This window comes from Phalacrocorax aristotelis, chromosome 9 (genome assembly GCF_949628215.1).
Source record: "Phalacrocorax aristotelis chromosome 9, bGulAri2.1, whole genome shotgun sequence".
Taxonomy (NCBI): domain Eukaryota; kingdom Metazoa; phylum Chordata; class Aves; order Suliformes; family Phalacrocoracidae; genus Phalacrocorax; species Phalacrocorax aristotelis.
Window position 1 is genome coordinate 11620834 of NC_134284.1, and position 121896 is coordinate 11742729.

At 39.3% G+C, this 121896-nt stretch overlaps 5 protein-coding genes across 13 annotated transcripts; 3 read left to right on the top strand and 2 right to left on the bottom strand.

The window, feature by feature from the left end:
• Window positions 1-16194: 16194 nt before the first annotated feature.
• SEC23A (SEC23 homolog A, COPII component) lies at window positions 16195-46023 on the bottom strand. The gene is made up of 20 exons (XM_075103442.1): window positions 45918-46023; window positions 41424-41665; window positions 39551-39608; window positions 39205-39291; window positions 37786-38022; window positions 37604-37683; window positions 36529-36673; window positions 36030-36188; window positions 35086-35201; window positions 32763-32886; window positions 31701-31781; window positions 29856-29945; window positions 28482-28588; window positions 27312-27465; window positions 26493-26570; window positions 25330-25491; window positions 23747-23833; window positions 22129-22284; window positions 21484-21549; window positions 16195-17634 (listed from the first exon to the last, which is right to left on the bottom strand). The coding sequence occupies exons 2-20, from the start codon at window positions 41642-41644 to the stop codon at window positions 17545-17547; spliced, it is 2298 nt and encodes a 765-aa protein (XP_074959543.1). The 5' UTR covers window positions 41645-41665; window positions 45918-46023; the 3' UTR covers window positions 16195-17544.
• A 3025-nt stretch (window positions 46024-49048) lies between these two features.
• On the top strand, window positions 49049-57422 carry GEMIN2 (gem nuclear organelle associated protein 2). The gene is made up of 10 exons (XM_075103444.1): window positions 49049-49367; window positions 49797-49881; window positions 51107-51196; window positions 53230-53289; window positions 53445-53555; window positions 54142-54186; window positions 54891-54959; window positions 56279-56389; window positions 56608-56666; window positions 56963-57422. Exons 1-10 carry the CDS (start codon window positions 49246-49248, stop codon window positions 57000-57002), a joined length of 792 nt encoding a protein of 263 aa, XP_074959545.1. The 5' UTR covers window positions 49049-49245; the 3' UTR covers window positions 57003-57422.
• Window positions 57423-60784: 3362 nt separating this feature from the next.
• On the bottom strand, window positions 60785-66556 carry TRAPPC6B (trafficking protein particle complex subunit 6B). 3 transcript variants are annotated; one of them, XM_075103448.1, is made up of 7 exons: window positions 66433-66556; window positions 65799-65933; window positions 65655-65722; window positions 64306-64423; window positions 62767-62850; window positions 61644-61737; window positions 60785-60963 (listed from the first exon to the last, which is right to left on the bottom strand). In XM_075103448.1, exons 2-7 carry the CDS (start codon window positions 65877-65879, stop codon window positions 60932-60934), a joined length of 477 nt encoding a protein of 158 aa, XP_074959549.1. In that variant the 5' UTR covers window positions 65880-65933; window positions 66433-66556; the 3' UTR covers window positions 60785-60931. The 3 variants fall into 3 exon arrangements, with proteins under 3 accessions (XP_074959549.1, XP_074959548.1, XP_074959547.1); XM_075103447.1 differs by lacking the exon at window positions 66433-66556 and adding an exon at window positions 66043-66406; XM_075103446.1 differs by lacking the exon at window positions 66433-66556 and adding an exon at window positions 66120-66203.
• Window positions 66557-66878: 322 nt separating this feature from the next.
• On the top strand, window positions 66879-77298 carry PNN (pinin, desmosome associated protein). Its single transcript, XM_075103443.1, has 9 exons — window positions 66879-67052; window positions 67369-67440; window positions 68281-68349; window positions 69508-69580; window positions 69665-69759; window positions 71708-71783; window positions 73492-73647; window positions 73729-73867; window positions 74908-77298. The coding sequence occupies exons 1-9, from the start codon at window positions 66940-66942 to the stop codon at window positions 76191-76193; spliced, it is 2079 nt and encodes a 692-aa protein (XP_074959544.1). The 5' UTR covers window positions 66879-66939; the 3' UTR covers window positions 76194-77298.
• Window positions 77299-83291: 5993 nt separating this feature from the next.
• On the top strand, window positions 83292-121495 carry MIA2 (MIA SH3 domain ER export factor 2). 7 transcript variants are annotated; one of them, XM_075103449.1, is made up of 29 exons: window positions 83292-83583; window positions 84933-85066; window positions 86375-86461; window positions 86807-87962; window positions 92015-92233; window positions 92353-92450; window positions 95597-95728; window positions 97688-97709; window positions 97829-97917; window positions 98311-98382; window positions 99113-99223; window positions 99564-99635; window positions 100058-100162; window positions 103670-103792; window positions 104352-104475; window positions 105300-105346; window positions 105542-105632; window positions 106941-107079; window positions 108948-109049; window positions 110394-110454; window positions 110798-110833; window positions 111776-111843; window positions 112562-112644; window positions 112953-113084; window positions 114948-115100; window positions 116451-116582; window positions 119400-119476; window positions 119874-120099; window positions 120947-121495. In XM_075103449.1, the coding sequence occupies exons 1-29, from the start codon at window positions 83469-83471 to the stop codon at window positions 121096-121098; spliced, it is 4158 nt and encodes a 1385-aa protein (XP_074959550.1). In that variant the 5' UTR covers window positions 83292-83468; the 3' UTR covers window positions 121099-121495. The 7 variants fall into 7 exon arrangements, with proteins under 7 accessions (XP_074959550.1, XP_074959551.1, XP_074959554.1 ...); XM_075103450.1 differs by having other exon boundaries at window positions 92015-92227; XM_075103453.1 differs by lacking the exons at window positions 83292-83583; window positions 84933-85066; window positions 86807-87962.
• Window positions 121496-121896: the final 401 nt, after the last annotated feature.

A 121896-nucleotide genomic window follows, 5' to 3' on the forward strand; every position in this document is an offset into this window, starting at 1 on the left:
GCCATTTATTTGAGCTTGTTCCTCTCCTAGTATGAAGATCATTAAATTTGCTAATACTAATACAATAACTGAGTTACCACGTCATCAAAAAGAAAAGTATTACTGTCTGTTTTACAATCTTTTTTAATACCCTAGGAAAAAATATGGTAGAAGCATAGCTGTTGAAAACTATAATTGTGATAATATTATTTTTGTATTCATGTGAGTCATCTACTATCATTCACAAAGCACTATGAAAGACAACCTAGCTGTATGGCTCCCACCTTGAATTTTTAGCTTTCGTTTACAGTAGCTTTCACAATTTTTTTCTTTCATAACTTAATGGAAAACTGTCTATGACATTCTCTCAGCTTAGTATACGCAGTTAATAGTCTCCGAATAAATTAGGCACAAATCATTGCTAACAGAGAAGATCAGAGGAACACACATTCAAGGTGGTTCATAAAAGTTTCCTATTAAACAGTTAATAAAGATTCAGTCTGAGAAGTCACCATCAAAAATACTGTGTAATGTGAATAAGACAAATCACAGGTTTATACACCTACATTATATTTATAAGTGAGGTAATCTTTCTTAAGAAACTTTATGTGGTGAGACTTATTTATACCATTTCAGACTAAGAATCTCAGTTATTCACATATATTTTTTCTGATTGTGCCATGAGACTGCTCACCTTAAGTCATTACAGTGTGTGGACTGCAGTCATTAATAGAGGCTCCTGCCTGGTGCATGCTAAAACTACTGAAACCCAAAGGCCTCACCAAAGGTAACATCCACTCTTACCTTCCACTGACTGCAGAAGAACCCAGCATACCCTTGAGAAGTTAGTTTCCTGACGGCTTTTAGTGGGAGACATTCAGTGGTCTGAAGAAAGACTTTGAAATATTTTCCTTCCCTTATCATTTTTTAGAGACGAGATTATAACTCTGTCCTAACCTGAAAGTAGGGTGTCATTTGGTGACAAGACAGAAATCCTCAAAGCACTGTAACTCAGTGGCATTTGCAAGTCAAAACAGAACAGCAAATACAAAAGTACTGAGCCATTACAGCACCTAATCTGCTATTTTAGGTGTCTAGTCTCCCAGTCCTTTTGCTAATCACACTATCCTGTAACTTCATTTAACTCAAAAGGATTCCTTAGGTGAAAATGGTAACAGTGCAAAGAACCTAGCACTTGGTCTCTTGCAAAAAGTTGTTTCTATGAGAACTCAGCTAGGCAGAAAGCAGTAGAAACTACTCAGAAAGCAACTATAGTTTTTCCTAATATCTCTATCCTTTCATGATTTTATTTAGCTTCACCTAAACATATGGCTTTTGTGGTCCAAGCACAGGATTACTGCACAACAAAAATGACTGGCTACTGCCATTTTGTGCAACCTACTGGGAAAAATGAAATGTAAATTAACCTTCTACATTATCAGCTTTTGCCCTAATCAAATTTAGGTGTTCTTTTTTTATTCTGCAACAGCTTTTATAACATAAAATAACAATGCAATAACAGTGACACATTTGACAAAGGTTTGTGATAAGTTTTAGCATGTGTATTTACTGGGAAAAAAAAAAGACCAACACAAAACAGAGGGCAACATTGTAAGCCCTAGTGTTCTCTTGTTTAAGCACATAAAATAAATACAAGCAGGTAAAGGAATTTATTTAATAAATATGTCATGCACATTTTAAAGATTCAACTGTTTCATCTCATAGTGGTAAAACCAAAGAAAACAAACAAACAAAAAAATCCATCTCTTGAGCAGTTATTCCAGTGTGAAAGTGCTTTACAACATTCTACAACATTAATGTGGACAGAAAAGCCCACTTCATTAAAAAAAGACAAATCAATACAAGGACACCACTTCTGAAGTTAGCATTTACTCCTTACTAAAGCAAAAACTGGGTCATGAGAGCATTAACAGACCCCCAATGACAATGTAGGATCCTTGGCTATTCAGCTAGTCTCAAAGGATTGGTATGGATCCCTAAATCAGGAACTTTATTTAAAGTTTCTCCTCCAACAAAGAACATTCACTAACACTTTCTCCCAAAATACTTCCAACCAACTTGTGACTACACAACCAACAAACCAATCCTATAGCACAGGGCTGTAGTCCTTCAACCGTTTCAGTAAAGCTCTATGCCACCACAATAAATAAATACCTAAAATAGGCCCAGAGACTACAATGCCAATCTACTAAGATATTCAGCATCTACAAGCCAGAGTTCTCTAAAATAAAAGGTTTTGGCCTATTAGGAAATAAGAACTCAAACTCACATAAACATTTTCCAGCTCTTCCTGGAAAAAACAGTTTCGCATCTTGTCAGATCACAAAAACAAGTCTGCTGCCTGCTTTGCCCAATACAAATTTGCAGAATTCTGCTGAAAATTTACCTGCACAGTGCAGCCCATCAAAGCCAGCATCCTCTCCAAGGGCTTTTCAGGTGCATCTGCCTCTGGTGCTCACACACCTGGAAAAGCAAAGGGAATAATGCATCACTGCATGGGCCATGTGGCCCCAACCACTTGAACTGCTGGAAGGAAGAAAGGTAATCAAAGAGCCTGACCCACCTGTATCTGAAACCTCGTGGGTTTTCGGTTACTTCTGTCTTCTACCATGAAAGAATCTGGAGACAACATAACATCATTCACCTGTATTTTTTTTTTTTACCATGTCTATTTCCAGCTCATAGCCTGCTTAAAGCAGCAGCTCTAGACAGGCAAGAGGTCTGTAATCCTAGATGCTTTTATTTGTTTTTTATGTGTTTTGTCCAATTTATTTCAAAAGCATCTTAATTCCTGTCATTTATGACTGGTGAAAACCCTAGATAATGGCAATTCAGATCTCCACTGGATGACACTGCTTTTTATTTAATTTAAAGAAAAGTCAGGTCAGGCTGTGTTCTCAAAGCCATATACTCAATACACAAGGAAATAGATGGTTTTGATTTTAATCAGCATTGCACTTCAAACACGCTGTCACTTAATCCCATTTGAGGATGCAGTCATGCTGAATAAGGGAACCACACTAAAGGAAGAGCAATGCTGTACAGAAATCTGCTGTACTGCTTCAGGCCACAGTTGTGAGGTATTTTACAGTAGTACAAAAACTACAAAGAAGTTAAACTATCAGTACTTCAGAAAGCATTAAATTCTTTCCAAATTACTTCATTCCTTCTTGGGTTATAGGATAACGTCCAACACTGCCCTTATTTCCAGCAAATCACAAGTCGGGCGCTCTTTTCTGAGCTCTGTAATAAAAAATTCACCGTGAAGAGCAAAGCCAGGTTCTGCCTGGTGCTCAGGTGAGTAATGGCAGCATTGGCGTAAGGTGGCACCATACACAGACCTTGCAGACATGCTTTCTAATCTCCCCCTCACTGTAAAGTCACAGGGCAGCTTTAAAATAACCTTCTCTCAGGTCCTGCCAGTACATTTAGTGGAGTCTGGATTCACCAGAAATGTATAGTCATCCCACATTTCCTCATGCATTTGATGTTCATCATGTCACCATGCATGTGGCACCCGAAGCCCGGACAGACTGTTTGGTGACAGCATTCTAGGGAGAAAATAGCTGCGCCAGCACCTCACCAGCAAGGAACCCTCTATCTGGAGGTGTCCTCCTAGAGTAAAGAGCGGACCTGGTGTTTAGTCCCTGGCATGGCACCGCAATAGCTTTCCAACAGGGAGGCCGTTTTTATGTTTGCAGTACCCACAGCAGAGCGCCAGACTAGGCCTCACAGCAGGGGCAGGAACAGGCGCGCACCAGATGTGTCCACCACAGGGCATGCTGTGGGACTGGGTTTTCCTGCATTTTGTGAGAGACTGAGGAAGCCAAATGCCTCTGTTTTTGCCTGGATGCCCCAACAAATGCTTCTTCCACCTGAAACCGAAGCTAGAGCAGCCATGCCTGTGCCTCCCTCACACAAGGGAGGAGGGCAGGCAGTGGGTACAGTGAGCCCAGGCAGCACCAGCCAGCCTGAGGACAGGGCTGGAGGACAATCAAGGGGGCAAAGGCTGGAGAACAGCAGCTGGAGGGCTGGTATCTCAGAAGGGGGCTGCACACAGGGATGCTGGTGCACAAAACCCCAAGCTGGGAAACCAAACCCAGCAAGTGTGACCACAGCAAGCTGGTTGCACTGACCATAGCCTGATGCTGTGTGGTGGTGCAGCCCCCCAGGCCTCTCTGGGATCCCAGGAAAAGCCCTGCTGTGTTGTTATCTTGCTCATAATGACCCAGGCATCAGGCAGTCTCTGTCTACACCTGGGCCATCTGCTCCCTGAATTGTGCACCAGAATGACTGAGCACAAATTCTGGCCAGAATGTAAAATACTGACCAAAGCAAATCACCTCAAGATCCTGTAAATAGTGATCCAAGAGGGAGACCTTCTGAGCTCTCTGGGACTGCAGTGGGCTGTATGACTGTTGTGGTTTAGCCAGTGACTCAGCCCCACACAGCCACTTGTTCACTCCCCCACCGGTGGGATGGGGAAGAAAATCAGAAGGGTTGAGATAAGAACAGTTTAATAATTAAAATAAAACAACAACAAAAATGCAATGGAAAGGAAAACAATGAGAGGTGCAAAACCCGGGGCAGGGAGGGGGGGAAGGGGAATGAACCACAAAAACAAACCACACATGACACAGCCACTCACCACCCCCTGACCCAACACCCCAACTACCACCCCCTGACCCAACACCCCAACTACCACCCCCTGACCCAACACCCCAACTACCACCCCCTGACCCAACACCACAACTACCACCCCCTGACCCAACACCACAACTACCACCCCCTGACCCAACACCCCAACTACCACCCCCTGACCCAACACCACAACTACCACCCCCTCCACACACCAACTGCCCCGGTTAATGTACTGGTCACGGCATCACATGGTATGGAATGAACATCCCATTGGCCAGTCGGGGTCAGCTGCCCTGGCCGTGGCCCCACCCCACCCCCCACCGACATGGCAGAGCGTGGGAAGCTGGAAAGGTCCTTGGCTACTACAGTGAAGAGAATTAACCCCTTCTCAGTCAAAACCAGCACCGTGACGCAGTATCTCCCCCTGAGCTGGGACACTTCTCAAGGTAGATTTTGCAAGAATTGAAGGATTGCCTACCAGTTTCATGGGGACTCAAAGGCCTGGCTTTGCAAGGTTGACAGACTGTCCATTGATGAATACCAGCACATAAAAGTGAGTAATTCATGAAACGAGAAATTTTAATCACAGGGCAACTTTAGTGTGGGTGTGTGTAATATATATTATCCCTATTCACATAAACTATTGACAAAGTCTGAGACTAAGATGGGACCTAGCAGCACCTAGACTACTGTCTGAAAGTAATTTAGATTGCAAGGGCGTCTATTCTAAACCTCATGACTCAACAGGAGGGTCCTTCTTATCCCTTGCATGCATGACCCCTCTGTGAATCATTGTAAATTGAGTTTAACTGAATTTCCCTTTGTGTAGGTCTTCCATGTAAGTAAATTGAGCAAACCATGCCATCCTCAAATCTTTAACTATATTGCTATGTTGACTATAATGAATTCCATCAAATAGTTGATTTAAATTGGCTGATGCTTAAGTGTTGTTAAGAATTATACAACCTAATACTGTGATCTATCTAAAAAAAATTAATAAATCTTAAATTGATAATCAAAGCCATGTAACAAATCATATTCATGACAAATTGGTGTAGTTGGCAGTATCCACAAATCTGTATTTGCAACATGCTGGTGAGCAAAATCCTTGGATAGCCTCACAGCCCACTCGAGCTAGCAGGTGGGCTAGTAGAAAATGGCAGGTTTTCTAAAATTCACAAACCCTTTTTTCTTTTTTTATTAAAAACACCCTAAATCTCCACTTGTCTGTCATTGAAGTTGCCCTTACTTGATGCAGAAGAATTCTTGCAATTGTCTTGAAATTTCCATTCACCACAAGCTTGCAGAAGGCTTCCCTTCTCTGGCAAATGAAGCTTTTCTAGGGGAGAAGAATATATAAACAGCCTGATTTCAAACTGAGCTCTTGATGCAATACAATAAGCAGAAATAAGGTATTATACAAAGCACTTACTGCCTGTTCCCATAGCTCTGTTTGTTGTCCACAGCTGTTTCATGCTGTAAGTCAAGCCTGAGCCTCTACATCTGCAGCCACCATTCATGAAATCAGCTAATTCAATTGCACGGTGAGAACTGCTGCTTCATGGCTGCAGCAACCTCTGCAGTTTTACTTTTGCATACAATAGCTGCTTGGGAACTGAAATAAAATCCTGCCCTCACCTAAGTCATTACTGGATGATGCTGTAGTAGAAGGTACTTTTATATTGCCTGGTTTGATTATTTTATTTTTGTTAGTACATTATTTTATCTGTTTTGAATTATCCCTTAAAAAAAAAACCAAACAAACAAGCAACTTTCCAATCTATTTCCCGTTACCCCAGAACAGAGTCAACATATTCTTACTATTAGTAATGAGTCTGAAAATTCATTCAGTGATCACAAGTTACCACTATCACCTTGCTCATATCAATTTTCCTTCAGTCAAAACTGTATCATTTTTTCACCGCTGAGCCCACTCTCTCCATTACTCTTATGGTATGGAACAAGTCGTGCCTTTACACTACTCAGCATGTTGACTTTCAGTGCCTCCTTTTCCCCACCAAAAAAATCTTCAACGCTGTTTGTTGTGGGAAGAACCTCACAAGGTCTCTAAAGTCCTCATGTGTATAAAATATCAAAATGAAGTTCTTGTGGCCTGAGCCTTCCCAGCTGACAATAGGCACTCTGAGATTTGTGGAACAGAGACTTCCTTTTCCCAATTAGTGTACCTCAGGTATTGCGTTCAAAAAGAAAATCATTGTTTTATCAGAAGCTGAGTCCACCAAAAGTCATGCCCTTATCCAATATACATGTGCAATAAACACATTCTATGGTGTATGATATTGCAGACTTAGAAATATTACAAGTATGCATTAGTACTGAATAAAGATATTAGATCTGAATAAAGATAGGTCAGCTGGATCTGAGCTACATTTGCTTCTTGCAAAGGTTACAAGTGAATGTCATCTTAACTACATCTGCATTGTGTTAAAGCAATACTCCAAATTATTGAAAGAAGAAACAGAGGGGAATCATTCAGACTTAAAGTGGTTTCTGAAGGGCAGGATTGTCATAAAGAATGGGTTGCAAGATCTGCTAGTTGGCCAACAACAGAACTTAGTCTAAAGATAATAAAAACATAGATGTGCTAACAAAATACCATTTAATTCTAATTAAAGGATAATTAAATACAGCCAGAAGTTTCGGCAGAAGGCCCAATTGGCAAAGCAAGGAGCTGTTAGTGAATTAAAATGCAAAAAAGAAAACATACAAGAAGCGGAAACAAGGGCAGGCAACAAAGGAGGAGTATAAAAGCATTGCTTAGGCAATTAGGGATGGTATCAGGAAAGACAGAGCCCAGCTGGAGCTCAAGCTGCTGAGAGGCATGAAGGGTAAAAGGAAAAGTATTCTGTAAGCATGCTAGTAGCCCAATGAGGTTCAAAGGACATGTGAAGCTGTTGCTGAATGGGGGAGACAACCTGGTGGCAGACAATATAGTGAAGGCTGAAATACTCAAAGATCTTTTCTGCCTCAGTCTTCAAGAAGTTCCCACACCTCGATACACACCTGCACAGTTTGAGAAAGGAGGAAACGCAAAAGTAGGGGAGTTAAGGACTATTTAGAGAAACTGGGTGTATTCATATCTAGAGGGGTAGATGAGACCCATGGAAGGATGGTGAAAAAGCTGGGTGATGTGATTGTGAAGGCACATGATCCTCCAAACATGATGATTCAGGAAGGTCCATGGAAAGGGACTAAATATTATAGTCATCTTTAAAAAGGGTGCGGAGAAAGATCTGAGGAATTAAATGCTGGCAGCTTCAACTCAGTCCCTAGAAAGACCATGCAGCACATCTCCTCAGGACCCATTTCCAAACAAATGAAGAACAAGAAGGCAGTGAGGAAAAGAGTGGATTTACAAAGGGCAGATCAGCCCTGACCAATCTGATTACTTTCTGTAGTGAAATTACTTGCTGCGTGGACATGGGGGGGAACAGTGAATATGATATACAGCCCTCAGTGAGTCCATGCACCAAAGACACCAATTTTATCATTGTAAAAACTTCTCTCACAATGCCTACAAGTCACAAGTACTGTTACTCAGCTGCAAAGACACTTGTGGCTGCTCCAGCCTTCCGAGATCATTTGCTTCTCTTTCCTGACACATTGGACCTCCTCACTCAGGTTTGCCCATTTTCGTTCTTTCATGTCATGGGGCAGCGCCCAGCTGAGTATTCTGGAGAGCACCTGAACTCATTTGTACAACACGTAGGACAGTGATTAGGTGCGATCATCCTCTTGTTCTCTGAACTAATAATTCCTTGTATATTCCATGGGGGTTTTCTCCCAATTAGTAAATGAACCTGGAATTATCAAAAGCGTTCATTCAACACTAAAAATCCTAATTTAGCAAGTTTTCTTCTGGACATTTTACATGTCCAAGATAATTGTCTTCTTACGTTAGTTCCAGTTGGGTGAACATTTCGGGCAAGACTTTGTCCAGCCACAGAGACACATCTCATTTCCTTTTGTCAATCACACCCTGCTTTTCCTTTTCTACAGAAGAAAAATAAAAAATATGCATGCAAATCAGTGCTATGTATTTAGTTTCTGCTTATTTTTTAGTCTTTTTAGAAGATGAGGATCAAAAGATGATTTTTCTGCTGAATTACCTCCTTTGTGTGTGTTTGTGAACATTTTATCTTACAAGTTCAGCTTTTTAAAAGATTCTTTGTTAAACTTTGGGGAGTTTCAGCTTATTCCATTAAAATATTTCAAATATGTTTTTGTAGCTCTTCTTTCTAAATTATTTCTTAAAACATCAAAAATGCTTATGAGAGGTTGTTTAGAGGGTTGTCATTTTTATCATAAAAGTTTAAACTGAAAAAAAGAAAGAAAATAATGCTGTGTTCTTCTAAGTGAAGGTGAATTTAACTCAAATTCTACATTGATTGGGCCCACACTTATACGGGTGTAAAAGAGGAATAATCCGGGATGCTTAATTACACCAGTAACTAGCATCACTGGAACCACAATCAAGCCAGAGGCTTCAGGCATCTACTGCCCTCTCGAGGTTTGCCAAAGGTAATGCCAGCAACTAAAACTCCAACTCGCTGGGAAGCTGCGAATCCATGATACTATTTTCTCTGTAGCTGGCCTGCTCCTGCAATCCTACAAAAACACGAATTGCAGCCAAAGTGTGGCAGGGCATATCTGTTATCGTTAAGTACTGATACTCGCCTCAGCAGATAACATCTTCCTTTAGCCAAAGCTCTGATCCTGCAGGGGATTAGCGCATGCATTTGATCCACACAGAGCAAAGTAACCACTTACTCTATTGGGATCGAATTTGCAAAAGCAAGTTATTCCATTTCTTTGTGAGATCAGAGGCAGAAGCTGTAGAAGTATTCTTTGCTTCTTGTAGGGACATGGGAACTGTCAACTGCAATGTGAAACACTTTGTTTCAAATAATACATATTTTTAATATATATTTCTATTAGCAAATAAGGCAGTTGGGTCTAAGATTAACATGTTGCAGAAGTCTGACTAAAACAGTTGTCCTATTTATTCTGTTCAGCTTAATTCCAAGTTATTTCAAGCTCTGCTTAGAGTAGCATTGATTCATACATTACCAAATATATCATCTCAAAAAATAAATCCAGACATTTATGCACATTACTTGACTAGGACATAGGATATTTTTCATTTAGATGCAACTGGCTGACTATGAGGACCTGTCACTTCATGGATTTCAGATACTTATGCACAGGGAACAATTTAGTTTTTGGTTTAATCTGCATTCAGTCCACTGATTAAGATGGATTTAGCCTTTGAAAGTGTTCTACCCACGTGCTGTCTTTTCAGTTAAAATAATATTTCAGAAAATATTCTGTGCGTGTTTACACATGTAGTTTTGCAGAGTGCCACAAAGACAGAGACTGACACGGGGAGTAGGGAGCTCTTGGTACATCTCCTGCAGGTTATGGAACTGCTTCCATTTGGGCTACAATTATTCTGCGTAACAAGTAGCCTGTGCAAGACCTGTCTTTAAATTTGGAAATTTTCAACTCCTCTTTAAGTCAAGAAAAGCCATCTAGACCAGGTCCTGGGCAACCAACTCTAGGTGGCCCTGCTTGAACAGGGGTTTGGACAAGATGACTTCCAGATGTCCCTTCCAACCTCAACAGTTCTGTTGTTCTGTGGAAAGTAACATACACAGTAATGGGACTCTCTATCCTGCAGTCTTGGCAGAACCCATGCAATTACCAAATCTGTCTCATTTTCTACAGTTATCTATCAGGGTTGTATTCTTGCTTTCTCAAGGAAAATTCATTCATATCCCCTAGCCAGAAAGAAATGATTAGGTAATTAAGTCACTTAAATGATCACTTCAGTCTGGAAGGCACAGCCATCAGTTTGTGCATCTGTGCTCAGAAGCATCCTGTCAACGTATGACTGACACATCTGATTAAGTATGAAGTAAAGCAATTTCAGTTATTCCCAAAGGAAAGGAATATTTATGTGCTAAAACTTCAGCACAACCATCTTTTTCATTTTAGTCAGCCAAATTATAAACATAGCAATCACAGTGTACTTGACTCGATTTACAGTTGATGGGCCAAAAGTCAGAAAACAGAATTGAGTAAAGATCTGTTTGCCATGAACATACCAGATAACTTATTCTGCAAAGGCTGCAGTAGGCTGCTCCTCTACCCATCCACTGCGCAGCTTTGCCTCTGGGGCATTTTTGCCGTCCTTGGAAACAGCTACTAACCACCGCTGGCTCGTAATAAGATGAAAGCTCCGGGGTGTCTTGCTAGTATTTAGGGTTGTTAGCCTCCTGTTTGGAAGCTGGCAATGATTTTTCTGCTCCAATTAGATTGGCAGGGACTACCAAGGTACTGTGCTTCACGTGGCCAACTTCCTCCTGTCACCTGGGCATTTCACGTCAACTTCTTTGCTATTACAGAGAACCCCAGACATTGTCACACACTTTGGATCTCTGCTGCTTTTTCTCCCACACCACAGAACAAATTTCATCTTGCATTTTTGTGAGAAAATTATTAGTTCTGCAGTAGAAGTGAAAGTATCTTTCATGGCTGACATTCCCCCTCATTCACAGGGAGAAGTAGACCCAAAGTACAGTTGGGGGGGATTACGTCTGATAGCAATCTCTCTTTCCAGACCTGTCTTTACTCCAGTGAAAAAAACACCAGCTTCTGCAAACAGTTTTACCTTCAGAGTCTGTGATAAAATCCTCATTTTCTAAAGCACAAAATATACGTTAAGTTCTGTAACAAGTTAGCTCTCTCACTTTCTGCTTTTACAGGGACAAAAATGCAGCACAGTTTCATTGTTTGGTTCAGTGCCATCATTTAAAGGGTGTCATCTCCATTTACCTCCTCCTCCTGCAGGGGAGTGGGAGCAAGTCTGAAATGAGAAGTTATATCCTCTCATGCTGTAGCACTGTGCTAGATCCATCTGGGCTATTTTTCCCCTCAGTGCAGTGTGGAAATACCTAAAGTGGGAGGATATATTATAGCAGCTTGTATGGGAGGGCCACGTTTTTATCCTAACTAGGCTGGTGGCATTGCTTGAAACCATGAGCTCCTCAGCAGCTAACAGTCCCAGCTTGGCCCTTTGACTGCCAGCCCGGCCGGCTGGCGGGGCCTCTCCTTACAGCCTGTCTTTCACATCTGCTCTTGGACAAACGGGAGTGGGGCTCAGCAGCTGGGCTTCCATGCAGAGAGTGACTGTGGTAACAAGCAAGATCTGAGGGTCATTCACTCTCTTTTAGCTGTTTCATGGCACACCAGAAAAATGCAGCCAAGTAATATTTTGCCCATCTACAAACTTCCTGTGAGTTTTCTGGTAAAATTCAATACAAGTCCTTCTAAAAAGCAGTGCTAATAAAAATATACTTGCTCCAGGGTGAAAAAAGAGCAGCAGTGCTACACACCATTTGTAACTCTACTACATTAGCCGGGTGTGACATATCTGCAGATTAGGACAGCTCAATTCAAACGGCCCATGTGTTTCAATTAGTAATTCAGGCCATCCTGTAATGCTGACCTATCTAGCATGAAAAAAAAAAAAGAAAAAAAAGGAAAAAATTCCTCTCCCATGGTTGTACTCTCTTCAGTACATACAGGATAGGGTCTTAAAAGGTTCACACCAATTCAAAGCCAAGGGTCAAGCATGTCTGTGCTGCAGCTGAGAACAGTGAAATATGTACCAGCCCCCAGTATGCAGCTGAAAAGGAGCTCACAGTTGAATCCTAGAAATGTAATCTCCTCTTCTTTGGTCCTTTATTAATTACATGGGCTACTTCATACCACTCTAGTGTCAACTAAACTTTCTGGGTCTCCACCTGGCTTCAGTTTTTCACCCATGGCTATGCTCCCTTGCTAAACTTCTATTAATAACCCTATAAAAGCAATACAGTTCCACATGCTATCTGTAGACTACAAAGAGTGGCCCATGGGCCACAGGCATCTCTCCCAAGGTTGAAAGGTTGGCAGCTACACAGAGGTGAGTTCTAACCTAGAAGGAAGTGCATGTTCAGAGACCACAGAGGCCATCCCCACATTATACTGGCCCCTCTTTAAGAACCATTATGGTTCCAAGTTACCCTGATAGCGTAATTTATATGCATGCTTTGAAAGTGGCTAATCCCTTGAGTGGTTGCCTGTGCCTAGCATCATGTTAAACAGGAGAAAATTACAGGGCTGCCATGCCTGGGCTTTGTGAGACACAGGCTCTTTTTCTAATGTGGTACATTGGTTGTTGGCCATTCCCTAGCCCGAGAAAGAGCCCCTGAATGTGCACAGTGCCAATGGATTAAGCTGACTGTAGACCATGACGTGTATTTCTCCCTGAGAAAGGCAAACGACAGCCTATTGTTTGTTCCACACACATTAGCTTGCAGGCAAACTCTTCCCCCGCTTCATGGCAAGTGTACCACACAGCTGGATACCTCCAGGCAGTCATGGAACACACGCAGTGGACAATCTGCAGGTGCTGGGGACAGCCTCCATTGTTAAAGTACGCGGTGATTATTTTGCTTCATTTTTGCCAAAAATAAATTTCTGGACATTGATTTAATTGTTTGTCTTTTAACACCACAGTCCTTTCTTCAGATGAAAGCTTACACTATTAGGCACAATCTGCTATTTTAAATGAGATTCATTAATTTTTCCATCTGTTCTGTTCAGGCTTGTTGGCTTTCACATAACCCATAACCCAAAATGCCAAAAGCTAAACTAAGTTCAATTCTATTGTGCTTCTCAGTCTGACAGGGGAATAATATAGTTGTTGGCCTCAGATCTGGAAGAAAAACAGTGTAGGCTCCTGGTCACTGTTCATCAACTATTATTTTTAACTGAGGAAAAGAGGGAATATTGGGAAATGCAATTTCCGAACACACTATTGTGTATTGGAGGCAGCCATGGGACCACTCATCAATGTCATAGTCTCACAGACCAAGCTATGAGGTTCTAGGAATTTGACAGTATTTGTATTTCCAGGCAAATCTGCATGCCTTAAAGCAATATAACTTCAATTTCTGGCTGAACTTGTTAAATCTGTCTAAACATAGTACATTTTGAGTCATGCCATCCAAGCAGGAGATGACAGTCTAAAGTTAAAAATCGACTATGTTTCCCCAAGCAAGACAAAAACAATGACAATTGATAATGACAGTTGGTAATAAAAAAAAAAAAAAAAACCAGAAAAGATTAAACAAACAGAAAAAAAATCCTCAATTGTCCAAAAAAGGAGACTCTGAAGCTGTAATGTTACATGGCTTCAATTACTGTAAATTATTTCCAAAGGTTCTTAAATACTGGCTGTGCCAGTCCCGGACCTGTGAAGTGTGGGGAGAGGCCAAGGCAGGGCATTTACCACAGCAGCTCACAGTCAGCAAGAAGCCAAATAGCAGAGGCTTGCTCTCTCGCCAGTGGAAGAGCAGAGCACTGTCAGGGGATGTTCCGACCTACTTTGCAGCACGCTTACACCTCTGTGTGGTTGGCAAGGAGTCTGGTTTTGAAGCTCAATCAGAAACACTTAAGAGCTTTGAGGTTTTTGTACATATAAATATGGAATTATCATCCCTGTTTTGGATGGTGGCTTCTATTGCTCTAAATGGCTGATTCCAAAATAGAGCTTAAACACCATTTCTTTTCCTGAATGAGGGCAGCTCTCACACTTAGAAGGTCCAGCAAACTTTTACCTCATCTTTAATATGCCAGAAGTAAGAGCTTTGTGTTGTGGGCTGATCTAAACATACACGTGAACATAATAAATCGACTCTAAGTACAGGGCTTAAGGCAATGAAAAAAGAAAAACTCAGATGCTCGTGTAGCACATACAGCCTGAAAAAGCTGTCCAGAGAAAAAGGTAGGAGGCTGGAAGTATGCGCCTTATACACCAGGCACTATGCAAGGACCGCCAATCACAGTGTGCTTTTCTATATGATGTCCGAACACCAGCAACAAGAACATCTAAGAACATGAACAGCTGTTACTTTGCTACGAGCCTCCATCTGATTTCATGATCCTGGCAAAACATTAACTTCAGGTTCACCTATGTTGCTGTCCAAGACAAACGTACTTCCCAGATGACAATGCTTCAGGTGCATGCACGTCCAGTGAGGAAGTTTATATCAAGAAAAATTTTGTGCTGTTCTAAAACTCACTGCCTGCCTAACAAAGCAGAGAAAGCACCCAACTGCTTGCGCCCTTACATCTGACTGCCCTGGGATAATTTTCAGTTTTCAACTTCCCAGTCCTTAACAGAAAAGTCAGCAACTGTTTTATCCCTTGTCCTGCAGGCAGCTACTTCTTCCACATCTAAGGCCTTGTCTTTTTGACAAGATTTGACCAACTCTTTCTCTGATTTCCAATCTGTGTCCAGCCAAACCCAAATATTTAAAGAAATCATTGCAAAGTCTGCTATCATAGTTAAACAGGTCAGCCCTTGTGGTAAGACAGCCCTGGGTCATGGATTGCACTAACCAGTAGCATCTCTCCACCAAGAAGCCTAGTAATACAGATGCTAGCATGGACAGCGAAGAGCACCAATTTATCTTTTTAGAACAACTTTCTCCTGTAGCACAGTCCTACAACATGCTTTGATTTTAAATGTTGATCAACTCTTAGTCATAACAGCTTACTTCCCCTGGCGTAGCTCATCTGACCTATGTAGATCTGCAAGAGGTACCAGATCAAGTAGGTGAATGAGAAGTTGACAAGTTACCAGGACTGGATGGCCTTCACCTAGGAGTTCTGAAGGAAGCGAAACATGGAAGGGCTGAGGTGCCAGTGAGCATGTGTAGCTATCATTCCAGGGAGCCACTGTGCCAGATCACTGGCAGACTGTGGCCCACATCACTCTCATCCACAAAAAGGGCTGCTGAGGGAATCTGCAAGTTACAGACCAATGAGTCTGACCCCCACCCTTGAGAAGATGGCAGAGGCTATAATAACAAGCAAGATGTATGAGCCTATGGATTGACATGGGCTTTTGGGAAAGAGTCAGGGTGCTTCCTATGAAGGAAAATCCTGTCTCGCTAACCAGAGTCTTTGGAAGAGGTGAATAAGCAGGAGGATAAAGGTAATACATCAGACTTTTGGATTTTCAAAAAGTCTTTGACAATGTCAGATACTTGAAGTTACAAAAGCAGCTGATGTTGCCAAGAGATTGGATAAAAGAACCTACTACACCAGGTGAAAGCTGGTTAAAGGGTAGGAAGGAAAGCACAAAAACCCCCATCCATTACCATGACCTGGTGATGAACTGATGTGTTAGTCAAAACAGTATTTAACTGCCAAATACATTGGACATATTTAGTGTTAAGAGAAAAATTTTAAGGTAGTTATTAGCTAAAACAAAACAAAGTCATGAGGGCTACTGAATTTTTATCTCCTAAACTGTGACTAGTGTGAACAGTTCAGTTAAACAAGTTTGATACCAATTATTACATGAATATAATAATGTTTATTACATGGTGAAGTTATTCTAAATTTTAATCATTATTACCTTTATTTCCATATTTCATTTCAAGCACCAACAGAAACCAGTACAATAAACACAAGTGAGAGAAAAACATGTATTTTATTTATATTGAGGCAAAAGGAGCTCATCTCATTTAGATCAAAGAAATGGAGAGCTATTGATTTAATCAAGTTTGAGAATTTACAGAAAACAGAAAAAACCCTCATGCTTATCATACCAGGATATGATTGAACTTCCGATGTCAAAACTCTCTCTTCCTTTAGACTTGGCACAATTTTTTTTGCCCACTACCACATTTCATGTCTTTACTTGTCAAAACGTCATATTACCTATGTAAACATCTGTTTTATATGTAAACTTCAATAAGTAAATGGGACACCCTACTAATTTACCCACCCCAAGAAGATCAAGTATGAACTAAATACCAAATTAATTACATCATATTCTATATAATACTGTTTCAGCAAGAACTATAGCCTGTTGAATTCATAACAAAAAGGATGCAGAAAGAAAAAGCAGATGTGCAGTGTCATGCATTAGTGTAATAACATTATAAGGCAATAATAAAAAAGGTAAATATATTTATTTTTTAAAAGTAGACTTGCCAAGACAAAAATCAAGGCTGTACTCTTAGTCAGTTCATTTTGGTAGTGTAGGATTTCTTCATAGCTCAAGCTGAAAGTGTTAACTTTCAAGCGTATTCATCTGTTACTGTGTTCGATAATAGATACTTTTGCCAAAATTACAACGTGGATTTAAATTTTGTGCAATAACAGATTTTTTTACTTTTTCAGTTCAACTCCTTTATGTGAAATGAAGAAAAACTCTGTTCCCAAAGAATCAACTAGGGCAAGTGGGAAGAAGTATTTGAAATTAAATACTCCTAAAATGAACAATACGTGAACAATAATCTCTCTGCAGGAAAGAAAAGTTCAGCAGTGTAAGTCGAAAGTCTGAGTTAATACTATTTTTATATGCTTTTTATTGCGTCTTTGTTCACTCCGTGCTCAAATTGAGTAAGCAAAAGTAGTCATACGGCAGTCTGGATAGCCCATAAGGTTTCCTTTATTCTTCAATGTGCCTTTGTAGTGCAGAGCAGAATTAACCTCAACCATTTAAAAAGGAAACTGAAACCACATCTCAAAGTTGTTATAAAATGATCTCAAATAATTATAGTATCACAGTAATCAAAATGACTCTTCTTTTTCAGCTAATTATAACTTAATCTAACCTACTCTCTGTGTTTTTACAAACTGCAGTTCACATTAAAACATTTGCTGATACCAAAAGCTTGTCTTTGAAAACAACACTACTTTACATATAGTCAGGCAGCTTGTGCATATCAGAGCATTCTGTCAAGAGAGACAGAAAAGGAGAAAAAGCTGAAATCCGGCTGCAGCTTAGCTGTGCCTTTAATGCACTGCAGAGTCTCAGGCAGCACTAGAGACAGCAAGTTTCTTCAGATGATCCATAAATACTTGCAAGCTGACGTCATCAGTAAGAATGGGTGCTCCAGACTCCTATAAAATAAAAGGAAACGAGGGGAATTGGTTATACTCACTGTGAAGAAAAAACATTTTAAGGCACAATGCATTCCATTAAAACACTTTACAAATTTAGAAATACCTTAGAAGCGTTATCACTGTTGAAATTCTCTGACAAAAAACAGCAGACTGTACATTCACATAAATTTTCACGTTTACATAAATTCAGGCATAAACCACAACTACACTCACTCCCATATTAAGGCATATGGCAATGAGCTGCACTGTAGCAAGATATTTACATCAACCATACAAAACCCAAGAGTATTTGACAGCTGTCAAATACTAACTCACAAATTTTTATAAGTAAATAAAACTTCCACACCACAGTTCCTGTATTATTCCTACCTCAGTGGAGCGGACATAGGCGAGACAAAGAGAAACATGCAAGTGACACAACTAACAAATCAGTGTCTGCCAGTGAAGCTCAGGCAGCGTCGGTCAGCGGGTGGCGAGCAGCTGTATCGTTTCTGTTTCTGGGGTTTTTTTGTTTGTTTGTGGTGGGGTTTTTTTCCGTTTCCATTTTATTATATTATCATTATTGTCATTATTATTATAATTATTTTATTGTAATTATTAAACTGTGCTTATCTCAACCCACAAGTTCTTTTGCTCTTCCGATTCTCTTCCCCATCCCACAGGGGTGGGGGGAGTGAGCGAGCAGCTACGTGGTGTTTAGTTGCCAACTGAGGCTGAACCACAACAATATCAAAATGGCAAAAGGAGGAAACAAATCCACTATAGGTCTGATTTGACACCGAGTGAAGGTCAAGTAGCTTTCTCAAAGAAAGCTGGGCCAGTTCTCTCCTACATCTCTGTGCCACCTCAGAGATCTAACACCAAACCCAACATCTGAAGGTCACGCCACTACAAAATCAGATCGCAAAAGATTAAAAAAACCTTTTGGGCAGACTTCTGCAATTTACTTTTCAACTTCAGAACCAATTTTCAGAAATACAAGTTCAAAATGGTCATTTATTTACTATTTTTAAACAATTTTACAGTCTAAATAAAACAGCAATTGGCAACTCTGCAAATGTTACACAGTAACACTCAAGTCCTCTGAAACCAATCTGCCATTACTTCCATGTACAGATGTAGGAAGAATTCCTATAAATCTCAACAATTCATCCTTTTCAAAGGTACTAAGCACCCATATTTCCAAATGAAATAGAGCTGTCTGAACTCCTACAAAATCTTCCAAAACACAGACATGGAAGTCTTCATGAGGATGCTTAGAACTGGTGCCCCTTTTGGAAAACTGGCCAAAACCAGTTCTCAGTTAATGATCAAAGGACAAATCCAGGAACAGAGTTCTTAGATCGCTACAATACACCTGACACAATATACAGCCACTCTCAGGGGAGGCCCACTAAATTACCTATCAGCTGATGGTGGCACGTTGAGAATTCGGGATGTTGTACTTCCAAGCCTGCCGTATGCGATGCCTGAGCTCTCTTACTTACAAAGCCGCAAGCGAGTTACAAGTAGTTTAATTCTGCGGCAGGACACAATTTGCCACCTTGTGTCTCATGCATGGAAGGACAGTACATCATCCTCTAGTAAATAAACCATCACAGCAGCTGCTAGACCCCTAAGAAAAGAGATCCCTCATGATGACAGCTAGTGGTAAGCCAGGGTAATAAAACCAATGCACAGACTCTATTCCTGAAGCTGAACACCTCATCCAACACACGCACACAGGCAGCTGCTGTCGCCATTGCTACCACCAACAGCAGCAGCTGTGCTCTGAAGACTGGGAACCCTTCATTCTAGTAGGTAAGGTAGCAGGGTGTTTTCTTTGCTGGGTAATAAAGTGAAAACCAGCAAGGTCACAGTGTACAAGTCTGAAAAGTACACGAGAATTAGCTTTTATTTTTCACAGGTTAAGTTTTCTGTTCATTCAAAATTTTGACCTAAGGCATACAATGAGCATTTGAATTTAATTAACAGTGATTTGGTGACAGCTAGCTGGGTATTTGATTTGTGCCATTGACCTCTTCTTTCGTTTCAAATTGCAAATTCTCTGTAGCTACCACGACAAAAAAAAGTTTAAAAAAACCTGAAAATGAACGCATTCTCAACTAAATGCATAACCAATATAATCTGAAAATTTCAACTGCATCTTCAAAGACTAACCAACATAACAGAGCTTTATGAAAAGCTTGCTTACCATTATTTTCTGAAAATGTTTTCTATATTATATAAGGCACCTACTTGCTAAAGTTTTAAAAAAAAATATTTTCTTACAAAATTAAAAAACAAACTAGCCAATTAGTGACCTCCTGAAACATGGTTTCAGTGGTGTGTGGGTGCCCTCTTCAGGTCAACGCGGACAAAAATTTTTCTGTAGACTTTCAGTTACGCATAAAATAAAACAACACAAAACAATCCAGGAAGCTCATGAGAAAAAACAAGAGCAAAACCAATTCAGTTTAAAATTTTCTCCCAACAGTTCCATTTCTCATTTCATAATTTGTACTTGGTTCATCTTCATTCACAAAAACCCCTGCAAACGCAGGAGGATATTATGTTGAGCACACATGCTGCAATCCCACTGGGGAGATCGACACACCATTACTTAGGTTATCCTAGAACTGAATTCTTTTCAATATTAAAAAGGAAAGCCCTCTTTTCTAAGATGTATCAGAGCATCTCACTTGTCTCTAAGAAAATTGCTCATGCTGAGCAAGTTTAAGAATTGTTTTGTATTTGCATTTACATTTGGAATACTGTTTCATTTGCCTACTAATGAAATGAGCAGGAAGCAGTTGTCCTGTATGGTTGGAAACATCAAAACTTCCAAAATTTCCAGGTAATGTTTAGATAAAAACAAGACCTTTCAAACTACAGGATTTGTCTGTATGCTGTGGAGGAAACACGATGAACAGAGACACCAACAGACTGCTCATTAGGTTACTGACTTTGGAGGCAAGAGAGCTGGGTTCAAATTGTGCTGTCCCTGACTTGGTACAAAATTTTAAAATATTTTCACTCTGGATCTCAGTGCTCTTCCCTGAGAGAAGCTTCATTAGAGCCAATGCAACCCTATGAAAATGTACCCTGATAAAATTTACCTGACAAAAATCACTGCCGTAAAATTGCTATGGAGCTCTCTCACTCATGACTTGAACACTGTATGCTCTTTACTAAAGTACTCTAAAATTACAGTTAATATGTAGATTAACTGACTGATGCCATTACATTTTCATAAGAAAATGACACTGTGCTAGCATTCACCTACAGCAGTGTTCCTCTTCCCAGTACAAAAGTTGAATTTGGAAGAATGTGGAACTGGGATGCAATACTCAAGAATATAAGCTGGTCCAGAAAGCTTAACTTTTGAACTGTTACATAACTTCTTTCCTAAAGACAAGATTTGAAAAACTGATTCCCGGTTGCCCGGGCCACAGAAGAATCTAGAAAACATCAGTACACTGGTACTGGTGTACTTTTCAGTTCTTGCTTATAACTAACTTCAGAATTTATCTCCCCTATTGCTAAAAGGTCCCTTAGCCTTTATGTGTGGTAAGTGCTCTCGTTCTAAGGAACTTGGAAGTATCTGTCTATGAAAGATGGCTATACATCAAAGTAGCCTAACGGAAGCTTAAAACAGCAAACCAGACCATTTTTATCTGAAGAAATAAAATCCATTTTTCTTAACTTTTGCAATTTTGGTGGCAACAGGCCGAAACTGCAATTCTTCTTCAGTTTCAAAACTTGGCATTATTACTTATATGTACACGATGTGTATGTTGATTTCTGAAATATGGAAAAAGAACATAAAATCACCCATACGAGCTTCACCAGCAGATTCATGCTTACCTGTCCCCACACATACATATTGTTATGAGTCTGAGAGGGATTTACTTTTGAAAGCAGGAAACGAGCCTTTAAAAAACAAAACACAGGCAATACATTAATCTTCTAAAATAGAAGTTTCTTGTAATAAGAAGTTACATGTGTATGAAATATACCATTTCTATTATTTGGAGATAAAAACTTGCACAGATACTTGTTCAGAAAAGGGAGTAGAACCTCTATAAATAAAGCCACTCCCTGGATTCTATGGCTACGATGCAGAACTTCTAACAACTTTTCAATGCAGCACAAAGTAAGCTTTTGTCTTTTTCTAAGCACTAGCAAAGCAAATGTGAATATCAATAAAATATTAAGATCTTAAAAAATAACACAAAGAATACTTCTGGTATTGGTCCAGAGACCCTGACAACTACTGTCTTTTTTGTCTTACACACCTCACACAAGGAATCCGAGAGTCCAAGACAGTATGGTAAAAATAGGATTCACAAATTAGACAAAAAGCTACTGTTAAATATCTGGCTCTCTAAAAGCTTCAAAATTTTCACTTCCAATTTACATGTTTTTAGCACAGACATGCATGTCTACTACCAAAAAAAATAAATCTCATTACATCACTTCCTAGATTATATAAAATATATTTTACTATACCTGGCTTCCCCCATGCTCTGTGTCAATGTATCTGGGCATTGGAAATCTGGAATGGAGAATTTCTTGGGCATCATCGATTGGAGCTTGTAGCAAGTGATGAAAGTTTTCATATTCCGGCATATCTTGGTAACCTGATTTACGCCACTGAGCTATGGTCTGTGGATAGGGTGGAAGAAAGTAGTTTAGAACTGATTCTCCAATCTTTCTTAGAAAATACACATGGCTCTTCTGAGGAGAATATACCGTTGCTGGCCTCTTTTCTATTACTCACCCCTTTCTGCCCTATAGTACTCAATTTTTAAAATTTTTAAAAGCCAAGATGTGCAAGTAAAATGCCACTAGATTTTTTTTTTTTAATTCTAATAATTTGTGGTCCTTCTGTATTTCCTTTTTTTGTCATCCTTTGTATGCTACACATTTAGTTCACAAGGTGAAGGATACTCTAATATCCTCTAATATGCACATCTATGACACATAAGAAAAATACTTAGACTGACAGTTATCTTTCAGGGCCTGTAGCACAGCCTCCCCGGCTTCTAGGAGCAAAGCTGGCTGCTCAAGGACAGCTCACTAATATGGGCTGTTGTTGGGGAAGACCTGGAGGGAGCCTCAGTAGGCATTTCCCCCTCCTTTGCTTGGCAGCTGCTTTGAAGCTGAGGCTCATTCCTGGCTCCTGCCTGAGCTACTCTGCAGCAGTACCTGTACCTGGCCAAGTGCCCCACTCATCTGGACCTCAGCCAGGGACTTGACTTCCCAGCTCGAACTGGGATCTGCCTCATCCCCATCAACTCCTCCTGTGATCTGGACTGGTGGCTGATCCTGGCTACTGCCCACAAACTGCTCTGCTTGCCTTGCCTAGGTAGGGTGAGGGCCCTGCCTGCCTTGCAGTCATGCTCAGCTCCCTGTTCCCCTCCCCTCAGGGAGCAGCCTGCCCCTGCTGCTTCCTGACACCATCTTACAAAAATACAGAAGACATTTTTCTACTTAAGAAGTGTTGAAGTCTAGTAACTATTTTAAACAGTGTAGCTATGAGGACGATCCAGACCAGTATTTCTCAAACTCTCAGCTGAGAACCATTTGCAGCTGCAAAGCAGTAAAAAGCAGCAGCTCAATTCCTCCAGGGCAGCAGAGCACTAGCAAGTCACGAGCATTTATACTTGTACTACTAGCAAATGCCTATCTACTCAACTGCCAGGAGCAGTTTCATTCCTCCAGGACAGAAAGGTGACTGCAAAACTTGGTGTTCTGATCCCCAATCCCTGAAGAACTAATGTAGAGTTCTAAAATAAACGCACAAAAAGCAGGGGGTAGGGACAAGGGGTCAGTCAGGGAATAACACTCTCAAAATTTGGAAAAATATTTATCTAAAACAAATCTGCATATCAAAGCTAATAAATCTTAAACTCGTCATAACAAACAGCACCGAAACATGAAGTAATGTTAGGTATCTGTATATAGGCATGTTAGGTTCCCAAACCACAAACACGAATTAGGAGCCTGGTACCAGCCATGTAGGTGAGAAGTCAAGTGTTGGAGTGCTTTAGAACTGGGGCTTGACTTTCATAATGCAGCACTCCTACAGAAAAAGAATATTTGCGTAAGAAATGACAAATCTTACCTCTCCGTGATAAATAAGGATCTGGAAAAAGGTGTCCATAAGGAGAATGCGATCTGGTAAAATGCTGCTGCTATCCAGAAGAACAGGCTAAGATTTAAAAATAAAAAATTACCAGCTGATGCAGAATTGAGCAATCAGATTTTAATCAATTACCAGCTTTTTTAATCAGTCACTGAGTCTTGGGAACTTTTTCAATAGCTTACTGACACTCCATATTTGCTCGTTTTCATGTTATGCATCTGCAACCTACACAATCTCATTCTAAAGTTATCCAGCCTGATTCTGAATATATAACTTCATGAAAGTAATAAAAATTGTATTCAAGAGCTGAAACCTTTCATTATTATACACTCTTCTAGTCTTTCAAGTACCTCCATATTTACCCATGCAAGGTCATTAATGTGAATGGTATTTCAATGTATAAAGATTCAGTAGTTATTGAAGTATAAGATTTGGGGGTAGTGGGTTGTTTGGGGTTTTTTTAAATCTTGTCCTTGCAGTTATTACTACTCTGCATGCATATCCACCAATACTACACATAGTAAATATTACATTAGATTTCATAAATCATCAGTATTTAAGGTTTTAATTCACCTTTTTAAGGGCAGTGACACACTGGCACTATATGATTTAATTGAATCAGTACCATGTGATTTAATTGGATCAATCTTGTTAGGGTTACCAAAAATATTAACTATTCCAAGAACCAAAGAAGATGATTACTCATTCTACACTGAGGTGTCAGCTCCCACTTGACCATGCTTATCCTTTGCATTACCCATGTGACCGACTAGTATTCTTACATGGGAGAATGATCTTACACCTGTGAGTAGCCTTCCACGAACCACCTCATTGCTTTCATTTAAACTCCACTTTTAAAAGTCTTTTTTTATGCCCATGACATAGTCTTAAAAAAATTAAACACACAAAAAAAACCCCACCTAACCAAAGTTCGAATTCCAACCTGCCAAATCCTTGCCTACTATGCTTGTTTTCACTCTCTTACTATTTCCTCACTCTCATCTATCAGCCTACTTTTTTTGTCTCCCATCTTACACACCTTTCACAAGCTTCTTGGAAGATCATCTTTTTATTTTAGGTTTATACAGAATGTGCCATGATCAGGGAAGCTGGAAGATTCTGTACCAAATCTATACCTAATGGTAATCTCTTCAAAATAAGCTTTGGATGAGGGCATTAAGATAGAGAAAGTTTTGTACATTTTGAAAAAAAACCCCAATTTTTCTTTCAACTCTACAGAAAAAGTATGTTTTGAAATAAAAACATTTTTGTTGATATTTACATTCTGGCACCACAAAACAAGAACAAAACTACAGCTCTCAAAAACTAATAGAAAACTACCATTCCTTAGCTTAAAACACCATCTCCTCACAAACTGTATTTTGTTCTCATCAGAATTCTAAGATATGCCTTGTTCACAGTACGTTCTGTACTACATTAACATTCTTTCTTGTGCAACAAATTTTAGAACACATTTTATAACATGTAACAGTGAGGACAACAATCACCTCTCTCTCAAAACAGCACCTTTTAACCTACTATTATGTTATACATAATGATACCTCTGGAGGTCCGTTGAAAGAGTAGGCATAAAGAATTGGCTGAACCATGATAAGCGACTGGGTTAGATCTTGACGCATAAAATGATGACGATAGTACGAGCTCTCATCTGGACTGTTGTTAAAAACTTGTAAGAAAGGAGATCTTCTCAAGTGAAACATGAACTGCAAAACAAAACCCATTTGTCTGAACTTTCACAGACAAAACGGAGAGTTGTACAAGGAGAGAAATGTTTTCCACAAACTACATGAGACCAATGCCACAACAAAATTGAATTCCAAGTCCTTTACCATTTCTAACATGTATATGCGCTTTTGCCAGTTTTTATATGCTCTCGCGAGAGTAAGACAGAGAGATCAGAATGGATAAACCTACAAAGCAGCTTTGAATTAGAGAAAAGTTTAATATTATTTCTTCTCTAGTACTAACTGATGAATATTGCCAAATCCTTCCTCTGCTGTAAGTTCTACTGTTCCTATGACGGAGGCTGCTGTGCTTGAACACACAAGAGAAGTGATAGCAAGGGAACAGAAAAGAGAACAGTAACCCCAGCAGAGTTGATCTTCGTTAGTAAAATGGAAAAAGGAAATCTTTTCATTGCTGAATTGATCACTGCACAACACTTAACACCTTGAGGCAGACTGGTAGGTAACTCAAACAGAAATATCGTGAAAGTGTATGAAGGGTCCAAAAGTAACAATTAGCAAACGAACTATTCAAAGTTTAATGCAGTCTAGCTCAAGTTCACTTCAGTGAGATGTTTCTTTTCAGCTCAGTATTATAAATCATATAGGAAAGAAACAATGAAGCAAAACCATATCTTTTATCATGTTTTTCTGAATTTCTTCATTAAAACTGCCCTTAAAAAACACTCCAGTGTCATTATCTGAATTACAAACTCAGGTAAGATGAGGATTCCATTACAGGAAAAACAAAAAATACACACAGTTAGAGGACGTTTAGCTGTAAGGAGAGAGGGCAAAAGGGGACACAGCAGCACAGACAACAGAAATTATTTGCTTAATGTCACGTGCCAAACAGTAGCTGGGAGCAGGGGGTCTTTTCAGTTCTGTTATCCAGTGTCATGCCTTATTTTACTCAGTGCTTCTTCCTTCACTAAGCATTCTCTCTTTATCCCTTATAGGCACACTTTCCTTCTACTTACCTGTGGGTAAAGTGAAAAGGTTTCTGAAAATCTGAAAGAGCTTGGATCGTCCTTGTGATATTCTCCAAATTTCTGACACTGGAGTAAAAGAAAAAAATGTATCTAAGTTAAGAAACATTCTTGCTTGGTCATGCCATTACTGTACGTTTGTTTGGTTTTAATAGACACATGATTTGAGGTGCTTACAGCTTTAGTAAGCGAAGAGAAATCTGGCAAAACCACTGATGTAAGTTCTTTTTTTAACAAGCAGTGATTTCCTTGCATATGAGGCTTTAATGGCTTTTTTGGTGTTTTTTTTTTTTTCCTTCTAAAATCGCTAAGCAGAGTTAGATGATTAAACAGCCCTGGAGAACATGTTTAAAATTAAATTATTAGTAACTACTTACTTAGAAGTAAGAAATAAAAAAAACCAGAAAACTGAACTCCTGAAAATAAAGAAATTTGATGTGGTTTTCTAGATACTTTGACTGTTTTTTTTCCCCCTAAAAATATTTCATCTACCATATCATTCTAGGCAGCAAAAAGTAGGAAAAGCTTTAATTTCTGCAAATGTCATGCAAGAGTTTCTCTCAACTGCTGGCAATTATAAACTGCTGAGGACTGAGGAAATATTAACAAATGAACTAAAAACATATCTGCTCTTTTTTCCATTTAAAACAGAAAATCTTAGTTAATTCTCCATACCCACTTGTGGAAATGAAAGCTCCATTCATGTCTTGTTTTATTTTTAAAGAAACTATCACTGAACACAAGTCATTTAAGAATGGTATGTCTGGAGACAAGAAACCAATCTAACTCTCTTAATATAATCCTTTTTACCAGTCGTATAAGTTGTCTGTCCAGCCACCTAAGCACATCAGGTCCCTCTTCTGTCTCTGCCCTATACACTGCCAGTCTAGCCATGAGAATCGCAGCAGCTTCCTGGTCAAAAGATGCAGCAATGTTTTGAATCTGCGTCTGTGCATCTGCCCAGCTGCAAAAGAAAAATACAATTAGGTGCATCACAGTGAAAGGAAAGGTGTCAACCTCAAAATACCCCTTCAAAAATACGGCAAAGAAAGCAACGTTAGCAGTTTAACAAACTCATGCTGAAGCTTCAAAAATCTACTGCATGTAAGGAAGCAGCCTCTCAGTTAATCATTCTTCAGTTAGAGAAGTCCCTTATTGGTACAGATGCCATTCAACCAATGAAATAAAATATAATGCCACTTATAAAACAGTTATTATATTTTAAAAAATAATTACGAAAGGTAAGTTACAGAATACACTGTCCATGAAGTCAATCACACATTCCCATAGCAGCAGTCTTCTTGCGCACCCTGTTCTTTTCAGTCTACAAGGTGAACTATTCATCTGTCCTTTTATCAGTTGCCAAGAAGATTTTCCTAATATGACTGAAGTAAGTTAAAAAGATATTCATATCAACAGTAAAGGCAATGCTTTTTTTTGATAAACTGAATCTTCTATGGAATTAACCAATCAATAATCTCCTTCAGCTTAAAGGAAATGTCTTTGGACATTGAAAAATGCCTGCATAATATTAAACATCACTTTATAAAATTGTGAAGTAAATTGAATCAAGGAAGCTACAGGTAAAGGTTATACATGGAAAAACAGGTGTTTACACCCCCCTGAACTGCAGCTAGCTCTCTCAAGTTAAGTTATGAAGTGATCTTTGCCATCTCCTAAGTCCAACCATCTCCTCAGTTTACACCATAGAATTTCACTTGAAGCTTCATCTTAAATCACTTGGGTTACTTCAGAGCACTCCCAGAACATCATTATACAGCCACTGCAACCTCTCAGAGAAGAAACAGCAAACAGAACGAGAGAGGCAACTGTCTCAAAGGTACGATCACGCCTTCACCGCCTGTAGCACTGCATATCCCAGAACAACAGACTGGTTACAAAATCTAAAGGTATTAAGAGGCAAAAAAATACATATATCTCCTCCTTCTTCAAAAATGATTCATCACAAGTAAAACATACTTTCTGGCAACTGTGGTCACTCTGATACGTCTCTGTCCGCTGGAATGCTGGTACTGAGTCACAAACTGGATTGCACCACGTCCTCCTTGAGGAATGGGAGCATTGTGCTGAGTACAGGAGGAAAAAATAAATGGAGTTTTTATAGTATAATTCGAAAATGTATAAATGAATTACTAGAAAATAATAACATTCTTACCAACAGGCAGCTCAAGTTACATAAATGCATTGTCTGGTGCTTTTATTATGTTGAGTACCTTTACTAAACATGGCTAATAAACTTGGAGACTGTTAAGGGATATTAGGAGCAGTTGCTGCCATCAACATGTACCCTTAAAGCAACCAATGCTTTCTCCTTCCACATACCCTTACAGAGACAACACTTTTAAAAGGGGCTTACAATTTCTGTTACAACTTCTAATTCCACTAGATTCTATTTGAACATCACGTGATTCACCAGAATTACAGGGCAACAAAACCGATACTACTCTGAAATGTTGATTAATGAATCCCAGAAAGTACCATCAAAATGTGAAGATTGGAATCCAGGGGTAAACTGAAATTTCAAAACTCTGGTCAGCAGAAATACAGGTTTATAGGCTGCTACCAAGGTAAGTAATTCCAAAAGTTGAAATCAACTATTACACACCATGACCAGAGCAGTTTTAGAGCAAGTACTAAAATGAGATCAAAATAAGTATGTAAAAAGTAAAATGAAAGGGGGCTAAGATAAGTTCAAGTTTTCAAACCTTTGCATAGGTTATAAAGTACGCAATATAGCATACTAAATATATGGAAAGTACAGTCAACTCACATGGTTCCTGAGCTTCAAATATTTGGGAAAGGGAAAGTACTATAAGGAAGTAGCACATTTGCTTGTCACGTTTTTATCCTCTTTCCCAGTACCCCCTCAGGGAGACCAGAAACCAGGCTACATGCCCCTAAGGCATTTCAGTGAAGCCGATATTTACTTGCAAATACTGAGCAATTAAAGCATAAATTAAAATGTAACATTATGGAGTAATTACCTTTTAATTAAAACATCTGAGAAATACTGAAAAGCACTTTTAAAGGTATGGATTACAGTATTTTCATATATTGCAACTGAAAAAGATTTTAATAAGTAACACAAAACAAAAATTGGACTTAGATTATTAACTCTCTCCAAAGTTCACAGGGCTCTTTGGTTCTCGTTATCATATTTGAGATTAGGTCATCATGAAGCTGTCAGTGTCCATCTCTAAACTTTGACAACACAAAATGGCAACACCATTCGTATCCCTGCTACTGCGCTTGGGGGAACCACACAAAAATATAGGCTGCAGCAGTCACATAAAATTACTGTGTTTAGCAGACAAGTAGACAAATCTTTATTACCTGGTTGACCACCTCAAAGTACAGTGCAAGTGTTGTAGTAGGATTAAGCCCACAAATCTTCCACTGACAAGTGCCTCCTGTTCCAATCTCCTGTAGAAAGATTTTATAATACTTTTACAAACCCAAAGTATTACCTTCCTTTGTGAAGTACAACACCTGGCCATTATAGGTAATTGTTTACAACTATGTCACAGGTTTTCTCCCTGCTCACTCTGTCAGCTTCTCAGAGAAACACACCTGCAAAACAACTGCAGCGCTGGATGCAGGAATAATAATTTTTAAAAAAAATTTTGATTGCAAATGATTAAAATATTAGAAAGACAAGGAGGTGGCATTACAAAAATGGAAAAATTAAGTTGAAAACAGGAAAAGAGTACTGGACTTTGCTTAGACAGTCCCAAGAGAAGGATCACCTGTTAGTGGAATGACTCTTGTAAGGCACACCACTAAAACTTCAAGTAGCTTACACAGTATATAGTTACACAGTCTCTAGTAACTAACAAGGTAACTGTATACAGATAGTGATGTATTTCAAGCGACAATTCCTTTTTGTCACCCAAACAACATACATACCCAGAGAAACTAATTAAAATAATCAGTCATCCATAATGGACCCCGTGAAACCAAACAAAACGTTCAATTAAAATTATACAGGCAATGTTGTCACTGTGGTTGTGTTCGCTGTTAAAAGCATTACAGCTAGATTAGTTATCCAGTTACCACTTGCAACGAGCTGCATGCATCTACATTTTATTCCGGTTTTACCACAGAAGTTTTAAATTCAGATAATTTCAACAAAAAGGTTTTTGGAATAGAAATTAATCATTATATAATTGGAAGGCAACAGACGTGAATTCACAATTAAATCTTCTATTATCTCCTATGATTTAAATATGTACCTTAAATAAAGAGATGTGCATTTAATTGTTCGGGGGATTTTTAACTTTTATTGTAATATATGCAATCATTCAGGTGACAAAATAAGAAAATCTGTACCAGATCACTAAAAAAACAAAAGAAAAAATGCTGATTATATTGAGATTTTTAGTTCAAAAGGATGCGATCGTAATACAAGGAAAATTTAGGCTTGAAAAATGCTTGATGAAAGAAGGCCATTTGTAAGAACTTTTGTACTGGGAAGTGCTCTATTACACAGATTGTTAGGAACAAAAGTGAGACTTTTCCAAATGTAAGACATTTTGGTTACTTACAGGAATTGTTTTTTACTAGTAATCAAATTAAAAATTAAACTGTAAATATTATCTGATAAGAAAATAAATTATGATTTAAGTCTGATGTAAATTTAAAGGAGTTACTTCAGCAGCCTGTAATAGTTGGATATTCTAATCAACTAATTAAACGTGCATTTGGTGAAAGAGCTATACTGATGGGAAGGCAGGGTCAAGATAAAAGGGGTGTTCCCATGGTCTTGTGTCCTCCTGTTCTCTCAGTCTTTCTAAACAAAGTACTTTCATGGTTCTCTGTTTGGATAAAAGGACATAGCTCTGATTTTAACAATAAAGCATGCTAACTCACTTTCTACTTCGTTTCTGCTTTGTCAGCATGTAACTCCTCTGTAATAATTTTAAAGCAGCCACTCAGCAGGCAAACCTATCCAAGCAACAAGGGATCTGCAAGATTTAATACAACTTGATTCTAACCTAGCAGTGAACAGGAGCTAATCCAAGAAATAGCCCTTGCATGTATTTAATTTAGAATTGGTAAAAAAGTCAACACTCATTGCTCCATTTACTGAAAAGTTTTAGCCTCTCTTCAAGTCCAGAAATCCTAAATCTTATTTTTCCATAGTAGGATATTACCTTCATTTCAGCAAAGTTAACTTACATTTTCTGAGACACAAGGTCCTTTAGAGTTGAGAGATACACAGGGTCCAATCGCCCCAGAAATCTTTACTTCTCTTGAAGTCTTCATATTTAGAAGAAAAACATACATTAATATGCCACACTAAGAAGAACTCAGTCTTATTTTATCATTAGTTAATTAAAGCCTTAATGCAAATCAGACTCTCGATACCTTTAGGAAAGGTTATACATATAATAATGCTTGGTACATTTAGAGGAATTTCTCAGGTGCTCACTTTCTACACTTAATTAAGTATGCTTGTTGTCCCAGCTAGTACATCAGAAAAAACCAGCATGAACATAAATTAAAACATGAATAAAAGCTGCTGTTATTTATAAACCTGGAAGCCGAGAAAGTGTACTGGATAATGTCTATTTTATAGCAAACTAGTTGAAATATTCACGATATTAAAACTCAAGACTGCTAAGATAAGCCTGTACATACCCCTACACTGAATTTATGCTCTCCGTCTCCAAAACATATTTTGCTAAAAGCAGAATTGTACTGAACACGAAAATAGCCCCATATTCTTCTACAAGGCAGGACTGTAATACTTTGCAAGAAACATCATGGAAGACCACACCTGAATCTACAGCACATTCAGCAATAAGGGTCCCACAAGAGTGGAGGTAAAAATGAACATTGCTGAAGTGCCAGAGTGGATTCTGATAGGGATGGAAAATGAAAGGAAAGCTGTCCTGGACTACCTAGAGAACCTGGACCCAAAACGAAGAAACACTCACTACTGTACCAAAATCTGCACATAGCATTGTGAGTTTCTAACAGAGACATTAATGTTAGTTCAGTCTCCCTTTTAGCTGTCATTCAACGCAGGGAAAGAAGGAATTAATATTATACCTAACTCACATTCACAGAATCACAGAACTGTAAAAAGATAGCTAGGCAGGAACAGCTATGTCCCAGTCAACCCTGAAGCATCTGTTTCGCATGTTCTTAAGAATTCCTTAAAAGGGCAGAGATACAACACTTCTTAGCCATCCTACTCCAGTGCTTCACTAACACAATGCATTTTTTTACTCTTACCTTTATTTCTAATGTGCCACCAAATCCCATTTTAAATTGTCCTTGCATATCTTTTGTAAATACTCTCTGAAAGGTTTGTTTGAATAAAGATGTATTGAAAGAGTCTCCCATTACCATGTAGCCCCTAGACAACAACAACAAGAACAAACAAAACCCTCAGGTTAAAACGCATTACTTATTATGCAATAATTTAGCACATGGAATTTATACAGCTTATTTCTATGAAGGGCTAAAACTAATGACAGTTCATGGTGAAGCACATTTTTACCTTCTTAAAATGGGCTATCATTAATATTTTGCTACAATGTTAGGGATGAATTTTTTAAGTAAGCTTCTTGCCCGATCAGCATTTTAAATTCATTGTGACTAAAATATATAACAAAATATTTCACTGGGAAAATACTATACTGGACTTTAACACTAAAAAGTCTCACAGCCTTGTCAAGCAAAGTCAGTTAAGCTTCTGATATTCAGTATTCCAAACCTATTACCATGCCATTTTCTTTTGAGTAGTTTACTCATTATTTCAGGCTTAAGTCTATGCTCAAGAAGCATGATTTGTTTTCCTGCTTAGCAATGTTCTGTGGATGTAACCACAACGGTTGCCACTCATCATGAAATACCATACGCTGCATTTAGGAAATAGTAATGGGAGATATTACTGTTATTCATCAAAAAATACTATTTAAATCATATTAGTAAAATATGTTGATAGGTCAAACATCCCACCCAAGAGAAGTTATAGAAGCTTTCAGGTGGATAGTCAAAGATAGAAGACAGTAATAGACATGGGCAGAATCAGAAATCCCTCCCTGTATGTAGGATGTAACCAAACAGAAAATAGCAACAGCTCAAAGAGAAATGGACAAACTATATAGTAAGGCTAGTTTTGCTGGAAGAGCAGAGACAGGGTAAGGCAAGTCAAAAGAATGGAGAGAAGGAGCAAAATTACACTGTGGTATACAGAAAAATACCGCTTGAGTTTGATGAAGAAAAGGAGTAGGAATCAAATGTGCAGGTAAAGTCATAAATTTAAAAATCCTTAACAGTGGAAACTCCCGCGCTAAGGCTATACAAACACACCTCTGAAAAGAGGGAACCCAGCAGTGACTAGCATGGCCAAGCTGGCTGGAAACTCAGCGGCATAGGTTCATCACAGCCTGCAGCTGCATCTCTCATTCTTCTTGGTATGCCTAGATACGTACCATGTGCTTAGGATCCTCTGTCATATGGAGATATTGACAGGCAACTAAGAAGGCCCATCACCCACAAATACACCAATTATTAAATTGATAAGCAAAAGATGCTTTATTTAATTTTACCTGCAGTTGGTATTGACACAGCTATCAATAACAAGCAGAAGAATCTGGACTGAACAGAGAAGTCTAACCTAAAAATCAAATGGTATGTAAAGCGGGTGGCTATACTAGCAAAGATGAAATATTATTGAGAGTAGAGAAGACTTTCAGAAAGAGAAAAAGACAGTATTTGAAAAAATATGGACGAAAAAATGGCAGGATTTACAAAACAAATGACATACTTAACACACAAGCAAGAGTCAAAAGTTACCCCAGACTGTAGATCTGCATACGAAGGGTGAGGGTGTCATCCACAGTGATAGAAAATAGGGGAGTGGTTTAATGAGAAAGACTAGAACTTGCTTTGATCCTATTAAAATGGGTGGCAAGACAAGCTGGAGGGAATACAAGACCTTGTCTGAAATGTAGAACTGGATAGAGAGAGCAAAAATCAGGAGCAACGGATGTACCTGATAATCACCTAAGACAATAGTTGAACCTATGAACAACAGTATACAGAAGAAGGACATAAACAAGACAGGAGTAACACAGGGTTTTGTACCACTCTGAAGAGCAGGAAAAAGAAGGATGACAGCTCCTTATCTTTACTGAAACCTGCAGCTTACACATACACACACTGAAAAAGAAAAATAGCAATAGTACGTAGGAAAAACTGCCTGTTTAAAAGATAACCATGTTACTTAAGCCTTGGTCAGATCATATTAAAAAACAACGACAACAAAAAAAAACCACCCCAAAGAGCAAACCTACTTCTGATTAAACCCACAATTACGGTGACAAATTTGCTAGAGGCTGACAAGTTCCAAAGTTCTGATACAAATGCAACCATCACAGTGTATCAGAGTAGGTTTGTGGGGAGGTTTTGCATTAGTTTATTGTTTCTGAAGTAGCAGAATAGTTTCAGTAACTGCTTCCCATTAAAAGAATAATAAAAAAAAAAACATAAAAGAATGAACACACCAAACCCTGCACCTTCATATACTACTTAATGAATAGGCACATACCCAGTGTAGTTGGGACAACACTTCATCTCCAGAAGACCAGTCTGATCCAATGCACATGCATATATGTCAATAACATGACCATTTGTTGCAGCCCGATTAGCCAGGGCTTCAAAATGCTACATCCAAGACAAAAATACAGTTCATAGCAATTTATGACGTGAACTCTCCTCATCTTCATATTAAATCCTAAACTTCCAAAATAATTCTAACACAACATTATCAGACTTTATTCACATTATATTCTAATACAAGCTAAAAGAATTTTTTTCCTGACGTTAAAATTAAGACCGTAATTTTCAACACCTATGGTTTTTTCTGACCAGCTGAGAACCTGACTCACACTAGACAGACCAGTGGTTGCTATTTAAACTGGAAAATGACCTCAATCTTTTCTTTTTAAAATTTGCATTAAGTACTAGATTCAACACACAGAAATGAATTTACCTTTCTAATCTCAAGTGTCTATAACGACAGGCACCTGTGACTGAGCTAATCATTTAAGCCTCCATTAATCAGTTAAGATGAATTCAACAGATTTTGAATGCAGTTCACCTGCCCAAATGTACATTTAGTATGAAACAAACTACGCCTAAACTCTACTGCCTAACCCTCCCCCAACTACAGAGAAAATTTTGAGCAGCTGTCTTAGAAGCAGACGGCCTTACTCTAGGTATATCGTTTAGTCACATGGATCTTCTTTGACTTAAACCAGGGAAACACTCCAAAGAACTGTAATGTAAAGCTAGACACAGCCCTAACTCAATATACTGAAATTTCTGAAGAAATTCCTGAAGGCGTACCACTATGCAGAGACAGGCAATCAAAACCACACAATTCCCACTTCTTTATACATTTGCTACTACTAACGATTTTACAGTGCCAGGCAATGTAAATGCTTACGTACTGGTAAGATGCCCCAAAGATCACCCATAATCATCTCTTACCTTAGTACCCTTTTTAACATATTTAGCATTGTCTTTTTCAATGTCATGCCATGATCTTATAGGTAACTTCAATTCATCCCCTACAACCATGCCAGGTCCTTGTGTAGCTGGTCCTCCAATGAACATCATTATACGTGCACCAGTATTAGGAAAAGTGCACTGCAGGAAATAAAAGACAAATAAAACCATCGGGTTCTGTTACAGATTGAGCAAAAGAAATAGCTATGCAGGTATTTATCATGTTGATAGGATTCTGAAAATAACTGTATTTTTTGCCTCCAAAAACATAAATCTACTGTTAATTCGAAGTCTCAATTTTGTGTCATTAAAATGAGTAAACACCTGCGATTACTCTGTGTAAGGAATGATATCCATCAGAATTACTGTACAAACCTAACATGCCTCAATTACTGAGGTTTTTACACATTGGTTCTGGCAGCTTTTCTGCAACAAAAATGATCTACTTACATATTAGCATAACTGTAGTTAAAGCTATTACCTCAAGGAGCCCTACAGCTATAGAAAGAGCCACTCCAGAGGAACGTAAGGGTCGCTTTCCCTGTGGCACAGGCCAAGGATCCCGTTGAAGTTCACCCAAAAGATCAGTAAGGTTCATATCAATTTTCTGCACTGGCTGCAAAAATCTGTAAACAAATGCATGGAATTAGTTTAGATTCATATTGTTAAATAAAAATTTTATCAGTTGCTCACTGGCAATATAGTAAACATATTTTAGCAATGCCTAATTCTAGATTCTAGTCTGGATTCAGAGCAATGTCTCTGCCTCACCAAGATAACACAGTTTGGTATTACTACATACGCAGCACACACAGCTTAACACGTTCAGCAAAGTGCTTGTAAAACAAAAACTTGCTAACTTAGAGCTATCACCACTATCCAGAAAGAACCCTATCTAGTCAAAAGAACACAGCAGATGATGACCCATGAATCTCAGAAAGAAATTCAAGTTTCACTGCTTCAGTGAAAATCAAAGATCAGAAGAAACATTAATATACAAGGAATTTTCCATGCTCTCTGCTACAGGCTGTCTAGAAATGCAGCTATTTATTGGAAGGCAGAGACTGCAAAACTGTCTCTCTTTTTTATCCCTTCATCAATTTCTTCTATGTCACAGTGGGTTACACAAGAGAATCAAACACTCACCCACAATTTCCAAATGAAAGACAGAAGTGGGGGGGAAAGAGTGGAAGAGGGAGAGAAAGGGAAGGCAAAACTGGATATCCACATAAGAAAGGGGCACTAAAGCAGCTATTAACACCTTCCAGAATGCCAACCAAGAGAAGCATCATTATTAATGTATCTGTAATATGCCTATGTAATGTGCTCTCAGAACATTTTTCGAAGCATCATCCAGATGATTTTACTATCACCCACTAATTCTTCTCTTGCCAGTACAAACTATAGGAGAAACAGGCTATAAACATTACTATCCTAGTAAATTTGTGCCTGATCAAAGGGTTCAGCTCTCGATTGTTTCGATTGCCATAAAACATAAGTTTTCTAGTAAATCAGTGTAGCCAAGGTACACTTTCTAGATGTTTTAAGCCCATTACCTGTTTGAAGGTGGTGGCTGCTGCACTTGAGGACCCCGACCAACTTGTGAAACAGCTACTTTTGTAAGCCCTAGCATTTCCTGTAGACAAATACGTAAGATTTTATTACAAAATTTGTTTAAAGACTATTTGAATTTCTTCACAACCATCATCTTGATGACTTCTTTTCGTTTGAGTGTTACCTGCAGCTGTTTTGCAGATAGGTCCTTTGTTCCTCTGAAGACATAACTTTTGGAAATTCCTTCACAGCCAAGCTCATGAACTTGCACCATTCGGCCAAAGGTAATGAGACCTACTAACGCAGTTGGTGGCAGGAGACTAAGTGACATTTGCATGGATTCCTTCAAAGCTTGCAAATCTTCATCTTCCATGCACGTGTCCACAACATAAAGAAATATCAAAGGCATCTGAGGGCCACGCTTTAAGAAACACAAATATAATCACATGAAAAACAAATCTTGCGAAGTTTACAGGATCAAAAATGAACATGTACATTTTGTAAAAGTTCTAATTTTAATCATATCAATAACGTCAATGTTCCATCTAACTTACCTCCCTCTCAAATTGTAATCAGTATCTGGGGCTAAAGGGGAATGAAACCCCTACCATAACAAACTCAGCACAAAAATTAAATGCTTACTACAGAAGGAAAAAAACCCAAACCATTCAGGATGTCATGACAGTTTTGAAGCATGTGCCAACTATGTAAGTCTTTTAATATATAATGAGCTTTCGTCACTCTAAGTGAACATAACAGTCATAAAACTATTCAGAATTATAAAATATTCCAACTTGATAACATTCTTTGGCATTTCATCTCATAATTTTACACTAGAGATCATCAGTTCTTTTTATTCTTTCTAAACTAATTTTGCTCTACTATGAGCAAATATCCCCATTACTTTGCATTGCAAGAGTTAGCAAGAAGTAGAGATTGTATTCAGTCTTTGCTCTTCTTTTCATAATTCGAATGCGACAGTGAAGTCTCACAAATTTTAATCCTCAAAAATTGAATTTAGAGATTATAAATTTGCAATTGCAAATGTTTGCAACTTTGGGTTGTGGGTCATTTTTTTATTTCTATTTCTATTAGGGGTGAATATTGAAAGTCAAACACCTGAACTGAATATGTATTAGCTGTTTTCTCTAAATCAGCTAGCCCTAAAACTAGCTCATAATCATTCAGTTACAAACTTAAATTCAAATATTTAATGAGAGATGAATCACCAGTCAGCCAAATTTGAACTGAAATCATCTGAGCAAGCAAGAGCAATACACAGACCCCAGCACAAACATAAATTAAATTCCTGGTAAAGAAACAGACCTAAGAGAAATATTGACCTCAGAAGAGACTTCTCTTCTCTTTTTTTGTGGGTTTTTGTTTGTTTGTTTGTTTGTTTTAAACCAGTCTTATTAGTCATCCTTTTGTTCTTATGAAAAATTATGTTTTCCATTTCCAACTGATGACACATCTTCAACCTATTAACAAGCACGTATAGGCTCACAGTCATTAAAATGCAGTGAAGAAATAAAACTGAAATTCATTCTTTTTATATATTGCAAGGTTATAGATGTTAGAAGATTTTATGTAATGATTTTACCTGTACTACATATTCAATGCTGGAGAACTGAGGTAAAAGTTCAGCTGGCTGATTCATTTCAGATATGCCAGCATAGGTAGGAGGAAACTGCAAATAAAAACACAGAAATTAAGTGTGAACAGAAGATTACAACTTCTACAAAAAAAACATACATATGGACTACTTTCCTCTGAAACAGATGTTCACTATTGCTGTCATGAAAAAAAATCTCAATGCAATCTCTGAAGATATAGCTGCACACTCATGCTCTTGCTCTTCAGTTCGCAACTACAACTTGAAAAGTGAGGATTTTCACTTTTACCTTCCAAAAAAGATTTTCTATATCCTGAATGTTTCATTTTCTTACCTGATTTCTCTGATAACAAAAGTTGCAAGCCCAGAGTTTTGCTCGATAATCCACTTGGCTATAAAAAAAAAAGAAAAGTTTATATAGGATGAACAATTCTTTTTCCTCCACTGACCCTAGAATAAGTTTCTTTTAATTTTTCAAAAACACATTGACTTTGAAAAAAGCTTCCTCTTAATATATTGTCTCCTAAATACCCATATTAGCAATGCAAAGTGTAGTCTTACGCAGCCGTATCAGGCAAATTTTTGTATTTACAGAGGAAGAATGGTCTTCAGGCAAAAGAAGCAAATAAGAAATTTACGAATACAGACTCAGCACCTTTATTAGAGACTTCCTGTGTGGTTTTAGGCAAATCATTTTAAACTCTCCTTTCCTTTGTATTTCGCTCTTTTCTCACCCTATGCCTATTAGCTGCCAGAGTCTGGGACTATCCTGAATATACATTACGCCCTGAAAAAACAGCTTCCAACTTAACAGCTATCTCTCAAGTGAAAAATAACAATTTTTTTCAATTGAAGAGCCTACCTCCTTTTATCTACATTTTATTACTATTTGGACAGTTGAAATAAAAAATGCAAATTGTACCTTCATGTCTTACAAAGTCCTACTCACATTTTAAGGGAAAGTAAACTTTTACATGTTTTCAATGTCTATTTCTTGCTATCACATCTTCTGTTTACAAGGGCAAAGTCTTTTTAAAATATCATTAAATCTTTGGATAAATCCCAGCATACTGTAAACACAATACGCCCTACTTATATCAAGCGATCTATACCAGTTTCAGGGGCTGCAGATTATCTAGCCCAAAACACTATGCCACACAGGCTTCAAAAGGTCCCCCCAAACTGAGTCTCTACTCACCCCTTGTTAAAAAAAAAAATAAAAATCCAGTCACGACTTGCATACACGAAACAGGAAAAATGTACACAGTTCACTGTAATGTCAGGGATCTGACTGACACTTTAGGCTTTGTCTTTCCATTATTTTTCTTCCAGCCCTCAATAAAAGATAATACTTTCAAAAAAGTTAGATTCCACTAAGTCTGATTTCCAGTATAATCAGCCACTGTGTCTGTTTAACAGTGAAACACAAATTTACATCTGCTTTGACGTCACCTTTTCTCCCAAGCAGGGACAAGTCATTCATAAAACTGAGTGAGTTCTACAGGATCTTTTACATCATGCTTAATCTCTCACTATCACTCAGTACCTTTCCCATGCCTGTCAAATGCCAGAAATGGTTCTGTTTCTTTTCCATGCTTCTGTGACTGGAATGACATATGAAACACTTCCTCTGCTTCCAACCTAAGCTTATCCATGACTAGTCCACAATCACTTGTGCTTGTGCTAATACTGCTGTTCAGCTTAAACAACTTTCACGCGCTCTCTGATATATCCATCTATCACATCTTTCAGTTCCTGTTTTGGTAAAGTAAACCAGCTAACCTGCTTTGGTCTACAAACGAACTAAGGTCAGTAATAAATACAGTTTATTTTACTTGGAAATTAAACTATATCAGGCCCTAATAGTTAAAAAGGTATAGCGTAGTAACTTTTTACCCTAGTTATTTTGTAGAGGCAAAATGCAGGAGTATACTAACTCACAAGATGTGCAGTTCCAGAAAAAATAACATACCTAATCATTAATTATGTTGAAAGGACTAGTTAAATGAAAGCTGTTTTGAGTATGTATGCTACATATGCAAATCTATGTGCAGAAACTTCTTCTAAGATCTAGAAGTCTGAGCTGTATACTCATGTGAGGAGTTCTTGAACTTCCACACACCACATCTTTTGCATAGTTTAACTGGTACTGTTCTAAAGACTGTTTGTAAGGAAAAACATTGGCATAACACATGTATGAGATTTACCATAAAGGATTCAGAACAGCTCGACACGTGGTCCTGCTGCACAGAACTGGCTCATACTGAATTGGAGGCAAGTCTGGCCGTTCTTTCAGTGGTGTGAAGAGGGCAGCCACTGGGACTACCATTCTTGTGGCTTCAAGACGACTTGAAGGCCAAACATTCCAGCTGAATCTAACTCCATCTCTGTCCTCATTCTGCTGGATAAATTCCAGGAAGGTTGTCATGGTCAACTTCTCTGTTTATCACTATAATAAAGACAGAACCATTAGCAGAATGTTGAAGTGCAAACATTTTTAACCACAAAATACTGAATGTACTAAATGGCAGTAACACATTCATATACTGTAACTGAGTTACAATCAATAAACAGTGGGCAATGTTCCTAAAATCCTAAAAGCAATGCACAGATTTACAAGGCAAAACAGAAAGAAATTTAAGACTCCTAGGATGCAGCAACCTCTTCAAAATAACAAATATTTGATATGGTACAAGTAAATACCTAGTGTTACAATAGTCCATCTTCCGACCATTTCTCGACTCAAGCAACAAACTCGGGAAAGAAATGTTGTAACTGAAGCAATAATTCTAGTGTAGGTCAGAGTAGATAACATGCAGCACACTAACACACTTTAAAATAAAGACTTGCTTACACAAAAAAATACACCGTCCTTTATGGCCTTCCACTAATGCATTTATTTATGCATTCTGCTCATTAGTCAAGAATCATTCATTCTTGCAAACTGTTTATCCTCTGATTTCTTTAAGAATCATATAGGAAAAAGTATTTCTAAGTGTAACTGTTTTATGTCTTCTGCTGCATCAAATTTTATACGAATTCTGTAACAGTAATTAACCATTTTAGCAACTCATCATTTGGCCTATATGCAAATATGAAGGAATGACAACACTATATTCCACAAGAATTCCAACAGCAATGCTAGGAAAAATCTTTAAGTAGTACATGTGTCATATTCCACTACATTATACATCAAGATACACCTTTCAACAATTGTTTGAACTCAAATTTACCATTTTGGCACCAACCTAAGGCTTTCAAAATTTTCAGCTACAGTTACTCAGAAGCTGGAGCACAGACACATCTGAAAAGTTCAACGGGAGCTTGTGAACATCCTGGAAAGCTAGCAAGAAGCGCCCCTCCACCCCACCCCAAAAAACCCCAGCACTCAGCTATGTCTACACTGTCCCTGAATACCTGCTGTATGCTTCCAGCACATTTTATAATACATAAGTTATACAGGTTTTTCCAACAACTAGAATATCTAAACTCCCACTGCCTAATAATTAAGAATTTACTGTATAAGTCTAAATGAACCACCTAAGAGCTAACCTGGGAAAATACTCCTAGGTCTCATTTTAGACTGTACTAAGTCAACAGCTTTAGACATGCCAGAATCCCCCTGAATTAAGATTTAAATCAAGAATTCTCACAAACACACTGATGACCCTTAGCCCAGCAACTACATATGCTAGGAGACCCCTGGAAAAAACTCCACTTCTAAAGACCTAGCTCTCTTTACTAAAATGATAACGGCATTGCACCTTTAGTTTATATGATAGAAACGTTTCATGTTTTTTTAATTATAGTTTAACTTAATAGTTTGATCCTAATGCTGACTTTTAACAAAACAAATTAACAACATCCTTAAAACAAATAAGTCCCACATTTTACAGTTCATATCAGGAAATAATCCACTGTCAGCATGTGATGAAAGCTACAAAAAGCAGTCTCAAAATTGTTCTTATAAAACATGGACTGATATGTGAACTTAACTTTATAGAGCACCCTTTTCTTAAAGTTTTCCACAGGTGCAGTCACCATCACTTATCTTCACACTGTAACAGACATACTATGATAATTATTCTGCCAACATTTTTACAGGCATGTTATCTTACTGATATCAGGATCAGATTTACGTGTCACGGCAATTGCAACACAGGGAGCCACAGTGGACTTTGTGCAAAAGAGCACTTCCACCATCGCTTTTACTTAAGTTGCTGCAAGGCTGAACGAGGCCATCAGGCAGGGAACAAAAGTGAGCAAATGCAAGGCGAGAGAATATCTGGAAATCATAATTAGTACAGAGGGATCAGGCACAGAAGATAATTCAGCCAAGACAGGAAAGAACAGCCTGGTATCTGAAAAGGATCTAGATTTTAAGAAACTTCTCTCCTAATACATCAAAATCTGTGAGTGTTTTGTGCAAAAGGCGAAGGAACATTGTCCCTGAAAAATGGGGCATTGGTACAACAATCCACGTGAAGCAACAGCCTCAGTTATAACCACAAACTGAATAATCTCTCCTTTTAAAATCATCTCCTGAGAAGACAGAGAAAATTGCAACTTAAAGGCCACTTCAGCCATTCCATAGGTATCTGCTATGAAGTCCACCAACTCCATCTCCATACACTGCAACATGAACTCCCACTTTCTGTACTGGGCTTTAAAGTAATTTCTCCACATTTTACTCTGGCTACACTTGAAATGGTTTTACACAAATATTATTTTTACCACTCAGGAACTGCTCCACAGAGGCCAATGTACAAACACCAGCATGCAGTGACTAAAGTGCATATGTATATACATAAAAGGTTTGTTGGATTTACTGAGTTAAATACCGTTAATTTCTAGTAAGGTATGTCTTTCCTATTCAGAAGGCAGAACCTGCTAATAAGCAAGTTTTCCTACTCCTTTTCTTCCAACCTTTTTCTTCTTCCTTTCACCCTTTTTTATCTCATTTCCAAGAGCCAGTAATGCTTACCTATTTCACCATACATCAAATGTGAAACTCACTGTCTGACAAGTTACAGTTTCAGTAGCACTGTTTCAGCTATCCAGGCACAATTTCTGGGATAGGTACGGAGACGTATTACATTAGACCAGAACAGCAAACCCTCCTGACCTACAGACTACATACCAAACTTCATACACCTGAATGCCACAAAATAAATATCGCCCACCCCAGAAAACTAGAGAGAAGTGATTTTCAGAACAGCTGAATAGCAACAGCTCCCATGTTGAGGTGTCACAGCTTTAGCTTTGCTGCAGGACAGGACACCCAGAGGAGACCACCGTTCCTCCCTGGCTTGCTTCCGCCCCGCCACTGCCGGGGCTGAACGTACCCCACATCCCCGCACCACGGCAATCTCGGTCTGTGTCACACAGAGAAGCCACAACCGAACTCCATAGTCACAGGCTGACTACAAAGGCTTGACTCTCAGGGAAGTAATAGCATTCATGTAATTACTCTGCCCAGATCCAAGAGTACAGTTAGGACTTTCTAACCATTACACATATCAAACATGTTTGATATACCATTTAGAAAGCTATCCTATAGCTGATTAAACAGTTTTGAAATGCATTACTTTAAATGCTTCTAGCAGCAACTGCAAGCAGTAGCAATACTTTCTTCAAAATAGTTTATTCTAAAACCTCCTCCTTCATCTCAGCACCTTTAAACATTTATACACCACACCTAAAAGTGTCCCAATACAGAAGGTCACCAAAACAATAACCACTAATCCTTGGAAACACAAAGAGAATCAGAACGTTTCTCTCTACAGAATTTCAAGGCTTCCAGCATAGAGAGATCAGAGTCCCTTATATGGCTGTGTGTTTAAATACTGCTAAATTAGTACAGGTCACTGTGCACTTTTCTTACAACAAACCTATTCTTTCAGCTTATTATGCACTAATAATCTGACAAAATAACATAAATTAATAACAAGCCTTTAATTATTTTTATGCCAAAAACAGCACCTCAGATACAAATCTATTTCAGTTCCGAGAAGGAACTCAAATATACGAGGAGAATGACTTAGTACTTACCCAAAGCAACTGCAAGTTGTCAAACTGACAACGTAATAATCTCATTTTCACCACGCAAACACAGCCACCCTCCAACCCTGCTCTCCCAGTTTCGTTCACTAAGGGCTATTCTTTTTTAAACAACCAGCGTACCTAACAATCCACCTAAGCTAAAAGCCACACATTCAGACGCAGCAGGGCCTGCCTAACACCGTTTCTGTGCCGCTCTGCCGGTACGGCCGCAGAGGCCCTGGCGGCGGCACAACGCCGGGGAGCCCCGGGACGGGAGCCCACGGCCGCGCTCCCCGCCCGGCGCCGCGGCGGCCCGACCCGTGTGCCGGCAGCCCCGGCCGAGGAGGGGGCTCCCCGCCGCGGGGGAAGGGTCCCACGCACCCCCGGCCCCTCAGGGCGGCCCTGAGAGCGGCTTCAGGCCGCCCGGCGGGGTTACCCCCACGGCCGCGGCGGGCGGGCGTAGGCGCCCGGAGCCTGGGGACGGCAGGCGGGCAGCTCCCCCCACGCTCCCCCCGGCCCACCTGCCGAGCGGGGGCCCCACGGGCCGGAGCGCCCCCCGTATCTACGCAGCGCGGGGAGCGGGGCTGCCGCCGCAGGACCCTCCGCCCCTTGGCACCCACCGCCGGCCGTCCCGCTCAGCCCCGGCCCTGCCCGCTCACCCCGCGTCGCGCCGCGTCGCTCCCCGGCCGCTGCCGCCTCTCTCGCCCGCTCTCCCCCGCCCTCCCACCGGCAGCCAACATGGCTGATGGGAGAGTCCGCGCCACGTCAAGGGGCAGAGACCGGCGGGCCGGGGCGGGCTGAGCGCCGCGGCTCCCCCCCCAACCCCACCAGCCCCGCCGCAGGGGGAGCCCCCGGCGCCCGGGGAGCCCAGCCCAGCCCGCCCGAGCCCCGCGGCCTTCCCCGCCGAGCGGAGCGGAGCGGAGCGAGGGGCCCGCCGCCGGCCATCCCACAGGGCTGCCCGTCGCCTCACCGCCCTACGGCTCCTGCCGCCTGCCCCTCCGTGTGGTTTGTTCGGCTTTCAGGTTTCTTCTAAAGATCGTTTGTCTCAATCTCCGTCTTAAAGCCGTCCGGGGCAGGAGCCATCCCACCCCTGGGGCCGCTCTGCCGCCTCTCCCCTTGCAGGGAAGCCCGAGGCAGCCGGGCTGCTGGGGCCCTGCAGGCGCCCTGCCTGGCGCCCGTCCTCCGCCACGTGTAGTCGTGGCAACTTCTTCATCTGGAGGATTGTTTCCATGTTTCTTTTGACTGCCTGGGGAACAAAAATATATTGAAATTATATTCCTGGCGGTTTTTAGCCTAAGACAATACTTTATCTCATAAATCTTTAGAAATACAACACGTTTATTTACAGTCTGCACAATAACTTTCACATAGCCATAACCCTACAGTTTTGTTCAGGTTTTTTGTTAGTGTGGTTATCTTTTTGCCCCCACCCCAAGCCCAAGTTACAGTGATGCTTAGGTCTCAGGGCACTTCAGAATCCTTTTAAACAAGCCTACCACAAAAGGCAGGAACAGTAACTTCTGGCTTTTCCTGAGATACCTCAGTGCAACCAGTCCGGACATGGGGGAGGACTGAAAAACATTCTGCCGACTACTACATCCTCCATCACTGCAACCCTGAAAACTTGCTATGACCACCAACCAAATATAAATTACTAAAACATCCTCTTTTTCTTACATGTCAAATGTAATTATTACAATTTCTATGACATTACTATCTCCAGTGTTGTTTCCCAGTCCTCTCTGGTCTAAAAACACGAGCAGGTGAACAACAGCAGAACTTAAAGGCAGGGGTTTTACACTTCCCCATCCACAAATCTCACTGCCAGTTTGTGGCAGTATTAAGCAGGAGCTTGCCAAGGACACGTAACCTCCCTAGTTTGAAAAAAATCAAACCACCACCAACAACAACAACAAAAAGAAACACAACAGGGTGAACTTCGAACAGATGCACAGAAAGCAACTCAGTGTTATAATTTCAAAAGTACTCAAATACTCTGGGAAACATTTTCAGAAAGTTTTACTGAGAAGGGGCAAGTCACAGAATTGCAGAAGGAACTCTACAGACAATGAGAAAAAGTGGCAACTGACAAAGACACTTCAAAGGGGAAAAGGAAGAACAGGCATTATACAATTCTGAAACTTCACTACAAATAAAAATTATACAGTATTTTTAATCAGTCATTAGCACAATTAATTGAAATGACACAATCCGATGCTCTAAACATCAAGAAATGTCTTGCAGCTGTTACAATGGTGCAAACCACAGAGAAAAGAAAGAAGAAAAAAGTAGAAAATAGGATCCTAACATGGTGTATATTCACTATAAGAAAAGACTTTATCTCCCAGTATTAGAATGTACAGTGAAAGCATTTCATTTTTCTTAATGCAGAATTTTTAGTTTATGTGTTAGATTTGTTTTTTTTAAAGTCAGCAGTGCATATCCACTGATGGCAACTCACCCCTTCTCTGGAAGAGTACTCTTCCATAATGCCTAGGCAGTTGAGGAGAAAGAATATTCATTTCCAGTTTCTTTTTCCTCTTCCTCCACCGAGTCATATTTGCTAGCCACCGTATCAACACTGTTGGTGACACTCGATAGGAACAATTTTATTACCCATGGAAGACTACCTGTAGTAATTAAAAATATGTTACTTCATTTAAAAAGTATCCTTGGAAAGTGTCAGAAAAAGTAATCTAAGATAGAAAGTATATTTAAAGTGTATTTATATCTGCGGATTCGTTTTCTGTTCACAGTTCTTGACTTCACAGCAAATAGAAACAATAAGTTCTGAATATTGCCAAGTATAAGAAGAGAACTCTTACAGCTGGACTCACCAAAGTTTTTGCCTTGATCATTGGTCAGCCTTTCACCGTAGTTTTAGTTAAGCAGGTTTTATTTCTGGTGGTGACTGCAATTGTTGCATGCTCAACTAGGACGTTAGATCCGGGTTTCAGAATTAAAATTCCCTGTTACACGTAGGTGGTTTTGGAAACACCGTAAAACAAACAAAAGCCAGTGGAGAGGAGGAGTTAGGGTAGATGTTTGTTCAGAACTGCTGAAATACAGCCTTGCAGGAAAAAAAGCATTGGTTTTTTTAAGTTATGTCAGAGGTATTTAGACATACTCTGATCTACTAGGTGGACTGTGGGTAGCACTAAACTGACTTTGCATGAAGCAGACAAATAAGAAAAATAGAGATTGACATTTTGTGTAACAGGAATTTCGTAATACACAACGTGAAGGATTACAGCATTATTCTTCCGCTTGTCCTCTTAACTGAGAAGCAACCCCCCTGCGTTAACGCTGCCTTGCTTTTTATGTGGCGTGTGGATGCTCCCACATACTAGCATCTAGATAAACCCATACAGCAACAAAATGAAAACTCAGGCATTGATCCGAGTGAGAACTGTTTAAACTTAAAGCAGTTAACTTTTATATAACTTATTTCAACTGTAAAGCTCAAAGGAGGGACAAGCATTATTATTACTGGATGTCCACTGGTAGAAAAAGAAAATACTAATGGACAAGTTGTAAAGAACCACTTGCAAAAGTGTATCAGAACAGTGGCACGGGGCCTAATAAAAACGGTTATTGAAGGTTTGCACCGATTCCCCACAGAAACAGGCCTAGTTTGATGGGCAATAAATTGGCACAACCCCTTTCTACACCACCTCTTGGCCAAATTCCCTTTTATTTCCCGACCCTGGGTTTTCGGGGCAGCTACAGCCTCCAGCGCAGGCTGCCCCTCGCGGCTCGGCGCTTCCCGGTGGCGCAGCTTCTCCGTCACTCCCGCGTCAGAGCACAACACCGACGCACCCTCCTCAGGGCGCGAGGAACGGGGTGCCTGTCCCCGAAGGCGCTCCCTGCGCGGCTAACCCCCGCTGCCGCCGGGCCGCGGCGGGGAGGGAGAGCCCGGACCCGGGCCCGCCCCGCGCCGCCGCTCTGGCCGTGGGGGGCGGCCCCGGTAGCGGCGGCGGTGTGGCCATGGAGCCGGGCGTGGAGGAGCTGATGCCGCGGCTGCTGCCCGTGGATGACTGTGACTTGGCCGAGGACTTCGACCCCACGGTGCCTCCCAGGACGCCCCAGGAGTACCTGAAGCGCGTCCAGTGAGTGGCGGGGCGCGAGGGCCGAGCTCCCGCCTTGGGGTGCGGGAGGGCGGCTGCGTGGCGCTGCCGTGGCCCCGCCGGCCGCAGCCGGGAGGATCCGCCTCCCCCGCGATCCCGCGCGGCGGCCGCTCCCCCCAGGGACGGCCGCAGCGCCCCGCGCCGGCGCTGCCCGGTTTTCCGCCGCACGGCGGAGGCCCGGGCCGAGGTCCCGCGGCGGGGTGCACGCGGGCTTCGAGGGCCCGCAGCGGTCGCGCAGGAACCGAGGCTGCCTGACCCGTAGCTCTCAAGTCCGACCTTCCGTCAGAACTGCCGGCACAGCCAGTGTTTCACGTACCCAGAGATTTCCGCAGGTGCGGCGTTTCGGAGGCATCCGGCATATCACCACCTCGTACCGAGGAAAAAACGTAGCCGCTTCATTTTGTTTTGTAGGATTGAAGCAGCTCGATGCCCAGATGTGGTCGTGGCACAAATAGACCCAAAAAAACTGAGAAAGAAGCAGACGGTAAACATTGCGGTAAGTCTGAGAGCTTTTCACGCTTTCTTTTGAGAGAAAAAAATTTAAGAGAATTTTTTTTCCTTAGGGGTATTAAGGGAAAAGATGTTAATATAATGTTTGTACTAATTTTGCGGAGTGGTTGGCATAACTAAATAGCACTGCTGGATTTTAAAAGTATCTACAGAATTAAAACATCTGGGTTTGAAGAAAGACCTGTTCAACTGCTGCCTAACAGCAGGCTTTATAACTGATTTGATGCTATCCATACTATTTGATACACAGCAGGCTATTTTAATGTCTGAGGAAATAAAATGTTGCATTCAGTTTTACTAATATTTAGTCATAAAACCTGCATAAAAATTAGAAGAAAGGTATCTTCATACCTGTATGTAGATATAAGTGTATATCATGGGTAAGGGTAGTAAGTGCAACTAAGCTGTACTAAAGTTAGATGGAATCCTAGCACCGCTTCTTTCCTCTTTGGTGGAACATTTTATCCGAACTTTTCCTTCCTGCTTAAGCAGATTTTTCTGTTGTCATCTTGCCCTGCCAGCTTGAGTTTTAATCTACTTGCAAGTAGTTCATGAGACCAAGTTTGCCTTTCTTTAGTGAAAACTGTGTAATCTGAAATTTCAGTACTAGACTGCTCAAGAAAAGTTTCTAGTACTCACATATGACCATATAACTTCTGTGACCGTTCTCTTCATTTGTCTCATCTCTTTTTAGTGGCATTCTTAAACATTTGTAGAAAGACTCTTTTTCTTTTAAAATAACTCTTTCATGCTAATCTTTAAAGAGGTTATACCTACTTAACTGTCAGAGTTAGTTTCCTAAAAGATATATTTGTGGACTTCTGTCTTCCTCAACTTAATGTTGTTAAGTAGAACACCTAAGGTTCATAGCATCTGTCCAAGATGTCCAAGGAAACAGCACCCTGCTTTTTATAAACACGGAAATTAAGGCAGAACAAATGTTAAAAAGACGACTTTTAAATAATTCTTTGACAATGTATTTTGAATACTTATTTTTCCTTCTTATTTGCATATAAGAAGAGTCAAACAAGAAATTTTGTCTAAACCGACTGTTAAATCAGTCTTGGATGTGGTCATGAAATTACCTTTCTTAAATGAATATTTAAAGGATATTGTTTACCTGGTAGTGAACATTTACTGATTCTCTTGTTTGTCAGTGTTCTTCTTATAAAGCTTTCTTTACATTATAATTATTGCCAGTGTTTTCCTAGATTTCCGGATGTCAGCCTGCCCCTGAAGGATACTCCCCAACGCTCAAGTGGCAGCAGCAGCAAGTGGCCAATTTTTCAGCCGTTCGTCAGGTACAAAATGGTGTGTGAGGGAACTCACATTGCAGGGATGAATGTCACAGGCTCCTGACAGATGTTTTGCAGACGACCTTTATTGTCAGCTTTTCACTGCTTATATATCTTTTCGACACATTCCTCACGCGATCACGTGCACAAACAATTTCTGTTAGTCGTCAGCCAGCTCTAAGCACGCACCTTATGCTACATTCTAATAGGCTGTTCTATTTGCGCTACCTCATTTGTTTTTGCTTACTTAAATCCTTCTTGGCATTCCCACACTCCTGTGTCTGTTTTTTACTGCCGTGTTGGTTCAGTTCAAGGATGTGTCAAACAGTGCTAAGTTACTTGCAAATTCATCCCCCACATCGCGCTGTCTAGGTAGAACACATCTGTGCTTTATGGGGGACAGCCTTATATCTAGTAGAGAAATGTTATGACTTTATGGTAGGACAGGTGTTTGTAAGCAATGTTTTAAGTTCTTGAAAAAGAATTGAGTATCACAGAAATCACAGTATACTGTATATACCGTATGGCTTTTAAACCTCTGATAAAACCCTTGAGAAAGTCATGTTTCAACAAAAAAAAATTCAAGTTCAGCAAAAACATCTCTCAGTATTTAGATTAAATGACAGAGTAGCTGAGGGAGGACAAAAATCCTTATGTTATGCAGTTAGATTAAAACCTGGTGCTAGCAGGAATGTTCTGCAGTACTCAACATGAACTGAAAAACAAGTGGATTCTAACCCACCAAGAGATCTTTGTACCTAGAACACGCTGTCTATTTAGGATACTGTTGACAGTGGTGGCACCCATTATGAGGAGAAATACTGATTTGGTAAAATGTACTGGTAAGGTTGTAGTGTTAGCACGGACTTGAATCTTTCCTACTGCATTTGCACCCTGCTTTTAAATAACAACAAACATCGAGGATTGAGCAGTCCCTCTATCTATCCACAGTTCAAACAGGGTGAAATGCAAAACAGAATAAAGATGTAGGTAGAGATCATTTATGACTCCAGTACTGCAGGAGGCATGTTTACAATGCATTAATACTGCATTGTAGGAATACCTCAAGTAACTGAAGTATAACCAACTGCACTGAAGCTGTTCTAGCACTGAACTTTGCCTGAGCTCACTTACCCTGTTTTTTCAGGGAGGTAAATCAGTGAAGGCAGAGATCTGTACTGCTGCACCTGCATTGCAAACACGAACTGGGCTGGCCCCTATTCTACAGGATATCACATTGTATACTGTTAGGTGTAATCTGAGGTTTTAGTAGAACTAAGGAAACTGACATCTAAAGGCATATTCACTGAACAGATATTTCTTCTATACACACATCAATTGTCCTCTCATCTGTGCCAGAATTAACACTGTGAAGCATGACAATATCCTCAAAAATATTTGAGAGAAAAAAGAGCATCAGAGGTCACTTGTTCAAACACCGCGCATCAGCTGCTGTTACTTACAGCAGCTTTAGTAGTCATTTTTACTGCTACAATAACAATTGGATTGGGGGAAAAAATTCTGTTACAAAAAGTTTATACCTCTGTACACGAAACTGGCAAGCAGGCCAATTTCTCTTATATGGCATATGGCATCCCTGTCAGGTAGAAGAAATATACTAGGAAAGCACACTTACCTTTTTTCCAACAGTTTTGCAGACATCTGATACAGATACAGACCACTGTTGGAAACGGGAGGTTGGCTTTATGTGTCTTTTTGGACTAAATCAATTTTTTTTTCTTAAGCTTGTTATACCTGGAAAAGTCTAGAAGACTCTTACAACTTACTACCTCAGCTTAACTTGATATAACAGACTGCAAAATTCCTTTAACATTGCTTCCAAAAACCCAGCGTGAGCAACTTGGTTACATTTATACTAAGAGGTGTAAGAGATATTTAGCCAGTTATGCCTCTGCTGATTTATAGAACATCATAAAAATATACTTTTTAGACATTCTAAGAATAACGAAGAGCAATTATGGCTAGGATAAAATAACTGAAAAGTTAAACAGTGATTTGGTTTTATTTTAATTACTCAGAGCCTGAACAAGCACAGAAATCACTGGCGGTCACAGCATTTGGACAGCAATGTTACCATGGTGAGTAGAATTCACAACAGTGCTGTGGGTTTTTTCCCAGTCATCCAATCCATGGTTAATCTTGCCTTACACTGTAATGCAACAACTTGTGAATATTTTCAGTGTCTTCAAGATAGTAATATTTCAGTGTTTTCATCTATTTTTATTTACTGCAGCCAAAATCAGAGGATGAAGAAGGCTGGAAGAAGTTCTGCCTGGGTGAAAGAATATATTCAGAAATAGGTGCACTATCTGATAATGAAAATCTAGGGATTGATTACATAAAGGTGAGTATAGGACTTCTATCTATTTTTCAGCTGCTCTTTCAAGAATAACTGCCAGAAACAATACTGTTTATTACCACTTTGTGCTAAATAGAAAGTAGGCTCTCTGGTGAGCCCAGGAAGTCCTTTTTTTTTTTTCCCTTTGAAGCAGAAACAGAGAAGCAGAGAACAAGTCTATCCCTTCAGTCAAAAGGTTGAAGAGTTCCTTCATCAGTTATCAGCTAAAGTGCACAACTTTGTTACTTGCTGAGCTCAACTAAAAGCTTTCTGCACAGTCTGCTTTAGCGTTTTGTTGAACGGTGATATGTGGTTGCTCTCCTCCAAACATGCCCTTCACGGCATCATTTTGGAAAAAACCAAAACTTCAACAAGTTAACAGTAAAAGCAAGGTTCTTTGGTACCAAATTTGACTGGACCTTATCTTGAACTTGCTTGAAGGCTTTTTTTTTTTTAACTAGATTTCAAAGCTCAGAACAGACTTTCAAATCACTACAAATGTCTGAGCATCACATTAAGATGTTAGTACATTCTAAATTAGAACAAAAATTATTATGATAATGTCTGCATTTTCCAACTTGGTTTTTTTCAGGTGGGCTTTCCCCCTTTGCTAAGTATTGTAAGCAGAATGAATCAGGTAAGCCTACCTCTTAGAATCACACAGTGACATTGCATAAATCATTATTTCTCATATTCTGTCTGTTGCAGAAGTCCTACCTATTTTTCTGTGCTAGAGTAGGCAATTGTTTATTACAGCTGCTATTCACTGCACACGTACAAGGAAAACATGTAATCATTATTTCGCCTTTGGCTTCAAACAACTTTACTAGTCAACATTTATCATGGCTAGTTTTAAGACTATTTTGTTCTTGTAATTTCTCTATAGAACATTTAATATCTGCCATTAGGTGCTTGACAGTGTTTTAAGATTTCTCATTTAGTGTTTTAAGTGCAGTCTTTCAACTTGATTGTAAAGTCTTACGTGCATTGCAAGGCTAGAAGGATCACACTTACCTTTCCTTTACTACTATGTTTCCCACTAGTCACCTTTATACAGAAACAACCAGTCAGCATGATGCCTCTCTTTCCTAATCTGTAGCTACTTGCCCATAAGTTTTTGTTAACACAGAAAATTACTTCATTTTATAGAAAATTCTTTCCAGGAACTGGTGCTTTAACACTTACTTTACCCTTTTTTTTGTAACTTCAACCTGGAATAGATAACATGTATATTTTTTTTTAAATCATATTGCTTTTTATATAATCTAATCCTTCGGGTAGATGGTCAGCAAAACAAAACATGGCACGCATTGTATTGTCTCTTTCTTTTCCTCTTTGAAGGCAACAGTAACCAGCGTCCTAGAATACCTGATAAGCTGGTTTGGAGAGAAAAAATTTACTCCAGAACTGGTAATCTTTGATTTCTTCTAACTACTTGCACATGAATGCATTAAACAATTAAAAAAATGTTCAGTTTTCTATTAAATTATTCTAGTTTCTCAAGAGTTCTCTAGATGTGTGCATCATGTTTAGTTACTTTAAAACTTGATTAGATACTAAAATAAGTATTCACAGAACTTTTTGGAAGGCTAATTACAAAACATAACAGATACAGATCTATCCGCCAAATCCCCCTCCCCTTTTTATCACTCCCCACAGTAACTTAAACCACCAGGTTCCATGAGTATCAGCACTGGGGAGAGAAGTGGCTCAGACTGCTGCAGCTTTGCTTCCGACCAGTTTAAGCTGTCAGGGTGCTGCTGCACGCCCTATTTACTGACACCTCCACTTTAGTTTGGAGACCCATGACATAATGCTGGCAAAGACACAGTTAATCTTTCCATGTGCAGCACAGACCAGAAAGCTTAGCTGCATCAGTGTGGTGACAAATCATGCCTCATACGAAATTCTGATTGACAGGGTACATTAGAATGGAGTTTGGCCACAACTAGATTGACTAGCTACGTAATGGCATTGTATCTACAAAAGGCCTTGGTGGATGCCTCTCATCTCATTCAGTACCATGAAGCAGAAGAGTAATGAAAAGTTACTTCCATAATACTAAACAGTTTCACTGTTCTTGAGTCACTGAAAGGCCTTTCATGTTCTATCCTTTCCTGCATGACTGTGTACTTTTTAACCAATACGCCGCAGAGAATGTACACCTTGACTTTTAGTCTATTCCCGTCCTGAAAACCACTAGACTCTGGAGTTAAGAAGTTAAACTGGTTGCAGAAGTTATGTTTGTAAGAATGCATTAGAATTCAGTGAAGTAAAATGCAAAGGACATGTTTTCACAGTGGTGCAAATCTTAAAGCTGATCTAACGGCATTAATTCCACAATGATCTGACTCGATACATTCACTCTTCAGGAATGTTTTTCCACAGTTTGTGAAGTTAAACATTAATAGCTAAGTAATAATCTTTAGATATTACTAAAATAACCCTTCTCTCAGACTTTAATAGTGTAAGCTGCATTAATTTATGTCTTGGCCAGTGTTCCAAAAAATGACAGGAAGTCCAGGAGTACTCCCAAGAAGCTTATCTAGAGGCACGAAGTTCTACAATGTAGTGTCTAACATGGCTTTCAAACTTTTTCAATCCTGGCAGTAGCACTTCAATGCAATTTTGTTTTGAGACCTATACTCCAGGCCTACTGTATATTAACAAAAACTGCATGAAACTTCAAGGAAATGCTTGTAATTAAAACTTAATTTGAATCCACACAGGGTAGATGGCTTTATGCACTGTTGGCATGCCTTGAAAAACCTTTGCTACCTGAAGCTCACTCCCTTATTAGACAGCTGGCAAGACGATGCTCAGAAGTCAGAGTACTAGAGGTAAGATTTAATGTAACATTGTGCAAAGGACTTGCTGAGCTTAGCAAATTATTAAGAGGATGATTTTTCAGTTCTTGAAGTCTTGATAAGTAATTTTTCATGTCGTAAGCTTGCTCAAGAATGAAGGGAAGACTACACGCACGTAACATGGCATGGAACAGCTTTTCTGTTTGACACAGGTAACAAAAGAACTGTTCTAATATTTATTTCTCTTTCAGGAGAACAAGAACGAAGAACAAATATCAGCTCTGAACTTGATAATCTGCTTAGTTAGCCGGTAATGCAACTTACATTCCTAAAACAGTAAAGTACGTCCAGAATAAATTAAAGTGGAAGTCAATTAAAGTACCCTGAGCCTATGTAGCAAATATACTTAGCTAAAAGGACTTAAGATAAACCTAAGAGTAAAGTAAGCTTATTGGTTTCCTCAGATGAGCCCCCTGAACTGCAAAGCTATAATTCTGATAGAAACACTAAAAGAAGAGCTAGAAAGCAACGGTCTAACAACTTAGAGCAAAGTAAGGACTGCGCTGCATTAGAGGTTTCTTACTGTATTCCACTTCTCTCCACTAGGTACTTCGATCAGCGTGACTTGGCTGATGAGCCTTCCTAGACTGTTTTGAGAACGTCATGTATTTTGTGGTGCCATAGTACCAACAGCATTATCAGAGTTAACAGCAAGACACTGCACTGTTCAGGCCTGAGGTACTACACAGCCCCTTCAGAACACCCTCATGATAATGCACTGGGGACACCTATGAATAACTTAAGCCGAGCTTTAGCATGAGATTGCCAATGTCTCAGATATTATCATCGCTGTCATTGTAAAATGGTCAATGAAGCATCTGGCAGCAGCTCTCAAGCCACTGTCTCGGTAAACTACATTCTCGGCTAGAAATTTCTACCATCTGAGTAATTCTGTGGACATTACTCTTAGGTGAAGTCTGAGATAAAGAACACTTATTTGTCACATAACCTAACACATCCTTTGTGAGGGCTTTTTTAATAAAACTGAAGCATTTCAAAGAGTGTTCTTAAAACGTTGTGGCTTTTCTCACTCTTCATACTAGTCAACGGCAGCCTTACTCTAAGAATTACACAACTGGGACTGAATGTGTTTTTCCAGGCTTGGGTGCCTGAGCTTAAGCACTGCTACACAGTTCAACTCTACCCAGGAAGTTACTGAAACAATTACTTCTAAAACACAAACATTACTACTTCTGAGTAATACTATTTTTTAGTAAACAGTTGCAGAAACCAGTGGAAATTACACAGCTATATTCAATGCTTTTAATAGAAGCAGTAATTAAACAGAATGAACAATTTTATGTATCGTATCTTGAGAAATAGTAGCTTGCCTGTTTATATATATAACATGGAGTGCTTTGCCAAGAGTATCAGCATCTGCCTGGTACCTACATAACTCCCTCTGGTTCTAATTACCTTCAACAATTAAAAATTCCAGCAGCAAATTGATATGTGGTATTAACTGACATCTGCTTTCTGTATATTGTAGAATTTAAGTTGCTCCCCTCACTAATAAGAGTAATCCTTAACCACAACCAGTTATCGATAAACCTTTAGTATGCCTTTGAATGACTGGCACTTTTGCATCTGGAATGGTAGTCTTAACTGTCAGGTGAAAAATCAAAAGTGAACTACAATAACTACTGAAGTTTTAATTCTGGAGACAAAAGTAACAATGATTCTGTATATGTTGATACTGAACATCTACCACACTGCAGATGCCGCAGGTGTGATGACAGTGAAATAGTATACACACAGTGCACGTTATTTCTAGTCTCTTAACATTTTCAGCATGTTGAAAGCAGGATGAGTTGGCACCTGAAGAACCCATGAAATGCAAGAATACCCAGTTACCTAATTCTCTAGCCCTACAGTTTCAAACAGATCTGAGTTATAAAAGTGAACCACCACCCCAGCCCTTGCTATAAGTTACCAGTGTAAGAACCCAGTGTTTTCAAACAGCTGATCCGCACCGAATACCATGCTACTGTAGTTACTGCTGTCTTTGCTAGTTCTATAAAAAGCAGGACAACATTCTCCTAGTTCAAGTTCTGCTCTAGATGTTTCCTAGAGCTGTCAAGTTATTCAACTACAACTAATCTGAACTAGCATTCACAGTACCTGAGAAGATCAGAACTTGGTCACATCTTAAGCTCGTGTAATAAACCCCTGGTTACCACATTTATAAGATAAAGCTTTCCAGCTTGTAACAGCTATCTAGGCAAGGTTTGATCCATTACAAACTCCACACCTTCCCTAGAGATTAAGGGAAGAACAGCTTCCACTGTTCTTGCCCACCATGCAACTGGACAACATATGCTTCCCCCACCATAGAAGGTAGTTGTAACAATCAAAGGTGCTAACTTAACATGTTAGCTTTTCTAGCTAGCCTGTTATTTACTGGTATCAAAGCAGAAACTGAATCACTATCACAAGGCATTCTCACATGTAGTGGGCTGACCCTGGCTGGATGCCAGGCGCCCACCAAAGCTGCTCCTCACTCCCCTCCTCAGCTGGGCAGGGGAGAGAAAATATAATGAAAGTCTCGGGTCAAGACAATAATGGGAAAGGTCAGTCAGCAATTCCTGACACGGGCAAAACAGACTCAACTTGAGGAAATTAGTTTAATTTATTATCAATCAAAATAAGTGTAGGGTAATGAGAAAATAAAAACCAAATACTAAGAACACCCCTCCCTTCTTCCTGGGCTTAACTTTACTCTCTATTTCTCTACCTCCTCTGCCCAGCAGCACAGGGAATGGGGGTTGTGGTCAGTTCATCACACTGTCTCTGCTGCTCCGTCTTCCTCAGGGGGAGGACTCTTCATGCTCTTCCCCTGCTCCAGCATGGGGTCCCTCCCACAGGAGACAGTCCTCCGCAAACTTCTCCAACATGGGTCTTTCCCACAGGCTACAGTTCCTCATTAACTGCTCCACTGTGGGTCCCTTCCACAGGGTGCAGCCCTTCAGAAACAGACTGCTCCAGCATGGGTTCCCCACGGGGTCACAAGTCCTGCCAGCAAACCTGCTCCAGCATGGGCTTCTCTCTCCACAGGTCTTGCCAGGAGCCTACTCCAGCACAAGCTTCCCATGGGGTCGCAGCCTCCTTTGGGCACCTACCTGCTCTGGTGTGGGGTCATCCACGGGCTGCAGGTGGATATCTGCTGCACCGTGGACCTCCATGGGCTGCAGGGGGACAGCCTGCCGCACCATGGTCTTCACCAGAGGCTGCAGGGGAATCTCTGCTTTGGTGCCTGGAGCACCTCATCCCTGTCCTTCTTCACTGACCTTGGTGTCTGCAGGGTTGTTTCTCTCACATCCTCTCACTCCTCTCTTCTGACTGCACTTGATGTTGCAAAGCAACTTTTTTTCCCCTTCTTAACTCTGTTATCCCAGAGGCACTACCACCATTGCTGATGGGCTCGGCCTTGGCCAGCAGCGAATCCGTCTTGGAGCCGGCTGGCACTGGCTCTATTGGACATGGGGGAAGCTTCTAGCAGCGTCTCACAGAAGCCACCCCTGTAGCCCCCCATTACCAAAACCTGGCCATGCAAACCCAATACATCGCACTTCTGAATAAACACCATAAGTTTCTACTGCAATTCATCTGAAATTATAAGGCCTGAACCTGCCAACAGAAACACCTTACAGCAAAATTAAAAGTTTTAACAAGATGTTTTCATGCTCACCTACAGCAAGACATGTATTGTTATACAAATCTTTTAACAAGTAGCATCTAGCAAATCCCAATGTCCTCAAGAGTCTTGATGATGTCTTTATAGCTTCTTGTAGGCCTAAGCATCTTCCTGCACACACTCATTACAGAAGTGAGCTGTAGCTAACAATTAAAAAAATTACATTAATATTGAGTTTATACACAACAAGCTAAAATAAATTTCCTTCCTTAGCCAGTATAGATGACCTCAACCGTAAAATTATTCTGACAGAAAAAACAGCTGCTAACTTTAGGGAGGTAGGAGAAACTGTTTAACTACCCAGAAATAAGTTCTTTTCTACTGCCCCATATTATTCCTACAAAGGAACTAAGTGTCCGCTGAACACCATTAATGAAGGCTAATGGCTTCCTCATAACAATACAAAAGCAATTGCTGCCTCGCAGTTCAGAGTGAATAGGGAAAGGGAGCAGCTGGGCATTCATGTCAGGTGACACAAAACACATTCGTTTCTCATTCCAATTTAGTCTAGGTCAGACTTTTATTCTGTTCTCAAAACGTGCCTCTGGTCTTCCGTATGTGCTGTTTTGGTAAGTTAAATATTTTGCTGAAAACCTTTGAGTAGACAGTTTTTACCATGTGTACATTAATACTCTGGTATAGAATAAATTTCATAGCAAGATACGAGGATAGTGTTAAGTTTAGTTTTATGAACATTTATTATAGATTTTGGAAATGTGCTGCACACTGCTATAATTTACAAGCTACTTACAAAGCTGAACCAAGATACTAAATCCACACACAAAGGATTTTTAAGGTAGATATCCAGATTTGAATGTGCTCTATATCTTCTGTATCATCACCTGAAATTTACCTGCAAAGAAAAAAAAAAGTCAGATCAAAGTATCACCATGAGAGTTATTTTTGCAAGAAATTATTTGATTGTAATCATTTTGTTAGAAGAAATAGTAAGGAACATTTCAATCTTACAGTTTAATTGTGAACAATCTAGCCATTATTGAAATTTAGCATTTAAATTTAACTCCAGCTGAACAGCTTTTTCTTTCATTGCTTTTTTTTTCTTTAAGTTGATCCATGTTCCACACCACAACAGTTTTGTCAGCTAAATTTAAAATTTGTGCAGAGCCTGTGGAAGTTTCTAAATCCACCTCAAGCAGGTTGGGTAGTTACAATGGACTTCACTTACTAACCTTCTTAGTGACCTCCGTAGAGAAAGAGCATGTATCTAGTTGTTTTTATCTTCACTTGTTCAACTAGCCTTCTGGACATACATCCTTATGCATGTGAAGCCTCCAAATATAAGTACAGCGTTTTAGTTTTGTTTTCCACTCAACATCATGGAGGTTCACCCTCTGTCAGCATTTGCTAAACACTAAAGCATTTAGTGACAAGCCATATCCTGAAGTTCATACCGACTCCTCTGGCCCAGCAGCTTCAAACTAATCCCACCTTGATAAATGCTTATGCACTAATGAAGTTGGTAAGGAAAGTTACTACATGAGCTAATAATTGAATGCTCTGAGAACTACTTACATGCAGGCATTGACGAAACTTCAGCTGTTACAATACTCTTTATTCCCAGGTTCGACAGGCCTCCTCTGATTAGTCCACAGGTAAATGCTAAATACTAAAAATAAAGTTGCACTTTAAGTAGGTGTCACAGGTGAAGCTTGTTGCTGAAGACTGAAACTAAGTACTCAAGAACAAGACTTAACACTTGGACAATATAAAACTATGGAGGTTTCCTTATCGGCTTGAAGGACTTCATCATGTCTCTAATAGATGAAAGCTCTGATATTTTGTACAGGAGAGCTCACAGTACAGATTTCTCTTGTTAGAGGCACTAACTTGAGTCACTTGTTCCTATTTCCATTAAGCCTGTAGGAACTTAATAACCTTAGAACAATTATTCCCAAGACTTGGCTGAAATTAGCATCTGGTATTAAAATCAACGAAGGAGAAACAGACCAAGACAGCATTCTTCTATGGGCCATGTCTTAGAATATATGTTGCAAAACAGAAGAAACATCTCAAACACCAAAAAAATCCCACAGACAGTAGCCTGCAACTGTGATGACCAAGACTATCAAGAATTAAGAAACCATAAAATGGAACTGAATGCCCCATTTCTTACATCCGTCTGAACCGAAGTGGTTTATAAGAGGTTCTGCAGAGCACTGGTTTTATTCAGCTAAACTATTACCCTGACTCAGCAGCTGCACTCCAAACTATTTTTAACTGGTGGAAAAATCTTTCTGAATGTTCATATAATCTCAGAAGCTTGTTCTAGGTAACAAATAGCATCTTCCAAAAATGTTTTGGAAATTTTAAAAAAAGCTTCTGAAAGCACATGCTTTCCAAGGAGAAAGAATGAATTTGTGCAATAGTTGCAGATTGCGGCAGCTCCTACCATCAAGTAGCTCAAACATGACGACAGCAAGTTTCACAATGACTATGACCGTTTCTTGAACCATAAATCAAATCCACTGTTCCGAAACAAGGTGCATTTGTAAAAAAGACACTTTTTGGAGACTAACCCTTAGCTGTCCTTTTGAAGGGTTTGTATCCATTCAATTACAAAATTTAAAGTTATTATTAACAGATAAAGATAATTCAAATCAAGCTGGTAGATCCCAAGGATAAAACTGAAGTATACCTTTGGTGCATGTTCTAAATATTGCTTTCCTGCAGACATTTGTGTCAAGAGGCGAAACTTATTGTCTTGAAGGACATAAATACCCTGGTTTAAAAAAAAAAAAAGGAAAAAAAGGTTTTTTAGTTGAACACACAGTCATCAATGTAATCAACATTGTGTGTGAAGAGATTTGATCTGTAGATAAAATATAAATGTTCTCAGGTTGAAAAATGAAATTTTAAATTCAGGCATATGTGATTTAAGCTTAAACTGTAATGATATTTCATGTAAGTAAATAAAACAAAAGATACCTAATTGCAAGTTTGTGGTAAAACCTCTAGATAATAATATGATCAGTTAACCCTAGAAAATGCTTATTTACATTCTTCTCGGCAGAGTGCTTCCAGTGCTCAGAAACAACAATTCCTTATTAGAAAGTCTTTGTTAATATATCAAATGCATGCTGACTTTACATTTAAAACTTAATCTTTATTTGGTATGCAATTCACTACTTTTACTCTCAAATTCAGTAAGAACTATCTTCTTTAATAGCGATACAGGCACAGCACCCAGCAGATCATCAAAAGTCAAGCGTTCTCTACATTGCAATTTAATGAATTAAGTATGAACACAGTATAGCTTAATCTACACCTGTCATTTTAATTTCTTTACCAATGACTGTGCTACTTTGGAACTCCAGAACCCTTGCAATTAAATGAAGGCTGCATATACAATTGAGACCTAAGCTCAACACTGCAGCTTTGAATTCAAACACAGATTTCTAAGGTAATTATCTGTTAAAGTTATTGATAAACAGCTCACTGAAAAATAAAATGTATTATTTGGCACAACCCTTGTACAAATTCTTTTATTCCTACTTTGGTGCAACAGGAAAATGGCCATAGGAAAACCAAGTCATTCAAAAGGAAAAGATTTTTTACTCTAATAAAACAGGTCCCTAAATTAGTTTGATCTTGCCTTAAGAACCACAGCTCTTGATATAGGAAAGGACATAGATAGAATGCAATGCCACCAACGTGAAAATCTGGTAAGTTTTTCAGCTGTTTCTTACACAGGTATGTTCAGTGGAATGCATCTAAGTGCCTCAAGTGCTGAGAACTGTAAATATTCTTCAAAATAAAAAAGTTACCTCAAGGCAACCATTCTATTTACACAGACGTTAAGACACCATAATCACTTTCTTACACTAGTTTTCTACTAAAATATACTGAGATGTACATAAAAAAAAGATCCTGTTTAAGTGTTAATCAACCGTAACTGTTACTGTCCTGTCAGTTTGTAACTCTGCAACTGTGCATATGAAATTCAAAGCACTTAGTCTTTTCAAACAGGGTGGCAATAAAGACATCACAAGCAATTATTAAATTGTATTCTGAAGCTACATGCTAACATGAACCTTAAAAAGCTGCTTTTTAAACAAAACAAATTTGGGTTTCTTATCAGGTTATTAATTCTAGACCAAGAAAAGCAAAAAATACACTAGTAACTCAAAACTGTTACTGGTGTTGTAAGTTAAATCTTATTTTACAGCACTAGTACCTGATGGTTAGTCCTTAGGTTATCAATTTGTTTTTTGAATACAGTTGTCCAAAAGTCTTTGCAAATGAACTTCATAATATCTAATTCATCCTTGAACCTGGCAGTATCTTTTGTAAACCTAAGAGATAAGTAAGAAATATGTCAATAATTAAGGTACACACAACTTGACCAATTGAACAGAGAAAAGAAAATACAAAAAATATGGTACTACGCAACATTATTTTTGAGGCTGTTATAGAAATTAGTTTTCCAACCATTGTACAGAATCACTCTAGCATCACTCTGCATTCATCAAATATTTTCATTTAAGAGCAACAGTGTTATCACAGAATCACAGGTTAGAAGGGACATCAGAGATCATCTAGTCCAACCTTTCTAGGAAATCTTGAAGATTATCTTAATACCTGCAACATGAGAGCTGAATAAATGGGTTTAGCTGTATGATTATTAAAGACCGATGAAGTACAGAAAGCTGTAAAGCACCGCATCAATTTTATCTTAAACTAAACGTTTAAATAATAGTTAAAGCTCACACCTATCCTATTGCTTGGAATGAATCCTTCAAATATGCAAAAAAGCACTAACACATAGGAACAAACATGTAAAACTTGTTCCTGCTTCCCAAAAAGGGACCTCTTTCTCTTGCTTCTTTCAGAATTCTCTCCATTTATCTTCCTCGAGGATCTTTATCTGGCACTAAAGCCCCACTTTGTTCAACGAAAGCATAACTTCAGACGCTCAAGAGTCTCCACATGACCTCAGAACACGGGCGCTAAAAAGTTGGATGTGCACCAAGTCACCGTGCATCCCTAAAGGGCCTGGGGAAACAAGGAAGCAGCAACATGCTCGGTCACGACGTTCCAAGGACTAAGAGTGCTTTAGGAAAGCGAAATAAGAGTAGTAAACCATAAAGCTATGCTTAAGAAATTAGAAAGAGAAGTAAAATCATGAAACGTACCAGAAATAGGAAACATTAAAAAGTAGCTCTACAAAAAGTGCACTTAGAATTATAAGTATTAAAAGTAACCATATACCCCGCCTCAGCTTTCATGAGGCGAAAGCACCGGGAAAATACATACTCCAAAAGTGACCTGCAGTGTTCCAACACAGTGCCCGCAAGAACGAAATGCCAAAAGAGAGGACGCCAGAACAGACCCGCAGGACAACCCTCTGCCCCGCAAAGCAGCGAGCAGCTTCCCCACCGAGCAGGCCAACGCTCCCGGCCCCAGCAGGCCGGGCAGAATGGGGGTGGTCCCTCGCCGGGCAGGGGCACGGGAAGAGACCCGGGGAGGAGGAAGGGCAGCCGGCCCCGGGAGCGGGGCATTGCAAAGGGCCGCGGCGGAACTCACCTCTCTATCAGCCCCTGCCCGACGCGGAAGCCCATGCTTTCCAGCTTGGTGGTGCAGCGGCCGTTCTCCTGCAAGAGACAAGGCGCCGCTGCTTCACTCGGGCGGGTGGCGGGCGGCCCGCGGGGCGGCCCCGGCCCCACTCACCCCTTCGCCCTGCTCAGCGGCGCGGTACAGCCCTGCCACCATCTCGTTGTGCAGCAGCAGGAAGAGCGCCTCGTCCGCCATCTGCGCTCCCCGGGGAAAGCCTCCCGCGGCGGCTGGCGCCGGCCGAAGCCTCTCCTGAGACGGGAAAGGTTTTTTTTACGTTATAGCTCTCTAGGAGCCGCTGCCCCGGGCCGTAAGGTGGGCCCAGAGCCGGGAGGAACACAGATGTCCCGCCTCCGCTCGCCTCGCTGCTGGGGGCCGAAGCGGGGCGGCGGCGGCCTGAGTTTTGTACTGCCGTCAGAACGCAGCTCCCTCATTCGCCTCTCCTGTCCCGCCGCTGGGAAATGGCGGCGGGCTCCGCGCCGGGCGGCTCACCCCGGCCTCCCCACAGAGACGGCACGGGCTGCACGGCGAGGAAGGGCGCGGTTAAAAAACCTCCCCCGCCCCGGGCGCAAGGAACAACGTTCTCTCACGGGGTTTTACAGCTTGTAAACGGGAGAGGCGGCTGGCGCAGCCCATGAGGTTGCGGGTGACGGGCGGGTCCGTGGCTAGCCTCCCACCCCTCAGGCCGCCGCCGCCGCCACCCCCGGCTCCAGCCTGCGCGCTACGGGGCAGCTCTCAATAACGTCCCCACCTATTGGCCCGCCTGGCGCGGGGCGCTTTGTAGCGGAGTGGTGATTGGTCTCCGCCCGAGTGCCGGCTCGCCAACCCCACAGTGAGTGGGAAAGTGAGATGCATCCTCTGCGGGTGGGAATAAGCGTCCTCAAAGCGGCTTTCTGATTGGGCTGCGGGAAAGTGACGCGTGAGTTCTCGTTAGCTCTAAGCCGTGTCGCTCCGGCGGTCCCTTTGGTGATTCGTAGAGCTGGCAAGCAGAAGCATCCGGTAATTGGTCGATCGGGATGCCAGTCTGCCTCTGAGCCCTGCGATTGGTAAGCGCCTTTGGTGAGCCTCTCCCATGGGCGTGACCTTTCCTCTCGTGCCCGATTATTGGCTGTCAAAGGGAACCACCGAGGGGCTATTGGCTGACGCCCTCCCGCCCCGCGGCTGCCCGAGTGGGCGGAGCCTACCTTCCCCCCTCCCCCCCCCCCGTTACCCAGCGGTGCCTTGCGCTGGGCCCCGGCTAGGCCGCGCGGCGGGCGGGATGGCGGTGGCTGTGCGCGCGCTGCAGGAGCAGCTGGAAAAAGCCAAGGAGAGCCTCAAGCACGTGGACGAGAATATCCGCAAGCTCACGGGGCGGGACCCCAACGATGTGAGGTGCGGCGGGGTGGGAACGGAGCGGCGGGGGTCTGAGGAGCGGCTGGGCCGGTGGAGCGGCGGGGGGGGAGGGGGAGTTGTGTGAGGGGTCTGAGGGCGGGCGGTGAGGGCCATCCCCGCTCCCTCCTTTAGCGCGATGGGGGGCTGCTGGTGCCCCGGTTCCGCCGCGGCGGGGGTGGGGACGCACACACACCCATGGGGTGCGTGAGGGAATGGTCGCGGGCGCCTCTGTGGGCGAGATGCGGCGTCCCCGGGAGCCTCCTCGCGGCGGGGGGCTGGGGCCGGTACCGCTAACAGCGCCCGCCGTCTCTTGCAGGCCCCCTCAAAACAGACTGCTAGCCCTCACAGGCCCTGGTGGAGGTAGAGGGCGCGGGAGCTTATTGCTAAGGTAAGGAGCCGCAGGAACGGGCGGTGAGGTTTCTGCTACCCGTTACCCTGGCGCCGGTTTGCTGTCCTTACGCTGGGGTGGCGCTTCAGTAAGCAGGCACCAAAGCTGGCCTACAGGGCATTTGGGGTTTTATGTCACTGCATAAAATATGAAGTATCTTCTTGTTCTGAGTTATAACGAATTTAAACTGGTGGTTTTCCCTAACCTTTTCAGCCTGAAAAATAAGGGGAAACATCAATGTTAAGGGAGGTGTTATATGGTCTCTCTTTTAAATTGTTCTAAATCAGTTTCTTGGTAATTAAAAAACTGGTAGCTGTTCCAGGGAGAATAGAAAGAGTTGAAATCGACAGGAATTGTAAAACACATGTAGATAAACCCACTAGTCTTTTCTTGTGGGTTTTCCTATATTTTTTTCTTTTTTTCCCTCCACTCCTTTTCCCCCTTCCAGTAGAATAAAAAGGCCAATTTTTGTTCAGTAGTTCTTTCTCAATGGAGTATGCAGTGGCTTCTTTGTTAAAACATGTTATATTAAAGTGCTGGTTAAAGCTTAATACATCTTGAAAATTATTGCAAAAATAAACACTTGAACATAATGGGGTTCCTTGTTTTAGTGTAGCTACTCAATTAAATAAGTGAAGAAATTTGAGTTTAAATGAGTTGGTCTATAAGCGGTGTCTTTAAATGCTTTATTGCAGTAATAACAGTAAATTATGATAGAGCTGAGTAAAATTTATTGTTACATCTTGACCATGAAGCCAAAATATGGTTTGATTGTGCAGGCTTAAGGTGGACGTGGGGTTAGCCTAACTCGTTCTGAGATCACAAGTGTTTTCTTTGTAGGCGTGGATTCTCGGATAGTGGAGGAGGACCCCCAGCCAAACAGAGGGATCTTGAAGGGGCAACCAGTAGGTGGGTGCAAAAACTGCTGCAGAGAACTTGCTTTATCAGAATGAGAATTTATAGCAGTAAATCTAAAATACTTAGATTCAATAACTGTTAATAACTGCTGACTTTCACTGTCTTCAGAGATTACATATTCAAGGCTTGCTGAAAATGTATTCAGATGATAGCAATTGATTGTACAGAAATTTTCTTTCCATACTTTATAGCAAGATAAAGATTATAGCAATAATATAAAGATATAGCAATATAAAGATTCTTGGAATTTGCTGTTTTACTTGGTGTACAGTCTGCTATATTTATTCTGCTTAGTAGCCCAGATTTATTTTAGAGTAGACATAAATTGAATTATGTCTGAAATATCCCATTCAATAAATTGAACACATAGAGTGTGACAATAGACTCGGATTTTGAGCTTTCACATCTGGGTGCAGATCCGTTAGATGCGACTGGTTAAGGTGAGCTTCATTCTGTGGGCACTTAAGTGCAATGGCAGTTCTTGACTAAAGCAAGGTTTGCTTTCAGTCTTTGAGTTAATTCAAGATAAATACTGCGAAACAGCTTTGCCAGTAGCAGAGTGCAGTGCCACAAAGCTGGGAGTGAAAGCTGAAAGTAACTTTTACTTAAAACAGTGCCTAATTGTTCTTTGTTAAAGTCTCACTTCATGCAATATCTTGGGTCTTAAGTGCTCTGCCCCTCCTCACCTCTTTCCTAGGTATTTGGCTAGGTAACTTAAGTAGCATTTCCCATCTGAAAAATCATACTAACCTTTATATCTTCATGCATTTAAATCTCTCGCAATCCCATTATACCAACAGTCATTTTAGAGATTCTGGAAAAAGAAAGGTGCAAACATTAAAAACAAGAAACAAATTCCAAAGGTATTCTAAAAAGTCAAATACGGTAGTAATGGGAGTTATTCTGTTTTACCTTACTGTGCAAGTTGTATTAAAACTTAAACTGGTTCCACTCACTGACTTTTACCACCAGTAGATGCTGCCTGTAAAACGCTACTCACTGGTCATTGGAACATTGAAGGATTTTTACTGGAAGCATTGGCTCTTCTGACTAGATATGCTGGCTTGTATTTTTTCTTGTGTTAGAACAGGTAGTGTCCTAAATATACATTCTCTGTATATTAGTAGTTTAATGTTTTTTCTTCTTCAGGCTGGGTGGAGAACGTCGGACAAGAAGAGAATCACGCCAAGAAAGCGACGCAGAGGACGATGATATTAAAAAGGTAATACATGATAAATGGAGCTGTGTGGGAAGAAACTTATTTATCTGAAACATGAACAAAGTAGTTTGTTTTTCTTTGTTGTAGCCAGCGTTGCCATCATCTGTTGTTGCTACCTCCAAAGAGCGAACGCGTCGAGACCTTATACAAGATCAAAATATGGATGAGAAAGGAAAACAAAGGTACGCAGAAGTCCCTTTTAGGCACTAACGTGGTACCTCTGGGTGCTAGCGTAGGAAGTAGCTTTAGATTTAAGAAGCATTATACCAATGCTATTATGTATCAGAGATGAAGTTGAAGGGGTGCCATAAAGGAAAAAAATTGATTTTAAGAAATATTCTCAAAGTACTTCACAGCAGTAATGTCACATCATTCACTACATGTAATTGATAGGGGTTCTGCTTCTCAGGCCACCTACAGGAATAGGTTTGCTAGTGCTACTGTAACTGATTGTCTTTGAGTAAGACAGAAAAATATATAGCTTCACTGGTTACTTAAGATTTTGGGCTGTTACAACTGTTTTGGTACATCATTTATTTTGTTGGTTGAAGGAAGCTTTTGGGTGTGGGTTTTTCCCTGTTTTTTTAAGGCAGTAGTTTCATCATGTGTTTCTTTTATCGCTTTCAGACTTGTTCTTGTGTGTACAGTCTGACCTCCTTTTCCCTGCTTCTTTTTAGATTCCTCCCATGTATATCTCCTTTTTCCAATATTTTATTTGTGCCAGGGTAGCTCATAAAAATTCCTGCTGAAGTTCTATTGGGAAGAGGTATTGACAAATTTGCAACTGTGTCCAACCTCTTGCACTCTATCCACTTCAGTCTGCAGCTCACCTGGTGCAATAATAACCCATATCTCAAATACAAAAATGAGAGTTGGAATAAGGAACTATAGCAGTTCTCTGATAAGGGCCATAGATGAATTAGCACTGAAAAGGCACTTCACTTGCTGCTTTTACAGTTACAGCACCACTAACAGACTGCTGTTGCTTCCATTACCAGTTTCCGTATGCTTTCCTCACAGAAAGACCTTAAAAATTCTTAGTGGAATTCCTAGAGCTTCAGGCTCTAAAAGTTTGTTTCCTCAGAATTGTAGTTTTACTGTTTTGTACCTGCATAGGCTTCTGGGGAGATGAGAAAACTGGTATTGATCTCTGTGTGACTTGTGGTGGAAAGAGGCTCTTTAAGAGGACAGCATCTGTTGAACTCTTGATTTTGCTCAGTGTCTTCTGGGATGTCATTCATAGACAAATACACTCTGAGTAATCTCTAGCTCTCAACTGTTTATTTGTTCCTGTTTTACTGTTTAATATATGAGTACCTTTACCTTTCAATGTCAGGTTTGTGCCGCTGTAGTAGAGTGGTACTGAGTGGAGAGAGTAGCATTTCCTTTCTCTCTTAATCGGTTAAAAGTTCAAGGCAAATAAGAGAGTCTGCCTCTTGCTGTAAAAGCTTAATTTGGGGTTAAATGGAAAGAAAGAAAAGGTGAAATTCAATAAGCTAGTTCTTGTTCAGAAGAAGGGAATTCATTGAAGAATTTTACTTCGTAAGTTTTCTCAAAACAATACTAAATTGGATGAGAGCAATTCTGGTTTCATCCCACAGTGCAGTGTCTCATCGTAGAAGATACTGTTAAGCAAACTGTGACAGATAAGCTTTCACTCCCCTGTGCCCTCACTTCTCCTTAATCCTGTGAGTGGGCGGAGGGGGTAGGGGTGATATGCATTTCAGAAAGCCCAGTGACCTTCGCATTCACTGCCTTATTGATAGCTTACACTGTATTTACTCAGCCTTTTCTTCAGTAATCTCTGCTTTTGCTTTTTTTTTTAAATATTTCCTTAGTGTCGTTATTTCCAGATGTGAAAAGTACAGGCTTCCAATTTTCCCAGTGTTAACTGTGCTCTGTTACGGATAAGAGCTGTGTCTTACTCTTAAGCAAAATATGATACGTCACTGTAAATTATATCCTTGAGTGTTGGCACAGTCAATATGTGTTCTATTGCTAATGGCCTTGAGTGATACTGAGCCTTTAAAAATAAATGTCTCTGAGGTGGAAAGTTTCTCTGATTGTTTATGCAAATAAAAATCTTAGTACTTGAACTGAACCTCAAACTTCTTTTTGTTTTTTATTCAGGAATCGACGTATATTTGGCTTGTTGATGGGCACTCTTCAAAAATTTAAACAGGAGTCCACAGTTGCTACTGAGAGGGTACTTATTTTCAGTTCTATCAGATTGTGAATAATAGAGCAAAATTGTGTGGTTGAGCTGTTTCAAATAGGAATGAAATTTCACCATGGTGTAGGTTGCAGGTACAACAAATTGGTAAGAGTGCATGTAGGTTTATGTTTGGTTTAGTTTAATGGAATTGGGATGGGAGACAGGAAAGGGACTCATAACAATTTCATGACTTTACAACACTATTTCTGACCATGGCCAAAGTGAAAAGGCAATGTTTTGTTGATTGGTTTTTTAATTGCTGTACATTTTAAAAATACGTAAAATACAAAATAGATTTTTTTTCCCCTTGTTTACATTATTTGGGGATCATTTAAAAGTGAATGGAATTTAATCGGGTAACTATTTAGTAGGTCATAGGCTACTTTCGTAAATAATGGTGATTCAGTATTGCTGAAACAGTGCCCATGCTGATGTGTTCCAGACGTTCAAGTTATAACCAGGTATACAGAAATGTATGGTTGTGTTATGCTATCTGTTTTACTAAAATGGCTTCCATAGATAGCAAGAACTTGTTTTTAATAAATGGATATGTGATTGTGCTGAAGTGAACACTTTGAGTAGCTTAGTGGTAACTCCAAAAAAACTTGGATGTAGAATGGTGGTAACCTTATTCCTAGTATGCCCTTTTAAATTGTGGAGGTTATGGTATTTGTTTACTGCTGCCCTAAATGGGTTATTCAGTTAATACTAATAACCTGTAGATTAAAAACAGTGTGTGGAAGTTTTACTTTCAGCAGTCTGATGGAAGCAAATACAAAGTCTTTAAACTTAAAACCTTTTCTGTGAAGTGTTAGCCCAGCTGTCTTGCAGGGTTGGTATTGATCACTTTCAGATTCAGTATTTGGATATCCTGCTGTTTTATTGAACTTGTCATGTAGCACATGAGAGAGGACCAAAGTTCTCTGCGGCCTGCTTGTATTCAGAACAAGAAACTGTTGATTAGGATGGTCTGGAAACATGGAGTCCTTGTCTAACTTATAGTAGCATGTATTTGCATAAAGAGACTTTGAAGAGTTACTGCTCTTTGCAACATTCTTCTGAGAATTTGTATAGGCATCATTCTTTTCATGCATAAAAGCTTACTATAAATCAAAGTAGAGGTCTGAGGTTTTATGACACAGCTATTTTGTTGTCCAGGCACTAAATTCTTTTTTTTTTACTATTGTACAATCTGAGCATATGGCTGTCTAGGACATACAAACAGGGCATTCCTGGACTATAGTAATATATATAATTAGCAACTATATACTGGAATTATTTTCAATATAATTTGGTTTGTTGGTGACAAACACTAGCCTGCAGTCCTTCATTTGTTTCTGGAGGAGTTTACTTTTTTCCCTCCAGGTGGAATACTTGAATTTTTTTTTCCTTTTTCCCTGCCATTGGGGGTAAAAAACCATGTTGAAGCTTGTATTGAAAATTCAAATCCAAACTGAATGATAGAAAAGCAGACAGAAATGCACAGAGGCCCACAATTTTATAGTTGACCCACAAAAATTTAGGTGCCAGCAAGCAATGACACTCTCTTCTTCCATTCCTGGTAACTTACGAGATATTTCTTAATGTGTTTTTAGGAATGCCTTTAATGGTGTAAATAATTCAAAGTTTTAATTGGACCAAACTAGAACACTTTCTTGATTTAGAAAATATATTTAAGATACCTCTTTATTTATCTTAGCAAAAGAGACGACAAGAAATTGAACAAAAACTTGAAGTGCAGGCAGAGGAAGAAAGAAAGCAAGTTGAAAATGAAAGGCGAGAACTGTTTGAAGAAAGACGTGCTAAACAGACAGAGCTGCGGTTATTAGAGCAAAAGGTGGAGCTTGCTCAATTGGTGAGTTTTATTTTGCTCTTGATCTTTCTCTTGTTGAAACTATTCTTGTGTATCTTAGGGTCATTTTCTTTCATTTCTCAGCAAGAAGAATGGAATGAACATAATGCTAAAATCATTAAATACATAAGAACGAAGACAAAACCCCACTTATTCTACATACCTGGCAGAATGTGTCCTGCTACGCAGAAGTTGATGGAAGAGTCACAGAAAAAGATGAATGGTAAGTGACCTTCGTGATACAAAGGCCCTTGTTCTTGCCTCCCTTTGATGTTTGCTGTACACATTTCTTTTGTCTCTCTGCTTAAATACATTAATTTCATGGTTAGGGCAAACTGTATGTTCTTGCCTGGGTGTTCATCATAAGTGAACATTACTCTTTCAGTGACTTATTTTTATGTTGGATCTGCTTTGATTCTCTTAGAGGTAGTCAAAAGGGGTGTATGAATAATCTCAGAGGTATGTGTTTAGAACATAGTCCTAGACATTAGCTTTAGTATCCAGATGTATGCCAATGCAGCAACTTAGTTTTTGAAAAGGTGGAGTCTATGGATTGAAGACCCAAGGAAATGAAGGTTTTTATGACGGATTTGAGAAGCATTTTCTTAAGCACAGCACTAGAACGTCATGATTTTTTTTAACTTTAATGTGTGTTCATTTCTGTTTCACAGGATGACTATATTTTTCTTTTGGAAAACAATTTAAAATACTGCGGTTGATGGTAGTCCTCCTGTTCTTTTTTTTTTATTAAACTGAGAATGTATTGGGTTTTTTTCCTTAAGGAGCTTTTCTTCATTGTGTGGGGTTGGGGGATAAGAGAAGTTAGTTCACCTGTCTGGCTAGCTTACTTTATTTAAGCTTTCTTGATACCTAACCAGCTTTTTGCTGATTCTTACTGTCTTTTGTTTACCTTAGGAAGTATAACCTTGTTAATATAAAAATACCAGGAAATTAAGGTATTATTTTGATATACTGTTGGTTGGATTGGTTTTAATGAAGTCAAAACCTCTTTTTGTTAGCTTAGATTTAGAACTTTACTCTTCTGATACTCAGCTGAGCTGACTATCCCCTTTGCTTTGTTTTCTTAAGGTAACTAGCAGTCTTCTTCATTATGCATGAATGGCTTGCTACTTCAGAATGAATAAGGATGCCATATTTATAAGTTAAAACAGTTTGATAACTTATTAGCTCATAATTAAGGGGAAAATAGACTTCAGTGTCTATAGATTATCTGAAACTATTATTTATGCATTTATTCCCTAGCACTTTTTGAAAGCAGGCGAAATGAATTTGCAGAGCAGATTAACAAAATGGAGGCCAGGCCCAGAAGACAATCTGTGAAGGAAAAAGAACAGCAGGAGGTGCAGAATGAAGAAAAGAAGGAAGAACAGAACAAGGAGCAGGAAGAGGGTAAGGTGGCTCAGCAGGTGGAAGAGTTGGAGACAGGTAATCAGCACAATGATGTAGAAATGGAGGAGGTAGGGGAGGAAAAGGGAAAAACAAGTTCAGGGCATAGTGATGCAGAGAGAGAACAGGAAGAGGATGAGCAGAAACATGAAATGGAGATTAAAGTAGAAGAGACTACTGAGGTGAGGGAGAATGACAAGCAACAGGATGGTCAGCATGAAGAGGTCACAGTTGTAAAAGAGGAAAGTGAAAACATTCAGCCAGTGGATAATGAGCAGGATGTGGCTGAAATGAATGAGGCAGACAGTGTAGAACCTGTAGAAAATGAACATGGCAAAGAAGCGGAACAAGAAACAGAGTGTGATGCTCAGCCAGAAAAAGCGTGTAATGCCTCGTCTCCTGAGGAGAAAGGTATCAAACCAGAAATTGGAGCTGAACCTGAAGAAAAACAGGAGAAACCACCTGAAGCTCAGCCAGAACCTGTGGCTGAGGCTCTCTCTCAGCCACAGTCTGTGCCACTGCCACAGTCACCTCAGTTGTCTCAGTCCACTCAGGATACAGAGCCTCAGGCAGACAAGGATGAAAATGCTGAGGTGTCTGTAAAGGTGGCTGAGGCACAGACCGAGCAGAATCAGACACCAAGTGCAGAAAGTAAGAATAAGACTAGGAGTAGAAGCAGGGGTAGGGCAGGGAACAAAACTGGTAAGAGTCATAGCCGTAGTAGCAGCAGCAGTAGTAGCAGTAGTACTTCAAGCAGTACTAGTAGCGGAAGTAGTTCCAGCACTGCCAGCAGTAGCAGTCGGAGTAGTTCTACCAGCAGCAGCACAACAAGTGGAAGTACTAGCAGGGACAGTAGCAGCAGTAGCTCTAGCAGTAGTGAAAGTAGAAGTCGAAGCCGAGGAAGAGGGCATAACAGAGATAGAAAACGCAGAAGGAGCACGGATAGGAAGCGAAGGGATGCTTCAGGAGTAGATAGAAGTCACAAGTCCTCAAAAGGTGGGAGTAGAGATACCAAAAGCTCAAAGGATAAAAGTTCAAGATCTGACAGAAAGAGGTCTATATCAGAAAGTAGTCGGTCAGGCAAGAGAACTTCACGGAGTGAAAGAGACCGTAAATCAGACAGGAAAGACAAAAGGCGTTAACAGAAGAGACCAAGCTTCCTTAGTCTAATCTTTGCAGCAGAAGATTATTTGAGTGAAAGGATTCCTTGTAAGGAGGAGGAGAAGGCTGCCTTAAGAATTGCATGCTGTAAAAAATCTTTTGGAAAAATGCAGACTGTTTACCAGGCATTCTTGTACTTTTTACATAATTTTGTAAAAGGTTACTTACCAAAATTATGTGAAGTTCCTGAAAATGTAAAAATAAAGGGTTAACACTCCTTTGCATCTTTTTTTTAAATATCCTGTACTCATTCAGATCCTCTGTATATTTTAATAGGTAAACCTTTAAGTAGGTGTGATCACTTCTTCTGTATCATACACTTTTTTTTTTTGTAGAAATAAATGTGCATTTTAAATAAATTGTTTGAGATGTCCTGTTGGCAATTAAATTCCCCTTTTAGATAATATGTAGGGAGGCAATGTTGCAGGAAAACATAAAATTCTGCTTTTCCCCTCTGTTCCTTGCAAGAATGGGAATCTTAAGACCCAGTAAAGGGAGTGCTCTCTCCAGTGCTGGGTAGGAAGAGAAAGTAATTGATTTGGATCTATACCTTTTGTTTTCTTCTGTAATCACAAGCTCTTACTCAGTTCTATCTTCCAGTTTTATAAAACTTTTTCCTATCCATAGGCAAGCAGTGATAAAATGGGAATGTTAACACTGGCCAAGATAGCTCAAGTCAGTCTGGAATACCACTCTTGTCTGCCTTCTGCAGGTGCTTTGGTAGTATTTACATCTGTTCTGGAGACAGTTAATCTGTTTAATGATGTTCCTTGCTTTGATGGCCAGTGGAGGAAAGACTTCAGCTTGCTTCTCAACCAGGATTCTTTTTATTTTAGTTGCAGACTAATCTTTGATCCCTTCATACCACTAGGAATAATTACATTGCAGTGTTGGAATTACCTGGAACTACCTAATACTAATGTTGCGTGCGTGCAAGAATGCATTCTGAATGTATTGAATACAACTTAAAGTGGTATGGTGTTATCTATGAAGGTGAATACTGTTTTTATATAATTTTGTATGGAAAACAATAACATCTGTCGCTCTGTTCTGTACATGTGCAAATAAATGTGGCTTTGTAGACTATTTTCTAGATGCCTATGGTGTTTTCTGTAACACAGGTGTATTACCTTAGTCTTTCTACATTTAAAGCATGAATCATAATTTCAGGTGACTGTACCGTAGAAGCTCTTTATCCAAAATTGTTCTTATAGGCTTTAATTAATGCCTATTAACTGAATATGAAATACTGCTATAATCCGTATTATCTTGGCAGGAAGAGAATTCTCATATGCCAAATCGCAGACCAGGAAGTCCTAGACAGATTTTGGAATGGAAATTACATGTAAGCTTATTTTAGTCTACGGAATGCCATATATACCCCATTTTTCTGGAACATAGAGCAGACTTTTACAAAGTTCTAGTTTGGGAGGGTGTCCATTTTAGGATTTTTCATCTGAACTCAGAGTAGTGACAGACTTCTGTGTTCTGAAGTGCTGAACTTTCTGACTTAAAGAAATGTGTCTAGCAAGGGAGGGAGTGTTCCTTCAGCACAGACACACTGTGAGAAAGCTCCTCAGGCTTCCTCTTTCTCAGCAAGTTCAATACTTCATTCTGATTCTTCAGTCCATTTGCTACTTCAATATCCTGTGTTCCTCTGCTTCTCTACAACTGAGAATCATTTTTAGCTCTTGTCAATTGTCTCCCACCATATTTCCTTCCCTTCAGAGGAATGTGGTGGTTTAATGTGCCTTGTTTTTGAAGGACAAGCAAAAGTTCAAATGCCTTATTGAAGATGTGAAACGCAGCAGTTTATCACACAGAACAAACTTTAATACTGAGCAGTTGAGTAAATGTTACTGGTTTGCATGTTTCACCTAACTTCATGTTTCAGGTTGCCTGAAAATACATTGAGTATTTTTAAGGTTTCTTATTCTGAGCTTAACTGAGTGATTCACTGCTATAGTGGATTTACTGTACAGGTTTGAATAGCTGGTACTGTAGTCATGCAAAGCTAGAGAAGTGCGTTGCCAGGCAGAAGCCTCTGTTAACATATTACCAGGGTTGGTAAAAATGATGTGGTGGGTCCTGGTAACTGAACTAGGGATTGGATTGATTACTTTGTTTAAGGCTATATTATGGTCAGCAATGTATTTTTGACAAGGTGAAGATACAGGAGTCTTGTTGCTGAGTACAAAGCTGGTGAGGTATTTGATAGCTTACCGTTTGTAGAAGAAACTTACTGCCATGGTTAATTAATAGCTAATTATCCATTAATAATAAATTAACTGCTGTTAATTAATGGTTAACCTCAGCGAACCTAAGCAGCACAATCCAACATAAACATCAGTGTGTGGTAACTTTGTAAGAAGGAAGTTTTCTAAAAGCTAGATGTTCCAACCAATATTCCACTACAGAAATAGTATAGGGTAGTAGTATACTATTAGCACAATATTGCATAAAGACCTGTGTCTGCAAAAAAGCAGTAGTATTTTTAGTAATTGTTACATTTGCCCTCAAGATCCCATCTTACCTGAAACAATTTCAGAGCTGTGGATAGGGCTGAGACCATGGGTGGCATTTTCTTCCTCTGTTCCCAGTCTACTGTTTCAAATGGCTGACAATTTCAAGACTGAATTTGATGCAACAGTTTGGGGTTTCTGAGAATTAAGTGCAGATAGCACGGGGGTAGGAAATGATTAAACGTTTTCTTATTTCCCTTCCCCATGGTGGTGAGTGGAGATCAAAGGAAAAATACCTTTTTCTCTTTTCACTCAAGTAATATGGAAAAGGAGCGATAGAAAAGGGGAAAAACTAAGAATGAAGTAGAGATGCTTTATATGAGTGGGCAACATACCATGTATGCTCAATGCCTGTCTTGTGGAGTGCTTCCGTAAGATGGTCCCTTCTAGCCTCAGGTATAACTTCAGAAGGCAGTTGGTTTTGGGGGTTTTTTTTTTTGTTGTTGGTTTTTTTTTTTGTAGAGTTTTTATACTATGCACTGACTCTAAACCATTTACTTGTTGTCTTTTTCTTCAGTCCTGATGCACAGATAAACTGGAAGGCTCCAAGGATGTGTTTTTTCCATGACGCTCCATTCAGAGTCCTTGTCAGAGTAGATTTTACACAGATTGTTCTTTAATTATAAGCCGAAACATGACTTTGCATAGAAGTTACAACTCTTCAAATTCCTCCTCCTTTGCTTAAGGTGATGTCTTTGTGCTTAGAACAGCTTCACTGTATGTACTCAAAGGAAACCTGAACATAATTTTGCTGCGGAAAGTAGGTATTAGTGAACTAATCTCCCCATTCCAGCAAAATTAAATTCCAAAAGCAGTAATTTGCAGATAGATTTCTAGAGCATCTTTTGTTTACCAGAAAAATAATGGTCTTGTAGTTAGATCCCAGTTACCATTTTGAGATTCAGGTACCGCTGCTGATTTTGTAGCAATTACTGTGGTGCAACAGGACAAACCTATTCACTTTATGTATGTCCCAGATCTTTAAAATAAGTTTCCCTGCTCAAAGTATTTCTCTGAGACTACATGTATTTATGATGGGTTCAAATACTGTGGCAGTGGTGTATGAGTAATATACAGAGATCTGTGTTTTGGAGCACATAGTTTTGCTGTTTCAGACTCCACCCCCATCTTAGTTTTATAGGAAACCTGTGTTTTACCACAAACATTCCTCAAGCAGTTGTTGTTAGGTGACAGTGTTCTATTGTACGGCAAAATGTGAGGCATTCAAAGTTTGGAAATATATTACCAAAATTCAAAGCTGTATAAGTCACAAGTTCCACAATTTTCTAGAAATGCTCTGTTAGTTGTCATGCTTGTAACCATTTTCGTAGTAGGGCAACAAATAATGGCTTTTTCTTGCTATTTGTTATCCTGGCTGAAAAAGTTGATTTAAATCTGGGTGATGAACGACTGTTACCTGTTTAGATTTGTCTAGCTGCAAGAGTGAATTAGTGTTCCTTTTATCCCTTTGACTTATTAATTTTTAAAAGATACTTGTTTTAAAAAAATGGTTTTGGCATGTCATCTGATTCAATGTAAAAGTTGATCTGTATTTTCATCCAAACATCCTAAGTCAAGAGAACTATATTTTTAAAGTGCTTTTGCCATGGATTGTATCCTTCCATGTATTAATGCAACATTCTACACGGTGAAACCCTACATTCTGTATGGAGCCTTTTGGTGCTATCGTAAGGAAATAACCAAAGCTGTATATACTGTTATTACTATAAAATAGATGTTGACTTTAATGTACTCAGGTGAACTTTTGCCAACTTATGATTTGTTATGGGATCTTTATTGTTAATGCAGATACTGAATAGACTAGGAAATGCAACATCTCCTGTACGTATACAAAGCCATGTCTTGAAAGAGCCATGCTACTCGGTGTATTTTAATTATGCCATTCTGAGTTGATCCTTCTATGAATTTTAATATTTCATAAGGGATCTCTGCACTTCTAGCTCAGTAGTTAAAGTTACTAAGTTAAGTTACTAAGATGTCGTTGCAAATAAAGTTAATAGTTTCATCCAAACACAAGCTGTTGGAAATAGATCTTACTTTTTCATTAGCATTGTTTGTCTTTGCATGTGTAATAGTATTCACATTCGTTGCTTCAGTTCTGCAAAACAGAAATCACAACTGAAGTCTCACTCTATCCGCTATAAAGCTTTCAACTTTGTCCTTTGGAAGCCAGCTACGACAAACTCCCTGAATCTTTACCTTTGACTTTAGTTCAAAGGTGATCAGAAGTAACACTTGTATAACATCTGCAAGTATAGGATTTACACCCAGAAGAAACGAATATTGGATATAAATACGATTTATTACTGAAATTACTAAAGAAACAACACAGAACAGAGATCAGAGCAGTGCTCATCAGCCTTTTAACAGCTTCAAACCTAGAGGAATGATTGATGAGACTAAGTTACACAACTAGCAGTGCCCAGAATAACACGGAAATTGCAGATGTAAATTAAACTGAGTAGCTAAGATGAGCTGCAACATTTTATCTTCATATAAAGATGAGAATTAGTTTGGGTATCCATATGAAACTGAAGTCAGAGCCATTTTCAGAGCCTTTTTGACAAATACAGTCATAATGTGCAGATCTCAAGGTGTGGGTCTGATAGTTTGTTCTCCTACACAAACGCTGAAGTACGTAATTTTAGATGTCAGAATACCTGGCTTTTCCAATTTTAGGTGAATCAGCTCCATGTTACCAGCTCAAAAAGGGGCTGTTAACATTTCCAGGCCAGTTATTGTTTTTTTTGTGTTCCATGGTTGGTGTGCAACATTATGAAGGGCTCTTCTGACCAGTTGTTAATCTTGGTGGGATAAAAATGTTGTCCTTTTTCTGATTTTGTGCAACACTCAGTCTATACAGAGACCCCCTCAATATAAATTTCTTGTATATTCCTTCTCACCAATCTGTCCCAAACTGTAGAGACCTGGGAATGAAAAAAATTGCCCATCCTACTTTTCTGCTCACCAGGTTTCTTTGCATTTGTCATATTTTAGCTGCTTAGTATTCTGTTTCTTCCCTTTCACCTCCTACAGATAAACCTAGAGGACCCCACTGACCCTCTAAGCAATGCAAGATCAAGGGGAGGGAAGGGAAGAGAACATTGATGCTAGGGATGGGGCTGCATCCCCAGGAGCGAGTGGCAGGGGCTGACTGTACTGTGTTTTCCCTGGTGCACAAGATGGCTCTCCAGCGGATTACCTAACAGCTGGTGCACTAGGTCATAGGATAGGCCTGTCTGACTACCAGGTCATGTGGCAAAGGATGGGCCAAAGTGGTAGATTGCAATGGGAGGGACATGTAATCTACCGTGATTTTTTTGTTTGCAGGACATTGCTGGTTAACGTGACCCTGGCTCACTTTGTGGCCTCTCTCAGCCTCCAATAGGTGGTCTGTTTGCTGGCTCAGTAGATCAGGATAAGCACAGATGTCTGACAGGTTTGAGCGGTGGAGCAGGAGGGAGGGGGAACCATGCCGCAAGTAGGATACAGCTTAGGTTCATGGGAAGAAAAAGCAGAGCGAATTCTGCGTGAGTCATGCTCAGGACTGAAGGAGGGGCAGGCCTACTAGGAAGCATATGACTGCAAATATCAGGTTGGGAAGGAATGCAGATTCTTGGGGTGCTATTAAGAAGGGGGAGGGAAGAGGCTACCTCGTGCAGGCGAATAGGAAAGGAAAGGTGAAGCCCCTTTAGTAGGTAAATTAGACATATTGTGTTTAGGTCATCAAGGACGTGCAGGACAACAATGTGAAGCCTTTGAAGCAAAGCTTACTTCTAACGCAAACCTCTCTGCAAGATTTCATTTACAGCACAACTTCATACCTAGATAACCAGTGTACAACACCCTGCATAATTACTACTATGAAGCATAATCTGTATTTGGGAAAATTTAACTCCATATTGGATAATAGGTTGCTAAGAAACAGGGTATTCCTTAAAAAGCAGGGCATATCTGCTTAGCTTTGGTATATTGCTCTGTGATATATGATGTAGAGATAGCAGATGGATTTTCTAGTTGTCTTAAGAGCCTGAAAACTGCCAAGCACCTTTAAAAGACTTTGGATTTGAGTATTCCCCATGCGAAAGGACGGTACTTGGCATCTAGGGCATGAGAAAACTCCAAAAGAGTATGTGGAAAAAATTTCTGTTCTGAGTTTCCAATGACCACCTATAAATAATGTAAAATACATTAGTGCAGACAAAATACAGTTTATTAAACAGAAAAGGTAGAAAATTGTCAGTTGTTATATTAGCAATCATGCAAATCAATATGAGCATAAAATTGATAGCCCATCTTAAAATCAGATGGAAGATGTATATTAAAAATGCATTCACAATCCAGAAAAAGACCCTACACAACTCTCTTGAATTGCCTCTAACATAATATTCCACAAACTCAGTACAAAAGAACCTATCTGAGAAAGGTTAAATTTTTATGTGACCAGAACTAGTTTCTTTGTATTCAAAATATCAGCCTGGCTATCAGAACAGTTAATTATTAAACCTAAGTGTGTAATCAGGACACCTGACTTTGCAGATTGTTAGCAGGTTAGCATAGTGTACTTCTGTTTAAGCAGATGAGAGAAGAAAAACAGGATTCTAAGTTTATTTCTAATGTTTTGTTAGGCTAAGAAAAATAATGCAGAATATCTTGCTAACCGCACATCGATGCAGCTTCCACAGTTTCAGTGCATTCTACATTTAATCTAAAATGTCAAGGATCTTGGATCAGAGAATCTTACTCTTAGTCATTTCATTTTTAACAAGTCTGCAGAGTACAAAGGTACTTTCAGAATGGAAGAAGTGTGGTGATCAGGAATGCGAGAGTAAGTAAAAAAGTTTTTTGTTTGTTGTTTTTTTTCAAAAGGAGTCTATGGTGGATGTGCAGCTATTACAAACTTTTCAAATACAAAGTAAAAGAAAACTTGCTGGATTGCGTGGTGTAAGTATATAAGGATCAAATTTTGGTAAAAATACTCTTGCATAGCTAGTTTTCTCAGGTTTCCTCAAAGCAGGCAGTATAAAGCAGCTTTAAAATATTTTTAACTCATTCTTTACATGTACAAAAGAAATTTTTACAAAATGGTAGGCTATAAACTGAGAAAGAAGACTATATATGGTGTTTATAGTACGCTCACAGCCCATTCTGCAAAACTCTATTTTTTTTTTTACTGTAAGAAAATTGGTTTGGGTTTTTTGTACTCCTTCTTACAAAAGACACTGTTGATATATTCTCTTTACTTCTTCTTCTTCTTTAACATGAAGTAGGAGCAGTAACTAGTTATGGAGTTCCTGGGCAGTAAATAGCTCTGCAGGAGGCAGAGCCACTGAATCACAAGTGGGCAGTGATAAATAATGCCCCATTTATCATCCATTGATTACCACTGTGAAACCCGTCATAATCGTATATAGTTGAAGCTGTTTCTAAGCTGTCTCCATTGGTTTGGCAGCCTTAACTGTTCAATGTTGATAGCTTGTCCTGAAGTGGAAGAGACCTTAGATTTCCTCTGCTGACGGATCTTTATTTTCCTGTGGAGCCATACTGACTTCAGTGGGTTCTGGATGCTTGGAGATGTCTGTCTTTGTGGAAACAGTATGTGGAATGGGCTCCAAACTGACCAGGAGACAAAGATAATTTAGTGTCATTCAAACTGAGTCAGAAACTTTGGTTTTGACAATGAGTTTAAGGTTTATATTGCTTAAACTTACCTATTTTCTTCATAAGATAAATGTATTCAAAATAGAGGACAAAATCCCTGAAATAATTACTAGATTTAACTTTGAATTTCTAAAATATGCAATCATAAATATGCCTGGGGAACATTTTTTAGCTGTTTAGATCTGGTTTTTGTAGTTGAACTTGCTAATTCTCCACATGCATTTCAGCATTGAAAGCTTGGCTGAATATGGACTGGAAAATGCCCACATAGGACAAGAGCTTTTCCCCTTGATGTCTGTAGTAAATAGGAAAAAAAACAGGATAGGGGTGCTTGTTGCTTAAGTTGCTTTCTGCTTGATTATATAAATGGATTAGTATCATAAAAAAAGCACATATTGATGTATTAACAAACATTTTAATATATTTATACATACCAGACTCCTTCAGTAACCTATCTGGCTTTGGAAAAAAATGGCTGCTACACTTATTTTTCTTTCTTTCTACATACTATTCCAGCGGCGATGAGCAGAGTTCAAGCTACTACAGACTACTTAGGGCCTGATTGCCGGTATCTTAACTTCAAAACAGGGGAAGAGATAATGGTATACTCCAAACTTTCAAGAAAAAATGAAAACTTGTGGACAGGAAGTGTAAGTACTTCAATCTGAAAGACTTTCCCAAAAAATAATTTAAATAGTACAATAATAGTGTAACAACTGCAGTCCGCTTGCTTCTAGGGATCTTCCATCTCTTTTGTAATATTAACCACTTATGGATCAATATAGTATTTGGGAGATTGGGTCATTGTTATTTTCTTTATATAGAAAGGGAAAATCAAATCTTGGCAAAGATCACTCATGGAGAAGCAAATTTGAGATCAGAATCCAAATTTTCTGTCTCCTTCATCTAATCATTTGGCTATAATGATTTCATCTGGTTCCCTTAAAAACATTCAGGTCTATCAGGTCAGGTACCTACCTACAGGTCTGTGGGTAAGAAGGTTTTACAGTTGCTTAATCAGTGATCCAGTACTGGGACCTTACTTCACAGCTCAGTGCTCAAGGAAATTTCCCAGAGAAGTTATTGTACATATTTAATGATTTGGAACAATTGATGATGTAGTTAGAGTAACCATGTAGTCATGTTATAGCTAAGAAGGAACAGATGCATTGATCCAAATCCAGCTGCTAGTAGAACTGTGTAAGTGCTTCAAAAGCAGAAGATATTTGTATACTTTTTTTGTTGTAAATGATCTGTCACATTTATTGTTTAACTGTGGAATTGTGTCTTCTTCTTTTTCATCTGAGAGTATCTTTGCAGGTACGTCGCTATTCCTTGCTTTCCAAGGTGTATTCCTCCATTAAAGGCTATGTGCAATGGTTTGATGTAAAGCTAGTGGCTGGTTTCTTGGTCAGACTGAACCTTACTTAATTCTTTTGGGCATTATCATCACCTTATTTTCTGTAGTGTTGCCATCTTCATTGCCATTTTCTCTCCAGCTGCAGCTGGCCTCGTACCCGAATTTCATATCCTACTTTTCTTGTAACTTATTAGGGGTCATTAGTTATTAAGGCACGATTTTTCTCCCACTTGAGTCAATGGAAAATTTGCAGCTGATTTTAGCAGGAGCTCATTGAGACCATCTGTGCACACACCACTGTCTTCATTTGAAGCAACGTTAAGGCTGCTGGCTTGGTTCTGCACAAACACACGTTCATAAAAATAATACAGAAAACAATAGTATGGAGTAATATACTTCCCCTTGCTTTCTGAAATGGCAAATGGAACACCTCTGTGAAGGAAAAATAAACCAATCTTTTGACCAAACAAAATGAAGGGGGTAGGGGAAAGTCCTATGAACTTAGTTGTTTATTCATACTTTTCCAGCGTATATACAAGCACCTAATGTACTTTTCACTGAAGTTTAAATGCTCTCATTCCCTTTATATTTTTTACAGAAAGGAAAGGATTTTGGATATTTCCCAAAAGATGCTGTGAAGGTTGAGGAAGTTCTTATTGCAGAAGAAGTTGAAGTGCTCACTAAGGTAAACCAACATCACCAGATTTTCCAATGTAGTTCACGGCAATCAAAAAATCTAATATCCAGTTAGAAATTCAAGTGTCGATGCATATTTCATTCCAGATAATTCAGAGCAAGGGTTTTTTCATTATTGTTTCATTTGTGTCTTTATTGTCCTCTAAAATAACGTTTATCTAATAAATGATATAGAACCATTATGAATAATGTATTTACTTACAGTCCTCTGTGTAAAGTTATACACACTTATATCTACACAGAAAGAAAGAGAATAAAGATATATTGCTGTGCTACACGGTGCTGTAGAAAATTACACATGACAACATAAAAGAAGTTAATATTGTTCTTTTAGGAAACTGATTTCCTTTGTCTTCATGGAGATAAGTATGCTTTTGAAAATGAAGATGGCGCACTACATGATCACAATGAAGAAATTGAAAGTGAATATTCATCATCTGATGCAGAATCAAAGCTTCATGAAAATGAACTCTTAAAACATTCAATAGACTCCATGCTAAAGGAAGAAAGAGTTGAATCCGTTTCTGAAAATGATTCCAAGGAATCTCACGCTGAGGAGGAGTCTGCAAGCGAAGAGTTGCTTAGAAAAAATGACAACAGAAAAGATGATACTGAAGGGCCACAAATGCAAAACAGTCTCCCACTAGAACCCATCCCAACTCAGTCTAGTTGGATTGCAGGATGGTTCACCACAGGAAGTAAAAACAATGAAGAGCCCTTAAAAGCCATTACTGAATCTTTAGAAGAAAATACATACCGAGGCAGAAAAATTGTGGTAACTGCTGAAAATGACTTACAGGAGCCCAATGATAAGGAGGAACAAGAATCCCCTGCTTCTGTTTGGTTTCAAGGTGGACTGACGGACTTTCTGTATTTTGGTGAAAAGAATGTGGATGTTGGTTTGGAACTAGAAAGAAATGATCTGCAAATCCAAGAGGTTTCTGGTGTGCCTGGACATTCCAATAATGAACAGGAAACAGAAGTCACAGAGTTATTGACAGAAGAAGAAAAGTGTGAAAGCCAAGAATCCAAATCAAATTGGTTTAATTTGGGTTTAAGTAATGTTCTTAGTTTTGGCTATGCTGAGAAAGATACAATTACAATTGCCATGGAAGAGCAGCAAAGCAGAGAAACAGAGGATGAAGAAAATAAGAATGAAGTACAGACTTTAGACCAGAAGAAATCGCATGTGGACAAAGAATCAAAGGAGACAGTGAAAGCAGTGACAGATGATGATGAAGAGAATTACGCACAACAAATAATAGATTCAAACAGTAACATGCCAAATCCTGGGGAGACACCAGCAAGTGTGCATACTCTTGATGACATCAAAAGCACAGAATCATCTTTTGATATGGTAACAGGTGACAAAGAGAAGCCAATTGAACCTTACAGTTCAGAACAAGACTTCATATCAGAAAGCCAATTGCTGAAAAACACTGAAACTAAAAAGAGAAATTGGGAGTCAGAAAGCAAACTTGGCCCATCAGGTTGGTATAAAAATATCTATAATAGCTTTATTAATTATAATATGAACACAGATGATAATCAACAGGGACATGAATCAATTGTATCAGATCAGGTGTCTTCTTCTCCTAGCTCGCCTCAGAACTGTGATCCCACACAAAAAAATACAGAAGAAAAGACTGACATAGCTGAAGAACAGATACTTCTCTTATCTTTTAGTCATTTTGCAGACATTCTGAAGTTCCAAGGTTCAACACCCAAAGAGCAAGTGCAGAGCTTCCAAGATTACATGTTTTTAGTGAAGGAACCCCTCAAATTGAAAATTATGAGAAATATTACAAGGAAATAATAACTGATCAATGAAAGTTCAGGTAAATCAGAGAGCTAGTGAGGAGCTGTCTGAAAAAGATGAGGGTGCATTCCAAGAAAGCAAGCTGTTTTCCTCATTAGATGTGCAAAACAATGAACACAGTAATGAAAAAGCAAAACATTTTGTCAAATTAGTTAGCAATAGTGATGCCTCACAAATTTTATCTGTTGAAACACAAGTACAACCTGAAGTATCTCAAAGACAATATGTACCCTTGTTTAGTTATTCCAGTGCTGAAGAATATGTTTCTAAGGGTAGTGAAAGTCAGGAAAACACTAATATAAAAGGTTATTGTAATGACCTTGTCTCCAAAGATTCTCTACATTTACCGTCAAAATTATATTTTGAAAATACAGTGGAAATTGGAACTTGTCTGCAGGGAAAATAAAATATGGAAACAGTTGAAACAGTAAAAAAAAACCAACCAAAATAACCTGAACACTTGTATTCAAGAACCTGTAAATTCAGAAAATCAATTACCAAGTTATGGGGAACTACAAGACACTGCAGATAACCATACAGGTGTCAAGAAGACCCCATGTGATGGTGAACCAAGTCTTACTCTGGAAATACCTGAGAAAGGAAAACCAGTCAAATGCTGTGATACAGAACAAAATTTAGCATTGAAAAGCTGGTCCAAAATGGATGATGATGTAAAAGAGAAAATTCACAAACCAGAAAATAAAAACGACCCGCTGGGTTTTTATGAAAACAACATAAAATATTTCAGTAATTATATTTTTAATGATGAACGGGATCAGAAATCTGAGGAGTCCCAAGAATTGACTCCAGACCAACCTTTGTCTCCTCACCCCCCAGCTAGTGACTTCAACTCAACAGGTACCAAAACTTCCAAAGAAGTTGGCCGCTTTGAAGACATATGGAGTTTCAGAATGGAAGGTAAAAACTGCTTGCTAAGAATAGAACTAAGCTTCTCTAATGAAAAAAGGCCTCAGTATAAGCCTTGATAAAATACTATGGGGGAAAGAAACTGAAGGCATCTCAAATTAGAAGGTTAAACATAATGCATCAGATAACAGCGACGCGGATACCTCCGAAGGAAATGATCTTTCTCTTCAGCTGGCAGTGCAAGATCACTAACGCAGTGGAGGAAAAAAAAACCCAACAACATCTACCAGATTAGTAGAAGATAGGACAACATTTGATGCTGTTGCTGATGGCTTGTCAGCAGAAGCTACAAACTGAACAAATTCCTATGAACATGCAACATCATTAGGAATACCTACCATTCTGTGATTCTGTGAAGGTGAAGCAGAAATAACATGGGAAGATTCATGTTCCCAACATGAGCTTCTGGTACCAGAGAATAAGTCAAAGGACAGTCTTAGTCCAGATTTTAGAAATAGAAAATCACATGTGATATAGTAAAAGAAAAGATTATTCTGTATCATCAGATTTAGGCCCATCAGTTCAAGCCACTATGACAGTGCAGGATACATAAGCAGAGAAAATTAATCTAAATTTTGGAAGGCATCATCCAACACTACTTTAAAAGGTACCATAATACAAAAGCCTTCAGCTGAATTCAAGTCCAAAAAAAATCTTAAAAGAAAATTTATTGACAGTAAAAGCAACAGAGCAGTCACATGATATTAGTCTGACTGAATGTGAACTTTTACCCTAAAAGCCCTCTAAAATAGAAGACAATTTTATAGGAAAAAAAATAGCATTATAGTTAGTGTCTCCTAAAGCCCTCAAACTAGAAAGCCAGACTGCTATTAAAAAAAAAAACCAGATTAACTAAATCACAGCAACCTGGGGTTGCTCAGAAACCTGTCTGATAAAGTATCTGTTGAAAAAGAAGATACTCTCGCAACTGAAAGGAAGGATAATACTGAAAAATAAATTGCAGCTACCAAAACAAGACAGGAGAGGGAAAGAAAAAAAAGAAATAATCTCTTTTTTGAGAGAAAAGAAAGAAATCACCCTGAGGGAAAGAATCTCTCAGGATCTGAAGGATCTGAAAATCAGTGAGAATCAAAGTCCAGAAATACACATAATAAAAATTATATTCTAACAGAAAGGGTTCCAGGTAGTATTTTTAACAGACCATCAGGGTTCTTTGCAAATGTATTTAGTAAAACTAACAATTAAGCCTGTAGGGAAAAGCCTGAGGATACATGTTTTGTTAAAAAACCCCAAATGAAAATAGGGATGACACTAGGACTAGTAGAATTAAACAGTGTACAGAAGAATGAGATGGAGTCAAGCAAAAAGGAATCTGGACAAGAAGAACACAATACTAAATTTGTAGAAGGTGCAGAAGATTACGAAATCAATTTAGAAATCATGCAAGATAAATTTGAGGAAGGACGGCTTGGCATTTTGGAAAAAATACTGCTACAGAATCCAGCGAAAACAAGGAAATCGACAAAATCATAGTAGGACAGACAGAGTTCATGTCCCAAAACCCAAGCAAAACCAGGCAAATATTGTATGTTAAACACTCAGATTTATTAAACCCATTGATTACATTCCAACAATTTTATTTAAAGTTAAAACAGCATGTTAAGCAACCCTTAGAGCATCTCTGTGAGGGAAATAAAACTGATGCAGCCACACTAGCAATTTGAAAAGATGCATCATGAGATCACAGCTTACCCACATAAAGACAATGTTATACAGAGGAAACAAGTGATTATATCTGCACAAAAAGGGCACAATTTGGATGTTGGGCAGGAAAAATGTATAGAAAAAAGGAATGTTTTTCTAGAGCAGCCAGAGCTTTTGTCAGCTATAACAATTAAGTGTGCAGCCCGAACAGCAGCTAAAGGTATTGGATTAACAGTGATTTAGCAAGAACAAGATATGCTTTATTTGAGAAAAAAAAAATACAACAGACATAACACTGTCTCCTTCTGGTGATTTAAAATCAAGAGGTAGGGAGCCTAACTCATAGTAGTTAATGACTGATTTATAATATATTGAGGATCTGATAATACAGATTGAATTAATATAATGGTAACAGTTTAACAGCCAGTTTCTCTTCCTGACTTTTGGCTATTGGACTATTTGTGATGGGTATCTTTGGCCAGCAGTGGCTCAAAGCATAAAATTAAAAATTAATCACTTTGTAAATGGTATTTTTTTTCTACTTGAGTAAGCAAGGTGTGGGGTTTTTTGAAAGCGGTATTTGATTTGCTTCAGTAAACTTATTCCAGGTCACTGACACTGAGGCAGCTAGGTGCCTTCAGTCATACTTCTGCGTGAACATGCCTGTGGTTTCTTGTATTTCACAGTGAAGTTTGTTATCTCGTGAGGAGATGTTCATCTTTAATCCTGCATGGCATTTTTAATTGTTCTTTTCGTAATAATTTCCCACTTGCATTTGGTTATCATATGCGACCTGCTAATCCTGGACAGGGAATCTATAGGCTAACTATCAAAACCAAGCATACTTTTTCCTGAACATTGATTTAAACTACTTTACTACATCACCAGTTTTGCTTAAAGCTCTGTCATCCAAACTGTGTTCTGAGACTATTATTTGAACCAGTATTTCTTAAATCATAAATCTGTAGCACATTTTTATTTTGATGTAGCACTCTAGTGTCTGGCTTTAAGTTGAGGGAAATTAAAAAAATTTAAAATCTCTATAGAGGCTAATATAAAGGGGTGTGTGTGCATGTGTGTAAGTTGAATCCTCTGAAAATAAGCATGATAACCCTTCACAATTATTTCCAGGAATAGGCAGTAGAAGAAAGCTACTAGAAGAAACACCAGAGAAGGAACATGAAATGAATGCAGCTGTAGACAGCGAACACGACAGTGACCAACATTCAAAAGCAATAGTGATTCCTTCAGTAAATTCTGAAGAAGAAATGGACAGTTCAGTAGTTGACTCACCATTTGATGTCGAAAAGCCTTTCACAGATGCCATCCAGAACTACGTTCCAAGTAATGGCAAGTGTTAAGTTTCTTAATTTTAAGGAAAATAAATTTGTAATGTTAAAAACATTAGTTGGAGTTATATTGACAACTGTAATGTAAAGCCTTTTTTTTTTTCCTTATGAACAAACCAGGAGGCTGGATATACCAGATACTTCTGTGCTTGAATGCTATTGAGATCGGGGAATCGATAAAATCTATATTTTCCGCAGTGACAAGTATTATCAAAAAGGTAAGAATTTTTAATGTGCTATATTGTTGCCATTAGTGCAAAATTAAGCCAGTTATTGGTTATGTTCTGCAGTGAAGCTACTAAAACAAGAAAGAAAGAAAAAAAATATCCTTTAAAATAAACCCTCTGCAGTCGCCTTGCTTCTGGGGTTATCTGATGCTAAATGAGACAGAGATGGAGCAAGAAAATGTCAGGTTAGCTGCTCTTCATCTGCGTCTGTTGTTTGCACTGCAGATTCTGATTAACTTAGTGTGTTGGGTTTTGGTGTGGTGATTTTTTGGGGGTTGGGTTGGGTTGTGTTTGGGGTTTTTTTGGTGGTGTTTTTGTTTGTTTGTTTGTTTTTACAGAACAGCCAGGAAACACCTCAGTGGTCAAAATAACAGCATTTGGGGTTTCGTTTGTTTGCTTGTTTGTTTTTAAATTAAACTCATAGCTCCCTCTAGTTCCCATGACAGTACTAATGAAATTTCCTTGGACTTTTCGAAAGTTTGTGTTAGGATAAGTAAAATAATCAGAATACTTCAATTGCTTCTAAAAAGTAATTTCAAAGCCTTGATTCCCAAAGATTCCCATTGTTCATAATTGTATAAAAAATACTTTTCTAAGCAAATATATAAAATACTAAATGGGATGATGATTGCTATGGGAGATGTCTTAAATATCAAACCGTAGGGACAGAGTGAAGGTTGGCCTTACTGGGCATAACTGCGCAAGAAGCAATGTGGCCAGAGGAATGTGAGAAATGGTAGATGGTGCTGCACTGTCCCGTCCCCTCTAAACAGAAGGGTACTATCAGGTAAAGTGGTATATGGTACGCTTCATTACTTCTGGTACTTTGGTGTAACTTTGTGTAGGTTAGGAGATTGAAGGTTAAGAACCACATAAATTTGTTCCTGATTTCCAGTGTACTTGCACAGATTCTGGCTAAATTGCAGCCTAGAAGAAAACTGAAGGGCTTTGAAGTTTTTTCCCTCACGAAGCAGCCTGGGTTTCAGTGCTCACTGATAGTTCACTGCTACCGCCTGACTTGTTCCTGTATCGCTTGATACAGCTAAAAAACCCACTTCCACCTGCCACGGTCGCTTAGGTGGTACCGGTTTCATGGGCAAGTCATTCACCTTGTGTTGCGAAAACCGAGTTATAGTATATTTTTTAAAAGTGCATGTAAAAAAACTAGGAAAAAAAGTAATATAAAACCAGAATTAGTCCCGGTGAAGGAGATTAACTAGAATCCACTGCTATGCAGCACGGCAGCTACCGTTTCTCGCACCTTGCCTTACACTTGCCTATCAGCAGCCCCATAACGATCAATTTTTAAGAAAAAAAAACCCAAAACCAAAACGTGGCCGAAGCGATCCCGCCCGGGCTCCGCCGCCCGCCCTCAGCGCCCCGGGCGGCCCCGCCGCCGCCGCCGAGCACCTGCTGCCCTCCCCCGCCGGGCCAGCGCCAGCTCCGGCTGCCGGCCGGGGCGGCGCGGAGCTGCGGCTGGGGCCCGGGGAGTCCAGCCCAGGGAGTTTTATTGTCGGGACGATCTGGTGCGGCGGGGTCGGAGATGGAGAGAGCAGACGGCCATGGGGAGGTGAGCTTCCCTGGGAATGGCTCCCGGGGGGACGGGGGCAGGTTGGTGGCCACGGCAGGGCCAGCGGCGGGCGTACGCTGAAAGGAGCTGTCGGTCCTTCCCGCCCGCGGGCGTACTGCGAAGGGGAGGGTGCGGTGGGAGAGGGGACCCCCGGGCTGCGCCTGCCCCTCTGCCCCGCCGGCTCGGGAACCGGGAGCCGCGGCGGGAGGCAGCCCCGCTCCGGGCCCGGGTGGGACCGGGGCCCGCCGCCGCGCTCTCACCTCCCCCGGCAGTGGTATCTCCCGCTCCGTCCCCAACCCTCCCCTCCCAGCGGTGGCGCTGCGCCCCCATTCGTGTCACAGTGGTACGGCCTGCCGCCCCCTTCGGAATCTCCCGGCTGCGCCCCCCTCTCCCCGCGGTAGTGGTTTGTCCCCCGTCCCCCCTCCCCACCGCAGTGGTACAGGCCAGTTGTGGGGCGGCGGGCCGGAAGGGGCCGGGCGGCGGCAAGATGGCCGCCGGCGGCCGGGGGGATGCCGTGGATGTCGCCACGGCCAGCCTGTGGCTGGGCCTGCGGGAGAGCGCCCAGCGCTACTGCGGGCTGGCCTTGGAGGGGGCGCGCAGGGTGAGTGCGGGACGCGCCTCCGCCCGGGGCCGGCGCCGGCGGGCCGCCGCGACGGACGGCGTCTTGTGCCTCGGCGCTGGGGGAAGCGGGGGTGGCGGGGGGCGCGGGTCTGAGGGGAACGGCCCCGCACCGGGGCGCACGGCTGCGGCACGGAGACCCCGGCGGCGGCGTAGGGCCGGGCTGCGCGTCACCGTGGTGCGTGAGGGCCTGGGGGGACCTCGGGCCGTGCGGGTGCTGTGGCGGAGCCGGCCCTTTCCTCGGGAGCAGCAGAGGTCTCGGAGAGCCAAGGCAGTGACAGGAGCGCTCCCGGATTACAACACGCGCACGCACCCCCCCCCCCCCCCCCGCTTGGCTTAAAGTGGGGGTACGCTGGCTCTTGTATTAAAAAAAAAATCGAGATTAAGACTTTCCCGCACAGTAACACGTTCTTAAACGCAGGTCGCACATAGTAAATGTGAGCTACATTAAGCAGGTTATACCTTTGAGAAAATGGTGTTATCCATTTACAAATAAAATGTGAGTGTATTTAAGTGCTTAATATGTGTTAAATCATTGACTGTAATCAGTATGTTATTTTAGCATGAAGTTGGTTGAGCAGGTTTTTCTACCAAGTGAATGTTCTACCAATAAATCATAAAATACCTATTAGTATTGATTCTTCTAGCAGTGAAACACATAGGCAACTTGAAAGAGAGTTTACCCTAATTGGTAGGTTCTGAAGGAAAATTTTTCAGAGTTTTATCCAGTCATCATCATATCTTGTTGGAAATTTTTCCTTATTTTTTTCTTCACTTGGCAAATGTATAATTTAAAAATCAAAGGCTTCCACTAGCCGTTTTCTTAGAGTTTTGGAAAAAGATAGACATACAGGCCTTAGAAGTAAACTAAGTTAACGTGTGATGTCTATTTCTGTTGGAAATATTAATCTCTCTTCCTTTAGTTGAAGCTTTTTACTTTATCTTTCAGGCTGTGGCTTCACTGCCTGAAGATATGAGGCCTGGTCCTGATCTGTATGGTTTCCCGTGGGAAATAGTAATTTGTGTTGGCATTGTTGGAGCCTTTACAATTCTCTTGTTCCTGTATAGAAGTTATCAATCAGTAAGTGTTCAAATTACATGCAGATACATAGAGTGCATTAATGGTTTGAATTGAAATTATTATTCTGTTCAAGATACATAATGCTTCAGAGTTTTAAATCTGTTGTGATTGAATTTAGAATCCCACTAAAAGAGAAACTGAGAAGTAGGCTGTTTTGTCAAGACAGTGTTCGGATGCCTACTGAGTGACTGTTGTCATTAGAAGAAATGCAGTGAAACTTGCTGTAGTAAGGCTTCCTTTTTCCTTCCTTTTTTAATTTCTACACCAGACTCAATAAGTCCTTAAATAATTGTCACGGGATACATAGGTCTTCCCTACGGCATACGTATTGTTGTGTGTATCGGTATCGATGTGACTACCCTGCCTATAGCCAGACCAGGTCTTTCAAGGTAATTGTATGCAAAAGCAACCCGGATGGATCCCATCAAGGCGGGTGCATTTTAAAACTGTTTGGACAGTGACCTTGATTCTGTTTATTGGAACACTGAACCGATTTTAATGTGTGCTGTTTGTGAGCACTAAGCTGATAACTTGGAGAAATGCAGTACTGAAACCTTTTAAGGCACAAACCAGATTATATTTTTGAGGTAAGGGTTGTCTTCTGTTGTAAGTAATGATGTGAGTAATAATAGCTGCCTACCATACTCTCGCTACTAATGAAATGGGGTCAGTGTCCAGAATTCAGTTTTCTAAATTTCTCGCCACTTTTTGTATCCTCTTAAGTAGGCAGAATGTGATTTTTGTTGCTCAGTGCAATGACATTCATGTTTAAAGATAGCTTGCATGGTGGTTTAGTTTTTCAGATACGAATAGCTGCATTTTTAGGATTCTGATATCAGCTTAGATCTGGAAACATGCCACCTTATTCTGAAGCAGCAATTCAGATTGTCTGGAAGGGGATCTGTATTTGTATAAATTAATGTATCTATAATTTGGGTCATTCCTTCTGTTTTCTGGCAGCATCCCTCTAGGTGGTATGAAAGAAGTGTTTCAGCTGAAATCAGTCAAGCAGTCAAACTCCAGTACTGTTTTCTTCCTGCATGTGTCACTAAGGCGCTAGATGTAGAAATCATTGATAGCTTTTTAGGTAATCCATACTTAGAACTGCACTGACTGCTCTTTGAAGAATTAATGGTTGCTTACTCAAAAGTAATGGGGTTTGGTTTTGGGGGATGATAGGATCAGGTGTGCTTATTACTTTCTTCCCCTTTTTCTATTACTTGGACTCCTTGGCCATCCCATGGCTTTAAATGAGGAAGAAACAGGGAAAATCTAAGGGACCCATTTTATGTTGGGCACATGGTCCAGGCCCAGCCTTGAGAGGGATGCTGTGTTGTAAGCATTTTGTGAGTTCAGCCAAGTTGTGCATCTCTTGTCCGGGCCATTTGTGACAGATCTTGTCTCGCAGTTTGTTAGATTTTCATTCTAGGGCACTAGACCCCACGTGGCAGCTGCTGATTTGGCACTGCCCACTGAGGTGCATCTGGGCAGGATGCACAGCAAGTAGTGCCCTTACTGCAGCTCTGTTATGTATTGTAAAGCGTGGGGCTTTTTGCTCATGAGAAGTTAAGTCTGAGCTGGCATGTGGAGCTTCCCTCTCCCACCCCTTTCCTACTATTTTGGCTGTGCATGTCCACTACGACTTTGTGTTGGCAGTAACAGTTATATGATGACTATACAGTCGCGTGTTATAAAAGTGATCCAGGTAAAAAATAACCTCCCTTCCCCTCTTTTCTCTGCTTAATTAGAATGGGAGAAGGACAGGGTAAGCACACAGCCATGGAGGGGATAAGAGCAGAGGATGCAATTGCAAATTTTTAACAGCAGCTTGTATTTATATTCCTTTTTTAAGTTCCATGGTTAAACTGATCATGGAAACACAGCTTAAAAGATTAATTTTCAGATACCATGCAAGAGTAATTCATCAGACATTTTCAGTATTTATTCTTTTTATTTCAGGTTAGAAGTCGACTTTATGTAGGTAAGCTTATTTTTCATACTGTTTCTTTGGAGTATGACTTGCTTTTTCTTTTTTCCTTTTTTCCCCCCTCCTTTTAATTATTTGGATGTTGCAACACTTAACTGCCCTTCTTTTTTTAGGAAGGGAAAAACAGCTTGCTAATAAAATTGCTGAACTAGTTGAAGACAAATGCAAAATTCTTGAAAAACTCAGCCTTTGCAAAAAAGAGGTAATGGTCCTCACTTATTGCTTTCAGTTGTCACAGAAACGGGCTCAATTTATCATGTATTTAAAGTATTAAACTTATCTAAAAGTAAGACTTTTAAAACCTTTTGAAGTGATTCTTCAAATGCTTTTTCCTATCAGTGCCCTTAAGTGCAATTAAGGTGTTAGCAAATTTTGCCTTTAACTCTTAATATACTATATTTCACTGAAAGCAACTTTAAAATGTCTTTGTTTTACACCACTGGGATAATCTGCTAGGGCTAAGGCTTTTCTGATTTCCAGCATGGTGCATTTGTGAATATTTTGGTGGTGGCTGTGTTTCAGACTAGAGCATCATAAATTAATGCTATTATTTAAGCAATTCTTTACATTCTGACAAAAAGTATTTCCTTTTCAGTATGAAGATTTAGAATTGTCTCTGAAGGATGATAATGTTATAAAAGAATCAACAGACACATCTTCTTTTGAGGTAAAAGATAAATGGAAATTGTTATTCCTACTAATTAAGGCAGTATTTCAGGAAAATGCTGTCTGTATTTAAAAAAAAAACCACACCAAAACCCCCCAAAATGAACAACAATAATCAGAAAACAAAACCCCCCAAACCTTAATTGTTTTAATTGAGAGCTTTGTTACTTTAGTCCTGGGTAATCGAAAATTACATAGAAGCAAGGCATTTAAATTAGGAGAAGTGTTTGTAACAATTGCATTAAAAATGATTGATACTGAAGCAAATAGCACATTAGACAATATTTAATGTTTTAAAAAGTAAATTGTTCCTGTTTCTAGGAGAGACTAGTGCATGAAGTGTTTTTTTCTCACATCTGATGTAATTCAGATATATTTCATAGGCTACCAGAGCACAGATGTAAACAAAAATTACCACTACATTGTTTATATCCCCCAAATTGAGAATATATTTGTAAAAGAGTTGGAAAAAGGGAATCAAATACCTAATGGGGTCTATAAAATTTAGGTGACAAATAAGCAAATAGATTTATTTCATTCTGCACCTCAGATCCTATAGAGCTAATTGTTAGAGGTTTTGTTAACGTGCAGAAGTCTCTAGAGTACTTTGAGATTTATCCTTGATATGGTGAAATTTGTTAAATATACTTTGTCATATTTAAACCATACTTGTCTTCATATGTAATTAATGTAAAATGTTTTATGTTAACTGTCAAAACAACTTGATTTAGGAAATGCATGAAAAACTGAACAAGTCAAACTTGGAACTCAACCAAGAAATAGAGAATCTAGAAAAAGAACTGGAAGAAGAAAAAACTAAGCAATCAGAAAATGATAACTTGGTAAGAATAAATAGAATCCTGTCTTTGTTACTACTCATTTAAAAAAAAATCCCACAAAAAAATTCTCTGTCGAGAAGACAAACTATTCTCCTAGGTTTTTTTGGTTTTGTTTTTTTTTAAACAAAAACTGCATTTCCCATTTTGTCTCCCCTGATACTCCCTGTAGTATGTTAGAAAAATGACACCCGTAAAGGAAAATACTCAAAAGGAGAAAAGCTGGTTTTACTGATTTGGCCGTAGAATCTTCTCAGTTTGAAAATTAAAATAACTTTATTAATTGCCTAGACCTTTTCAGTCAAATCTGTGGAAGAAGCTATATGACAACAATAATAATTTTCAGGTGGCTGAAATTCAGAAGAGAGTGGAGTCTTTAGAGAATGAAGCAAAATCGATCCAGTCACAAATTGATGAGGTATGTCCAATTGTTATTGTTTCTGTTTTCAAATCTTTGCAATTTCTCTGTTCTCCATGTAGTTACTCTTTTAATTTTTTTCCTATTAAGGGTGCAGAAATAATATGCTGCGTAAATAAGAAGATTTTGTGAGGCTTAGTACTTTTGTGTGACTTGATTTTGCCACTTTGAGTTTCATACAGCAATTGACATTTATTGGGAAGCACAGTTGCCTTGTCTTTTCTTTGCCTTCTTACTCCACAATGATACCTAGTGTTGCAAAACTACAATCAGCAAAAACTGTTGAAATTGTACAGAAAAATAGGAGAATACATATATGTAACAGCTAGAAGACCTAAGAATAAGTCCAATAATAACATCATGACCCCACTTACATCTTCACCTATACTGTTTAAACAACACAGTTTTTTTATTTCACTTAGGCCAAGTCCACCCTGAAAGTATATCAGGTTAATACAGAGAGACTCAAGACATCCATTCAAGATGCAGTAGATGAAAACTGCCACCTCCAGGAGAGTGAGAAACAGGTAGGTTCTTCGAGGTTATCCTTAGAAATACTGTATTTTCTTATGATACTATGTAAATATGATTTCTCCAAGGAGCTCATCCTCAACATGTTTGTTAATACCTCTGTGTGTTCTAGTAAATGGAATGAGAAAGAGGGCACAGCTTTAAAATTATTTTTATGCTGGAATAACTTTGTCTAAAATAGTCCTGTTTTAAAAGAAATTTAATAAACATGCATAGGGTTCAGTGAGAAAGAGAGCATATGGTCATGTAAGACTAATAAGAACTTTATTGAGACGTGGAGGAAAGCAGAAAGATTTGAGCAAGTCCACAGCTAGGATCCTCTAAAGAGGCAGAGAAAATGCTTATACTTCATCCAGAAAACAAAAGAAATTAAGACATTGCAGAGTATGCAAAAGGTAGGTAAGAAACTTACTGTAGTACCACTATGGATGAATTAATGGAAAGTTAGGTAAATAATCGAAAGGGGCAGAAAAGACTGTTACTTCCCAAATTTTAGCTATTTATTTTCCTCAGTGCCATAGCCAGATCCCAAAGAATGCTGATTATTTTAAAATATGTTCAGCATATGCAATAGTTGTCCTGTGCAATAAATAGTTTTGCATGAAATTATTCTGGTTTTTTCCTAACAAAAAAATAATCTCTCTGAACATTAAATGGTCCATGGAATGTTTTTTGGGGGTTTTTTGGGTTGTTTGGGGTTTTTTTTAATGGATATGTGCTTATTTTCCTGTCTGACTGATGATCTAATCTGACAGTAGCCTGATAGATATCTTATGGGGGAGTAGAAGTACAGGCCTGTTGGTTTTTAAGTCTTATACAAAGCTGGGGAGTGCTTTAGTCCTCTGTATCAAAACATTGTGCACATCAGACTTACTGATTCGGGGGGTGGGGTGGGGGTGGGGTTACTGAAAATAGAAAATTTTCTGGAGGAGGAATATTTCAGTTCTGCACAACTCTGTTACCAGTAAAACTTCATACTTTCCTCTGGTTTTAGGAGTTTGTGACTACAAAAAAAAAAAGGGGGGGGGGGGGGGATGAGGGAACGGGCACAGACAATTTTATTAGGTGCTGTGATTGGAGAAACAGTATATTTGGGTGTAACCACTGTGAGATGAAGTTACTTGAGAATTATTTTCTTTCAAGGGCCTTTTCTTTGTTTAATTTATACATCCTTTTGGTTTGTTTCTGTGAGGAGGAAGGCTCTGGACTCAGTGCTTTATTTCAAATGTGACAGTATCCTTATGTAATAAATTTCGAGAAGCAATACACAAATTTTTAATAGAGAGGGATTTTTTTTCCTCTGGTAATTTCTTGAGTTCAAACAGAAATAATCCAATTATTTGTGTGTGTGGAAAGAATTTTCTTTTTTCCTTTTAATAAAAAATAGTACTTAGGGTAAGATATTACTAAGTGCTGACAATTACTCTACATTTTATAGGTAATCATTTTATATCAAGCAAAACTAGGAAAAAAAACCAGCTGAAAACAACTCCCAGGGTGTAAACAATTTGCCAGGTTCTTAGATAAAAATAAGGGTTTTTATATTCCTTCCAGATGAAATAACCTGGGCATAGTAGTTCCTTAACCACATTATTTAGGATGAATGCCTACGCTTTGTTGTTAACTGAGCTTTGATGCAGTCTTTAGTAATTTGAGAACATTTTGCTATGCTTTTTAATAGATAAATAACCTGATAGGAGTTGATGGAACCTGATAAGGAAAGAGGAGAAAGCATCTGCTTTGCTTATTTGTATTCTTTTATGAGGTGGTTGTAAGCATGTGAGTTAGTTTACTGATTAGAGTATCCATATCCCTTTTTTATTTTTCTTTCTTACTCTTTTTTCCTAAGATGGAATTTCACTTATGCTCAAAAGGTAACAAAGGTATTATTTGTTCACAGAAACTAGAGTACTTTCTTCCTCTGTCCATTTGCACTAATGGGTCATAATCTTCTGGCACATCAGAGCTTAAACATTATAACAGATACGCTCTCTGATCTATGATGTGTCAGAGAGGATTGGGCCTTTTAGTTTGAACAAGGGAACTGTTAATGAACTCCAAACTTCCTATGTTTTGGTTTTTGCAGGAACATTAGAAATACAGATTGCCTTAGCTTATTGCCAATCCTTGCTATTTCTCTTTATTGTAATTCTTATGGGTATATAAAGTCATGGCAATTTATTTTCTCTTTGGCTTCACAGTGAAGGAATCTCTTAAAGTTTAGCTTCCCTTTGAGGATGACATTTAAGTGATAAAAGTGGTTGCCTGCGTATGTCTTCTGAGCAGTATTAGTATAAAGAGTATTTTTATTTTATCTGTAATATGTAGTTTGCATGATGCTGTAAATTCATATATGGCTTTTACTGCTTGAAAGGTGCAGTTGTGTGCCAAGTGCGGTTCATTCAATTCTAGTCACACACCTTTTGTTCTGTGCCTTCTAGTTTTCCTTTGATTAGTAGTATTCAGGCTTACTTCTCTACTTGCATGGCAGTTCCCCTGTTTAACTACCATTTTCTGGTTTTATTTTTAGTGTAACTGGCTGTTATGTTCTTGTTGCTCAACCTCGTTATTCTTCTCTGTACATTCACTGCTTTTAAATTGGTTGCCTGTTGTGCAACCTGAAGCAATGTTCTTCTCACACACTTAAGACTTTTTTTTTGTACTGTGCCCCATGTTTTTGTACTGTGTTTTGTCTTAACAGAAATTTGCATCAGTTCAATTTCATTCTTACAATATGAAGGCATGGTTTAATTAGTTAATATGTTGTAGCAGTTATTCGTAATGAACTGGTGCTTAAGTGTGCTAATCCCTTTGCTGCCGTAAAATATCCTTGTGAAACGAGATTTTACACGAGATGTCTGTAACCTTGGAATGTGCCTGTCTTTTTAGGTAATCACAGTTAATTACAAAGGTAGATGCTAGTAGGTGTTGATTACATACAGTTGCCGTGCCTTTCATTAACAGGTTAGCTTTTTTAAGATACAATTTAGAAATTACTTTAAGAGGTATGGAGGAGAGTAGGAGAAATAGTATAGTTTTGCAGGTCATGAATTTAAATAGCTGTCTAAAAAGCTTCTGGGATTCACTTACCTCACCGACCTCTTCTGGGTTAAAGAGGCACAGGTACAATTTCAGAAGTGTGTGTGCATATTGGGGAATGAGTGTTCTCTCCATCCATTCCCCAGTGTTTGTAGCTGTTACACAAGTTGTCACTATTTTATATGCATTGCAATTGTCACATCAGGGTTTTAAAATATCCTAACAACTAATTACAATGGAGACCTATTGCAGCTACAGCAAATGGACAATAACATAGAAGTCTTATTTTTCAACTCTTGAAGTTTAACTGTCTTATAGTCTTATCTCTGTTAATTGTTACTGATGGGTGAGAGGTTAAAATTCTATTTATGTATAGGTAATATACATAAGATACTCAAGTACAATTCATCCTTGATGCTTGGTTGTAATGGACAATCACGCTAATCTGGTGTTTCCCTTTTTAGCTTTTACAAGAAGCTGAAGGATGGGGTGAACGATTTAGCGAACTAAATGAACAAACTAAGATGTTTGAATCGTCTAAAGCAGATATAGAAGAAGTATTGAAAAATAAAGAGAGTCAAGTGAAGGTAAATTGTGACAGCTAGCGTTGAATCAAATTATTCAGACTGATGCTAATCATTGAGTTCCAAGAAAGTCTAACAACCTCTTCTTGCCTATGCATTAAGCTGTTTTGGGTTATTGTTCGTTGTCTCCATCCTCTAATGTCTTGTTTCCTGCTAAGCAAAAAAGGTTGCTTAGCAGCACAGTGGAGCAGTGTGATAGCCTTGGAAGCCAGCACGTTAAATAAGGAAAAACTCTCTTAGTTCTGATAGAGTATTTGCCTTTTTTTTTTTTTTAATTTGGAGGATAGGAATTGAGAGTGTATTCTTATATACACAAACTCTGCTAAAAGCTTGCATACTTGGCTATCTGAAAAGTCTTCACAAGGGCACACTTGTTGACATTCAGGTATATGCTTTAATTGAAAAAGTAATATCAGATACCTAGCATCCTGTTTATGGGGATCACGTAATCTAAAGGAACTAAATAAAGGCGGGAAAGCCTGAAAAAGTTATTGTAATAGTAACTACATTTTCATTGCTTGTATTTGTTTTACTTTTTTTGTTTTGTGGGGCTTTTTCTTAGTCATTGACGCAATACTTACTGAAGATGAAAGACTGGAGTTCAGCGATAAGAGAAGATGATGACGCTGAAGATAATCACTGGGACACGGATATGAAGGGTGAAACAGAGAATGGAGAGCATTTAGGTATGGTTTATATAACTTCCTGTCTTAAATACTAATTTAGTAGATGTTTTAAAAATACAGAACTAACAAGCTTCTGGAAAAGCTGAAAGATCAGCTTTGTAGAAGTTGGGTTTTCAAAAGTCATCTAACGTTCACATTGGATAGTTAACTGATGCTTGGACACCTCTGAATAACAACCTGTGCTACTGTTGAGCAGTGTGTGGGTACAGCTAAAGCATACATATTGTCACAGAGCAATGTAAAGACTCGGTGCTCAGTCTCTGGCAGAATTGCTTTAGCCTATGTTAGTATTAAGTAGTGATCATCAAGCATTTTTAGGTAGAAACCTTGCTTTCATCTCTTGAATCTCCTCCCAGCAATAACACTGTGGGTCCTTAGAGCTTAATTACTGATTATGCAGGCGTTACTTGTTGCGGGCAGCATCGTAGCACTGGAATCAGATGGATGTAGATACGGGTCCCCTCAAAACAGCAGCACAGAAGAGCCTTTCTTCTTACTTTTTCTTGCTGCAGCTCCTTTTTAATCTTCTTATGCTGGTGCTGATGATACTGTAGGGCACAGCCCAGTGAATCCTAGAGTCTGTATTCAGCATCTCACTTTTAACATGAACATTCTGAGTCTGATTGGCAAACAAAGCACTAAAATATAGGCATCCCCAAGTGCTTTTTTTTTTTTTTTGTCTTTTTCCTCAAAATACGCTATGCCTATCCTGGTATGTTGGGGATTACATTTTTTATAGAATCAAAATAAAATAATAGTAGCAAACTCTGTCACCAACCTTTTTGTGCTTTTTATGTGATGTATTATTCTGTTCTGTCAATCAGATGATCAGCAAAAACGAACTGTGAAGAAATTGATCTATGCTGCAAAGGTATGTGATTCTAAGAAACTTGTGGATGGAAGGGAGGAAACTAGAGGGAATATATGCAATTTTTATGGTCAGTTCAATTGCATCTAGATATCAGTATCAGAGTTTAGCATCTTTTAATGTTTAATTAGGTGGTTTTGCATGCAAACAGTTTCTGGTAATCTTAATGCTCTTCTTTCTTTTTAATTTTTATTGTAGTTAAATGCTTGTTTAAAGACCCTGGAAACAGAAAGAGATCAAATGTATTCAAAACTGTCTGATGAAAATAAAGCTAAAGGAGAACTTACAGGTAATTAAATGCTTTGCCTTTAAAATTAATAAGATGCTGCTTTTGTAAAATAAAACTTCACAGGCTGTAAACATTACTTTCAGTAAAAACTGAATTAAGTTTACATTAATAGCTCCACTTGATTTTTAAAATGCCTGTTTAAGTTGCTTAGCTATCTTAAATATTTTACTTTAGAGGTAAAGCTGTCAAACTGTAGTGATGTATAATGGTTGCTAAAGTACCACTTGCAAATTTTCTTGTACTCCTGTTGGATTATTCTATAACTTTAAGTTACAGAATCTTAATACGTGGGCAAAGTGATGTTAATAAAGAAATAATCCCTTTACGTAATTTCTGGACATGAAACTCTGGAGTTTTAATCTAAATTGTAAAACCATTATTAAAAACGGTAACTTGATTGTAATAAGTTTGTAATGGGTGCATGCTCAGTACTTCTTAAAATCCAAAATACTGCATTTAGACAATTGAACCTGAAAGCATCTTGTTCTGTGGGGTTTTTTTTTCCTTAGTTATGTAGGACATACTGAATTAAACCTTATGAAATTAAAACACTGCCACTTTAATTTAAATTAAAGCCTGTAATTAGCTATTGCTGTCGTAGATAAGAGCGAGCAGAGTAGCCATCACATTTGAATGTACTGTGCTTTGTTATTTGGGTGATGAAGTGCTCCGTAAAAATGTATTTTTCAGGTTTTGATAATCCTTTAAACTGACTCTTTGTGCTAGTGTGTTTTCCAAATTGATTGTAACTCTGTACCATAAAGATATTCATATTTATTTGAAGCTTTCTGTGTTACTTGAAGAGAGGCATAGGAATAGTAAATAGGAAAAGAAACATGACTGATTTTAATTTGGAAAGATAAGGTGGTGTGACAAATCTGAGTTATCCCTTCAGGCTACTCAGCAAGACCTCATGTGAGTAAATCTGCAAGAGTATACGATGGTACCGATTTTACTCCTTTCGTAAAATATTTTCATTAAGGGCTTTTATTATTGTAATTATATATTGTGAATTACAAAACTGCATTGTTTTCAAAGAAGCTATCCAGTTTGGAGCAAAGGCTAGATATGTACTCAGCTGCACTCTGTGGTAGGTAGAGGGTATAGCTGCTGGCATCCCATCAAAAGGAGCAATACTGTTTCTCAATTTGTATGAGTTATTGAAATATATTAACATATTATTGCTTATATTATTAAATCAACATAGGATCAAAGTTTTTTACACACTTTTAAATAATAAAATATTGTAAATATTTTAATTTTGTAAATTGTGCATTGTCCCAATGTAAATATCTCTCAATTTGACAGAACGCATAGAAAACCTTCAAAGTCAACAAGCTTCCTTGCAGTCTGAAAATGAACGCTTTGAAAGTGAAGTTCAAAAACTTCAGCAGAAACTTAAAGTAATGACTGAGCTTTATCAAGAAAATGAAATGAAACTACACAGGTGCTGGTTCCTCTTTTTATATTCCATGCTTACTGTTTGATTTGAGTGTAACTCTTTGATTTGGGTGGCTGGAAATTATTTAAAATTTGAATACTGCTCTCCAGAGTTTTCTGAATTGTTAAGACCCTGTTATGTTACAGCTTCATCATGTTTTGATCACAGTAATTTTGTAGAAATTGTTTCCGTGAAAGTAGTGGTGTATTATTTTAGGACTTTTCCAGAAGCAAGTACAGAAACAAAGATGAACAAAGAAATACCAAATTTTTAGTTTATGAAATAAGGTGGGTGAAGTTGGAAAGCTTGATTTTTTTCTTTTGTTTAATTAAGATATGATGTAATACAGCTATCAAACTTGCTGAAAGATAACCAGTAGCTGCTTTAATTGTGAGGTCTATTTTATATAGTAAAGAGAGCTAGTAATGTCAGCAGAGAAGTGATGCTATATGTAAAGCTAAACTTAGAGATTAGACCAGCAAACTGTTACAGTAAGTGACATAAAACCCCTGTGAATCAAGCTTTCCTCACCAAGAAAGATAGAATATGAGGGCTGTACTATCTGCATCACAGTCAGGATGACTAGCAGGGATTGTGACTGACTAAAATCAGAAATGTGTTGATTGGGATGGGATGGGGCACGTAGTAACCTTCAGACGTGTGTGCGCGTGAGGATGGGACGGGGAGGGAACAGGAGCCATTGTTTTAGGGCATGATTGTAAAATCAGTTTTACTAGCCAGAAATTATTTCTTCAAAGAGCAGACATAATCCTGAAGGCAGCAAGAGAAGCAGCACAAGTCTTGATCCTGTACTGAGCAGTATGCAGGACCTTTTTAAACAATTACTTTCAATAATCTGCTCTCTAAAATATATATATGTATAGATATTTGGCATCCTTGTAGGTGCAACGAAACCCAGAAATCCACTACAGTAACATTCAATTTTAAAAAAGGGCGGGCAGGGGGAGGAACCTTTTAAAAAGAAGCTATGATGGGCTGTCAGAAAGGGAAAATGTTTGCAGACTGCATGGATGATATTTAAAAATGCCATGCTGAAGCTCAGCAAATGTGTGCTGCTGCTTATCAGAGATTTTAGAAAAGCCAAAACAGAGTGGGGAGAAGCTTGGCATGATGAGAGGCTATTGGTATTAACAAGGAATCTTTTTAAAAGCTAGGCATATTCAAACAAGGGAAATAGAAAAGTGGGAAATTAAGATTGAGTAAAAAAGAAGTTTAAATCATGTTCAGCATAATTTGGTTTGATAGTTAAGGACTGCTGTTACAGGAAGAATGACCAGTTTATCCATTCAGGGCTCTGTGCAGCAGTAGTATCCATGGGTGTTCTGTGGTCTGGAATACGGGTTTTCTCTTCTGCAGTGCCCAAGAAGGTGTTAAAAAAGAGGGACCTTGAAAGAGTTGTGGGGTTTTTTTAAATAGCTTTTAAAAATAGCTAATAACAACATTTTTCTTCTCTGGAGAATTATTTTAAGATGTAAAAAAGTACCAGAACAAATCACTGATAGTGTAGTTTGGTGTTCAGTTTGTTTGATTTGAATTGTGGCTGCTTTCCTCTGTCACCCTCCCTCCTCCCCAGTAGAAATATTCTTTGGTAATATGGATTGTCTTTAAAAATCCTTTTAGGAATAGTGATAATCTAAATGTTTCATATAGAATAGTTAATGAATGGAATAAAATAATATGAATACAAACTACTGCTATTTATGCAACTACATATGTTGCCTATAAAACTTATATCTGAATAAATATAATGTACTCATCATGCCTAAAAAATTGGAGGAGTTTTTCTTGACAGACCATCTACAAAATTGTTGACCTGAAACAGAATTAACCATAGTTTTTTAATTTTCTTAAAGGAAGCTGACAGTAGAAGAGAGAGAACGCCTACAGAAGGAAGAAAAGCTTTCTAAAGTAGATGAAAAAATTAGTCACGCTGCTGAAGAACTAAACAGCTACAGGTAACTACAGATTTTTAGTTGCTGTAGTCACTTGTTCCAAAGTGAAAAAAAGGCAATAGAAAATTAATAAAAACACCAGCATATGTGAATGTATTTTCTTCCAGCTTTTGTTTTGTGTGTATATGTTACTTGCTAGTTTGTGTGTGGTAATACACACTAAGGGAGTTCTTGCTTTGTTAAAGAATTTGGGTATGGGAGATCACCGGCAACTTTTCTTCCAATAGAAAATGCTGATTGTACTGATAAGCTGGCTTTAAAGGAATGGTAGAAGTGGGTCTCCCCTCTACTGAATGGAGATAAAAATATGAAGTTAAGACAATGCTGTGAAGTAAATGCAGTGTTCAGTTTTCCTATAGGTCCTAACATATTTAGGTTGTCTAGTTATAGTATTGTATTTCTGTATCCATAAGGTTATCAAATAGTACTGTTTAGAAGTTCTTTACTAAAATACTGTGATGTGGGAATGTTTTATGTAGTTATTTTTTAACTGCTTTGCTCTGTTTTGTGTTACATCTGTCCAGGTGTACAAATGTGTACCTCTGGTTTGCTTGTGTAGTTTCTCGAACTATGGCATAATTCTTCAATCTGTAATGTATATTCTCCATCTTCCGTCAGTGTTTATGGGAGATTGACTCTAACTGAATGATGCTGACTAACAATGCTTCCTAAAGAGTTAATTAGATTAATTCTTTATAATATGAAGTTATTGTAGACATTCCTCAGTATTCATCTAGGAAAAGAGAATTCACCCTTCTTGATTTACTCAGAACACGGACTTTGTAGACATCTTAGTTTTAAAGAGAATATTAATATTGCAAATGGAGTATAACTAAACAGTGAATGTGTCTTTGGCCCACCTGCTGAGAAAGTATAGAACCTAGAGAGGCTGTGCACAGGCTAGCTGGCAGCAAAGGTGGCGTCATACTTTCTGTGGTCTTGAAATAACTTCAGTGTAAGTGACTGTCCCTCAGGACTGACTGTGGTAGCCTGTGACAGCACGATGCTCCAGCCACATTGGTACATTTGCTGAGATGGGTGAGGCTGGCTGTCTAGGCATAGGTGGAGGGATATCCTTTATATTGGTAACATATCAGAGAGCACTGAAAAGTTGGAGAGATGCTGGGTGTTTTGGTTCTGTTCTGTTTACCATCCTGTTGGCACTAATCTAGGGCCTAGAATTTCCATTGCTACTATAATTTTTATGTATCCCATAGGTCTAAGTGACAATACTGTGTCTTTGATTAAAAAACTTTAATTATGCCGTGTGTTTATCGTGTTTACTATATTTAAAATTACTTTCCTCAACATTTTGTTGCATTGTCATAAATCCTAATTTTGTTATAGACAGCGAGCAAAAGATCTTGAAGAAGAGCTAGAAAGAACCATTCGTTCTTATCAGAATCAGGTATGTGCTTTGTGTTACCATCTGTGCCAAGTAGGAGGAATGTTATTGCAACTGTAATACCACTTTTAGATGGGTTGTGATACTGTACTTGGCTTGGTGTTGTTGGGTGGGTTTTTTGCCTTTCTGCTCGCCCCCTTCTGCCCCCCCCCCCAACATCATCTGGTTTTGACTGATAAAATTTCACAGCAGAGATCACCAAATACCTTTATTAAAAAGTTAAATTTTAAGCTTAGGGGTCTCATTATAAATTATCCACACACATTAAATTGACAGTTAAGAGCATATATTCAATCTTAAGTTTTCTTTCTTAGATTAATAATTATCTCATGAATCTCTTTCATAGATTACTTCACATGAGAAAAAAGCTCATGATAATTGGGTAAGCTCCAAATACTGAATTTTCTGAACTTTGTGCTTCTTCCTTTTCAGTTATTTTAATAGCTTGCTTTACCACTTCTCTGTTTCTTATTAAAAAACAGATGATCAAAATTAACTCTAACGTGTCACCTTTAAACATATGGATTTCTTGCAGATATACACAAAAGCATGTTAAAAATACTTCTATCATATAAAATAGTTGGAATAGCTGGATACCTATGAGCACAGTAGAATGATATTACACTATTATATCTGCTGGAATAAGATGTTACCATTTAACAAGTGTGTGACATTTTGCTAATAATAAAAGCTTTTGGCCTTGTTTCAATGCCATTTTAATATTTTCCCTGGATGTACTTCACTCCTTTTATCTACTGATAGAAGACATTATGTCCTGTGAGAACAGTATGTTCCATTGACAGCTTCCTGAGAATGTTGCTACAAAATCCATTTTTACCTTTTTTTCCAAACAGGAAACTTTAAAATATCTCCTGACTAATACATTCTTCAGTCTCACAGAATGGTCTGTATAAGATAGAATCCTGTTAAAAGCTGTGGCGCTTCATGGTCATAATTTTACAGTTTTTAACTATATGATTTTAAAGTAAACTTTCTTATAAAATTTGATATTTTAAATCTTCACATGTTCTGTAGATTCTTCAAAGCAGCTGTAGCCAAAGAGTTTCATTTCTGCGGTTGTAAGAACCTGCAGGAAAGCTATATCATTCCTCAAAAATTTGGGCAGTGTAGCTGCTAATGTAATTTGATGATGTATGTGAGACTCTCTTTTATATGCTTTTATGTAAGAGTCATATGCTGTGAAAATATAGTCAGCACACTTCAGATAGGAAAAACTGTCTTGGCTCTAGGACCTATCACATTTATGAAGCATTTAATTAATAAACAGCATATCTAAGCATCTGATTTTTGTCCCTCCCCAAAGCTGACAGCCCGAGCAGCTGAAAGACACCTCAGTGAGCTAAAAAAAGAAAATGCACATAACAGACAGAAGTAAGTGCAGTCCTGATCTAATTCTAAACAAATGCAATTTGGCATGTGAGTATGTTTTGGATTTATGAGGTTTGGTGTTTTCTAGACCTATGTTAATCCGTTGTGGCCCAAACTGGGCAGAGAGAGCACAGTGTTCCCTTGGAGTTCTGAAAGGAAGGGAGTCATTTAAGCATTCCTGTAATGGTAACATGCAAGAAAGTAAGAACTGAAGAACTATGTAAAGTATTGAAATATTTCAGGAAAGAAGCAGAACGTAGTAGTAGAACGCAGAGGTTTGGGGGTTTGTTGTTTGTTTGTTTGAAGTTATGTATCAACCAGAACTGATGGGTACCTAATGATTTTAGAGTTTATTTCGGAAATTAATACTGAGCTAACAGATCAGGCGGTGGTGGTGGTTGTGAGGAACCTTTAGGTGTGAAGTTAACTAATATTTGGAATGCAGTTCAAGAGTACTTGTGAGAGTGGTGTCGTGCTAGGGATTGTGACATCTAACATGCCACTTCAATTTCTGAATTACAGTTTAAATACAGCAGCGTAGAGAAGCACTTTAAATTCTTATGTTCAGAGTTCTGTGACATCCTTTGTCTCTTTTTATTTAGGGAATAAAATTCCTTGCATCATTAACCCTTTAAGTAGAAAGCCTAGCAGTAGACAGTGCAGTCCAGTAAAACTTTTGGACTCCTTGGTTATTTACTACTTTTTTGTTGTTTATTTGCAGATTAACTGAAACAGAATTTAAACTTGACCTTTTAGAAAAAGATCCTTATGCTCTCGATGTTCCAGTTAGACCATTTGGCAGAGGTACAGTATTGAATTGTAAAATAGAGCCTAATTGTTTTTGTTTATGGTTTTGTTTCCCAAGACTGCACATACGTAATTGTTTGAAAACTATCTTGGCCATGTGTATGTACAAATAACAGTCGCTGAAACTAAGAGCGTTTGCAGCATTGATGAGAGTAGACTGGGAATATAATACACATGGTAATTAAAGCACAATTTTCATTTCACTTATACAATTTAGTTTTAAACTTCACCTGAGAAGTTAATTATTTATACAGTTTGCTAAACTAAATATTGTGAACTTGAGTATTTTGTTTTAACTGTTCCAGAGCATTCCCCATATGGACCCTCACCAATGGGCCGGCCTTCATCTGAAACAAGAGCTTTTCTTTCCCCTCCAACTTTATTGGAGGGTCCTTTAAGGCTTTCACCTATGCTTCCAGGTGGAGGAGGAGGAAGAGGTACAATTCTTAAACTTGAAAATATATCTATTCTCCTCTACTATAAACCTGTCACACCTTTTCCTCTTGCTGGCGACAAAAAGTATTAAAACAATCAATTAAATAGTTAATTGGACAAACTCTTCCTGTTTTTCAACTTGCTTCTAAAGCTGTCTAACGTATAACAGTACGACGGAAAATTTAGTTGGTACTAGTGGGTTGGTTAGTGGATTCACTTTAGAAGCACATATTGAGAAAAGTGAAAAGCCAAACTTTATCAGTTTTTGTTTCTTAGACAAATGGGGTTCTGCTGAAATAAACTTACGGTTTTAAAGTGAACAAAAGTTGATCAGCTTTCTGAAGAAAAAAAAATGCTACTGACAGCTCACTGGTCTACAGTAAGTGAGAGAAGGAGAGGGTAACTGCATTGTCAAAAACATGAGACAGTGTTACTGGGGGTCATGACACTAGAAAGTTACTGATTCAGTATATTGTTTTCCTCCCTTTGCTCTAAATTTGAAGCAGTCCTTTTATGTGAAGGCAGTTGCTTCCCTAGTGATAAAAGGGACCAGGAAGGTTGTGTGTAAGGAGTAAAATGCAGAGACAGAGGAGTAGGTGAAAGCAAGCCATGATGTCATGGGTTATAAGGGAAGAAAACCACTGTTCCTTCCCATTTTTGATGTTGATGGAAATAGCATAGATAAATGCTAGAGTGGAGGTCAGTGTCTGTTGTCAGGTAATAAAGAAGCTACTATTTATTTTAATACTACTGTTACATCCATTTAAACTTATACTTGTTTAATGGGAAATATGTCTAAATGTTTCTTCTATAGGATTTCACTAATCAACATTGATTTTTAGAAGACCAGCAAGGACTATTTATTTCTTTTAGTTCCTTATAAAAAGCATATCCAGGTGCATGTGAAAGTTGATTTATTTTCTAAGTCAGAAAAAAACCTTGAAATTGAATGTTCAACTCTAGCTATACCACACAAGCAAAATTATACTTGATTATTTGTATAGAGACAGTAAGTAATGACACTAGCTGTCCAATGTATCTTTAAATTGTTGCTGGTGAGGGAGAGTGAAAACCTGATTTCAGGATGCAGTATTAGCAAGGAAAGAGACTATGCAAAGATGTAGTGCTTCATTGTGAAATGGGCAGTAGTTAATGTAACTTGGGCAGATTAAACACAGGATGTGTTTAAACAATGCCAGCTACTGAGTAATTATAGTGCTCATCTCACTTTGCACAAGACAGGAAATGGCTTCAAATACTAGGTTGAATTTTAGGATAGAGTATTAAAGAATTATACCAAAATTCAGTATTTAAGTCATTTTTCAGACCAAATCTATTTTAAAGGAAGGTTGCAACCTAAAATCACTCATTGTTACAGTTTCTCTTGCACTTGGTTACGGGTTGACCTGGTCTTGAGTTGTTCTTTCCAATTCAAGGGGGAAAAAAAAGTGTTTAATGTAGTGTGGATATTTTCTTATGATGAGGGTATTAACTTTCAGTGTGCTAATTTTTAGTTTGATTAGCAGCAGGTTTCTTAGCACTGAGAAGATCTATTGTGAGGGCACTAATTTCTCTGATTTGAATGAACTGAAACTCTTACTTTTTTTGTTTTTTTAAATTGCAGGTACTCTAGATTGCACTCTTGTTGAACTAAGACTTTTTCATTCCAAACAAACCTTTTAAACACTTCTAGTAAACATAAACTGGTCATCAACAAACAGCTGGAGAGTCCTGTGGAGCCTTGTGCCTCTCATATCTTGACAGTGTTGGCATTCCGTGATTTACTATTTTCGGACTTAGTGAAGAAAGCCATAATAGAGGATTTTAAATACCTGGGTGAATAGCTGTGTGATTTCTTCAATTAGGATCCAGAGGACCAACTGCCATGTATGAAGCTGGTAATGAAAGAGGAGAGCTGAGTTCTGATAGACTAACTGAACCCCAGAGACCACCATCAGATACTGGATCCCTGTCACCTCCTTGGGACAGAGAACGCAGGATAATTCTGCCTCCACCAGGTATAAAAATCTGCTTAGCTACTGCATCTGCAGAAAAATGGAGTTACTGACTTGTAGTGTGTATATCGAAGTATTTTTTGCTTAAAAATAGGAAATGTTTTCTTGGAACTGCATGTGCAACTGCACTGGAAGGTGTTTTTTTTTTAATGGTAGTTTTTTTCCCATTCTTGAATGGTGTGGTTCACTGGCACTTCTTCTAGGCTGTCTTTTAAATGTATGTTGGTACTAGCAGTGTACAGTCAACTGTTTGGTTTCATCATTTTACTGGGGGCTTGTTCAGTGCATCAAAAGAACTCTCTGGATAACTAATACGAGATCTGAGACAGTAAGAAGTTTTAATGGTACAGTAGCCTTAAATAAAAGCTAGCTACTATGTTTTTCAAAAAAATTTATGTTAATAGTACAGGTATAGCGTGTAGTCCTTGTTCAGTACATATTTTTGTGTTGATATTGCCTCTTTGATAATTAACAACAACAAAATCAGTCTTCACTCTCACTTCTTCAGCTATACGTCTGTATTGCGTGCTGTCAGGGAAGACAGAGATGAATCAAAGAGGATACTACTGATGTTTCTAAAGTAAACAATGCGGATGGAAGGACAACCTTCCTGTATACCTGTAACAAAGAAGCAAAAGTGCTACAAGTTTTTTAAAAAATTTAAAATTGGGTGAAGTACACAGATAAAAGTACTTCAATTACTAGATGCAGCAAGCAATATTGTAGTTGCCACATGTGTATGAAAGCTTGATTATACAACTCAAAGTCCACTCAGGATGCAGTTTCTTATTTGCCAGATCTGATCTATTGACAGGATACTGCAGAGGGGTAGTCTTGTTTCCTTGACCTGAGCTGTGTTCTTACCACATCTTTGCACTTGGATCTCACTGCTACAGTTTGTCTTGTACCTGCATGGTTGCTAGATCTGATGCAAGGAAGTTGGTGGGAACGCATTACAGCGCTATGAAACGTAACAGGAAACAGCACTCTTACAGCATGGCTTAAAACGTATAGAAACTGGTTTTGCCTTTGCCCTTCACGGCTATGCTGAGCCTTTGTTTCAAGGCCCCACTGTTTATAACTTAGGTGATCATAACTCTCAAAATTCCATGGTATGTTAAACAAAAAATCAATGAACTTTCCTCTTTTACAGCTTCTTAGGAACATTAGCTATAGTACATACTTGGTGGGATTCCTTTGTTTGGGTTTGTTTTTTTTTAAGATTGTTGCTCACCCTGATTCATATTCACTTTACAAGAGCCTAAGATACCCAGAGAATTGCACTGGTCTAAAATTTTATGAAATGGGGGAATAAATCTTGACTGACCTGTTTTGTAATTTCTTCAATGTTAGTTGAGCCTTACACTGATCCAGTTCTTCCTCCTCGAAGACAAGAAAGACTTTTCCCTAATCCTCCAAATACTGGAAGACTTTCTGGACCAGCAGAACTACGAACTTACAACGTGCAGTCTTTTGATAAAACAGGTGGGGATTGCACCACGGGATGCTGTCAAATGGAGAATCTCAGTATAGGTTGACTGTATGTAGGAAGCCATGGTAAGAGGACAACTTTATAGCTACCACAGACCCAATGTTCCATTGTGTAAAGATATTTTAATGCCTGCTAGCCTCGATGCAGTCTTTCCCTCTTATCGACAATAGCAGTCTCTTCTGTCAGGTGGATGGGATTCCGTGAATGGTAGTCGTGAGGTATTTTCTTTGTCCGCCTTCACTGTTGTGTGTGTTAACCATTCAGGCTTGGCCTTGAGTCGGTTTTGGCCCCTCCTAGGAGGCTCACCACAGCATTAAAATATCACAAACATTTATGTCCATTTCCCTGCCACTTTTGGTAAAGGTAGAAAGAGTTAGAGTCATTAAGACTGAAAGAATAACGGCAAAGTTTTCAAATATCCACTGGCTTTGTGTACTGAACTAGAAGGTCCTGAGGCCGCCTCCTTCAAACCGTTTACCATACTTGCAGCTTTCTGTAGTTCACAGTGCAGATGCCCCTGACTTAGTCATATTTCCCTGACCCAAGTGCCATTTGTTTTCAGTTGGCCAATTACGTAAATTCTAGTTTGTGAAGCTTAGCAATAACCAGAAGCTCAAAGTTTTTGTGACTTAAACCTTACCACTGAAACAGTTTAAGAGCTTAAAGCCTTAGTACTTACTAAACATTTTTCATCCTTATTCAATGCCTAGTAAGTCACATGTGTCTGAGCCATCAGCTAGGTTGAAGCCATTAAACTTGCAACAGAAACTTTTCCACTTAGTGTTCAGTTACTCGTATGACTAGTACTAAGTTACCATCTTTGTTGTCCAGTTTCTGGCAATGGGAGAGAGAATCTTTGTTACTTGGTGTTATAATGTGAGAACTGGGAATGCTGAATTCTGTTTCAGGTTGAAGGTTCAGGTTTTACAGGGAACTGTTTTCTACTGGAAGACAATTCTCTTCCCGTAAAGCCACTCACCTTCCTACCCCCTTTCAGAAGCTTCTCTGTTTCCCTTCTGCTTTCTACTGCTTTGTATTTGACTGCAGCATTTTTTTTTAGCACCTGGATGCTGACTGAAGGACAGGAGAAGTGCAGTGTCTTTGCACTCATTTCTTGTATCCGTTTTTACCCTTTTCTTCAGCTGCTGGCAAGAAACAATAAAAAAATAAGCTGTATTCAGTTCTTGGGCAGTTCAAAACCTACTTAATGGAAATGGTTGCTGATAACCTTCCTGCCAGCACTTAGCAGGTTATTAAGCATATGTAAATGTTGCTTTTTAGAGGCATATCATTTCATTAGGCTTGGATGAGTATTTGCAAAAATAGCAAAAAACCCCAACAAATAAATAACAAAAACAAAACCAAAAACAACCCACCCCGTCCAGCACATACCTGGACTTCAGAACAGCGGTGTGTTTCACAGTACTGAAATCTAGGTTCCAACACTTTAAAGAGTCCATGAGCTACTTTCTCAGCAAGATCATCAAAAAGTTATTTAAAGTGAACAAAATACACATTTTCCTAAGCTGAGGTGGCTAACTGTACAAAAACTTTAAACTTGAGGCAAATATCTGGAGCATGAAGCTCCTTGTCAGAAAGAAGGGTTAAAGCTTTAGTGTTTGTGAGCAACTTTACAAGGATTTAAAATGGAAAGTGTAATGCAATGTAAGTTTCAAGGCATGAATGTTCTGTGTGACATGAGCAGTTAAAATGCTTCAGACTGTTAAGTAATGGTATCTTCAGCAAGGCGGGGCCTGCTTGAACTGTTGTAATTTAGAGTTTTTGAAAAGACCTATCTGTTCATTGAGAAAATAGCTTGCTTTGCTTCAGAAAGGAAGAAATGCAACACGTAGGTGAAAAATCTGTCACTTGTTAGAACTATTGTTTTAGTCTTGTGCTGTTTCGTAGTATCCTTATTCAGGCAGAAGTGCAAGAAAGCGGTATTTTTCAAATCTCGAGTTTGTTTTGGAGTTCTTTTGTTGTTCTGTTTTTGGGGTTGTTTTGTGTGTGTGTTGGGGTTTTTTTTTGGTTGGTTGTTTTAAGAAAGGAGTACATTTAATGTATATATTTTGTGTATTTATATCCAGTCAGATTCTCCTCTGACAATTCCCTTTATTTTTCTCCAGTTATTACTGAAAATACTTGTTCTCAGGAAAGTGTAAAGGTAAAAACACTGAAGATCCTGTTTATCTCTTAATTTATCAAGTGAGTACAGCAAATAGGAGGAAGATTATTCTTATTTCTGAATGCTTATCCAGAACTGATGTAGTGCTGAAAGTGCCCTTGATGTTTAGTAACTATGGAAGGAATCAGCTTTTGTCAAATTTGAACAGGATTGCTGTCGAGCCCTATGCCAGGAGCATGTCATAGTGCAATCATACCCAGAGCAGGAATTACCAAAGAAATAAAGTATTAGCAGGGAGGGGAAAAATGGAAGTGCTACAGTGATGTTAAGATGTATCGCTAGGAAAATACACATGTAACTTCTAAAAGAAAAAAAAACCCAAAACAACCACCAAACACACCCAACCAAAGTAAAATGGAAGTAAAAGCCTTCTTTTGGTAAAAGAAACTTTGGTAAGAGCTGCAGCCTTGTAATTCATGTGCAACCTGTACAGAAGTTAGAGGAAACAGTCATAGCTTTGTGTTCCTCGGTTGTCTTTCAGTCTGCCTGCATAACAGTTGCTTGGTACAGTGACACTTCCTTTTTTTTTCCTTGCCTGTATATCCTGATTTCACAAAAAATGTGGAATTTGGTGGTGGGGAGAAGGAGGTCAGTGCTGAATAACTTGTCTAACTTTTGCATACAGATGGACAAACATCTTCAGAAAACAGCCCACGACCAGAACCAAGTGGAAATGGGATGAAAGATCATTCTAATCTTAGTGTAAGTAGCTAAACAGGAACTTGATTTAAAGATGCTTTAATTTTCTGCAAATTATTTAGGAAAATATGTCTCTGGTACATTGGTCACATATTGCACCATGCAGGCCAAATTACAAAATCGTATGTGTACTTGTATTACAGCACTTACTGTCTTGTGAATTAGTTTTGATGTGTGACTAATACAGTCCCTGCTGAAAATTAATTATAAGCCAAAGGATGAAGCTGTGGTCAGGCTGATGGTTAGTGACCGTAGATAGCCTGGCTCAGGATTGTGCTGTAGCTAAGGCAGAGTTGGGCCTAGCTGTTGGCTACATCAAAGTGGGCCTGGCAGGCCTGGAGATGTTCCTGCTCCGTATCCCTTTCCCTGAGCGACCTTCCCTGTTTTCATTGTGTTGCAGAACTCACTACCTGATCAGTTGCTGGTGTCTGAAAGTGAAGCTGTCAGCTCAGGGTTTGCTCCTCCACCTTTCCCTCCGGTCAGACCTCCACTGATGCCTGTGGATCCTAGAGCACCTTTCATGAGACGAGGACCTCCTTTTCCTCCCCCTCCTCCTGCTGGCATGTACGGACCACGGGAATGCTTTCCAGTACGAGACTTTGGGCTTCCGCGCCCTCCGCTGCCAAGTACGTAGCTTTTGCCAGCATTTACTTAGTTGATGAACATGAGTGCTTTGTGCAGGTAGTGAGTTACCGCACTGGGTAAACACTTAAATCTTTATTTGCACATACTACATCTCAGTTCGGCTAACCGGGAGCATCTTTTCTGAGGAACGATAATTGCATTGTACACTTTTCTACCAATACAAGCAACTGAGAGGAATGTTTTTACAAATAGTAGCTTTGGCTGGAAAATACATGGACGCACGCTGGTTGGCACTTAAAGGGCTCGTTTCTGGGTAGCAAAGCAGGAGGTCCTTACCTTAATCCTTTTCCTTCTGTAAGGTTGCATCATACATAAGTCCTAGAGCTTCATCCTTCAGCTTTGAGATGCGCTAGTCTCCATACAAAGGCATGTGTTTGGGACATACTTGTTAATCGTTTTTCCATGGAGTTTGCATTAGTGGGGCAAGATGTAAGTATCAGACTGAAGGGCTTCTTTCTGCCTCCAGCTGTTCTCTGATTAACCTGTGAAGAACTAAACAGTTTACCTTCCAAAATACCTAAGGTACAGCAGCCAAGGGCTGCTGCAGCAGACCAAAGGTCGTGGTGGTGACAGCAGCAGCCCATTGCTGGACACTGACTGGCTGCTGCCGTGAGCCTGTCGCAGGTAACTGCTGAGAAAAGTCATCATTTTGCCCTTCCTCTTCCCAGCATCTCTGTCTCTTTGGAGCAAAATACCTAACCTAGGTCTGCTTTGCGACTTCCGTTTAGGTAGGCTGTAGCTGAGTAATGAGATACGTGGGGTAGGAGGAGCAGGTATGTGTTTGCTGTTGTGATTGATACTAATTGGGCTGCTCTCATTCCCTCACAGTAAGAAATCCATTTCCAATGAGGTCTTATCCTCACTACCCACCTCAGCGACCTGGATTTTTGCCTCTACCACCAGCCCCTGAAAGCAGAGCTGAGCCGCCACAGCCAAATCCAGCAGCTGTAGAACAACCAGAGCCGCAGCAAGAGACTTGATGTGCTCAGCCTTTTCCCTACTCTTCTAGTGGCATTCTTCCTTATGTTAAGTAACCATTGTTACTGAGGTATAATATAAACTACTTTGCTCAAATTGAAGCTTAATAGAGAATTCTCAGGATAGCGTTTTGTAAATAAAGAATTAAGTAACTATGAATATTGTGAATAAGTGATTTCCATTGTACAATTGTCATCTTAAATTAAGTGTTTCTAACTTGAGTAATCTCTTCAGAGGTGTATAAAATCAGATCATGTGAACCACATTTTAAAAGTCCAGCTGCTTTGTCCTTGTTTAGCTGTACAGGGAATCTCTGCATGCCAAAAGTGATGCTTGCTGCTTTATGAATAGAATGTGAAAACAAATTGAAACCATTAATAAAAGTCTACTGAAATTGGAGACAGTGTCACTGTTAACATGGTACTGTAGATGTATTAGTGTTGTTCCCTACTACTCTGAAAGGTTACCTGTGAGGCCATTAACAGCTGTCCAAGCTTTACAAAGGGGCAGGGAAGGGGAGGGGAAGTGGAAGTGCAGAGCGACCTTCCCCTCACCCTTTACCAATCGCGTGGGCTGTGTTTTATTGAAGATGTCTATATGGGGTTTTTACGACATGGGAGGAAGGAGTCATAGCTATGCAATGCTTCAGCGCCATCAGACCCTTGCCTTTGAAGATGCATGTCTGCAGCAAACTAATATTAGGCTTTTTTTACTGTCTCAACATGAATTCATGTCTTTGGATTTTAACACTGGCATTTGAGCAGGTGGGTGGGACAAAAAAACCACCTCCCCTTTCCTTC

What these genes read in the sequence shown, in the direction of transcription:
- SEC23A (XM_075103442.1), bottom strand. Translation starts at nt 41,644, where the DNA reads ATGACAACCTTCCTGGAATTTATCCAGCAGAATGAGGACAGAGATGGA. An exon ending in GTGGCACATTAGAAATAAAG is followed by an intron (nt 31,782 to 32,762) that starts GTAAGAGTAAAA and finishes CTAAATATGAAG; the next exon opens with ACTTCAAGAGAAGTAAAGAT. An exon ending in GTGACCACAGTTGCCAGAAA is followed by an intron (nt 27,466 to 28,481) that starts GTATGTTTTACT and finishes TTTCTTTTGCAG; the next exon opens with CTGGGCAGATGCACAGACGC.
- GEMIN2 (XM_075103444.1), top strand. Translation starts at nt 49,246, where the DNA reads ATGGAGCCGGGCGTGGAGGAGCTGATGCCGCGGCTGCTGCCCGTGGAT. An exon ending in GAGTACCTGAAGCGCGTCCA is followed by an intron (nt 49,368 to 49,796) that starts GTGAGTGGCGGG and finishes TTTGTTTTGTAG; the next exon opens with GATTGAAGCAGCTCGATGCC. An exon ending in ATAATCTGCTTAGTTAGCCG is followed by an intron (nt 56,667 to 56,962) that starts GTAATGCAACTT and finishes TCTCTCCACTAG; the next exon opens with GTACTTCGATCAGCGTGACT.
- TRAPPC6B (XM_075103448.1), bottom strand. Translation starts at nt 65,879, where the DNA reads ATGGCGGACGAGGCGCTCTTCCTGCTGCTGCACAACGAGATGGTGGCA. An exon ending in ACCTAAGGACTAACCATCAG is followed by an intron (nt 62,851 to 64,305) that starts GTACTAGTGCTG and finishes TTTTTAAACCAG; the next exon opens with GGTATTTATGTCCTTCAAGA. An exon ending in ATTTAGAACATGCACCAAAG is followed by an intron (nt 61,738 to 62,766) that starts GTATACTTCAGT and finishes CTTTATTTTTAG; the next exon opens with TATTTAGCATTTACCTGTGG.
- PNN (XM_075103443.1), top strand. Translation starts at nt 66,940, where the DNA reads ATGGCGGTGGCTGTGCGCGCGCTGCAGGAGCAGCTGGAAAAAGCCAAG. An exon ending in CGCGGGAGCTTATTGCTAAG is followed by an intron (nt 67,441 to 68,280) that starts GTAAGGAGCCGC and finishes TTTTCTTTGTAG; the next exon opens with GCGTGGATTCTCGGATAGTG. An exon ending in AGGTGGAGCTTGCTCAATTG is followed by an intron (nt 73,648 to 73,728) that starts GTGAGTTTTATT and finishes TTCATTTCTCAG; the next exon opens with CAAGAAGAATGGAATGAACA.
- MIA2 (XM_075103449.1), top strand. Translation starts at nt 83,469, where the DNA reads ATGTCAAGGATCTTGGATCAGAGAATCTTACTCTTAGTCATTTCATTT. An exon ending in AAGCAAACTTGGCCCATCAG is followed by an intron (nt 87,963 to 92,014) that starts GTTGGTATAAAA and finishes AATTATTTCCAG; the next exon opens with GAATAGGCAGTAGAAGAAAG. An exon ending in TCCAGGAGAGTGAGAAACAG is followed by an intron (nt 100,163 to 103,669) that starts GTAGGTTCTTCG and finishes TTCCCTTTTTAG; the next exon opens with CTTTTACAAGAAGCTGAAGG.